General features: G+C 41.0%; 1 protein-coding gene across 1 annotated transcript; it reads left to right on the forward strand.

Moving 5' to 3' along the window:
- Nucleotides 1-37,652: 37,652 nt before the first annotated feature.
- LOC147005967 (uncharacterized) lies at nucleotides 37,653-96,845 on the forward strand. The gene is made up of 15 exons (XM_085831203.1): nucleotides 37,653-37,888; nucleotides 50,930-51,044; nucleotides 51,198-51,371; nucleotides 59,231-59,337; nucleotides 62,699-62,734; nucleotides 63,636-63,769; nucleotides 69,239-69,431; nucleotides 74,472-74,550; nucleotides 78,041-78,123; nucleotides 81,436-81,559; nucleotides 83,134-83,424; nucleotides 84,234-84,436; nucleotides 90,732-90,959; nucleotides 95,354-95,581; nucleotides 96,575-96,845. The coding sequence occupies exons 1-15, from the start codon at nucleotides 37,653-37,655 to the stop codon at nucleotides 96,843-96,845; spliced, it is 2,502 nt and encodes an 833-aa protein (XP_085687329.1).
- The last annotated feature ends 47,334 nt before the right edge of the window (nucleotides 96,846-144,179 follow it).

Below are 144,179 nucleotides of genomic sequence, written 5' to 3' on the forward strand. Positions count from 1 at the left end.
TACAGGGAAGGACACAATCTATAGAGTAGACAGTCACCGAGTAGGAGTGTTTAAAATTCTTAGCAATTAGGGGAGTGCAAACTGCAACTCCCCTAATTTAAGATTTTATCTTAGGTCAGAATAGCTAAGATGAATAAAACAATAGATGGGGCAGGAGAGATGGTGCAGAATTCAAGAGCAATCACGAGCTGGCCCTGTAATTTCAGCTGCAGAAATTGGATATTCCCCCCCCCACCTACCCCGCCCCCCCCCCCACATCCCCGGTCTGTCTCTGTGTCTGGGACCCCCTGATTTGGATCAGAAGTCCAAGTAAACTGGCAGAAGAGAATAGCTTGGGACTTCTGATCCAAATCAGGGGGTCCCAGACACAGAGACAGACCAGAGAGAGAAGCATGAAGAGAGGACCTGGTGAAAAGACCATGAGGATTCAGCATAAGCAGGATGACAAGCAAGTTTTTGTGAGGAAACACATCGATCATAGCAAGTTAGGGAAGACTAAGATTGAAGGTAAAGAGCCACATGCTGAGAAATAGGAAACCTAAAAGGTTAGAATCACTCAGAACCTCAACAGGAAGACTTGCAGGGTGGTGATTAGCTTAGTAGGTCTTTGTGTTAATTATTTGGGAGCTAGAAGGAGAATAGTCTTGTCTTAGGCTCCCAGGAACTGCAAAACATGTGCCTCTGTACATTTTACATTCCTGGGTGTATGCACTGCCACACAGATGACACCTCACCACAGCCACAGCTGTAGAACACATGCCAGCAGGACACCCATCTGGTAGCATCTGACCAATGCAGTCTCTCAGGCATTCACAGCACATCAAGGTTCTCCATGTGGTAGGCAATTGTTTGGCTTCTCTGCAGATCTGTTTCAGTGCTTATTGTGCTACATCCTAGTGTCATGATTAGGCTGTCAACGCGATTAGGATCACTCTCATGTCAATGCTGTGTAGTGCTGAGGTATTGAATCTCCACATGGGCCTTACTGCAAGCCATGACCACTCACAACGATGAAGTTGTGGTTTTCTGATAATTGTGGTTTTCTGATGATTGTGGATAGGCATGGGCTGGGGTATAGCAGGCACAGAGACAGGGTAGGCTTCCATTCCCAATCATTCTGGAACTTTCCAGGGTCTGTCTTCATGGATGTTGGTTGGATGTGGGACTGAGTATGTGCAAGAAAATGCAGAAATGCGATTATCCTCTGCTAGAACCAAGAAGGCTGGTAAGGTGTCTGGCCCACTGGAAGCTGAGAAAGTTTCATCCCATCCTCAGTGAGACCTCCATCACAAGAAACCAAATCCAAAAGAAAGGCCAGTAAGCCACAAGCCCATATTCACACGTTTGTGTTTGAGCACCTGTATTAGAGCGTGAAAACCTTGAAGAAAATCCCTGTGAGAGAGCCATGGGGTGAAGCTGTCATGAACCTGTCTAGAGATGAACAAATGGAGGGTTACCCTATGCTTCAAAGCTGCTCACCATAGTCTCTGCAACTTGTCAGAGCTCTACCTACTTGCACTCAACAAATACCTGCAGAACAAGTAAAGAAAGATCACTATTCATTCCAGGAGCCAAAGACCACCTAAAACAAACCTTAGTACAACCTAAGACAAGCCCTCTCCTTAGGTGCTGGTCAGATATGTCTAAGAGACTCACAAAACATGCAGCCTATTATTATTACCCTTGGCTGCCCCCGTGAGGTGAAATGTATATCCCCATTGACAATGACAATATGCAGTTTAGGAGTAGGACCCGAGGCTCCCAAGCTGGAGCCAAAGTAAAAGATTTCTCTCCGAGGACTAGCTTTCTGGGCACTCGAAGGCACCTTGCAAACTCTAAAAAGAAGGAAACAGCTGTCCTACACAGCTATCAAACCTAGGAACCACATCAACTACTGGTATGGCATAATGACTCTAAAGGTGCAACAGTGACACACATAGCTTGGTGGTAACCAGCAGCTCTCTCAATGGACTTAAGGCCTTTCAACAGGACACAAAGCATCCCTAGTACTGGGAACCTTGCTAACTACTCAGTGCTAGTCAAGTCAAGTTATTGCAGGAGAACCTACATCCAAAGCTTTACTAAACCAGCATTATCTCTAACAAAAATTTAAATCTGTTAATAATGATGATAATAATGATAATAATAAAATATAGGACATGGCATGGGTGTGTACAGATTATGAAAGATTGGAGAGAAGTCGGGGCAGTTGTGCATGCCCCACCCCTCTCAGAGGCAATTATAGGAGGGCAAGTGCTGACCTCCTTTCTACCTGTAAAGACTTTATACTTTTAGATTATCAGATTTCTCCACCTGTTCCTCTAGCCTAGACTCAAGTCTGGCTTTAGGTGTGCTCCTATTTTATGGAGGGCTGAAGGTCCTCTCTCAGCACCAAGTTAGAGCCCACAGAATTGCCTGGGGTATCAGGAGATCCCAGGAAGTAAAGCAGAAGCCAACTACTTTCTGTTGAACAAGATCTTATAAGTTCTCCAAAAACCCAATCAAGCTGCTTATTCCTCCTGGAAGCCTTCCCTATGAACAGAGAGGGACATAGGTTCCCACCCACTAGATTCTGTCCAGAGGTCTAGGTCACTCCCACAGCCACACCTTTAATGTCCTAAGCATATTGAAAAGGACTCCTAGTAGAAACAGTGGGATAACTAACATGAAACTAGGGAGTTGAAGCAAGGACAACTCACCTTCCCTGAGCCACTCCATGGGCACCAGGCCAGATCATAACTCCTACAACGTACCCCTCTACCTCTTTACCTTGTGATTTTGACATGGAGCAGAAACTTCTCACAGCTGCAGGTCTGGGTCCTTAATAAATACCTGTTCTATCATGGACTGACATATGTCAGGTGGTAAAATGGGGGCAGGGGAACAGATACCTCAAAATCTGATTTCGTTTCAGGATCCTTGTTGTGAAGGATGATAAGACACCTGTAAGTGGCTCTGCCACTGCCTCACTCTTTATGTTGATGCCCTTGTCTTCTATATCAGCCCAGAGACCCTGGTCCAGAAGAGGCTATTGATGTAACCCAAAGTCACTTTTATTTGTTTTACATATTTCTTTATACTTTTATTAGGTCATTTCTTTTCTTATTTCATACATTTACTTTACTGCAAAGTGAATCGAACCCAGATGCATATTCAGGCTAAGGAAATATGTATGACTGTGCTATTTCTGAGGCTGTAGATATACATAGATGGGTAAATATGCATATGAATGTACATGTATACAGTATATATGCTGATAGGTTATTTGAGAAATGGTCTCACTCTGTGACCCAGATCTCAGCATGTTCTCCAGCAGTGTTGAGTATAAATGGGAGGAGAGGTCCTTGGTCCTGGGAAGACTCCATGCCCAAGTGTAGGAGAATGTGAGTGTGGGGAGGCAGGAGTGGGTGGGAGGGTGGGTGAGCACCCTCATAAAAGCAGGAGGAGGGATGGGATAGGGGGTTTCCAGAGTAGAAATTGGGAAAGGGGATAACATTTGAAGTGTAAATAAATAAAATATCCAAAAAGGAAATGAAAAAAATTGAAAAAAAGAATCCAGCTCTGTCTATTTTCCTACAGATGTGATTTTTTCTTTTCCCTTTACATCATCAATGGGAAGAGTGGCCCTTGGTCCTATGAAGGCTCTAGGCCCCAGAATAGGGGAATGCTAGGGCCAGGAATAGGAGTTGGTGGGCTGGGAAGGAGGGCGAGGGGGGAAGGGATAGGGGATTTTTAGAGGGGAAATTAAAAAAAGGGATAACATTTGAAATGTAAATAAAGAAAATATATAATAAAGAAAGAAAAGAAAAATATATACACTGCATGATAAATTTATTTTTCAATTAAAGAGAAGAAGAAATGTACTATTTTTCATATAAAGTGTCTCTAGAAATTACTCAGCTATTCTTCCAGTTACATACATAGATCAGAATTATCCTTGGTTCCATAAACAGTAAAATCAGCAAAATGAAATAAAGTGGTATAAGGAAAGTGAAATTCAAGGGCTTACTTTCATTTAAGTATATGTCAAATTTGTTCTTTAAACACATTTTTATATTTTTAAATTATTATAATTCATGTGTTCATACAAATCTTAAATTCAACTATGCAGGAGTTTAACTTTCATCTATAGGATGGAACACAGGGCCCCCAATGGAGGAGCTAGAGAAAGTACCCAAGGAGCTGAAGGGGTCTACAATCCTATAGGTGGAACAATGATATGGTCTACTCAGTACCCCCAGAGCTCACATCTCTAGCTGTGTATGTAGCAGAAGATGGCCTAGTCAGCCATCATTAGGAAGAGAGGCTCCTTGGTCTAGCAAACTTTATAAACCCCAGTAGAAAGGAATGCCAGAGCCAAGAAGTGGGAGTGAGTGGGTTGGGGAGCAGGGCAGGGGGAGAGTATAGGGGACTTTTAGGATAGCATTTGAAATGTAAATGAAGAAAATAGCTAATAAAAAATAAGAAACCACTCTATTATCAAAAAAAAGAAAGAGTTTAATTTTAATAATTAACTGAAAATGATAGATATTAACCCAAGAAATTGTTCATCAAACCACGAGAACCTTAGGGTCCAGACAAAATAGTGTCACCTAAAGCTAAAAATGCATGTGATTAAAATATACTTTGATTTATCTAAAGGTGCATGTCAACCTCCTCTGTTGTATCCAGAGGACAACACTGAAGAGATTCACTCCTCACATGACATGGGGTCCATGGAGCAACTATTGTTGTTAAATGGTGGCAAGAACCTCTCCCCACCCTGTCTTCTCAACAAACTCTAAAAATCTAATTCAGATGCCAGTTGGAAAGAAATGTAAAATATTCCAATTTTGTTTTATTTACTGACTCAGGCTAACAAAGGAGCATGTCTGCAAAATGAGAATTTTTGAGTCACCTATCCAATTCAGTGGTTCATCAAACTTTAAATAGAATGCTATCAGAAACCTGAAACACTATAGAGAGGCAAAACCAGAACTAACCTTGTTAAGCTATCCCACCAACCTTTCCTCCTCGAAAATGGACTTAAATTGTCGTCCTCAACATGTGTTCCTGCTCTGTCGAATCCAAGATCACTTTGAAGACTCCTGTCACAAGTTCTCACTGAGGCAGATGTATGGTCAGTGTGGATGTGTGAAGGTCTGGTCGTCCTTTTCTCAGTGACAGCCCAGGAGTTGGTGGGCTATGTCTTCACCTGAGTGCTGGAAACACTGCAGAGGAAAATATGCCATGTCTCATACATTTCCTAAATGGCTCCCAAAAATATATTTTAACAATTGCTTTAAGAAGAAGTGGGATTTCCCGTTAAACAATCTTTTACCAGTAAAAATATTTCAGAGAATACCCACCATAACAAATTCAAGTTTAAATTTGTGTAATTAGTTCAAACAATTCAAAGGTGATTTGTTTTTCCCATCAGTCATATACATTTTTATTATATTGGTATCACATTTAATAAATCATTTTAGTTATCACAGATGTACAGAAAGTTTTAGAAAACTTAACATGTTTATACTATTTATAATTTCAGTGTCTAACAATGATATATGTTACACATTTTTATTTTTATTAAAAAGCATTGAAATCTGGTCCTAATTTTAACCATCCTCAAATTTTCCAAGGTCTTATCCCCTCCCTACAGACCGAACTCCATGCCTTTTCTTTCTATTTCTTTGTGAAAGGCAAGCAACAAAGCAGACCAAGAAGCACACATACACACACATTCACAAAGTCAGAAACCACACATAAAAGCAAAAATCAATAGGACAAAGAGTATGTCTAAACTGCCTGAGCAGACTCATATCCCAGCTGGACCTCCATTCTCCTGGCACCTGTCTGCCCACCTCCTTCGTATCTGCTGAGCCTCAACCATACAGGTAAGATTCCTTTCTCCCATTCATCTCCCCTGCTTTCTGAATCTGCTGGAGCAAGCTCAGCTGCTTTGAGCAGCCTGTTATCCCAGTGGAACCTCCATTACTCCCCCATTCTCTCTGTACACCTTCAATAGATATGCAGCTACTTAACCACACAGACCTGCAGATCTGGAACCATAGAAATCAAGAATATCAATCAGAGGTCTAACATACCAGGACTACTGAGTTTAAGCTTCCCATTACCTACTATAAAAGATACATCAAGGGAACAAAGTCATACTAATGGATATCAGCCATCAAAAGAACATAGTTAACAAAAGCCAGGCCAATATGACACCTTGAGTCCACAGATACCCTTCTACAGCAAGCCATGGATAGCTTACCACAACTGAAGGAGAAGAAAATTACCTTTGATTCAATCTTATAGAAATGGTAGAGGCCTTTATAGAGGAAATGAATAAATACCATAAAGAAATATATGAAAATACAACCCAACAAGTGGAGGTCTTTAAAGATGAAACAATACCAACAACAAAAAAATCCTTTAAAATATACAGGGAAATACAACTAGACAGGTAAAAGAAAGAAATAAAACTCTGCAAGATCTGAAAGTGGAGATATAAGGTGTCTTAGTTTGGGTTTTACTGCTGTGAACAGACACCATGACCAAGGCAAGTCTTATAAAAAAAAAAAACAAACAACATTTAATTGGGGCTGGCTTACAGGTTCAGAGGTTCAGTCCATTATCATCAAGGTGGGAGCATGGCAGTATCCAGGCAGGCATGGTGCAGGAGGAGCTGAGAGTTCTATATGTTCATCCAAAGGCTGCTAGTGGAAGACTGACTTCCAGGCAACTAGGGTGAGGATCTTATACCCACACCCACAGTGACACACCCATTCCAACCAGGTCACACCTATTCCAACAAGGCCACACCTTCAGATGATTCCACTCCCTGGTTCAAGGATATACAAACCATCACATTCCACTCCCTGGTCCCCATTGACTTGTTCAAAAACATGAGTCTATGGGGGCCACACTTAAACATAGCATAATGCAAAATGCATTTAATCCAACTTTCAAAGTCCTCATAGTCTATAGCAGTCACAACAATGTTAAAAGTCCAAAGTTCAAGGTCTCTTCTGAGATTCATCCAACTTAATTAACTGTAATCTCCAAAGCAAGGCAGTAAACCAGCTGGGCAAACTCCAAACTCTGCATCGCCATGGCTGATGTCAAAGCGGTCTTCAAATCTCCACTCCTTTTTCATCTTTGTTGACTGCAACAAACTGCTTTCTCCTGGGCTGGTTCCACTCCCTGTTAGCAGCTTTCCTCAGCATGTGTCCCATGGCTCTGGCATCTTTAACATCTTTGAGTCTCCAAGGCAATTTCAATGTTACAGCTTCTTGTTTCAGTGTCTGGGATTCCACTTGATCTTTTGGACTCCTCCTAAGGGCTGGCATCACTTTTCCAGCTCTGCCCTCTGTAGCACTCTAAGCTCAGATTGATCCATGCCACTACGGCTGCAGTTCTTGGTGATCACTCTATGGTACTGACATCTCCAATACACTGGGGTATTCCACTCCAATTAGGCTTCACCAATAGCCTCTCATAGGCTCTCTTCAGGGTGCCAAGCCTCAAATCCTTTGCATGACCCCTTCAGTCCTGGGCCATCAACTACAGCTGAGGCTTCACCTTCTCCAGTGGCTTTCCCTGGCCTCTCACAGTGCTAAGCCCCAGCTTCTCTCCATGATCCCTTCATTCCTTCACAAGCAGTACCACCTGAGTGACTCTTACACATTACCAAGTCCAGCCACAGAATGAGGTGCAACCTTGGTTATCTCTGGAACACAGCTTCTTTGTGCTCCCAGCAAACAATTTCCAGAAGATTTCACCTCAGTGATGCTGGTCTCTTCTTAATCACTGCTAATTCCTTAGCTCCAGCTAACCAGCATCAATTTTCCCAGTAGTTCCTTCCATCCTTAACTCTAGAGCCAGAGCCACATGGCTGAAGCTGCTGCTTACAGGAACTAGAACATGAACCCCTTGTACTATTACATTATCACTAGCTTTATGTTTTCTAAATCCTTCACTGCCTAAGCTTGACTATCCTGGTTCTTGCTCTGTAGATTGACCTTGAATGCAGAGATCAGCATGCCTGTCTCCTGAGATTAAAGGTGTGTACCACCATGCCTGGATTTAATTTAGCTGGGTAGGACCTTGCCCCAAGTTCCCACTCCCTTAATCTGTTATCTCCTAGAACACAGGAATTTGTTCCATTTCACTTCCTGGTACTCCTTTAATACTCAAACCATATTTTATATTTTTCCTTTCTAAGCTTGCTATGCTTGTTCAAACTTCTCTTCATAAGACTTAACCAGAGAACAAAGTCTCTGCTGGGCTTTTTTGAAACTTCCTTTGTCAATGCAATTAATGCAATTAATCCAAATCTCTTCACCTTAGCCTCAGGCAGACTTTTCAGACAATGGCAAAAAGTAGCCACATTCTTCACCAAAATACCACAAATATAGTCTTTATGCCACATTCTGAAAATCTTCTCCTTTGAAATCTCTTGGGCCAGGTCAACACAGTTCAAATTACTCCCAGCAACAAAGTCTTCCATATTCCTACTAGGATGACCCATTAAGCCCCATTTAAAGCATTCCACTGAGTTCCAAATCCAAAGTCCAAAAATCCACATTCTTTCAAATAAAAGCATGGTCAGGCCTATCACAGCAGTACCCCACTCCCAGTTCCAACTTCTGTCTTAGTTTGGGTTTTACTGCTGTGAACAGACACCATGACCAAGGCAAGTCTTATAAAAAAAAAAAAAAAACAAACAACATTTAATTGGGGCTGGCTTACAGGTTCAGAGGTTCAGTCCATTATCATCAAGGTGGAAACATGGCAGTATCCAGGCAGGCATGGTGCAGGAGGAGCTGAGAGTTCTATATGTTCATCCAAAGGCTGCTAGTGGAAGACTGACTTCCAGGCAACTAGGGTGAGGATCTTATACCCACACCCACAGTGACACACCCATTCCAACCAGGTCACACCTATGCCAACAAGGCCACACCTTCAGATGATGCCACTCCCTGGTTCAAGGATATACAAACCATCACATAAGGAAAACACAAACTGTTGGAATCCTGGAGGTAGAAAACCTAGCAAAGAGAAGAGGAACAACCGATTAAAAACAGAACCAACAGAATACAGGAGATGGAAGAAAGAATCTCAGACATAGAAAATACAATTAGAAGAAATAAATCCCATCCCACATTCACACCTCTGACCCCTAAAGGTCTCTGTCTGAAAGAGTATCAGGGATGGAAATGGAGAGGAGCCTGAGCAAAAGAAGGTCCAGCAACAGGCCCAAAGTGTGATTCAGCTCAAATAGTGGTCTCAAGTCCTGACCCTGTTACTGGGGCTATAGAATACTCACAAAAAGGGATCTATCACGACTGCCCTGTGAAAGACCCAGCAAGCAGTTCAAAGAGTCAGCTGCAGACCTTTGCAGTCAACCAATGGACAGAAGCAGCTGGCCCCTGTTGTTGAATTAGGGAAGGCTAAAAGAAACTGAGGAGAAGGGCAATTCTGTAGGAGGACCAGCAGGCTTAATTAATCTAGGCCCATGAGATCTTTCAAACACTGGACCACCAATCAGACAGCATTCACCAACTGATATGAGGCCCTCAACACACATAGAGTAGAGGACTTTTGGGTCTGTGTTCATTCACATATGATGCATCGAACCCTCAAGAGACTGGATGCCTCCAAGAGTATAGAGGTCAGATGAGCTGGGGAATGGGGTTATCCATGTGGAGATGGGGTGGGGTGGGGAGGAGGTGTGTGATGTGGAGCAGTCAGAGGGTGGATGGGGAGGGGCAGAGAATGGAATATTGAGTGTATAAAAATGAATTGCAAGTAAAATTAAATTTAACAAAAAGGAAGAAAGAAATCAGTCAAAAAAATGTTAAATCAAAAAATTTCCTGACACAAATCATCCTGGAAATCTGGGATACCATTAAAAGACCTAACCTAAGAAAAGGAGGAATAGAATAAGAGGAAGGTTCTCACGTCCAAGATCCAGACCTATCAGATTCACACTAAAACTTCTCAAGAGACACTCTAAAAGTGTGGAAAGCCTCTCCCACATTCGCCATTACAAGATGGCGCATGAGCTGGGTGTTTGAACAAGTAAAAAGGCTTCCTGCGCATGTCTCTGGATAGTCCCTGTCCGCAAGGACACACAACCGTTAAGTGCATCATCTGGTCTGTTTGGAAGTGGCCCTGTGAGGATGCACCATGTCAGAGGCAGGACAAAAATTCTATATAAGGCACAGGGCTGGGTTCCTCAGAGTCTTCGCATCCGTGTGTAAGCTTATGCTCTCCCTCTCAAGATGCATTAAAGCTTGCTGCAGGAGGATCCTACTTGTGTGCCCTGTCGTTCTTGGTGGCAAGAAGTGGCGCGGAACACCTGGTGCCGAAACCCGGGACTTTGAGACATCATTCGCACCTCTGGAGACCCCTCAGGGCTGAGGTGGATTCAGAACTGCAGTGGACTCCGCCCGGAGAGGTGTGTCGGATTTTTTTTTAATCTTGGTCTTTAACTGTCTCCACCTTGGGAGGGTTTGCCCGAGGCGGTGGTGTTAGTGATCGGAGTCTCCTTCCTTTTCTTCCTGATGTTGTATTGTTGTAAACACAAGAGATATTGTTGAGAGTTGTGGATAAGTCCGAAGTAGATAAGCGGCCCTGCGACCATTGTCATTTTGGCTGTCGATCTCCTGTGAGACGGACGTAGATAAGCCGCAAGGAGGTAGAAATCTGCTGTGCTACATAAGTCGGGTGTAGATAAACCGCAGGCACCATCCACAATGGGTTCGTCCCAATCTGTGGTTCAAGCCCTTGATAACCTTCTTAAACAAAGGGACATTAAGATTGCACCCCGCACACTTAAAAATTTTGTGAAGGAAGTTGACCGTGTGGCGCCATGGTACGCCTGCTCCGGATCACTTTCCCGCGCCTCGTGGAAAAAATTGGGAAAAGATCTAGATAGAAAACTGTTAGAGAACGATCTTCGCCCTGGGACCAAGGCCATTTGGAAGATGGTTAACAACTGTCTAGAGGATGAAACCTGCAGTCCAGTAAGACAGGAAGGCCAGCACGCGTTAGAATCAGTCCAAGATAGCATGTTAGAAACCTAGCGGAGTGAGAGGTTGGGTGCTCGAGCACATACAAAAGGGATATCCAAGAAAAGAGAAAAGGGACCCCCCGGAAAAGGTAAAAAAGGGGGAGAGAAGCCTGATCAACCTATAAGGTTGGATCACCCTTCTAATGATGATAAGAAAAAAGGGGAGAGTATCTACCCAGTAAGGGAACTTCAAGAACTGAAAATTAGCTCAAGTTCGAGCGACGAACTTGACTCCTCTGAGGAAGAGGACTTAGAGGAAGCTGCAGCTAGATATGAAGAAGAGAGGTATCATCCTGATGAAAGGATCCCAAGGTATAAAAATAAAAAACAGCCCCCACTCCAACAACGCATGCAGCTTACCCCTACTGCCCCCCCCCCTTATGGGGCACGACCCGCATCTTCTTCACTTCTTTCTGAAAAAACCCGCCATAAAGTGACACAAGCCTTCCCCGTTTTCGATAATGGGGAAGGAGGTAGGGTTTATGCACCCGTAGAATACAATCAAATTAAGGAACTTGTGGAGTCGGTAAGGAAATATGGGGTGACGGGGAGCTTTACATTGATGCAACTAGATAGATTGGCCATAAATCTGCTCACTCCTTCAGATTGGCAGATGATTGCCAAAGCTGTTTTACCAACCATGGGACAGTATATGGAATGGAAAGCCCTATGGCATGAGGCAGCCCAAAATCTAGCCAGGTTTAATGCGGCAGCACTCACCCCGGAAAAACGCGATTGGACCTTTGACCTGTTAACAGGGCAGGGCCTGTACGAGGCTGATCAAAACAACTATGCATGGGGAGCTTATGCGCAAGTTGCACATTCTGCTACTAGGGCATGGAAAGCTCTATCAAACAAGGGTGAGGCCAATCAACAATTATCAAAAATTATTCAGGGCCCCCAAGAGCCCTTCTCCAATTTTGTGGCAAGAATGACAGAAGCGGCTGAGAGAATTTTTGGGGACTCTGAGGCCGCAAACCCCTTAATAGAACAGTTAATTTTTGAACAAGCCACACAGGAGTGCCGAGCAGCTATCGCCCCTAGAAAGAGCAAAGGCTTACAGGATTGGCTTAGAGTTTGCCGTGAGTTGGGGGGACCCCTTACTAATGCTGGCCTGGCGGCTGCAATTCTTCAGTTGCAAAAGCAAGCAACAGAACAAAAGGGACATAAAACATGTTATAATTGTGGCAAGCCTGGCCATCTCAAAAGAGACTGCAGGGCCCCTCCTCATGAGAGGAGGGTCCTTACCCTATGCACCAAGTGCGGTAAGGGTTATCATAGTGCAGATCAATGTCGGTCTGTCAGAGATATCAATGGCAGGCTACTTGCATCACAGGAGGCTAATGATACTAAGGAGTTTCCTCGTGTAACAAAAAACGGGAAACCGGGCCCCTGGTCCCAGGGCCCCCAAAGATATGGGAACCGATTTGTCAGGACCCAGGAAGCAACCAGAGAGGAGGCCCAGGAAGACCCTCAAGGGTGGACCTGCGTGCCGCCACCGACTTCCTACTAATGCCCCAAATGAACATTCAACCGGTCCCGGTGGAGTCTGTATTATCTTTGCCCCCAGGGACCATGGGCCTTATTCTTCGTCGAGGTTCGCTCACCTTACAAGGCTTGGTGGTACACCCAGGAGTGGTGGATCGCCAACACTCTCCTGAAATTCAAGTCCTATGTTCCAGCCCTCGGGGCGTCTTCTCTATTAACAAAGGGGACAGGATTGCCCAGCTATTGCTCCTCCCTGATAACGCCAGAGAGGAGCCTGTGGGACAGGATGTGAAGAAAATGGGTTCCTCCGGAAGTGACTCGGCCTACTTAGTGGTATCGTTAAATAGCAGACCTAAGCTCCGCCTTAAGATAAATGGGAAAGAATTCGAGGGCATTCTAGATACCGGAGCAGATAAAAGTATAATTTCCACACATTGGTGGCCCAAAACTTGGCCCACCACAGAATCATCTCATTCGTTACAAGGTCTGGGATACCAATCCTGTCCCACTATAAGTTCTGTTGCTTTAACCTGGAGATCCCCCGAAGGTCAGCAGGGAAAATTTGTACCCTATGTGCTCCCGCTCCCGGTTAACCTCTGGGGAAGGGATATCATGCAGCACATGAGTCTCGTCTTGTCTAATGAGACAGTTTCCTTAGAAGGCAACTATTCAGATAAAGCAAAGTATATCATGACCAAGATGGGTTATAGAGATGGGGAGGGACTGGGTGCACAAGGACAGGGACGAATAACGCCTATTGCACCAAAGGAAAATTATAGAAAACAGGGACTGGGTTTTTCCTAGGGGCCGCTGAGATAGCACAACCTATACCATGGAAAACAGAGGACCTGGTGTGGGTTCCTCAGTGGCCTTTATCCTCTGAAAAATTAGAGGCAGTAACACAATTAATAAAAGAACAGTTAAATTTAGGACACATCAAGCCGTCTGTCTCTCCTTGGAATACTCTCATATTTGTTATTAAAAAGAAATCTGGAAAATGGAGGTTGCTTCATGATTTAAGGGCCATTAATGCACAAATGAAGTTATTTGGCCCTGTGCAACATGGTTTGCCAGCGTTATCTGCCCTGCCACGAAAATGGAATTTAATTATTATAGATATTAAGGATTGCTTTTTTTTATACCATTATGCCCTGAGGATAGGCCTCGTTTTGCCTTCACAGTTCCCTCATTCAATCATATGGAACCAGATAGAAGATATCAATGGAAAGTTTTGCCCCAGGGCATGTCCAATAGTCCCACCATGTGTCAGCTTTATGTACAAAGGGCTCTTAGCCCAATAAAGGAACAATTTCCTTCTTTAATTTTAATACATTATATGGATGATGTTCTTTTGTGTCACAAAGACCTGAGCCTATTAAAAAGGGCATACCCCTGTTTGTTGGACACTCTTCAATGGTGGGGTTTGCAAATAGCTGCAGAAAAGGTGCAGGTTTCTGATACAGGACAGTTTCTAGGGTCGATAATTACCCCAGACAGGATTGCACCCCAGAAAATAGAAATACGGAGGGATCATCTTCATACTTTAAATGATTTTCAAAAGTTGCTGGGAGATATTAATTGGCTTATACCCTTTTTGAAAATCCCCTCGGCGGAATTGAAACCTTTATTTGAAATATTGGAAGGGGATTCTCATATTTCCTCCCCTAGAGCCCTTACTTCAGCTGCTGACCAGGCGTTGCGAGCAGTTGAGGGGGCTTTGGAGGAGGCCCAATTGCATCGCATTAATGATACTCAACCTTTTGATTTGTGTGTTTTTAAGACAGCCCAATTGCCGACTGCAGTTTTATGGCAGGGTGGACCTCTACTGTGGGTCCACCCAAATGCTTCCCCTGCTAAAATAATAGAATGGTATCCTAATGCAGTTGCACAGCTTGCCCTTAGGGGCCTGAAAGCAGCTATTACCCACTTTGGAAAAAAACCAGATACCCTAATTGTGCCTTACACCACTGTACAAGTTCAAACTCTGGCAGCCACCTCCAATGACTGGGCAGTCTTGGTTACCTCCTTTGAAGGACAGATAGATAATCATTATCCCAAGCATCCCATCTTACAGTTTGCCCAGAATCAGCCTGTTGTGTTTCCATGTGTGACAGCTAAATCCCCGCTTGAAGATGGGGCCGTGGTATATACTGATGGGTCAAAAACCGGCATAGGTGCCTATGTCCACAATGGGGAGGTCACCTCTAAACAGTTTGGTGAGAATTCTCCTCAAGTAGTGGAGTGTCTTGTGGTCCTGGAGGTTTTAAAAACCTTTTCAGGAGCCCTTAATATTGTGTCTGACTCTCATTATGTGGTTAATGCTGTAAATCTTTTAGAAGTGGCTGGGGTGATTAGGTCATCTAGCAAGGTTGCCCATATTTTTCAGCAAATACAGTTAGTCCTGTTAGCCAGAAAATTTCCAGTCTATATTACTCATGTCAGGGCCCACTCGGGCCTGCCTGGGCCCATGGCTCAGGGAAATGATATGGCAGACAAAGCTACAAAAATGGTGGCTGCAGCCTTATCGTCTCCAATAGAAGCTGCCAGGAGGTTTCACAACAAATTTCATGTGACGGCTGAAACTCTGCGTTGTCGCTTCTCCTTGACAAGAAAGGAGGCCCGTGACATTGTCATTCAGTGTCAAAACTGTTGTGAGTTTCTGCCAGTCCCCCACGTAGGAATTAACCCACGTGGCATTCGACCCCTACAGGTCTGGCAGATGGACGTTACCCATGTCCCCTCCTTTGGCAAACTTCAGTACCTCCACGTGTCCATTGACACGTGCTCGGGTATCATGTCTGCTTCTCCCCTAACTGGAGAAAAGGCCTCACATGTGATTCAACATTGCTTTGAGGCATGGAGTGCTTGGGGGAAACCCAAACTCCTTAAGACTGATAATGGACCAGCTTATACATCTCAAAAATTCCAACAGTTCTGCCGTCAGATGGACGTGACCCACTTGACTGGACTTCCATACAACCCTTAAGGACAGGGTATTGTTGAGCGGGCGCACCGCACCCTCAAATCCTATCTAATAAAACAGAAAGGGGGAGTCGAGGAGGCTCTACCCCGAGTACCAAGAGTGTCTGTGTCTATGGCACTCTTTACACTCAATTTTTTAAATCTTGATGCTCATGGCCATACTGCGGCTGAACGTCATTACTCAGAGCCAGATAGGCCCAAAGAAAGGGTTAAATGGAAAGATGTTTTGAATAACAAATGGAAGGGCCCGGATCCCATATTGATCAGATCCAGGGGAGCCGTATGTGTCTTTCCACAGGATGAAGCCAACCCACGTGGCATTCGACCCCTTTTTGGATCCCTGCCCGCCTTACAAGAACAATCCATCAGGCGGAAGAAGAACCCATTGCGATGGAGCTGGACATGGATGATACTACTTCTGGAACTGATGACATTGGGAGGAACTCAAAGATCAGGGAGTAACCCACATCAGATCTATAATGTGACTTGGACTATTTCTAATTTGTTAACAGGAGTTGTTGCTAATAAGACGGTTTTGCAGGGTGCCCTAAAAGAGGCTTTTCCAACCCTTTATGTAGATTTGTGTGATCTGGTTGGTAATGAATGGGATCCCTCTGATCATGATCCATCTGGAGATTATGGATGCCAATATATTAATCAAAGAGAATTTACCAGAGAATTTGACATCTATGTTTGCCCTGGTCATAAGGTGTCACCTCATTGTGGGGGTCCGGCAGAGGGCTATTGTAAAGTATGGGGGTGTGAGACCATGGGGCATGCCTATTGGAATCCCTCATCCACATGGGATTTCATTACTGTTAAGAGAGGAAATACACCTGGCTATACTTATGGGGGGAGAGGAAAATGGAAATGCACAAAGGATGGAAGGAGGGTTGACTGTGGCCCCTGCTATGATTCTTTAAAAACTAGCCATATCGGAGCCACCCCTGGGGGCCGATGTAATCCATTGGTGATTACCTTTACTGAGGCAGGAAAGAAAGCTAACTGGGATGGCCCAAAATATTGGGGTCTGAGATTGTACCATACCGGTCATGATCCGGTCACCATTTTTTCTATAAGTAGAAGTTATACAAATATATCCTCTCATTCCCAGTCCTCTGGCTATCTTGTCCCGCCAGAAGGGACCTATTGGGCCTGTAGTGCTGGCCTTACCCCCTGCGTTTCCCTTGCTACCTTAAATTTTACCAGTATTTTTTGTGTTATGGTAACCCTATGGCCTAGAATTATTTATCATCCCATAAGTCATGTTGTGGAAGCCTATGAGAATGCCGGTCCCTGACGTGCGGCATTGCTGCTGGTATAGGCACAGGGGCAGTAGTGCTTAATAATATTCATCAGCTTAAAATTTTGCAACAAGCTATGCATGAGGATATAAAGGAAATTGAAAAATCAATTACTAATTTAGAGACGAGTTTATCCTCTTTGGAAGTGTGCCGCCCTAAAAGAAGAATGCTGTTTCTGGGTCGATAAGACCAGATTAGTGTGATACAGCATGGTGAAATTGAGAACTCGCCTTGCACAGAGACAAAAAAATCTTTGATGCCGATAAAGGATGGTTTGAGGGCTGGTTCAGTCAGTCCCCCTGGATGACAACTTTGATTTCCACACTCGTGGGACCAGTTGTGATGCTTCTTTTGATACTTATGATAGGATCTTGCCTGTTTAAAAAGGTGGTGTCTCTCCTGTGGGAACGTGTACAAGTGCTTGAGATGATGGCTATGTATGAACGCCTTTAAATGATGTTGTTTTATTTGTTGCTAAAATAGGATTGCTGCCTATGAGAGAGAAGATATTAAGAATAACCAGCATTGATTGCAAAATTGCTTGAGGCTGCAGAAACCTGGAATTACCTCAGAATGAAGACAGGAAAAATGAAGAAAGGGATTGTGGGAGGCAGGGTGGACTGAATAGGATTGTCCCGGTGGTTGAGCATGGCCAATACTCACAGGGCATTCTAAATTTCAAGATTTGTCAGGAAAGAAAGAAAGATATTACTACCATATCTTATGATGCTTGGATGGGGACCTTTTAGAGAAGTGTGGAGTCGAACTTGGACCCAGTATGTATAGTAAAATGTCGCTGGCCACTCAGCTCTTGCACCCCACAAGGCTAGTCTCATTGCACGGGACAGAGTGAGTGCGCTTCAGCAGCCCAAGGAGAGTTGCAAGGCTAAGCACTGCAGTGGAAGGGGCAAAGCGGCTGTTAAAACCTCTTCCAGGAGGGAGTGTCATCTATACGAAGGTTATATGTCCAAGTTTCCTTCTCCCAGGAAAAACGACATAGGGTCAGGCCAGGGTTCCTCTGGGTGAAGAGTCTAAGAGGAGGACCCTGTGTAAGACCTATCTTGCACACTGGGAATTTGACCTCCACCCTCACTCTCGATCGCTTGGGTGGCCTTAAAATTAAAACAAAAGGAGGAGATGTGGAAAGCCGCTCCCACATTCGCCATTACAAGATGGCGCATGAGCTGGGTGTTTGAACAAGTAAAAAGCTTACTGCGCATGTCTCTGGATAGTCCCTGTCCGCAAGGACACACACCCGTTAAGTGCGTCATCTGGTCTGTTTGGAAGTGGCCCTGTGAGGATGCACCACGTCAGAGGCGGGACAAAAATTCTATATAAGGCACAGGGCTGGGTTCCTCAGGGTCTTCGCATCCGAGTGTAAGCTTATGCTCTCCCTCTCAAGATGCATTAAAGCTTGGCTGCAGGAGGATCCTACTTGTGTGCCCTGTCATTCTTGCTGGCGAGAAGCGGCGCGGAAAACCCAAGGTCCTCACAGGACCCTCCATGGGAACTTAAGACCTCTGGTGAGTGGAACACAACTTCTTCCAGGAGGCAGGTTCGAACACCAGATATCTGGGCACCTTCCCTGCAAGAGGAGAGCTTGCCTGCAGAGAGTACTCTGACCACTGAAACTAAGGATAGAGCTAGTCTCCCAGGTCTGCTGATAGAGGCTAACATAATCACCTGAGGAACAAGCTCTAACCAGATACAACTATAACAACTAGCTCCAGAGACACACCAGATGGCGAAAGGCAAATGTAAGAATCCTACTAACAGAAATTAAGACCACTCACCATTATCAGAACGCAGCACTCCCACCCCATCTAGTCCTGGGCACCCCATCACAACTGAGAAGCTAGATCCGGATTTAAAAGCATAACTCATGATGATAGTAGAGGACATCAAGAAGGACTTTAACTACTCACTTAAATAAATACAGGAGAACACTGCTAAAGAGTTACAAGTCCTTAAAGAAAAACAGGAAAACACAACCAAACAGGTAGAAGTCCTTAAAGAAAAACAGGAAAACACATCCAAACAGGTGATGGAAATGAACAAAACCATACTAGACCTAAAAAGGGAAGTAGAAACAATAAAGAAAACACAAAGTGAGGCAACTCTGGAGATAGAAACCCTAGGAAAGAAATTTGGAACCATAGATGCGAGCATCAGCAACAGAATACAAGAGATGGAAGACAGAACCTCAGGTGCAGAGGATTCCATAGAGAATATAGGCAAAACAATCAAAGAAAATACAAAAAGCAAAAGGATCCTAACTCAAAACATCTAGGAAACACAGGACACAATGAGAAGACCAAATCTACATATAATAGGAGTTGATGAGAATGAAGATTTTCAACTTAAAAGACCAGCTAATATCTTCAAAAAATTATAGAAGAAAACTTCCCAAACCTAAAGAAAGACATGCCCATGATCATACAAGAAGCCTACAGAACTCCAAATAGACTGGACCAGAAAAGAAATTTCTCCCGACACATAATAATCAGAACAACAAATGCACTAAATAAAGATAGAATATTAAAAGCAGTAAGGGAGAAGGGTCAAGTAACATAAAAGGCAGGCCTATGAGAATTACACTAGACTTTTCACCAGAGACTATGAAAGACAGAAGATCCTGGACAGATGTTATACAGACACTAAGAGAACACAAATGCCAGCCCAGGCTACTATACCCGGCCAAACTCTCAATTACCATAGATAGAGAAACCAAAGTATTCCACGACAAAACCAAATTCACACATTATCTTTCCACGAATCCAGCATTCAAAGGATAATGAAAAGAAAACTCCAACACAAGGAGGGAAACTATACCCTAGAAAAAGCAAGAAAGAAATCCTTCAACAAACCTAAAAGAAGATAGATTGATTTCCATCCTGAGTTTGATTATTTTTGGTGTCTACTGCTATTCTGTGTGTTTGCTTCTTCTTCTCCTTTTTTTTTTCCTAGAACTTTCAGGTGTACATTTAGGTTGTTATTACAAATAATCTCCATTTTTTTTAAATGAAGGCACTTTGTGCTATGATCTTTCCTCTTAGCACTGATTTCATTGTGTCCCATAAATTTGGGTATGTTGTGCTTTCACTTTCATTTAATTCTATAAAGTCTTTGATGTTTTTCTTTACCTCTTCTTTGACCTGCTGGCCATTAAGTAGAGAGATAAACATTTGTTGCTCTTGTCAATGCTTCTGGAGCCACCAAAGTCATCTTCCTGTCCTGGTGACTCCAGCTAAATCCCCATAGACCACAGTGGGGGCTCAGTGGCTTTTTTTCCTTAGAAATGAAGGCAAACAAAGGGCAGGGTGACTGAGATGTTTTAGGAAAGTGTCCTTGAGACTAAACCAGTGCAGACTTGAGGAGTCTCCAATAAAGGCCATGATAAGTTGAGCTAGCAAGCCAATTTTCCAGATTAGGTCTTGAGCATGCACAGCAAGTATGCTGAGAACCTCTATCACAGTTGTTGGACTTCAGCTTTCCCATTGGTCAGAGTGCGCATGCCTGTGTTTAGATGCGTTGCTTGGAAACAGTGGAACAGCCTTCAGTCTACCATAGAACCCATGCTACCTGGACTATATCCTACTGACCTTCTTTGTGGGTGCTTTGTCCTGGTTTTGCTGGCAGTGTTGACAAGATTTACTCTCAGATCTACATCAGTGTGTTGATTCTGAGAGTGGCCAAGGGCCAAGAGGGAGGGGAAGGGCCGGGGTGACTCCGGGTGGGTGGGTGGGTGGGGAGCTCTGCCATGAGTTTCCTGTGCTGCTGGAACCAAAGGCAATCCTCCACCAGCCAGAGGGAGTCCTTCCCAGACCCTGGGAGGACACAATGGAGTGCTACTAGCTTCCAATCCCTCAGACAGCCCAAAAGCTACAAAGCCTTCAGAAAGATCCACAAGGCTGCTAGCCTGGGTCATGTTGCCACAGTTCAGTGCAGACTCGAACTTGGGCAAAATGGCATCAATGACCGAGACAAGAAAAACAGGTGACTGGGGCTGGGAGTCAGGGGAAAGGGGCAGGCTGGGAGGTAGGTGGAGAAAGAAAGTGTCAGCTTCCCTAAGTAGCCCCAAGGACTAGGACTAGGAGGGATCTGCCAATGTTTTCAGTGCTGGTGACCTTTGTCACAAAGGTGTCCTGGTAATCTCAGTGCTTGGCCATTCTTCTATTGCTCCATGAAGACAGAGGAGGCAGGCACTGCAGACCTAGAGCTGTGTACCACAGAACTCCCTTGGTTCTTGAATTTCTTAATGTTTTGATATCCAACCCTCCTCTTTTCCTGTTTCTCTCCCAGGCACAATAGTAGGTGACTTTACTTTCATGCACGTGTTAATACATTTTATTCCTTAAATCTCCCAAGTAACTTGCTTTAAGTAATAATCACCCTTTCAATTTGGAGTCTGAGTACACCCATGGGAAGTATACAGAGAACCAACGTGTACTCCTGCAATGCTAACTTTACTCTTTGGAGTCATTTTCAAAGGCTAGCTCTAGCTGAATTTCAGGCTTTGGAAACTATGGTCTCATCTTGTAGCCCACACTGGACATTCAGGACCACATGATTTATCTTCTGGGAGTTTTAGCTTTCCTTGGCCTGTGGAGAGCCACACAGGCTGCATCCCCTTTACTCCTACCTTACCTTGATATTTCTTTGTGTTTTTCATCATCTGAAAACTACATTATAGCTTTGGTTTCCCTCAGCAATTTTGTATGGAGTGGTTTGTTTCCCATCATTTTCTCAATCTGTACATCACAAAAAAATCATAACTGATATGCCATCCTAGTAAGATGGCAACTGGTTTTTTTTTTCCTTATCTGTCATTTCTGCTATGAACACATAAATATTCTGAGAAAGAGTCAGAATATGAGAGAGAGAGAGAGAGAGAGAGAGAGAGAGAGAGAGAGAGAGAGAGAGAGAGAGAGAGAGAGAGAAGAAAGGAAGGAAGATAGGAAGATAGGAAGGAAGGAAGGAAGGAAGGAAGGAAGGAAGGAAGGAAGGAAGGAAGGAAGGAAGGAAGGAAGGAAGAAAGGAAGGAGGCCAGGAGGTCTCATAGAGATGGAGGAATAGGAGGTGGAAGGAAGATGATGTAGAACCACATGGCCTGAATAAGCTGCAAGTAGCAATGGGTCTTAAACCTGGGGAATAAAGTAGTAGAGTGATAGATCTGCCCAATCTAGGCAGAGCTTATAAACACAATAACTGAGTTGTGTATTTTTTATATGGGGTAAGAAATTACTGCAACAGAACACATGAGACTCTCAGAGTCTAGGCATTTCCATGCTGGTCTTGAGTAGGCCCCCCTCTCGTCCCTGAGCTTCTGTTTCCTTAGGACAAAGGAATTCCTGTTTTGCCCTGTTTTGTTTCATTTTTCTTGCAAACCTCTCTTCAAGAAAGTCTAGGATGCATAGAAGATCAGCATTGCTTTCTACAAGTGGGTGTGCCAGAGTAGCTTGTCCTTCTGCCCTTGAAGCACAGGAGTTCCTTCCAGGCCTCTAGCTATCTGGAGGGTTGGGGATGTGAAGCAGACCACACTAGCACAAATCCTAGTAGGGTCACCCTGCCTCTCCCCATAGGTCTTCAGGGTGGAGTAGTATGTGATCCAAAAGGTGTTGAGATTTTCTCATGTCTCCTGAGTATAGAGGCTTCAGCATGTTCTAAGAGCTCTTTAGGTCTATCCTCAGGGTGATCCACAGAATTGAAGGAGGTAAGAAAGGGATAGAGTCCCTCACCTTGGGGCACAGGTCCACCTTAGTGACCTGCTACCATTTCTCCCCATAGCCCTGGACTCAGTGTCTCTGGAACCCTTTGCACTGCAACTTTTGAGCTGGCCTCCAGGGCCTTAAACATCTTAAATAGCCTTCCTTACACATCCCACACATTAACACATACCAGGAAATACATATGTACATGCTAGCAATATGCACAGATTCCAGCTCCAGGGGTGAGAGCAGGGCTGCAGATTAGCCAAAAAGCAAACATGTTTTTCTTTGTCTTTGTTGTCACTGAACTGGGTAGGTTTTTTTTTTTAATAGGTTTAGTTGTCTGAGCTGGGGCCAGCATCTTCAACCTGAGGATCTGAGTTATTTCAGACTTACACCTATGGATCTGTGGTATCTATACTCATAAATGGAATCAGCTGGGGTCAGGTTGGTCAAAATCTTCCCCCAGGACTATGACTACATGCCCCGCACCAAAGCTGGTATGAGCTTTGTCAGCAAAGGAATCAGCTTCAAATATACACCTGACTCTAGATTGCTTCCCTAGGACATGCTCCATTCCCCTGAGTCCCATGTTTCATGTTAAGGAGTGTGGATATGTGACACTGCCTTCTGACCTCCACCCTCATCCTTCCTTGAGGAACATGGTCTTACAGGCCAATGTGTGTTCAACTAATTGGACTCACATGAAATGGGTCACATTAAGGTGGCCCTAGATGTGTGCATGTATTATGTGTATGTATGTATGTGCTTATATACATATCCATACACACACATATTTGTGTATACAGATACATTCATACATACATACATACATATATACATACATATATGTGGAGGCCAGAGGTCAATATCAGGTATCTTCCTCTTCATTCCTATCTCTTTCTTTCTTTCTTTCTTTCTTTCTTTCTTTCTTTCTTTCTTTCTTTCTTTCTTTCTTTCTTTCTTTCTTTCTTTCGTTCTTCTTTCTTTCTTTTGTTCTTATGAACTTTCGTTTTTTCTCTTTTTCTTTCTTTCTTTCTTTCTTTCTCTCTCTCTCTCTCTCTCTCTCTCTCTCTCTTTCTCTCTCTATTTCTTTCTTTCTTTTTGAGATATGGTCTCTCACTTAATCTAAAGCTCCACCCTTTCAGCTATTCTAGCTGACCTAAGAATTCCAGGGATTCTGCAGTCTTTACTTTCCAAGCACTGGAATTACAGACTTACATCATTTCACCCAGGTTTTTAAAAGCCTGCTAGGGACATGAACTCATGTCATGATTGAGCAGCAAGCATTGTAAAGATCAATCCATTTCCCATTAATCCAAGACTTGCATGAGAGTCAGAGGGTTCAGGGTCAAAGTTAGAAAGAGGAAACACCTCTGTGCTCTCTGGAACATTCAGACACAGAAATCAAACTCGATCCAGTGAGAATCAAAGTCTGGTACAGGCAAGCAAAACCACAAAGAAGAAAGAGCCAGGTACATGGAACAGAGAGAAAAGCAGTAATATTCTAAGGTACAGCAAGACAGATGCTGGCAATGGAAAAAGTCACATACTGATCCACATACACACACACACACATACACACACACACACACACACACACACACACACACCCCAGGCATGTGCTTAGACAGCCAGGCTGAGACTGGGAATAATTTCATTGTGTTTGCAAAACTGGGACCTCGGCTGCCTAGGCAGCTTAGAGCTCCTACCTTGTATATCAGTCAGTTCCAGATGTAGACGCTGTCTGAGGGTTATGTATGTGTGAGAGGGTGAGAAGAGGGGTTTGGGGGTATACTCCAGAAAACGAAAGGCCTCAGTAGGCAGAGGAAGATTTCAAGGTCTTAGGGGGGGCTCTCCAAAAATCCCTACCCTAGGATGCAGGGCTGGTTCCTCCCAGGCAGAAGTCTGGAACTAGAAACCAGCTCACTGAGTCTGCTTAAGTCCCTGACGGCCAGGTGACCTAGGGATGTCACCTGTTGTTCTCATTCAGTGTGTGTGTGTGTGTGTGTGTCTGTGTGTGTGTGTGTGTAGATTGACAGGTAGGCTGTCAGGCTTGGCCTCCTGGCTTTCTTTTTGAACTTTTAATACTTTCAATAGCTGTGTGTGGTGTGTTGGGGTGGGATGTGTATCTGGGTGTCAGAGGACAATGGTTTGGAGTCAGATGTCTCTTTCCACCTTCAAGAGTTCTGAGGACAGATCTCTTGAGGTCACCATGTTTACAGAGCCAATACCTTTATCCCCTAGCCCACTTCCAGTTTGTCATTAGTCTGCTCCCAGGAGACCCTTTCTGTGTCCATCTCTGACTGGTGGGATGTACTAGCCACCCCTAGGACACCAGAATACTGTCCTCAGTCTTCTTGGCTGGTTTTCTTGTGGGACCTGATGATGATCTTGGCCCTTGAGTGTGGATTGCCTGGAACTTGGGAACCTCGGTCTATCAGCCTCTAGATTTTAATGGCTGTTTTGATTTCTTTAGGAGTTATAGCATTAGTTAGTTTCCTTGATCTTGATTTAACTTTGGTGAGTATCTATCTAGAAAATCACCTGTTTATTTCAGATTTACCAGTTTTATTTCAGAAGATGCTTTTCAGGTAAGACCTAATGATTTTTAAGTTTTCTCAGGGTCTGTTCTTAAGGTTCCCTTTTGATTGTTTTTGTTAAAATGGATATTATCTCTCTGCCTCTTATTTAGTGTGAATAGAGGTTTATCTATCTTGTTGATTTTCTAAAAGAACCATCTCTTTGCTTGGTTGACTCGTTGTCCTGTTGTCTTTGTTTCTAATAGATTGATTTCCATCCTGAGTTTGATTATTTTTGGTGTCTACTCCTTTTGGGTGTGTTTGCTTTTTTTTTTTTTTTCCTAGAACTTTCAGGTGTACATTTAGGTTGTTATTATGAATAATCTCCATTTTTTTTTAATGAAGGCACTTAGTGCTATGATCTTTCCTCTTAGCACTGATTTCATTGTGTCCCATAAATTTGGGTATGTTGTGCTTTCACTTTCATTTAATTCTATGAAGTCTTTGATGTTTTTCTTTACCTCTTCTTTGACCTGCTGGCCATTAAGTAGAGAGATAAACATTTGTTGCTCTTGTCAATGCTTCTGGAGCCACCAAAGTCATCTTCCTGTCCTGGTGACTCCAGCTAAATCCCCATAGACCACAGTGGGGGCTCAGTGGCTTTTTTTCCTTAGAAATGAAGGCAAACAAAGGGCAGGGTGACTAAGATGTTTTAGGAAAGTGTCCTTGAGACTAAACCAGTGCAGACTTGAGGAGTCTCCAATAAAGGCCATGATAAGTTGAGCTAGCAAGCCAATTTTCCAGATTAGGTCTTGCGCATGCACAGCAAGTATGCTGAGAACCTCTATCACAGTTGTTGGACTTCAGCTTTCCCATTGGTCAGAGTGCGCATGCCTGTGTTTAGATGCGTTGCTTGGCAACAGTGGAACAGCCTTCAGTTGACCCTAGAACCCGTGCTACCTGGACTATATCCTACTGACCTCCTTTGTGGGCACTTTGTCCTGGTTTTGCTGGCAGTGTTGACAAGATTTACTCTCGGATCTACATCAGTGTGTTGATTCTGAGAGTGGCCAAGGGCCAAGAGGGAGGGGAAGGGCCGGGGTGACTCCGGGTGGGTGGGTGGGTGGGGAGCTCTGCCATGAGTTTCCTGTGCTGCTGGAACCAAAGGCAATACTCCACCAGCCAGAGGGAGTCCTTCCCAGACCCTGGGAGGACACAATGGAGTGCTACTAGCTTCCATTCCCTCAGACAGCCCAAAAGCTACAAAGCCTTCAGAAAGATCCACAAGGCTGCTAGCCTGGGTCATGTTGCCACGGTTCAGCGCAGACTCGAACTTGGGCAAAATGGCATCAATGACCGAGACAAGAAAAACAGGTGACTGGGGCTGGGAGTCAGGGGAAAGGGGCAGGCTGGGAGGTAGGTGGAGAAAGAAAGTGTCAGCTTCCCTAAGTAGCCCCAAAGACTAGGACTAGGAGGGATCTGCCAATGTTTTCAGTGCAGGTGACCTTTGTCACTAAGGTGTCCTGGTAATCTCAGTGCTTGGCAGTTCTTCTATTGCTCCATGAAGTCAGAGGAGGCAGGCACTGCAGACCTAGAGCTGTGTACCACAGAACTCCCTTGGTTCTTGAATTTCTTAATGTTTTGATATCCAACCCTCCTCTTTTCCTGTTTCTCTCCCAGGCTCTATAGTAGGTGACTTTACTTTCATGCACGTGTTAATACATTTTATTCCTTAAATCTCCCAAGTAACTTGCTTTAAGTAATAATCACCCTTTCAATTTGGAGTCTGAGTACACCCATGGGAAGTATACAGAGAACCAACGTGTTCTCCTGCAATGCTAACTTTACTCTTCGGAGTCATTTTCAAAGGCTAGCTCTAGTTGAATTTCAGGCTTTGGAAACTATGGTCTCATCTTGTAGCCCACGCTGGACATTCAGGACCACATGATTTATCTTCTGGAAGGTTTAGCTTTCCTTGGCCTGTGGAGAGCCACACAGGCTGCATCCCCTTTACTCCTACCTTACCTTGATATTTCTTTGTGTTTTTCATCATCTGAAAACTACATTATAGCTTTGGTTTCCCTCAGCAATTTTGTATGGAGTTTTTTGTTTCCCATCATTTTCTCAATCTGTACATCACAAAAAAATCATATCTGATATGCCATCCTAGTAAGATGGCAACTGGTTTTTTTTTCCTTATCTGTGATTTCTGCCATGAACACATAAATTTTCTTGGAAAGAGCCAGATTATGAGAGAGAGAGAGAGAGAGAGAGAGAGAGACAGAGAGAGAGAGACAGAGACAGATACAGAGACAGAGAGAGACAGAGACCGAAAGAAAGAGAGAGAGAAGGGAGGGAGGAAGGAAGGAAGGAAGGAAGGAAGGAAGGAAGGAAGGAGGGAGGGAGGGAGGGAGGGAGGGAGGGAGGGAGGGAGGGAGGGAGGGAAGGAAGGAAGGAAGGAAGGAAGGAAGGAAGGAAGGAAGGAAGGAAGGAAGGAAGGAAGGAAAGAGGCCAGGAGGTCTCATAGAGATGGAGGAATAGGAGGTGGAAGGAAGATGATGTAGAACCACATGGCCTGAATAAGCTGCAAGTAGCAATGGGTCTTAAAACTGGGGAATAAAGTAGTAGAGTGATAGATCTGCCCAATCTAGGCAGAGCTTATAAACACAATAACTGAGTTGTGTATTTTTTATATGGGGTAAGAAATTACTGAAACAGAACACATGAGACTCTCAGAGTCTAGGCATTTCCATGCTGGTCTTGAGCAGGTCCCCCTCTCCTCCCTGAGCTTCTGTTTCCTTAGGACAAAGGAATTCCTGTTTTGTTGTTTTTTGTTTCATTTTTCTTGCAAACCTCTCTTCAAGAAAGACTAGGATGCATAGAAGATCAGCATTGCTTTCTACAAGTGGGTGTGCCAGAGTAGCTTTCCTTCTGCCCTTGAAGCACAGGAGTTCCTTCCAGGCCTCTAGCTTTCTGGAGGGTTGGGGGATGTGAAGCAGACCACACTAGCACACAAATCCTAGTAGGGTCACCCTGCCTCTACCCATAGGTCTTCAGGTAGGAGTAGTATGTGACTCCAAAAGGTGTTGAGATTTTCTCATGTCTCCTGAGTATAGAGGCTTCAGCGTGTTCTAAGAGCTCTTTAGGTCTATCCTCAGGGTGATCCACAGAATTGAAGGAGGTAAGAAAGGGATAGAGTCCCTCACCTTGGGGCCCAGGGCCACCTTAGTGACCTGCTACCATTTCTCCCCATAGCCCTGGACTCAGTGTCTCTGGAACCCTTTGCACTGTAACTTTTGAGCTGGCCTCCAGGGCCTTAAACATCTTAAATAGCCTTCCTTACACATCCCACACATTAACACATACCAGGAAATACATAAGTACATGTTGGCAACATGCACAGATTCCAGCTCCAGGGGTGAGAGCAGGGCTGCAGATTAGCCAAAAAGCAAACATGTTTTTCTTTGTCTTTGTTGTCACTGAACTGGGTAGGTTTTTTTTTTTAATAGGTTTAGTTGTCTGAGCTGGGGCCAGCAGCTTCAACCTGAGGATCTGAGTTATTTCAGACTTACACCTATGGATCTGTGGTATCTCTACTCATAAATGGAATCAGCTGGGGTCAGGTTGGTCAAAATCTTCCCCCAGGACTATGCCTACATGCCCCACACCAAAGCTGGTATGAGCTTTGTCAGCAAAGGAATCAGCTCCAAATATACACCTGACTCTAGATTGCTTCCCTAGGACATGCTCCATTCCCCTGAGTCCCATGTTTCATGTTAAGGAGTGTGGATATGTGACACTGCCTTCTGACCGCCACCCTCATCCTTCCTTGAGGAACATGGTCTTACAGGCCAATGTGTGTTCAACTAATTGGACTCACATGAAATGGGGCACATTAAGGTGGCCCTAGATGTGTGCATGTATTATGTGTATGTATGTATGTGCTTATATACATATCCATACACACACATATTTGTGTATACAGATACATACATACATACATACATATATACATACATATATGTGGAGGCCAGAGGTCAATATCAGGTATCTTCCTCTTCATTCCTATCTCTTTTTTTCTTTCTTTCTTTCTTTCTTTCTTTCTTTCTTTCTTTCTTTCTTTCTTTCTTTCTTTCTTTCTTTCGTTCTTTCATTCTTTCGTTTTTTCTCTTTTTCTTTCTTTCTTTCTTTCGTTCGTTCTTTCTTTCTTTCTCTTTCTTTCCTTCTCTCTCTCTCTCTCTCTCTCTCTCTCTCTCTCTTTCTCTCTCTATTTCTTTCTTTCTTTTTTGAGATATGGTCTCTCACTTAATCTAAAGCTCCACCCATTCAGCTATTCTAGCTGACCTAAGAATTCCAGGGATTCTGCAGTCTTTACTTTCCAAGCACTGGAATTACAGACTTACATCATTTCACCCAGGTTTTTAAAAGCCTGCTAGGGACATGAACTCATGTCATGATTGAGCAGCAAGCATTGTAAAGATCAATCCATTTCCCATTAATCCAAGACTTACATAAGAGTCAGAGTGTTCAGGGTCAAAGTTAGAAAGAGGAAACACCTCTGTGCTCTCTGGAACATTCAGACACAGAAATCAAACTCGATCCAGTGAGAATCAAAGTCTGGGACAGGCAAGCAAAACCACAAAGAAGAAAGAGCCAGGTACATGGAACAGAGAGAAAAGCAGTAATATTCTAAGGTACAGCTAGACAGATGATGGCAATGGAAAAAGTCACATACTGATACACATACATACACACACACACACACACACACACACACACACACACACACACCCCAGGCATGTGCTCAGACAGCCAGCCTGAGACTGGAAATAATTTCATTGTGTTTGCAAAACTGGGACCTTGGCTGCCTAGGCAGCTTGGAGCTCCTACCTTGTATATCAGTCAGTTCCAGATGTAGACGCTGTCTGAGGGTTATGTATGTGTGAGAGGGTGAGAAGAGGGGTTTGGGGGTGGTACTCCAGAAAACGAAAGGCCTCAGTAGGCAGAGGAAGATTTCAAGGTCTTAGGGGGGGCTCTCCAGAAATCCCTACCCTAGGATGCTAGAATGCAGGGCTGGTTCCTCCCAGGCAGAAGTCTGGAACTAGAAACCAGCTCACCGAGTCTGCTTAAGTCCCTGACGGCCAGGTGACCTAGGGATGTCACCTGTTGTTCTCATTCAGTGTGTGTGTGTGTGTGTGTGTCTGTGTGTGTGTGTGTGTAGATTGACAGGTAGGCTGTCAGGCTTGGCCTCCTGGCTTTCTTTTTGAACTTTTAATACTTTCTATAGCTGTGTGTGGTGTGTTGGGGTGGGATGTGTATCTGGGTGTCAGAGGACAATGGTTTGGAGTCAGATGTCTCTTTCCACCTTCAAGAGTTCTGAGGACAGATCTCTTGAGGTCACCATGTTTACAGAGCCAATACCTTTATCCCCTAGCCCACTTCCAGTTTGTCATTAGTCTGCTCCCAGGAGACCCTTTCTGTGTCCATCTCTGACTGGTGGGATGTACTAGCCACCCCTAGGACACCAGAATACTGTCCTCAGTCTTCTTGGCTGGTTTTCTTGTGGGACCTGATGATGATCTTGGCCCTTGAGTGTGGATTGCCTGGAACTTGGGAACCTCGGTCTATCAGCCTCTAGATTTTAATGGCTGTTTTGATTTCTTTAGGAGTTATAGCATTAGTTAGTTTCCCTGATCTTGATTTAACTTTGGTGAGTATCTATCTAGAAAATCACCTGTTTATTTCAGATTTACCAGTTTTATTTCAGAAGATGCTTTTCAGGTAAGACCTAATGATTTTTAAGTTTTCTCAGGGTCTGTTCTTAAGGTTCCCTTTTGATTGTTTTTGTTAAAATGGATATTATCTCTCTGCCTCTTATTTAGTGTGAATAGAGGTTTATCTATCTTGTTGATTTTCTAAAAGAACCATCTCTTTGCTTGGTTGACTCGTTGTCCTGTTGTCTTTGTTTCTAATAGATTGATTTCCATCCTGAGTTTGATTATTTTTGGTGTCTACTCCTTTTGGGTGTGTTTGCTTTTTTTTTTTTTTTTTTTTCCTAGAACTTTCAGGTGTACATTTAGGTTGTTATTATGAATAATCTCCATTTTTTTTTAATGAAGGCACTTAGTGCTATGATCTTTCCTCTTAGCACTGATTTCATTGTGTCCCATAAATTTGGGTATGTTGTGCTTTCACTTTCATTTAATTCTATGAAGTCTTTGATGTTTTTCTTTACCTCTTCTTTGACCTGCTGGCCATTAAGTAGAGAGATAAACATTTGTTGCTCTTGTCAATGCTTCTGGAGCCACCAAAGTCATCTTCCTGTCCTGGTGACTCCAGCTAAATCCCCATAGACCACAGTGGGGGCTCAGTGGCTTTTTTTCCTTAGAAATGAAGGCAAACAAAGGGCAGGGTGACTAAGATGTTTTAGGAAAGTGTCCTTGAGACTAAACCAGTGCAGACTTGAGGAGTCTCCAATAAAGGCCATGATAAGTTGAGCTAGCAAGCCAATTTTCCAGATTAGGTCTTGCGCATGCACAGCAAGTATGCTGAGAACCTCTATCACAGTTGTTGGACTTCAGCTTTCCCATTGGTCAGAGTGCGCATGCCTGTGTTTAGATGCGTTGCTTGGCAACAGTGGAACAGCCTTCAGTTGACCCTAGAACCCGTGCTACCTGGACTATATCCTACTGACCTCCTTTGTGGGCACTTTGTCCTGGTTTTGCTGGCAGTGTTGACAAGATTTACTCTCGGATCTACATCAGTGTGTTGATTCTGAGAGTGGCCAAGGGCCAAGAGGGAGGGGAAGGGCCGGGGTGACTCCGGGTGGGTGGGTGGGTGGGGAGCTCTGCCATGAGTTTCCTGTGCTGCTGGAACCAAAGGCAATACTCCACCAGCCAGAGGGAGTCCTTCCCAGACCCTGGGAGGACACAATGGAGTGCTACTAGCTTCCATTCCCTCAGACAGCCCAAAAGCTACAAAGCCTTCAGAAAGATCCACAAGGCTGCTAGCCTGGGTCATGTTGCCACGGTTCAGCGCAGACTCGAACTTGGGCAAAATGGCATCAATGACCGAGACAAGAAAAACAGGTGACTGGGGCTGGGAGTCAGGGGAAAGGGGCAGGCTGGGAGGTAGGTGGAGAAAGAAAGTGTCAGCTTCCCTAAGTAGCCCCAAAGACTAGGACTAGGAGGGATCTGCCAATGTTTTCAGTGCAGGTGACCTTTGTCACTAAGGTGTCCTGGTAATCTCAGTGCTTGGCAGTTCTTCTATTGCTCCATGAAGTCAGAGGAGGCAGGCACTGCAGACCTAGAGCTGTGTACCACAGAACTCCCTTGGTTCTTGAATTTCTTAATGTTTTGATATCCAACCCTCCTCTTTTCCTGTTTCTCTCCCAGGCTCTATAGTAGGTGACTTTACTTTCATGCACGTGTTAATACATTTTATTCCTTAAATCTCCCAAGTAACTTGCTTTAAGTAATAATCACCCTTTCAATTTGGAGTCTGAGTACACCCATGGGAAGTATACAGAGAACCAACGTGTTCTCCTGCAATGCTAACTTTACTCTTCGGAGTCATTTTCAAAGGCTAGCTCTAGTTGAATTTCAGGCTTTGGAAACTATGGTCTCATCTTGTAGCCCACGCTGGACATTCAGGACCACATGATTTATCTTCTGGAAGGTTTAGCTTTCCTTGGCCTGTGGAGAGCCACACAGGCTGCATCCCCTTTACTCCTACCTTACCTTGATATTTCTTTGTGTTTTTCATCATCTGAAAACTACATTATAGCTTTGGTTTCCCTCAGCAATTTTGTATGGAGTTTTTTGTTTCCCATCATTTTCTCAATCTGTACATCACAAAAAAATCATATCTGATATGCCATCCTAGTAAGATGGCAACTGGTTTTTTTTTCCTTATCTGTGATTTCTGCCATGAACACATAAATTTTCTTGGAAAGAGCCAGATTATGAGAGAGAGAGAGAGAGAGAGAGAGACAGAGAGAGAGAGACAGAGACAGATACAGAGACAGAGAGAGACAGAGACCGAAAGAAAGAGAGAGAGAAGGGAGGGAGGAAGGAAGGAAGGAAGGAAGGAAGGAAGGAAGGAAGGAAGGAAGGAGGGAGGGAGGGAGGGAGGGAGGGAGGGAGGGAGGGAGGGAGGGAGGGAGGGAGGGAGGGAAGGAAGGAAGGAAGGAAGGAAGGAAGGAAGGAAGGAAGGAAGGAAGGAAGGAAGGAAAGAGGCCAGGAGGTCTCATAGAGATGGAGGAATAGGAGGTGGAAGGAAGATGATGTAGAACCACATGGCCTGAATAAGCTGCAAGTAGCAATGGGTCTTAAAACTGGGGAATAAAGTAGTAGAGTGATAGATCTGCCCAATCTAGGCAGAGCTTATAAACACAATAACTGAGTTGTGTATTTTTTATATGGGGTAAGAAATTACTGAAACAGAACACATGAGACTCTCAGAGTCTAGGCATTTCCATGCTGGTCTTGAGCAGGTCCCCCTCTCCTCCCTGAGCTTCTGTTTCCTTAGGACAAAGGAATTCCTGTTTTGTTGTTTTTTGTTTCATTTTTCTTGCAAACCTCTCTTCAAGAAAGACTAGGATGCATAGAAGATCAGCATTGCTTTCTACAAGTGGGTGTGCCAGAGTAGCTTTCCTTCTGCCCTTGAAGCACAGGAGTTCCTTCCAGGCCTCTAGCTTTCTGGAGGGTTGGGGGATGTGAAGCAGACCACACTAGCACACAAATCCTAGTAGGGTCACCCTGCCTCTACCCATAGGTCTTCAGGTAGGAGTAGTATGTGACTCCAAAAGGTGTTGAGATTTTCTCATGTCTCCTGAGTATAGAGGCTTCAGCGTGTTCTAAGAGCTCTTTAGGTCTATCCTCAGGGTGATCCACAGAATTGAAGGAGGTAAGAAAGGGATAGAGTCCCTCACCTTGGGGCCCAGGGCCACCTTAGTGACCTGCTACCATTTCTCCCCATAGCCCTGGACTCAGTGTCTCTGGAACCCTTTGCACTGTAACTTTTGAGCTGGCCTCCAGGGCCTTAAACATCTTAAATAGCCTTCCTTACACATCCCACACATTAACACATACCAGGAAATACATAAGTACATGTTGGCAACATGCACAGATTCCAGCTCCAGGGGTGAGAGCAGGGCTGCAGATTAGCCAAAAAGCAAACATGTTTTTCTTTGTCTTTGTTGTCACTGAACTGGGTAGGTTTTTTTTTAATAGGTTTAGTTGTCTGAGCTGGGGCCAGCAGCTTCAACCTGAGGATCTGAGTTATTTCAGACTTACACCTATGGATCTGTGGTATCTCTACTCATAAATGGAATCAGCTGGGGTCAGGTTGGTCAAAATCTTCCCCCAGGACTATGCCTACATGCCCCACACCAAAGCTGGTATGAGCTTTGTCAGCAAAGGAATCAGCTCCAAATATACACCTGACTCTAGATTGCTTCCCTAGGACATGCTCCATTCCCCTGAGTCCCATGTTTCATGTTAAGGAGTGTGGATATGTGACACTGCCTTCTGACCGCCACCCTCATCCTTCCTTGAGGAACATGGTCTTACAGGCCAATGTGTGTTCAACTAATTGGACTCACATGAAATGGGGCACATTAAGGTGGCCCTAGATGTGTGCATGTATTATGTGTATGTATGTATGTGCTTATATACATATCCATACACACACATATTTGTGTATACAGATACATACATACATACATACATATATACATACATATATGTGGAGGCCAGAGGTCAATATCAGGTATCTTCCTCTTCATTCCTATCTCTTTTTTTCTTTCTTTCTTTCTTTCTTTCTTTCTTTCTTTCTTTCTTTCTTTCTTTCTTTCTTTCTTTCGTTCTTTCATTCTTTCGTTTTTTCTCTTTTTCTTTCTTTCTTTCTTTCGTTCGTTCTTTCTTTCTTTCTCTTTCTTTCCTTCTCTCTCTCTCTCTCTCTCTCTCTCTCTCTCTCTCTCTCTCTCTTTCTCTCTCTATTTCTTTCTTTCTTTTTTGAGATATGGTCTCTCACTTAATCTAAAGCTCCACCCATTCAGCTATTCTAGCTGACCTAAGAATTCCAGGGATTCTGCAGTCTTTACTTTCCAAGCACTGGAATTACAGACTTACATCATTTCACCCAGGTTTTTAAAAGCCTGCTAGGGACATGAACTCATGTCATGATTGAGCAGCAAGCATTGTAAAGATCAATCCATTTCCCATTAATCCAAGACTTACATAAGAGTTAGAGTGTTCAGGGTCAAAGTTAGAAAGAGGAAACACCTCTGTGCTCTCTGGAACATTCAGACACAGAAATCAAACTCGATCCAGTGAGAATCAAAGTCTGGGACAGGCAAGCAAAACCACAAAGAAGAAAGAGCCAGGTACATGGAACAGAGAGAAAAGCAGTAATATTCTAAGGTACAGCTAGACAGATGATGGCAATGGAAAAAGTCACATACTGATACACATACATACACACACACACACACACACACACACACACACACACACACCCCAGGCATGTGCTCAGACAGCCAGCCTGAGACTGGGAATAATTTCATTGTGTTTGCAAAACTGGGACCTTGGCTGCCTAGGCAGCTTGGAGCTCCTACCTTGTATATCAGTCAGTTCCAGATGTAGACGCTGTCTGAGGGTTATGTATGTGTGAGAGGGTGAGAAGAGGGGTTTGGGGGTGGTACTCCAGAAAACGAAAGGCCTCAGTAGGCAGAGGAAGATTTCAAGGTCTTAGGGGGGGCTCTCCAGAAATCCCTACCCTAGGATGCTAGAATGCAGGGCTGGTTCCTCCCAGGCAGAAGTCTGGAACTAGAAACCAGCTCACCGAGTCTGCTTAAGTCCCTGACGGCCAGGTGACCTAGGGATGTCACCTGTTGTTCTCATTCAGTGTGTGTGTGTGTGTGTGTGTGTGTGTGTGTGTGTGTGTGTGTGTGTAGATTGACAGGTAGGCTGTCAGGCTTGGCCTCCTGGCTTTCTTTTTGAACTTTTAATACTTTCTATAGCTGTGTGTGGTGTGTTGGGGTGGGATGTGTATCTGGGTGTCAGAGGACAATGGTTTGGAGTCAGATGTCTCTTTCCACCTTCAAGAGTTCTGAGGACAGATCTCTTGAGGTCACCATGTTTACAGAGCCAATACCTTTATCCCCTAGCCCACTTCCAGTTTGTCATTAGTCTGCTCCCAGGAGACCCTTTCTGTGTCCATCTCTGACTTGTGGGATGTACTAGCCACCCCTAGGACACCAGAATACTGTCCTCAGTCTTCTTGGCTGGTTTTCTTGTGGGACCTGATGATGATCTTGGCCCTTGAGTGTGGATTGCCTGGAACTTGGGAACCTCGGTCTATCAGCCTCTAGATTTTAATGGCTGTTTTGATTTCTTTAGGAGTTATAGCATTAGTTAGTTTCCCTGATCTTGATTTAACTTTGGTGAGTATCTATCTAGAAAATCACCTGTTTATTTCAGATTTACCAGTTTTATTTCAGAAGATGCTTTTCAGGTAAGACCTAATGATTTTTAAGTTTTCTCAGGGTCTGTTCTTAAGGTTCCCTTTTGATTGTTTTTGTTAAAATGGATATTATCTCTCTGCCTCTTATTTAGTGTGAATAGAGGTTTATCTATCTTGTTGATTTTCTAAAAGAACCATCTCTTTGCTTGGTTGACTCGTTGTCCTGTTGTCTTTGTTTCTAATAGATTGATTTCCATCCTGAGTTTGATTATTTTTGGTGTCTACTCCTTTTGGGTGTGTTTGCTTTTTTTTTTTTTTTTTTCCTAGAACTTTCAGGTGTACATTTAGGTTGTTATTATGAATAATCTCCATTTTTTTTTAATGAAGGCACTTAGTGCTATGATCTTTCCTCTTAGCACTGATTTCATTGTGTCCCATAAATTTGGGTATGTTGTGCTTTCACTTTCATTTAATTCTATGAAGTCTTTGATGTTTTTCTTTACCTCTTCTTTGACCTGCTGGCCATTAAGTAGAGAGATAAACATTTGTTGCTCTTGTCAATGCTTCTGGAGCCACCAAAGTCATCTTCCTGTCCTGGTGACTCCAGCTAAATCCCCATAGACCACAGTGGGGGCTCAGTGGCTTTTTTTCCTTAGAAATGAAGGCAAACAAAGGGCAGGGTGACTAAGATGTTTTAGGAAAGTGTCCTTGAGACTAAACCAGTGCAGACTTGAGGAGTCTCCAATAAAGGCCATGATAAGTTGAGCTAGCAAGCCAATTTTCCAGATTAGGTCTTGCGCATGCACAGCAAGTATGCTGAGAACCTCTATCACAGTTGTTGGACTTCAGCTTTCCCATTGGTCAGAGTGCGCATGCCTGTGTTTAGATGCGTTGCTTGGCAACAGTGGAACAGCCTTCAGTTGACCCTAGAACCCGTGCTACCTGGACTATATCCTACTGACCTCCTTTGTGGGCACTTTGTCCTGGTTTTGCTGGCAGTGTTGACAAGATTTACTCTCGGATCTACATCAGTGTGTTGATTCTGAGAGTGGCCAAGGGCCAAGAGGGAGGGGAAGGGCCGGGGTGACTCCGGGTGGGTGGGTGGGTGGGGAGCTCTGCCATGAGTTTCCTGTGCTGCTGGAACCAAAGGCAATACTCCACCAGCCAGAGGGAGTCCTTCCCAGACCCTGGGAGGACACAATGGAGTGCTACTAGCTTCCATTCCCTCAGACAGCCCAAAAGCTACAAAGCCTTCAGAAAGATCCACAAGGCTGCTAGCCTGGGTCATGTTGCCACGGTTCAGCGCAGACTCGAACTTGGGCAAAATGGCATCAATGACCGAGACAAGAAAAACAGGTGACTGGGGCTGGGAGTCAGGGGAAAGGGGCAGGCTGGGAGGTAGGTGGAGAAAGAAAGTGTCAGCTTCCCTAAGTAGCCCCAAAGACTAGGACTAGGAGGGATCTGCCAATGTTTTCAGTGCAGGTGACCTTTGTCACTAAGGTGTCCTGGTAATCTCAGTGCTTGGCAGTTCTTCTATTGCTCCATGAAGTCAGAGGAGGCAGGCACTGCAGACCTAGAGCTGTGTACCACAGAACTCCCTTGGTTCTTGAATTTCTTAATGTTTTGATATCCAACCCTCCTCTTTTCCTGTTTCTCTCCCAGGCTCTATAGTAGGTGACTTTACTTTCATGCACGTGTTAATACATTTTATTCCTTAAATCTCCCAAGTAACTTGCTTTAAGTAATAATCACCCTTTCAATTTGGAGTCTGAGTACACCCATGGGAAGTATACAGAGAACCAACGTGTTCTCCTGCAATGCTAACTTTACTCTTCGGAGTCATTTTCAAAGGCTAGCTCTAGTTGAATTTCAGGCTTTGGAAACTATGGTCTCATCTTGTAGCCCACGCTGGACATTCAGGACCACATGATTTATCTTCTGGAAGGTTTAGCTTTCCTTGGCCTGTGGAGAGCCACACAGGCTGCATCCCCTTTACTCCTACCTTACCTTGATATTTCTTTGTGTTTTTCATCATCTGAAAACTACATTATAGCTTTGGTTTCCCTCAGCAATTTTGTATGGAGTTTTTTGTTTCCCATCATTTTCTCAATCTGTACATCACAAAAAAATCATATCTGATATGCCATCCTAGTAAGATGGCAACTGGTTTTTTTTCCTTATCTGTGATTTCTGCCATGAACACATAAATTTTCTTGGAAAGAGCCAGATTATGAGAGAGAGAGAGAGAGAGAGAGAGAGAGAGAGAGAGAGAGAGAGACAGAGAGAGAGAGACAGAGACAGATACAGAGACAGAGAGAGACAGAGACCGAAAGAAAGAGAGAGAGAAGGGAGGGAGGAAGGAAGGAAGGAAGGAAGGAAGGAAGGAAGGAAGGAAGGAAGGAAGGAGGGAGGGAGGGAGGGAGGGAGGGAGGGAGGGAGGGAGGGAGGGAGGGAGGGAGGGAAGGAAGGAAGGAAGGAAGGAAGGAAGGAAGGAAGGAAGGAAGGAAGGAAGGAAGGAAGGAAAGAGGCCAGGAGGTCTCATAGAGATGGAGGAATAGGAGGTGGAAGGAAGATGATGTAGAACCACATGGCCTGAATAAGCTGCAAGTAGCAATGGGTCTTAAAACTGGGGAATAAAGTAGTAGAGTGATAGATCTGCCCAATCTAGGCAGAGCTTATAAACACAATAACTGAGTTGTGTATTTTTTATATGGGGTAAGAAATTACTGAAACAGAACACATGAGACTCTCAGAGTCTAGGCATTTCCATGCTGGTCTTGAGCAGGTCCCCCTCTCCTCCCTGAGCTTCTGTTTCCTTAGGACAAAGGAATTCCTGTTTTGTTGTTTTTTGTTTCATTTTTCTTGCAAACCTCTCTTCAAGAAAGACTAGGATGCATAGAAGATCAGCATTGCTTTCTACAAGTGGGTGTGCCAGAGTAGCTTTCCTTCTGCCCTTGAAGCACAGGAGTTCCTTCCAGGCCTCTAGCTTTCTGGAGGGTTGGGGGATGTGAAGCAGACCACACTAGCACACAAATCCTAGTAGGGTCACCCTGCCTCTACCCATAGGTCTTCAGGTAGGAGTAGTATGTGACTCCAAAAGGTGTTGAGATTTTCTCATGTCTCCTGAGTATAGAGGCTTCAGCGTGTTCTAAGAGCTCTTTAGGTCTATCCTCAGGGTGATCCACAGAATTGAAGGAGGTAAGAAAGGGATAGAGTCCCTCACCTTGGGGCCCAGGGCCACCTTAGTGACCTGCTACCATTTCTCCCCATAGCCCTGGACTCAGTGTCTCTGGAACCCTTTGCACTGTAACTTTTGAGCTGGCCTCCAGGGCCTTAAACATCTTAAATAGCCTTCCTTACACATCCCACACATTAACACATACCAGGAAATACATAAGTACATGTTGGCAACATGCACAGATTCCAGCTCCAGGGGTGAGAGCAGGGCTGCAGATTAGCCAAAAAGCAAACATGTTTTTCTTTGTCTTTGTTGTCACTGAACTGGGTAGGTTTTTTTTTAATAGGTTTAGTTGTCTGAGCTGGGGCCAGCAGCTTCAACCTGAGGATCTGAGTTATTTCAGACTTACACCTATGGATCTGTGGTATCTCTACTCATAAATGGAATCAGCTGGGGTCAGGTTGGTCAAAATCTTCCCCCAGGACTATGCCTACATGCCCCACACCAAAGCTGGTATGAGCTTTGTCAGCAAAGGAATCAGCTCCAAATATACACCTGACTCTAGATTGCTTCCCTAGGACATGCTCCATTCCCCTGAGTCCCATGTTTCATGTTAAGGAGTGTGGATATGTGACACTGCCTTCTGACCGCCACCCTCATCCTTCCTTGAGGAACATGGTCTTACAGGCCAATGTGTGTTCAACTAATTGGACTCACATGAAATGGGTCACATTAAGGTGGCCCTAGATGTGTGCATGTATTATGTGTATGTATGTATGTGCTTATATACATATCCATACACACACATATTTGTGTATACAGATACATACATACATACATACATATATACATACATATATGTGGAGGCCAGAGGTCAATATCAGGTATCTTCCTCTTCATTCCTATCTCTTTTTTTCTTTCTTTCTTTCTTTCTTTCTTTCTTTCTTTCTTTCGTTCTTTCGTTCTTTCGTTCTTTCATTCTTTCGTTTTTTCTCTTTTTCTTTCTTTCTTTCTTTCGTTCGTTCTTTCTTTCTTTCTCTTTCTTTCCTTCTCTCTCTCTCTCTCTCTCTCTCTCTCTCTCTCTCTCTTTCTCTCTCTATTTCTTTCTTTCTTTTTTGAGATATGGTCTCTCACTTAATCTAAAGCTCCACCCATTCAGCTATTCTAGCTGACCTAAGAATTCCAGGGATTCTGCAGTCTTTACTTTCCAAGCACTGGAATTACAGACTTACATCATTTCACCCAGGTTTTTAAAAGCCTGCTAGGGACATGAACTCATGTCATGATTGAGCAGCAAGCATTGTAAAGATCAATCCATTTCCCATTAATCCAAGACTTACATAAGAGTCAGAGTGTTCAGGGTCAAAGTTAGAAAGAGGAAACACCTCTGTGCTCTCTGGAACATTCAGACACAGAAATCAAACTCGATCCAGTGAGAATCAAAGTCTGGGACAGGCAAGCAAAACCACAAAGAAGAAAGAGCCAGGTACATGGAACAGAGAGAAAAGCAGTAATATTCTAAGGTACAGCTAGACAGATGATGGCAATGGAAAAAGTCACATACTGATACACATACATACACACACACACACACACACACACACACACACACACACCCCAGGCATGTGCTCAGACAGCCAGCCTGAGACTGGGAATAATTTCATTGTGTTTGCAAAACTGGGACCTTGGCTGCCTAGGCAGCTTGGAGCTCCTACCTTGTATATCAGTCAGTTCCAGATGTAGACGCTGTCTGAGGGTTATGTATGTGTGAGAGGGTGAGAAGAGGGGTTTGGGGGTGGTACTCCAGAAAACGAAAGGCCTCAGTAGGCAGAGGAAGATTTCAAGGTCTTAGGGGGGGCTCTCCAGAAATCCCTACCCTAGGATGCTAGAATGCAGGGCTGGTTCCTCCCAGGCAGAAGTCTGGAACTAGAAACCAGCTCACCGAGTCTGCTTAAGTCCCTGACGGCCAGGTGACCTAGGGATGTCACCTGTTGTTCTCATTCAGTGTGTGTGTGTGTGTGTGTGTGTGTGTGTGTGTGTGTGTGTGTGTAGATTGACAGGTAGGCTGTCAGGCTTGGCCTCCTGGCTTTCTTTTTGAACTTTTAATACTTTCTATAGCTGTGTGTGGTGTGTTGGGGTGGGATGTGTATCTGGGTGTCAGAGGACAATGGTTTGGAGTCAGATGTCTCTTTCCACCTTCAAGAGTTCTGAGGACAGATCTCTTGAGGTCACCATGTTTACAGAGCCAATACCTTTATCCCCTAGCCCACTTCCAGTTTGTCATTAGTCTGCTCCCAGGAGACCCTTTCTGTGTCCATCTCTGACTTGTGGGATGTACTAGCCACCCCTAGGACACCAGAATACTGTCCTCAGTCTTCTTGGCTGGTTTTCTTGTGGGACCTGATGATGATCTTGGCCCTTGAGTGTGGATTGCCTGGAACTTGGGAACCTCGGTCTATCAGCCTCTAGATTTTAATGGCTGTTTTGATTTCTTTAGGAGTTATAGCATTAGTTAGTTTCCCTGATCTTGATTTAACTTTGGTGAGTATCTATCTAGAAAATCACCTGTTTATTTCAGATTTACCAGTTTTATTTCAGAAGATGCTTTTCAGGTAAGACCTAATGATTTTTAAGTTTTCTCAGGGTCTGTTCTTAAGGTTCCCTTTTGATTGTTTTTGTTAAAATGGATATTATCTCTCTGCCTCTTATTTAGTGTGAATAGAGGTTTATCTATCTTGTTGATTTTCTAAAAGAACCATCTCTTTGCTTGGTTGACTCGTTGTCCTGTTGTCTTTGTTTCTAATAGATTGATTTCCATCCTGAGTTTGATTATTTTTGGTGTCTACTCCTTTTGGGTGTGTTTGCTTTTTTTTTTTTTTTTTTCCTAGAACTTTCAGGTGTACATTTAGGTTGTTATTATGAATAATCTCCATTTTTTTTTTAATGAAGGCACTTAGTGCTATGATCTTTCCTCTTAGCACTGATTTCATTGTGTCCCATAAATTTGGGTATGTTGTGCTTTCACTTTCATTTAATTCTATGAAGTCTTTGATGTTTTTCTTTACCTCTTCTTTGACCTGCTGGCCATTAAGTAGAGAGATAAACATTTGTTGCTCTTGTCAATGCTTCTGGAGCCACCAAAGTCATCTTCCTGTCCTGGTGACTCCAGCTAAATCCCCATAGACCACAGTGGGGGCTCAGTGGCTTTTTTTCCTTAGAAATGAAGGCAAACAAAGGGCAGGGTGACTAAGATGTTTTAGGAAAGTGTCCTTGAGACTAAACCAGTGCAGACTTGAGGAGTCTCCAATAAAGGCCATGATAAGTTGAGCTAGCAAGCCAATTTTCCAGATTAGGTCTTGCGCATGCACAGCAAGTATGCTGAGAACCTCTATCACAGTTGTTGGACTTCAGCTTTCCCATTGGTCAGAGTGCGCATGCCTGTGTTTAGATGCGTTGCTTGGCAACAGTGGAACAGCCTTCAGTTGACCCTAGAACCCGTGCTACCTGGACTATATCCTACTGACCTCCTTTGTGGGCACTTTGTCCTGGTTTTGCTGGCAGTGTTGACAAGATTTAATCTCAGATCTACATCAGTGTGTTGATTCTGAGAGTGGCCAAGGGCCAAGAGGGAGGGGAAGGGCCGGGGTGACTCCGGGTGGGTGGGTGGGTGGGGAGCTCTGCCATGAGTTTCCTGTGCTGCTGGAACCAAAGGCAATACTCCACCAGCCAGAGGGAGTCCTTCCCAGACCCTGGGAGGACACAATGGAGTGCTACTAGCTTCCATTCCCTCAGACAGCCCAAAAGCTACAAAGCCTTCAGAAAGATCCACAAGGCTGCTAGCCTGGGTCATGTTGCCACGGTTCAGCGCAGACTCGAACTTGGGCAAAATGGCATCAATGACCGAGACAAGAAAAACACGTGACTGGGGCTGGGAGTCAGGGGAAAGGGGCAGGCTGGGAGGTAGGTGGAGAAAGAAAGTGTCAGCTTCCCTAAGTAGCCCCAAGGACTAGGACTAGGAGGGATCTGCCAATGTTTTCAGTGCTGGTGACCTTTGTCACTAAGGTGTCCTGGTAATCTCAGTGCTTGGCAGTTCTTCTATTGCTCCATGAAGTCAGAGGGGGCAGGCACTGCTGACCACCACAGTTGTTTACCACAGAACTCCCTTGGTTCTTGAATTTCTTAATGTTTTGATATCCAACCCTCCTCTTTTCCTGTTTCTCTCCCAGGCACTATAGTAAGTTGACTTTACTTTCATGCACGGGTTAATAAATTTTATTCCTTCAATTCCCCAAAGTAACTTCCTTTAAGTAATAGGCACCCTTTCAATCTGGAGTCTGAGTACACCCATGGGAAGTATACAGAGAACCATCCTGAACTCATTCAATGCTAACTTTACTCTTGGGAGTCATTTTCAAAGGCTAGCTCTAGCTGAATTTCAGGCTTTTGAAACTATAGTCACATCTTGTAGCTTATGGCGGACATTCAGGACCACATGATTTATCTTCTGGAAGGTTTAGCTTTCCTTGGCCTGTGGATAGCCACTCAGGCTGCATCCCCTTTGCTCCTACCTGATCTTGATATTTCTTCGTGTTTTTCATCATCTGAAAACTATAGTATAGCTTTGGTTCCCTCAGCAATTTTGTATGGAGTGGTTTGTTTCACATCATTTTCTCAATCTGTTCATCACAAAAAATTCACATCTGATATGCCATCCTAGTAAGATGGCATCTTTGTTTTTTTTCTTATCTGTGATTTCTGCCATGAACTCATGAAGATTCTTGGAAAGAGCCAGATTATAAATATGGTACATGTAATAATTTTCACAACCTATTTGTTCTGTATATTGATATACTCTCCAAACACCCAATCCCTTTAGATTCATAAAACAATTGTAAATGAAAAGCTGAAGGTTTGTTAATCAGGTTATTATATACACAAAAATAATTAGTCATCGTTATTTATTTGCAGTTTTCTGAAACTAAGTTATAGAATATGTTTATCTCCAATGCAGGCTTGCTTTCTTTCCATTTATACAAGTTTTCAAGAGGTTTAATGACTGCAGTCATAATAGTGAGCAGGAGATTATGACTTTAAAAGTGAAAATCTCTTCATTTAATTGGTTATTGACTGTTGTTTTGATGTATATTGCTTTTATTATGTTTAGGAATGGGTGCTGAATTCCTGATCTCTCCAATATTTTAAACATGAAGGGATGTATTTTTTCAAATGCTTTTACAGAACCTAATGAGATGACCATGTGATTTTTTTAGTTTGTTTATATAGTGGATTAAATTAATGTATTTTTGTATATTGAACCAAACTTGCACCCCTGGCATGAAGCCTATTTGATCATCGTGAATGATGTTTTTGTTGTGTTCTTAAATTTGGTTTGTAAGAATTTTACTGAGTATTTTTGCATCTATGTCATAAGAGAAATTTGTCTGAAGTTGTCTGTTTTGCTTGCGTCCTTGTGTGGTAATTGTTTAAGAGTAATTGTGGTTTCATAGAAAGAAGTGGGTAGTATTCCTTCTGTCTCTATTTTAGGAAATAGTTTTAGGAATATTGGCATTAGCTCTTTTTTGAAGGTCTCATAGAATTGTGCACTGAAACTCTCTGGCCCTAGGCTATTTTTTTTGGGAAGGTTTTTGTTGTTGTTGTTGTTTTGTTTTTTTTAGATAACTTCCTCTATTTCCTTAGGGGATATGGTCCTGTTTAGATAGTTAGTTTACCTGCTCTTGATTTAACTTTGGTATGTGGTGTCTGTTTAGAAAAACCATCCATATCACTTAGATTTTCCAGTTTTGTTGAGTGTTAGCTTTTGCAGTATGATCTGATGATTATTTGAATTTCCTCAGTTTCTGTTGTTATGTCTCCATTTTCATTTCTGATTTTGATAATTTGGATACTCTCACTGGGCCCTTTGGTTAGTTTCGCTACATATTTTTCTATCTTGTTGATTTTCTCAAGGAACCAGGTTTTGGTTTTGTTGATTATTTATATCATTTGGAGAAGACTAATATTCAAAATATATAAAGACACTCAAGAACCTAACCACCAAAAACCAAACAACCTAATGAAAAATTGAGCTATTGATCTAAATAGAATTCACAACAGAGGACTCTCAAATTGTTAAGAAACACTCAAAGAAATGTTCAAAGTCCTGAGTGATCAGGGAAATGCAAATCAAAATGTTCCTGAGATTCCACATTACACCAATCAGAATGGCTAAGGTAAAAAACTCAGATGACAGCATATGTTAATGGAGATGTTGACAAAGAGAAACACTCCTTCATTGCTGGTAGGACTGCTAACCAGCACAACCACTCTGGAAATTAATCTGGAAGTTCCTCAGAAACCTGGAAATATATCTACCTGAAGACCCAGCTATACCACTCTTGGGCATATATCCAAAAGATGCCCTACCATGCCACCGGGGCAAATGTTCCACTATGTGCATAGAAGCCTTATTAGTGACAGCCTGAAGCTGAAAACAACCCAGATGTCCCACAGTGGAAGGATAGATACAGAAAATGTGGTTCACTTACACAATGGAGTATTACTCGGCTATTAAGAGTGAGGACATCATGGGTTTTGTAGGCACATGGATGGAACTAGAAAATACCATCCTGAGTGAGGTAACTCAGACCCCAAGGGCATGTATGGTATGAACTCAATATTAAGTGGATATTAACCAAAAAATACAGAATACCCAGTATACAATCCTCAGAACTCAAGAAGTTAACAAGCTGAAGGGCCCAAATGAGGATGCCTCAATCCTACTTGGGAGGGAAAAGAAAGCAATCATGGGGCCAGAGGAAGGGACCCGGCTGGGAGAGGGGATTCATCCCATCTGTAGACATGAAACCAGACAGTATTGCTAATGCCAAGAAGCACTTGTTGACAGGAGCCTGATATGGCTGTCTCCTGAGAGGCTCTGCCAGAGCTGACCAATACAGATGTTGAAGCTCCCAGCCAACCATTTTTAAACCAAAATTGCTGAAGGGATTTGCAACCCAATAGAAAGGACAATATCAACCAAACAGAATCCCCCTGCCCCCCAGCTCCCAGGAACTAAACTACCAACCCAAAAGCAACCGATTTACTCACTGGTGGGTATCATTACTCAGCCAATGGAACACTGGCACCCACAGTGTGTCTTTTCACAAAAATTAACAAAGAATACCCCATAGACACCCCACACAGCAAACCTGATGTGGAAAATCCCACAGTTAAGGCTCTGATTACAGGTGATTCTAAGTTGTGGCAAGTTGTCATTTAAACCAATTCAACATAGCTTCCTGAATATTGAAGTACATATTTATTTCAATAAATGACAACATGAATAACCTATATTACAACTATTTAAATGAAAAACTTTTCTTAAATGTGTCTTGAAGTGGAAATAATAAAACAGAAATTTAAAGATTTAATAACATTTATCCAGAATATACATAGGAACACATGCAAGCACACACACACACATATAACACACATGCCTACAATGCAAACAGGCACACACACACACACACACACACACACATGCACACACACATATAACCTTAATCTTACATTCACACACAAATATATAGACACACTCACACACACACATGCCCACAATGCATAGAGGCACACACACTAATAAACACATGCACACAAGCACATATACCACCATGAACACCCACACACATGAGCACCCATATGTACACTCATGACATACATGCACACACACTCATGAACACCCACATGCACACATCCAGACACAAAGACACATATGCACTCATATACACTCACATGCACACAAGCATACACAAATACTAACACATATAAGCACTTTCATATGCACTTAGAACCTCACAGACACACACACACACACACACACACATACACACACACACGACAATGAATGACTGTAGTCCAAAGAATTAACCTAGAGTGGCACCAAATTCTCATGTAAAGGTTTTGCAGTTAATATATTCATTTGCAGTTCATATATTCTTTTGTCAATGTTATTTCCTCATTATGGGAAGAGAATCATCACAGAGAATATGTTAATTTATACTTCTTATGGCCTGATGATAAAACAACTGTAAGTGCAGTCTTACTCATTCCATGATTTATGGGTTGTGAGTGATAATTAATAGAATTGATAATTAAATTTATTAAAATGCTCCAAAATTTTCAACATAAGTCATTGAACTCCTAATCTTTATCTATTATCTTTACTCAGTAGTTCACCAAATTCACTTGGATTTTCTGTTATGTAGCATACTTATTCTATGGCTTGTAAATGCCTTTCCCTTTTTTTTTTTTTTGGTAGTTCTTTTTAAAATTAATTGATTACACTCCAGATTTTATTCCCCCATCCTGAAACACCCTTGGACTGTTCCACATCTCATACCTCCTTCCCAAACCCATGTCTCCACGAGAATGTCCCCACTCCTCCAACTCCACCCAACCAGACCTCTAAACTCCCTATAGCCTCCAGTCTCTTGAGGGTTAGGTGAATCATCCCTGACTGAACCCAGACCTGGCAGTGCTCTGCTGTATATGTGTTGGGGGCCTCATATCAGCTGGTATATGCTGCCTGGTTGATGGTACAGTTTTTGAGAGATCTTGGGGGTCCAGGTTAATTGAGACTGCTGGTCCTCCTACAGGGTCACCCTCCTTTTCAGCTTCTTCCAGCCTTTCCCTAATTCAAGCACAGGTTCAACAGCTTCTGTGCAGATTTTCTTGAGCTGAGTAGAAAGTTTAGAGAAATGGGTCTAAAGTCCATTAGAAACTTTACCTCTTTCCTTTCAATTAGCAGCATTTCTGAATTAAGAAATTGTAAAGAGTAGTTACTTTGAAAAATCATACCAGTATCTGAAACTACTATCCTGTAATTGAAACTTCACATTTCTTCCTCGTCCTCCTTGTCCTCCTCCTTCTCCTTCTCTTTCTTCTCTTCCTCCTCCTCCTCCTACTCCTCCTCCTCCTCCTCCTTCTTCTTCTTCTCCTTCTCCTTCTCCTTCTCCTTCTCCTTCTCCTTCTCCTTCTCCTTCTCCTTCTCCTTCTCCTTCTCCTTCTCCTTCTCCTTCTCCTTCTCCTTCTCCTTCTCCTTCTCCTTCTCCTTCTCCTTCTCCTTCTCCTTCTCCTTCTCCTTCTCCTTCTCCTTCTCCTTCTCCTTCTCCTTCTCCTTCTCCTTCTCCTTCTCCTTCTTCTTCTTCTTCTTCTTCTTCTTCTTCTTCTTCTTCTTCTTCTTCTTCTTCTTCTTCTTCTTTTCTTCTTTTTTTTTGAGACATGGTTTCCCTGTATAGCCCTGGCTGTCCAGAAACTCACTTTGTACACCAGGCTGGCCTCCAAACTCAGAAATCCGCCTCTACCTCCCGAGTGCTGGGATTAAAGGCATGCGCCACCATGCCCAGCTGAAACTTCACATTCTTAACACTGTATAAATCTAGATAATGTATATGAGAATTGCATGTATAGCACTGTGCCAGAAGAGGGCGGTGCAGGATCCCATTATAGATGGTTGTGAGCCACCATGTGGTTGCTGGGATTTGAACTCAGGACTTCTGGAAGAGCAGTCAGTGCTCTTAACCACTGAGCCATCTCTAAAATTATCCATACTTTGTCATTTGAGTCCTGGTTTTTCTTTAGCGAAAGATTAAGAAATCAAAGAAATAGTTACGTTCAGAAATCACTTGCTATTATCATATCCTCTTCTCACATCTTGAATGTATTTAAATATTTTGACTAGAACTCCCAGAGTTCCTTAGAATATATCACCTGTGATTCAAAGTAAGCACAGTTGGTTATGATTCCTACACACTTTATGAATTATGAAATCTAAAACCTGCTATCAGGTAAAGCTCAATACATCATGAGTTATAAGCCACATGCTAGTGTAACGTTGTCAGAGTGTCATGAGCCAGGCAGAGTGTGGTCACTTGTGATGCCAGGTACCAGTGGCCTACAGTGGGAAGGTTGCAAGTTTAAGACTCCTGAGATACATGGTGAATTCTAGACCAGCCTGAGCTCTGTTGCAAGACCACGTCATAAAGAGAAATATCCACACATCTAAACGCTGAGCAGTTTCATGGTAGAAACTGCTCTAAATCCTTTGCATGTGTGTTTGTTCAATAATCCCACTATGACCTATGAGATGAGCTTACTCTGATTCCCTTTTTATGCAAGAGGGGCTTAGGTATGGAGAGGATAAAACAGTGGGTAGCAACAGAGTTTAATGTAGGATTAGAATCCAAATTGAAGTAAGTTCTAATTTAGAATGGTTACTTTAGCCAACTGTGCTAGATGATTTAGGTCAATTTGAAGCAAGCTAAAGTCATCTGAGAGGAGGGAACCTCAACTGAAACAATTTCTCCTAAAGATTTGGTTGTAGGCAATTCTATAGTACATTTCCTTACTTAGTGATTGATGGTGGACCCTGCCCATTGTGGGTGGTGCCATCCTGGGCTGGTGGTTATGGTTTCCATGAGAAATCAGGCTCAGGAAGAGATGGAGAGCAAGCTAGTAAGCAGCCCTCCTCCACAGCCTGCTGTAATCAGCTCCTTCCTACAGGAGTTCCTACCCTCACAGCTTTTAGAGATGAACTATTATCTAGAAAGGTGTGTGAAATAAGCCCTTTCATCCCCAAGTAGTTTTGGTCATTGTGTTTCTCACACATTGGAAATCCTAAATATGACAACTTGGTACTAGCATAGAGGGGATTGCCATGACAGGGCTGACCATGTTTTTTTTTTGGGGGTGGGGTGGGGTGAGGTGGGTGTGGGTGTGTGTGTGTGTGTGTGTGGAGGATTGCAGAAGGACTTTTGAATATTGTGCAAGAAATTCCGCTGAATTTTCAATACTTTGTGAGCTGCTCTGTAGGAGCTTGGTTGTTAAAAATGTTGAGGGTAATTTAGTGGATGGAGGCCTGGCTTGGGAAGGTTCTGAGGGCCATTAGAAGACAGACTGTGAGGACCATTTCTATCTTCCTCCCCATGTTCCTTTGGTTGTGTTATTTCATTGCAGCAATGGAAATGTAACTAACACATCAAGCATTCAGCTCAGTGATGGTATCCTTGCCTCCTATATAGGAATGTATGTGCCATGTTTCCAACACTGGAAGCAAAAAATTTCTTTGACTTGGCTGCCCCAAGTTAATGAGAATTACTTGAATAATTGTATGGTTTTGACCTATTTTTGTTAAAATTCTTAAAAATTCTTCATTTTCACAGAACTATGTTACACTTTGCTTGTGTGCATGGCCATCCAGACCTGGTTGCCCTTCTAATAGAGCAGAATTGTGACATTGATCTCCGCGACAGTGACAACAGCACAGCACTAATTAAGGTAGACAGCACCCAGCAATTTCAGGGTGACACAGATTCAATAGGGATTCTGGGAAGAAAACATGATCTCAGTTAAATGCAAATAATTAGTGAAATCTATTGAATTTTTGTTTTTCTCTTGTTTCCCATCTATTTTTTGATTTAATACCCACAGGCTTCACAGTATGAGCGTGAAGAATGTATGGCCATGTTATTAGAACACGGTGCTGATCCAAATGCTAAGGAGAGTAGTGGGAACACAGCACTGCACTATGCTGTTTGGCATAACAACATGTCAATGGCAGCCAAACTGCTGGCCCATCATGCTGACATCACTATAAGGAATGAGGTACAGAAGACACAGCTTTGATTTACAAATTATTTGCTACATACTTTAAAATATTTCATTGGGATCCTGATGCAGCTTTGACATGAGAATCTCTCAAATGCTAGATGTAATAAATGAATTTTATAAATCTCACAAAATTAAGACTTGTCTAGATGAGTAAGATTTGATGGGAACTCCTTCTTCCCAAGCTTTCCTTCCCTGAAGCACTTTCTCCTCCTTTACTCTCCTGATGAACATTCTAAAGAGAATTATTACCTCCATCTGTGGCAAGTCTGAAGGTCTTTACAATTTCCCTATGGGTACTCTCTTAACTGTAGCTTTTCAGGATTTCATGTTGTCTTATAGTTCTAATGCATGAACAAACATAAATAAGATACCGGGTTTCTATATTACAAGTGCCTAAATTATGAATCTTTCTGTCAGTTTAATCCACATTGTACCCATCTCAGCATGTCAGTTCATTTCTTTTTTTTTTAATTAGGTAATTTCCTCAATTACATTTCCAATGCTATCCAAAAAGTCTCCAATACACTCCCCCCCCCAAGTCCCCCACCCACCCATCCCCACCCCTTGGCACTGGCATTCCCCTGTACTGGGGCATATAAAGTTGGCAAGTCCAATGGGCCTCTCTTTCCAGTGATGGCCTACTAGGCCATCTTTTGATACAAATGCAGCTAGAGACAAGAGCTCTGTGGTTCTGGTTAGTTCATAATAATGATCCACCTATGGGGTTGCAGTTCCCTTTAGCTCCTTGGGTACTTCCTCTAGCTCATCCATTGGGGGCCCTGTGATCCATCCAATAGCTGACTGTGAGCATCCACTTCTGTGTTTGGTAGGCCCCGGCATTTTCTCACAAGAGACAGCTATATCTGGGTCCTTTCAGCAAAATCTTGCTAGTGTATGCAATGGTGTCAGCGTTTGGAAGCTGATTATGGGATGGATCCCTGGATATGGCAGTCTTTAGATGGTCCATCCTTTCTTCACAGCTCCAAACTTTATCTCTGTAACTCTTTCCATGGGTGTTTTGTTCCCAATTCCAAGAAGGGGCACAGTGTCCACACTTTGGTCTTCGTTCTTCTTGAGTTTCATGCGTTTAACAAATTGGATCTTATATCTTGGGTATCCTAAGTTTTTGGGCTAATATCCACTTATCAGTGAGTACATATTGTGTGAGTTCCTTTGTGAATATGTTACCTCACTCAGAATGATGCTCTCCAGATCCATCCATTTGCCTAGGAATTTCATAAATTCATTCCTTTTAATAGCTGAGTAGTACTCCATTGTGTAAATGTACCACATTTTCTGTATCCATTCCTCTGTTGACGGGCATCTGGGTTCTTTCCAGCTTCTGGCTATTATAAATAAGGCTGCTATGAACATAGTGGAGCATGTGTCCTTCTTACCGATTGGAACATCTTCTGGATATATGCCCAGGAGAGGTATTGCTGGATCCTCTGGTAGTATTATGTCCAATTTTCTGAGGAACCGCCAAACTGATTTCCAGAGTGGTTCTACCAGCTTGCAATCCTACCAACAATGAAGGAGGGTTCCTCTTTCTCCACATCCTCGCCAGCATCTGCTGTCACCTGAATTTTTGATCTTAGCCATTCTGACTGGTGTGAGGTGGAATCTCAGGGTTGGTTTGATTTGCATTTCCCTGATGATTAAGGATGTTGAACATTTTTTCAGGTGCTTCTCTGCCACTCGGTATTCCTCAGGTGAGAATTCTTTGTTCAGTTCTAAGCCCCATTTTTTAACGGGGTTATTTGATTTTCTGGAGTCCACCTTCTTGAGTTCCTTATATATATTGGATATTAGTCCCCTATCTGATTTAGGATAGGTAAAGATCCTTTCCCAATCTGTTGGTGGTCTTTTTGTCTTATTGAAGGTGTCTTTTGCCTTGCAGAAGCTTTGCAACTTTATGAGGTCCCATTTATCGATTCTAGATCTTACAGCGCAAGCCTTTGCTGTTCTATTCAGGAATTTTTCCCATGTACCCATATCTTCGAGGCTTTTCCCTACTTTCTCCTCTATAAGTTTCAGTGTCTCTGGTTTTATGTGGAGTTCCTTAATCCACTTAGATTTGACCTTGGTACAAGGAGATAGGAATGGATCAATTTGCATTCTTCTACATGATAACCGCCAGTTGTGCCAGCACCATTTGTTGAAAATGCTGTCTTTTTTCCACTGGATGGTTTTTGCTCCCTTGTCAAAGACCAAGTGACCATAGGTATGTGGGTTGATCTCAGGGTCTTCAATTCTGTTCCATTGGTCTACTTGTCTGTCGTTATACCAGTACCATGCAGTTTTTATCACAATTGCTCTGTAGTACAGCTTTAGGTCAGGCATGGTGATTCCTCCAGAGGTTCTTTTATCCTTGAGAAGAGTTTTTGCTATCCTAGGTTTTTTGTTGTTCCAGATGAATTTGCAGATTGCCCTTTCCAATTCGTTGAAGAATTGAGTTGGAATTTTGATGCGGATTGCATTGAATCTGTAGATTGCTTTTGGTAAGATAGCCATTTTTACAATGTTGATCCTGCCAATCCATGAGCATGGGAGGTTTTTCCATCTTCTGAGATCTTCTTTAATTTCTTTCTTCAGGGACTTGAAGTTCTTGTCATACAGATCTTTCACTTCCTTAGTTAGAGTCACGCCAAGGTATTTTACATTGTTTGTGACTATTGAGAAGGGTGTTGTTTCCCTAATTTCCTTCTCTGCCTGTTTATCCTTTGTGTACAGAAAGGCCATTGACTTGCTTGAGATAATTTTATATCCAGCTACTTCACCGAAGCTATTTATCAGGCTTAGGAGTTCTCTGGTGGAATTTTTAGGGTCACTTATGTATACTATCATATCATCTACAAAAAGCGATATTTTGACTTCTTCTTTTCCGATTTGTATCCCCTTGATCTCCTTTTGTTGTCGAATTGCTCTGGCTAGGACTTCAAGTACAATGTTGAATAGGTAGGGAGAGAGTTGGCAGCCTTGTCTAGTCCCTGATTTTAGTGGGATTGCTTCCAGCTTCTCACCATTTACTTTGATGTTGGCTACTGGTTTGCTGTATATTGCTTTTATCATGGTTAGGTATGGGCCTTGAATTCCTGATCTTTCCACGACTTTTATCATGAATGGGTGTTGGATTTTGTCAAAAGCTTTTTCCTCATCTAACGAGAAGATCATGTGGTTTTTGTCTTTGAGTTTGTTTATATAAAGGATTACATTGATGGATTTTCGTATATTGAACCATCCTTGCATCCCTGGGATGAATCCTACTTGGTCAGGATGGATGATTGTTTTGATGTGTTCTTGAATTCAGTTAGCGAGAACTTTATTGAGGATTTTTGCATCAATATTCATAAGGGAAATTGGTCTGAAGTTCTCTATTTTTGTTGGGTCTTTATATGGTTTTGGTATCAGAGTAATTGTGGCTTCATAGAATGAGTTGGGTAGAGGACCTTCTGATTGTATTTTGTGGAATAGTTTGTGAAGAACTGGGATTAGTTCTTCTTTGAAGGTTTGATAGAACTCTGCACTAAACCCATCTGGTCCTGGGCTTTTCTTGGTTGGGAGACTATTAATGACTGCTTCTATTTCTTTAGGGGATATGGGACTGTTTAGATCATTAACCTGATCTTGATTTAAATTTGGTACCTGGTATCTGTCTAGAAACTTGTCCATTTCATCCAGGATCTCCAGTTTTGTTGAGTATAGCCTTTTGTAGAATGATCTGATGGTGTTTTGGATTTCTTCAGGGTCTGTTGTTATGTCTCCCTTTTCATTTCTGATTTTGTTAATTAGAGTACTTTCCCTATGCCCTCTAGTGAGTCTAGCTAAGGGTTTATCTATCTTGTTGATTTTCTCAAAGAACCAGCTCCTCAATTGGTTGATTCTTTGAATTGTTCTTCTTGTTTCCACTTTGTTGATTTCACCCCTGAGTTTGATTATTTCTTGCAGTCTACTCCTCTTGGGTGAATTTGCTTCCTTTCGTTCTAGAGCTTTTAGGTGTGTTGTCAAGCTGCTAATGTGTGCTCTCTCTAGTTTCTTTTTGGAGGCACTCAGAGCTATGAGATTTCCTCTTAGAAATGCTTTCAGTGTGTCCCATAAGTTTGGGTATGTTGTGGCTTCATTTTCATTAAACTCCAGAAAGTCCTTAATTTCTTTCTTTATTCCTTCTTTGACCAAGGTATCATTGAGAAGAGTGTTGTTTAGTTTCCACGTGTGTGTTGGCTTTCTATTATTTATTTTGTTATTGAAGATCAGTCTTAGTCCATGGTGATCTGATAGGGTGCATGGGACAATTTCAATATTTTTGTATATATTGAGGCTTGTTTTGTGACCAATTATGTGGTCAATTTTGGAGAAGGTACCATGAGGTGCTGAGAAGAAGGTATATCCTTTCGTTTTAGGATAAAATGTTCTGTAGATATCTGTCAGATCCATTTGTTTCATAACCTCTGTTAGTTTCACTGTGTCCCTGTTTAGTTTCTGTTTCCATGATCTGTCCATTGGTGAAAGTGGTGTGTTGAAGTCTCCCACTATTATTGTGTGAGGTGCAATGTGTTCTTTGAGCTTTACTAAAGTATCTTTAATGAATGTGGCTGCCCTTGTATTTGGCGCATAGATATTCAGAATTGATAGTTCCTCTTGGAGGATTTTACCTTTGGTGAAAATGAAGTGCCCTTCCTTGTCTTTTTTGATGACTTTGTGTTGGAAGTCAATCTTATCAGATATTATAATGGCTACTCCAGCTTGTTTCTTCCTACCATTTGCTTGGAAAATTGTTTTCCAGCCTTTCATTCTGAGGTAGTGTCTATCTTTTTCTCTGAGATGAGTTTCCTGTAAGCAGCAAAATGTTGCGTCCTGTTTCTGTAGCCAGCCTGTTAGTCTATGTCTTTTTATTGGGGAGTTGAGTCCATTGATATTAAGAGATATTAGGGAGAAGTAATTGTTGCTTCCTTTTATTTTTGTTGTTAGAGTTGGTGTTCTGTTCTTGTGGCTGTCTTCTTTTAGGTTTGTTGAGGGATTACCTTCTTGCTTTTTCTATGACGTGGTTTCCGTCCTTGTTTTGGTTTTTTTCTGTTATTATCCTTTGGAGTGCTGGATTCATGGAAAGATAATGTGTGAATTTGGTTTTATCGTGGAATACTTTGGTTTCTCCATTTATGTTAATTGAGAGTTTGGCTGGGTATAGTAGCCTGGGCTGGAAATTGTGTTCTCTTAGTTTTTGTATAACATCTGTCCAGGCCCTTCTGGCTTTCATAGTCTCTGGTGAAAAATCCTGTGTAATTCTGATAGGCTTGCCTTTATATGTTACTTGACCTTTTTCCCTTACTGCTTTTAGTATTCTATCTTTATTTAGTGCATTTGTTGTTCTGATTATTATGTGTCGGAAGGAATTTCTTTTCTGGTCCACTCTATTTGGAGTTCTGTAAGCTTCTTGTATGTTCATGGGCATCTCTTTCTTTAGGTTTGGGAAGTTTTCTTCTATAATTTTGTTGAATATATTTGCTGGTCCTTTGAGTTGAAAATCTTCATTCTCATCTACTCCTATTATCTGTAAGTTTGGTCTTCTCATTTTGTCCTGGATTTCCTGGATATTTTGAGTTAGGATCATTTTGGATTTTGTATTTTCTTTGATTGTCGTGCCGATGTTCTCTATGGAGTCTTCTGCACCTGAGATTCTCTCTTCCATCTCTTGTATTCTATAGCTGATGCTCGTATCTATGGTTCCAGATTTCTTTCCTAGGGTTTCTATCTCCAGTGTTGCCTCAATTTGGGTTTTCTTCATTGTTTCTACTTCCCCTTTTAGGTCTTGGATGGTTTTATTCAATTCCATCACCTGTTTGGTCTGGTTTTCCTACAATTCTTTAATGGATTTTTGTGCTTCCTCTTTAATGTCTTCTACCTGTTTAGCAGTGTTCTCCTGCAATTCTTTAATGGATTTTTGTGCTTCCTCTTTAATGTCTTCTACCTGTTTAGCAGTGTTCTCCTGCAATTCTTTAAGGGATTTTTGTGCTTCCTCTTTAATGTCTTCTACCTGTTTACCAGTGTTCTTTTGTATTTCTTTAAGTGTGTTATTAAAGTCCTTCTTGATGTCCTCTACCATCATCGTAAGATATGCTTTTAGAACCGGGTCTAGCTTTTCCGGTGTGTTGGGGTGCCCTGGACTGGGCGAAGTTGGAGTGCTGGGTTCTGATGATGGTGAGTGGTCTTGGTTTCTGTTAGTAAGATTCTTACGTTTACCTTTCGCCATCTGGTAATCTCTGGGATTAGTTGTTATTGTTGTCACTGTTTAAAGATTGGAGCAGACTCTGTGTTCCACTCACCAGAAGTCTCAAAATCCTGTGGCAGGTGTCGTGGGTAGCTGGCAGGTGTCAGCAGACCCTGCGCTCTAGCTACCCCGGTGCTGGTCTGACCGGAAGAGGCTTGTGGCCCTACTCAGGCCGGATTTCTGCCTCCCTAACTAATGCAGTCTCAGGTCCCGGGCGCAATTGGATTGGAGCAGAAGCTGTGTTCCACTCACCAGAAGTCTTAAGATCCTGTGGTGGTTGTTGTGGGTAGCTGGCGAGTGTCAACAGACCCTGCCCCCTAGCTACCCCAGTGCTGGTCTGACCGGAAGAGGCTTGTGGCCCTACTCAGGCCGGATTTCTGCCTCCCCAACCAAAGCAGTCTCAGGTCCCACGCGATTGGACTGGAGCAGAAGCTGTGTTCCACTCACCAGAAGTCTCAAAATCCTGTGGCGGGTGTCATGGGTAGCTGGCGGGTGTCAGCCGACCCTGCGCTCTAGCTACCCAGGTGCTAGTCAGACACGAAGAGGCTTGTGGCCCTACTCAGGCTGGTTTTCTGCTTCCCTAACTAATGCAGTCTCAGGTCCTGCTCGCCATCAGTTCATTTCATAGAGTTCTGACAACACTGGACCTTCAGTTGTAATTAGGTAACTAGAGAGTTGTCCCTTAGTTTATGAGACAGAATTTTACACAATCAAGGTTGGCCTGGAACTTGTTATGTAATGAGGATGACATTGAACTTGTATCTTCCTTCACCTCTGAAGTGATGGCTTTTGAACATTCTCTATCATTCCTGGCCTATGAAAACTCACAGTTGACTTTGATATTCATTTACAACTAAATACTTATCTCAGTGACAATGCAATATAAGTGAAGTAAATACTATTGGAGAAGTTGTCCAGGGCACATTTTCAATTGACTGAATTTTATGCTGATTTTCATTACAGCTTTATTGTAAAGAACTAGACTAAAAAGTCTAATTCCCCACATTTAAATCATAGTTGAAAAGTTTTCAATATTTTTCTTGAGAGATTACTTAACTGCATCTCTAGCACAGGGTTTAATCCTTCATATTTCAAAGAATATTATTTTCCAGAATATGATGTCTAACATAAATGCCATGTTCATTTGTTAGAGAAATAGTATTAACATGCGTACAATAGGTCCAGTATGGAAGAAATACTGTGACATGTGTTATCCTCTCTGCGTGGTGCTTTTTTGGCAAACATTCTCTGCTTCAGTGACTTGGAGCTGACAGCATTTGGGAAGCATTTGCGTTCTCACCAGGCTATGGAAGGAACTGTTTAGACTCTACTAGTGGTATAAGGAACCCATGGCAGACATTTTGATTCAAGTGGTTCACTAAGGCATAGGTTGTGAATTAACTGATACAGGTATCAAATGTACTCTGATGGCTTATGAAGAATGGATCTGTGTGAGAGCACTATGTTTGAGAAGGTCAAGAATGTGGCTCACAGACCCTCAGAGGATGTGAGCTCCACTGTGTCTTCCACATGATTGTCCATTGAGAAATATCAAGTTCTGAGAGTTATAAATTATTATTTTTTATAGGATAGCTTCACACCACTTAAACTGGCTCAATTAAAAAACCATGACAACCTGGCAAAACTTTTAGAAAAGAAGGAAGAAAAGATAGAGAAAGTTGATGAATTAAACAGGTAAAGTTACTAATTCTTTTATCTTTATGTTTTTATGGAATTCTATAGTGTGCACAATCCCTGAAGCCCTGTTGTTGGAATTTCCAATCCTATTACATAGGTATAAAACCCCACGTAATCCAGATATTATAGTTATAAGCTATATGTCTGGATTGGGCAGTTCTGGCACTGTACTAAATTATTCACCAGCTATGAGACCCCTTGCTTCTTGAGGTTTCTCCTGACCAGGGGGTTCTGGTTCATGGTGGCATCTCCTCCTCTCCCTCCATCGTCTCTTCTCCCCTCACCTTCCTCCTCTCCTCCTACCTATCCCACTTCCCACTCTTGAGTCTCCTTTTCTCCCTTTCCTCCTCATTGCCCATCACTGGCTTAGCCTTTTTTTTTAAAGTATAGATTTTGATGTCTATATTCTGATATTTGATTGAAAATGAATAGCTCAAACATTACTTTTAAAAATCTCTCTTTTATATTCATTTCTTTAAAAACTGCTACAGTAAATAAAAGTACATTTTGAAAAGAATTTCTTCTCTTCAGTGACTGTTTGCTTCAAAGATTTTTCTTTTTCTTTGTATGATAGTCAATCCCTAACATTCTCAACACTCATAACTTTGGCAAGTGGGGATTTCCTTAAGATTTTGATCAGCCACAGTGAGTATTAGGACAGCCACAGACAAAACCCAAGTCTATCTTCATGCACAAAAGCACACACGCACACATGTACACACACACACATGCTTGCATGCATGGAGACACTCAATCATGTGCACGCACACACATGCAAGCACACCTGTGCACACAAATGCACACAGACACATGGGTGCACACACAAACACACACACAGACACATACAGACACACACACACACACAAACACACACCCTATTGGTCATTGAGCCTATCTATATTTCAATAACATGTGCATTAATAGGTTGCATTGATAGAGCATTTAATGTGAAAACCACTGGAGAAGCATAGGCTAAAAAAAAAAGAAGAAGAACTCTGGTTCTCCTCCAACTATTTCCACTTCACTGAAGACACATGAGAAGTTTTAGTGTTTTCTAATTTATGTGGACTGGAATTGGTAGGACATATATAGAAAAGCCAAATGCAGTTTGTAATTTCATGTTTTTATAGCCCCTGGAATTCCTCCCAGAAACTAACATATCCATTTATTCTTAAATTTCCTCTATTTTATCTTTCAATTTTTTTCAACTGTTTCATGGGACTCACTGTACATTTTGGAAAAAGTGAAGCCATGAGTTCTTTTCATATGCATGGTTGATTTGAAAATGATGATGGCTAATTCAGTGTTGCAAAACTTAGTTTTGCACCAATGCCAGGGGTGGTTCTCAGACCATTTTCAATTCACCTATCAAAATTATGTGAGTCAGTAACTGGACACCATTGTAGCCTATGGGATGGTGCCTTTTGGAAAAGTTTTATTCTTCCCCTCTGCCATTGGGTAGTCAAGGGTTCTAGGCACCCTCCTGTTTCTGTCTCCCCAGTGCTCAATTTCTAGTGCACACCACAACATCACACTTGGCTTTTTTTTTTTTTTTTTTTTTTTGTGCCCCAAAATTTCTGGAAAATCAAACTCAGGCCCTCACACTTGCAACTTAGGGACTTAACAACTGAACTGTTGTGTCAATCCACATCTTTTTTTATTTTGAAAATAAGAGTGCTTTCTCCCAGTTTCCTCAACATTGAAGAGGCTGAGGCAGGTGAATTGAAAATTTGGGCTTTGAGATACTTTCTAAAAAAAAAAAAAAAAACCAGTTGAAAATGTCAGATTATTAGGTATAGCTTTTACTGAAATGGTATGATAATTTATGGTCATCTTCTATTATTTCATTGAAATCTCCTTGAAGTTGAAATGTAATTTTTCATAATGTAGTATGGAACAAATTATTGTTTCAGAAATTCTAAGTATGAATTCAAAATCTGTTACCTATTCACATGGTCTTTCTATGTTTAATTTTTACAATTATAGAATCTGAAATACGTTGTGTTTGGAATTAAAATAAATATAAAGCAAGTCCAATGCTTAGAACAATTGGCAGTAATTACATAGTAAGGCCTAAGAACAGCTGACCATTTCCATTCTTTTTTTCTTTAAGTTATCCATTTCTTTTTTCTTTTTTTTTTTTTTTTTGGTGTTTATTTCATTTACATTTCCAATGCTGTCTCAAAAGTCCCCCACACGCTCCCCCACCCACTCCCCCACACACCCACTCCCACTTCTTGGCCCTGGCATTCCCTTGTACTGAGGCATATAAACTTTGCAGGACCAATGGGCCTCTCTTTCCACTGATGGCCAACTAGGCCATCTTCTGATTCATATCTAGCTAGAGACACAAGCTGGGGGGGGTACTGTTTAGTTCATATTGTTGTTCCACCTATAGGATTGCAGATCACTTCAGCTCCTTGTGTACCTTCTCTAGGTCCTCCATTGGGGGCCCTGTGATCCATCCTATAGCTGACTGTGAGCATCCACTTCTGTCTTTGCTAGACCCTGGCATAGTCTCACAAGAGATAGCTATATCTGGGTCCTTTCAGCAAAATCTTGCTAGTGTATGCAATGGTGTCAGTGTTTGGAACCTGCTTATGGGATGGATCCCTGGATATGGCAGTCACTAGATGGTCCATCCTTTCGTCTCAGCTCCAAACTTTGTCTCTAATTCCTTCCATGGGTGTTATGTTCCCAATTCTAAGAAGGGGTAAAGTGTCCACACTTTGGTCTTTGTTCTTCTTGACACATATAAGGAGTACAGTAATATTAATAAAGTAGGTTTTACTAAATATGAGACTTATTTTTCGGAGAATGACATTGGAAATGTTGGTCTATTTACCTCTATTAAACAAAGCATCACATATTATGTTTTTCCCCTTATCCTAACGAGCATAATACTGGATTTACATTTATTACTTAAAAATGAATATTATCATCATTATTTTAAATTGTATGCTCATGTTTGCGCTTGTAGTTAAGTGTGCAGATGTGTGGAGGTGGCTGAAGAAGGCACAGGTATTAGATGTCTCTGGAGCTGGAGTTAGAGTTGGTTGTGATCCAAACAGCCACACAGAGTCCTGGCTACTGCACTCAACTCCTCCTGTGCAGAAGCTGTACCTGCTGTTAACTGGAGCTGTGTCTCCAATTGTAATTTCCATCTTTTTATGATTATAGTAGTGGTATAAAATGTATATCAATGTTCCTCTTTTTTTCCAAAGCTTATTTCCTTTGTAGGAAATAAATAACTTTATTTGTAATACCTGGTAAGTTTTATGGATAGGGGAAATAAACTTTTTGTGTGTTTTATTTTACAAATTTAATATTCATCTGAAAGGATATCATTTTTTTGTAGGTCTTCAAAGAAAACTTCTGATGTAAAGGAAGAGGTATGGGAAATTAATTTAAAATCATATTTATTAAGATACAGCATAAAAGTCAAACTAATACATTATAAAGTGAGTTAGAAATATGGGATCCACCCCATAAACAGCCACCAAACCCAGTCACTTAGGCAGATGCCAACAGGAGCCTGCTGACAGGAGCCTGATACAGCTGTTTCCTGTGAGGCTTTGTGAGTGCCTGGCAAATACAGAAATGAATGCTCACAGTCATCCATTAGACAGAGCACAAGGTCCCCAATGAAGGAACCAGAGAAATACCCAGGGAGCTGATGAGGACTGAAGCCCCATAGGAGGAACATCAATATGAACTAACAGTACCGCCAGAACTCCTTGGAACTATACCACCAATCAAAGAAAACCCATGGTGGAACTTGTAGCAGAGTATATCCTAGTCGGTAATCAATGGGAGGAGAGGCCCTTGGTCCTGGGAAGGCTCTAGGCCCCAGAATTGGGGAATGCCAGAACCAGGAATGGGAGTTGGTGGGTTGGGGAGAAAGGGAGATGGGAGGGGATCTGGGATTTTCAGAGGTGAAACTAGGAAAGGGGATAACATTTGAAATGTAATTTAGGAAAATATCTAATAAAAAAATTAAAAAAGAAATATAGGAAAAATAAAATAAAAATTAAGATTCTTTTGTTATATTCAAATATTTCTTCCCAAAACATTTGTAAAACTCACCAATAGTAAAGGTGTCTTTCCTGTCAAAATTAGGTCTTTCAGAAGCATCTTGCTTGTTACTTATGTAAAACATGAGTATTTGTCTCTTCTTTATATTTAGTATATGGGGTACACAACATGAAGAATCTGAAATTGCTATTTTTCAATTTGTAGGTCAATGAACAAGGAAATCTTGTGTTTGACAAAGAACAAGGAGATCTTATGTGTGACAAAGAACAAGGAAATCTTATAGTTGACCTTAACAAACTAATATCACCATGTGAGGGAAACTTAGAAGACTGTGAGATGATCAGTTTCGACACTATTCTGCAACTTATTGAACAGCTCAGGAGGCAGAGTAAAGGTAGGGGTTTTGCATGCAGCCTCTGTGTGTGGTATTGATGAGTGTGAATTAGAGTATTGTTCATGACACAGGCATGCTTGATATCAAAGAAAAGGAAACTAGTCACCGCATGCACTGCCACCAAGCCTTCTGAGCTTCATTAAGCAAGCATGACACTCTGACTTTGGGGTTGTTACATTAGATTCATGTGTTACAAAAAATGGAACAGGCCAGCTAGCCAATACAGTAAGCTGGTGGGCTGTGCCTTTTCGTTACTTCTTCATGTGGCTGGAGGATTGAAGCAGCTCTCTGGAGTCACTTTGTTAAAGGATGCTGAATCCCTCCATGATGGCTCTGCCATATGATAGTTTGAGGAGACACTCTAAGACTACAGCTGTTGCTTTATTGGCTCCTCTCTTATACTTGGCTTATGTTAACGTTGTCTTCTATAATCTTTAAAAAATATTTGATTTTTTATTAAGTGTGTGTGTGCATATATGTGTGTTTGTGTATACCTCGGTGTGAGCATCTGTTTGCATGCATAGACTAGAGGAGTAGTTCAGGTGTCCTGCTCTATCATTACCCTGTTTATTCCTTTGAGATGGTATCTCATTGAGGTTGAAGGTAGGTTGGCACACCAGCACTAATAATCTTGTTTGCTGCTCTCAAAGGCTGGGCTTACAGGCACATGTGAGTCATATGTATTTTTGTATAGAGATTTGAAATCAATTTCTCATGCTTGCACAGCAAACACCAGAATACACTGAGCTAGCTTCCTTAAGGTTGATGTATCTAATTTTTATCTGCTCCAATGATTTGCAATATTGTGGGGTGAGGGTGTTAATGTATTTGTATATGTGTGTGTTTGAGTGCACATGCATGTGCGTATGCTGCATATCTGTATGTGTTCCTGTAATGCAACTTCCTCAAGTGCTCTCAATCTCATTTCTTTTTTTTTTTTACAAAACATTTTTCTTTTTTATCGAAAAATATTTTTCATACACTATATTCTGATCAGGCTTCCCCTCTCCAACACTTCCTATGCCCTGCCCACCCTCCTACTCACCCAACCCTGCCCACCCTCCTACTCACCCAACCCTGCCCACCCTCCTACTCACACAACCCTGCCCACCATCCTACTCACACAACCCTGCCCACCATCCTACTCACACAACCCTGCCCACCCTCCTACTCACCCAACTCTGCCCTCCCTCCTACTCACCCAACCCTGCCCACCCTCCTACTCACCCAACCCTGCCCACCCTCCTACTCACCCAACCCTGCCCACCCTCCTACTCACCCAACCCTGCCCACCCTCCTACTCACCCAACTCTGCCCTCCCTCCTACTCACCCAACCCTGCCCACCCTCCTACTCACCCAACCCTGCCCACCCTCCTACTCACCCAACCCTGCCCACCCTCCTACTCAACCAACTCTGCACACCCTCCTACTCACCCAACCCTGCCCACCCTCCTACTCACTCAACCCTGCCCACCCTCCTACTCACTCAACCCTACCCACCCTCCTACTCACACAACCCTGCCCACCCTCCTACTCACACAACCCTGCCCACCCTCCTACTCACTCAACCCTACCCACCCTCCTACTCACCCAACCCTGCCCACCCTCCTACTCACTCAACCCTGCCCACCCTCCTACTCACTCAACCCTACCCACCCTCCTACTCACTCAACCCTGCCCACCCTCCTACTCACTCAACCCTACCCACCCTCCTACTCACACAACCCTGCCCACCCTCCTACTCACACAACCCTGCCCACCCTCCTACTCACCCAACCCTGCCCACCCTCCTACTCAACCAACTCGAAATATTTTGTCTCTTTCTTAAAAAAAAAAAAAAAAGCTAACTCAAGAAAGAAACACACAATACACAAATATAAAACCTATAAAAACACAAAAATAAGAAACCATTTTACAAAAAAAAAAAAAAATTGAGTTTGCTTTGTGTTGGCCAGCTACTCCTAGCATGAGATCGTCCTTCTAGTGTGGTGAATATATCCCATGAGACTATTGGAGAAAGTTGATTTTTCCTTTGCAAGCATCAGATGCAGATAGCTTCTTGACAGGAGGAGCCTTTGCCCACTTTCCTCTCTTAGCACTGGGACTTGAATTCATGCAAGCCCTGTGTGTACTGCCACCGTCTCTGTGAGTTCACACGTGTGACAGTCCTGCTGTGTTTGGGAAACAATGTTTCCTTGGAGTTCCCTCTGGTTTACACTTTTTCCACCTCCTCTTCCTCTGTGTCCCAGACCTGTGGGGAGGGTCTGATGAAGGCATGCCACTTAGTACTGAGTGCAACACATTCTCAAGCAGGCAGCACAGTCTCTTCTATGTAAGGCATTTAGGGGCACTGTTCTGTGCCCCTCTGGGTGATTTGAAGATTAAAGGACTTTTTTTTTCCTTTTTTATATTAGGTATTTTCCTCATTTACATTTACAATGCTATCCCAAAGGTCTCCCATACCCCCCACTCCCCTACCCCCCCCACTCGAACTTTTTGGCCCTGGCTTTCCCCTTTACTGGGGTATATAAAGGTTGCAAGTCCAATGGGCCTCTCTTTCCAGTGATGGCCGAGTAGGCCATCTTTTGATACATATGCAGCTAGAGTCAAGAGCTCTGGGGTATTTGTTAGTTCATAATGTTGTTTCACCTATAGGGTTGCAGATCCCTTTAGCTCCTTGGGTACTTTCTCTAGCTCCTCCATTGGGGACCCTGTGATCCATCCAATAGCTGACTGTGAATATCCACTTATGTGTTTGCTAGGCCCCCGCATAGTCTCACAAGAGACAGCTATATCAGGGTCCTTTCAGCAAAATCTTGCAAATATATGCAATGGTGTCAGCGTTTGGAGACTGATTATGGGATGGATCCCCGGATATGGCAGTCTCTAGATGGTCCATCCTTATGTCTCAGCTCCAAATTTCGTCTCTGTAACTCCTTCCATGGGTGTTTTGTTCCCAATTCTAAGAAGGGGCAAAGTGTCCACACTTTGGTCTTTGTTCTTCTTGAGTTTCATGTGTTTTGCAAATTGTAACTTATATCTTGCATATTCTAAGTTTCTGGGCTAATATCCACTTATCAGTGAGTACATATCATTTGAGATCTTTTGTGATTGGGTTACCTCAGTCAGGATAATGTTCTCCAGGTCCAACCATTTGCCTAGGAATTTCATAAATTCATTCTTTTTAATAGCTGAGTAGTACTCCATTGTATAAATGTACCACATTTTCTGTATCCATTCCTCTGTTGAGGGGCATCTGGGTTCTTTCCACCTTCTGGCTATTATAAATAAGGCTGCTATGAACATAGTGCAGGATGTGTCCTTCTTACTGGTTGGGACATCTTCTGGATATATGCCCAGGAGAGGTATTGCTGGATCTTCTGGTAGTACCATGTCCAATTTTCTGAGAAACATCCAGACTGATTTCCAGAGTGGTTGTACAAGCTTGCAATCCCACCAACAATGGAGGAGTGTTCCTCTTTCTCCACATACTGGCCAGCATCTGCTGTCACCTGAATTTTTGATCTTAGCCATTCTGACTGGTGTGAAGTGGAAACTCAGGGTTGTTTTGATTTGCATTTCCCTGATGATTAAGGATGATGAACATTTTTCAGGTGTTTCTCAGCCATTCCGTATTCCTCAGGTGAGAATTCTTTGTTTAGCTCTGAGTCCCATTTTTTAATGGGGTTATTTGATTTTATGGAGTCCACCTTCTTGAGTTCTTTATATATTTTGGATATTATTCCTCTATCTGATTTAGGATAGGAAAAGACCCTTTCCGAATCCGTTGGTGGCCTTTTTACTTATTGACGGTGTCTTTTCCCTTACAGAAGCTTTGCAGTTTCATTAGGTCCCATTTGTCAATTCTCGATCTTACAGCACAAGCCATTGATTGCTGTTCTATTCAGGAATATTTTCCCCTGTGACAACATCTTCAAGGCTTTTTCCCACTTTCTCCTGTATAAGTTTCAGTGTCTCTGGTTTTATGTGGAGCTCCTTGATCCACTTAGTTTTGACCTTAGTACAAGGAGATAGGAATGCATCATTTCACATTCTTCTACATGATAACCACCAGTTGTGCCAGCACCATTTGTTGAAAATGCTGTCTTTTTTTCACTGGATGGTTTTATCTCCCTTATTGAACATCAAGTGACCATAGGTGTGTGGGTTTATTTCTGGGTATTCAATTCTATTCCATTTGTCTACATCCCAGTACCATGCTGTTTTTATCACAATTGTTCTGTAGTAAAGCTTTAGGTCAGGTATGGTAATTCCACTAGAGGTTCTATTATCCTTGAGAAGAGTTTTTGCTATCCTTGGTTATCATTTGAGTGTGTAATATTTGTTTTATTTCTTTCTTCTTTCTCCATTACATCCTATCCATTTCTTCTGAATTCTATATATGCATTTTATATTGCTTATAGACAGCTTGATCCTCCCTTTGTTGTTTGTATATTCATTAGGTAAGCCACAGCAAATGTTATCCTTTCTATACCTTGGATGTGCCCAGTGTATTGCCTATTCTCCATTACTAAAGCATGACATTGCTTTTTGCTAACTATGGTTCTGTGAATTATTCCTGGTTCAGTTTGGCATATGGGAAGACCTGCCCTCTTCCTGGCACTGTGAGGACACCCGATGGTCTCCTTTAATTGTGTGAGACACTGAGTGTCTAATCCCCAGAATATTTCCTGGAGTACTCATGTTGTTGTGTGCTCTGTAGTATGTTCACAATGGCCTAGTGAGATGCCCAGAGCATCGTCTCTTCTTTGTGTCTTTTTTCCAGACTTCTGACCTGTGATTTTTGGCTGCCTTATTCACCAGCTCAGCTCCAGGAGTCTGGCGGAGTCAGAACAGCTTTGTCCTCATTCTGTTCTAACCTAGTCTGAACTATCTCATAGCATAGAGATAGAGAATTGGAGTAATATCATCTAACTATTTTAGTGTTTATTAGCTAACAATTTCTGACATGTCTAAAGTATGTAATCTTCAGTTTTTAAAACACATTTTTTTTCCTGATTTGTGTTGTTTGAGGTAGGAATCAAAATCAGCACCTTTTACTTGACCTTGGGTGGAATTGGAGGGCAGTTGCATCTGGGCACTTGCTGTAGATCACTGGCAATGTGCCTCCTCACACTCTGACCAGCTATTTCTTGTTCTCACTTCATGCCTATTCCTCTCTTCCATTAGGACATATTCCTGCATGCCTATTTGACGTTAAAACTGTGTTTGATTTCAGTATCATCAGAGTCTGTAATGTTTGTGTTTATGTCTTTCTTCTCTTCTCTATTTGGTTTTAGGCAAAATACTTTAACTGTCTTCTCTTTTTATCTGTAGATTGTACCATGTATTCCACTGTGTCCTCAGTATACCTTTCTGCATTGCACCATATGTTTATGTGAAACTCTATTCTGTTTTATTCATGAAAAGTGCTGCAGTACTTAAATTGTGCTTTTTATCCAATACAGATTCTGGCAGCCTAGTGCAAGTCTGGTTTACAGTTTGTTCATATAAAAAATCAATGGAAATTAAAAAACATAATTGTGAACAAATCACAGAAGAAAATGAAAGTTTACAAAATTCTATTATTGCAGTACAAAAAGAAAGTACTCAAATTGAGTTTCAAAAGATTATGTTGGGAGCAGAGATATGCAATATGAGGTATGATGCTCCAATTTTTGAGAAATATTTTAACTGTTTACATTAGAGGATAAATAGAACATTCGTAGTTTTTCACTAACTTTTTAAGTGCTCTGTAGAGGAAAAAACTTTTCAGATTTGGGTTTTATTATATTACTTTTGATAGATATCCTTATATAGTCTAGGAAGCCATGAATTTGTGATCTTCTGGACTCAGTTGGTTGATTTTTGGGGTGACTGTCTGGGTGCCTCTGTGGATAAATGAGATAATTGTTAGCCTTGTGGAATGTGAAAATAATGCAATTAACAAATATCATAATTATGACTATTTTCCATAATTATATATGTATATATCCTTTGAAATCATACTTTTGATATCTACAGAGAAATTTCATTTTTATGAGACAATAATTAAAGTATTGAAATGTATTTTACAATTATGCTGCAAAGAATACACTTTCTTAAAAGCTTCAATAAATATTGAATTATTGAATACACATTTGAATAAGTTCTTTAAAATTGATTCATTTAGCTAAAGGATATAAATCATATTAAAGGACTTCACTGATATAATTGCTCCAAACAAAATTTATATTAGTTTAAAATTCCACTGATAGAATATGAAATGATAGTTTTCTTAATCCAGAAAAATTCATTTAGTATTATGCTGCTTTGTAATGAACCTAGAATTTTAAATAAAATAGTAAGATATCCCTCTTTCACAGAGATAAGCTTAGATATTATTTCATACTGACATGAGCAAAGTAAAACATGATTTTCTAAATAGATTATTCAACATTAAGTCATAGGAAAATTTAAATTTGAGAGACATTTGATACTTTGTAATTAATTACTGGATTTATCAAGGAATTTTAAGGCTATGTAAAATTATATGATAATTGACAGAGTAATTCTGAAAAAAATAGAAATAAAAAAATTGTGAGAATGCATTGGAAATGGGCTATATGATTTTGGTTTCTAATGTGCAAAATGCTTGAAAAATACTTCAATGTGCTTTATTACTTTGTGAATCATTTTGGTGGATAATTATATGAAGTTTAAAGTCTACTTTTATAAAATGCATAAACTTGTGTGAACAGAATAACTTTAAAACTAATATTTTTATTAATTCCTTGGCATTTTTAGATAACTTATTTTAATTATTCATTCTCTACACCACTGGTACTTCTCAACCTGTGGGATGTGACCCCTTTAGGGGTTAAATGACCCTTTTAGATGGGTCATCTAAGACCATTAGAAAATATTTACATAACTAAACACACAATACATAGAAATACATAAATTACAATACACAAAATAGTAAAATTACAATCATGAAGTAGAAATAAATGTAATTTTATAGCCTGGGGTCCCCACCATATGAGGAACTATATTAAAGGGTCACAAGATTAGGAAGTTTACAATTTAGGACCTGCCCTAGTCAGAGATCCATGCTCCTTCCAGTTTGCACCTGTTCTCTGAGCAGAACCTGTACACTGGATCCCCACCCAGTCAGCCCCACCCAGATGCAGCTTAACCCCCAGGAGTTCTGACACATCCAGGATCATTAAATCACAGGATCACAGGCTTCCAGGAGGGACAGGTTCCAGTCAGAGACAGTGAGGCCAGTTAACACCAAAGATAACCATATGGTCAGAGGCAAGCAGAAGAACGTATGCAACAGAAATCAATACTACTTGGCAAAATCAGAACTCAGTCCTCCCACCACAGCAAGCCATGGATACCCCAACACATCTGATAATCAATATTCAGATGTAAATTCTCATCCCATGTAGATGATAGAGAACTTTAAGTCCATAAATTACTCCCTTAAAAGAATATAAGAGAACACAGGTAAACAAGTAGAAGCCCTTAAAGAGGAAACACATTAATCCCTTAAACAAATACAGAAAAACACAATCAAATAGGTGAAGGAACTGAACTAAACTGCCTTACACTTTGAGGTACTACAGTTATAAGTATTTCCCACCATGGATGTTAAAATAATACTGCATGAGAACTGACTTTAATTGACTAAGGAATATTGATTCCACAGTATCCTATTTTCACATCAGTGCTTGTGATACTTCCCATGGTCTTATCCATTACCTCCTGCTTAAGCTGAGAGATCCTGAATGTACTGTGTTACATGATTATTCCAGCAAAGCAGTAAAGACCATAACCCATACGTTTTTACAAATGTACAAAATGGCTTGCTCAATGGAATCTGTGAACATTCATGATGTAGTGTGGTGTGTTCAGGGCCTCATGCTTCTCATATGCTGTCATGACTCACTTTCAAGTCATATAATAAATGACTCAGTGCAATGTATGTAAACTCACTGTCACACTACCTAAAAGATGATCAGTTGCAATCATATTAATGGACACAAGAGTTATTGTTTGTAGCTCACACAGTGATGGGTAGTCTTCAAAGGATTTCCATTTGAAGTTGCTAATTTGAGTTAGAAACTTCATGTCCATTGCTCAGACAAAACAGTCAACACCACAAATATTACCTTGTCTGAGCCACAGTACATAATGTATGTTTAAATCATAGTGAGGTGGATATATATAAACAAAAGTCATTATAGGGGATTTTCCTGCTTAAAACTTTGCAAATTTATCCAAGGACTGTGCAGTAGTCCTTGACTATGGGTCCTTAAATATCACTGAAATTACACAGATAATGTGACATTAGGCATTGTGGACATTCCTACTAGTTGCTGAATGATATTATAGGTATACTATAATTTACATAGCCACAGCAACATGCAAAAAAAAATTCCTGGCTGTGTTCTAATTTAACATCAGCACAATGTGTGGGGAAGACATCTTGATCCAGAATGTAAAAAAAGTTAATTTTTCTGGCTCTTTACAAAGGTTCATTGGGGTTCATAGGGTGTGAGACATTCTGCCTATCATGTTGGACAAGTCAATGGAATAGGTCTAGGGGTAAAACTGCAAAACATTAAAACATGGTGCCTATTTGAGATTCAAACTGTAACCCTCTGCTTCTGACCCCCACAGGCCAGAGGCCATCTCAGAATGTATAATTTACTTAGTCTAAGTTCAAAGCCAGATAATCTTAATAGTTTCCATATTATTCATATTTCATCCATAGTTTACCCTTGAACCTCAAGTCCAATTCCTAGTTTATAAAACTTCAAAAAATTTGAAAATTACATAGGTTTTCATGTCTATTACCTAACATATACCAAAAGATAATAATAGAGAAATATTAATGAATGTTATACCAAGTGCAGATTGAAACCCAGCAGGACAAACGTAAGAAACACATGCTCCATATACACAGTCTAGGGTACCACCTACGCTCCACCAGGACTGGGCAGGCCTGCCTCTGCAGTGCCTTGTAGCACATGTGGTCTGACTCTTGGGACAGTTCCACTTATTTGCTGATATTTCTCTCACTTAAAATCTCCTATTCCTGACACCTGCATCATCCTATCACTTCTTAGTGTCTGACAACTTAGGATTCACCTACACTGCTTAACACACAAACCACTCAGATGTCCTCTATCTGAACTCTAACAGCTAGCTACACATGGCCTTGCCTTACTGGCTTTTCTCTGCAATATGACTTCATCCCACCACTGCCATGTTACGCTTGTATTTTGACATACACTGCAAGACCATCACCAGAATGGTTACTACGAAGTGATTTTTGCAGCTCAAGTACTGCCCAGGCCTGTGGTCACAGGGCAGCCATACCTCCAGACTCACTTCCCTATCTGGCTTTTTGTAGCAAAGTGTCACAGAGGATTTCTCATGGTGCCCTTGAGAGTCACTGCTATCCTAAAGAATGCATTGGCACTTTGTTTTACTTTTAGGCTTGGACTTTTGAAGGTTGGCCTTGTCTCAAAGGCAGCAGTCTTAATGCAAACTGTTCTAACCTGTTCTCAGTGTGGCTGGGCCTTTTACCTGGTTCACCATCTTGTATAAACACCAGGATGACACGCCATTTTTTACTAAACTGCACACTTTTGACCCACTTGTTCTCCCTTTTTACTTTCGAATATCACTGTAAGCAAAGCTAAAACCATGAGCACTAACAATGTGATAGCCTGAACTCTAATGATTTTTGGAATATTTCCTCTACTAAATAAACTGATTGACTACTTTTAAACTCCAGGACAGAATCTAATGTGTATGGCCTCGGGCCCACGCTATAGAAGAGTACTTTATTCTACCTGAACGCTCATGATCTGCACTGTTGTAAATGAGTTCTTGTCTTATGAACTCATGCAAGAGTGGTTCATTAGTCCAGCCTTATTTTGAGCCAACTGTAAACCACAGCTCCCAGGTTTTCCAAATGCTCACAAATCAAGTCTCCAAGTCTAAGAGAAGCACATGGGCACTTTCATCACAGAAGAGATGATGTGGCACCAACTTCCTTTTTAATCACTTTCCTCACTACTGAGGTAATGGCTCAGAAGTCAGCGTGATAGAATAAATGATACTGGCTCAGCATTTCAGAGAACCTCTGGTCTATCTGTCAGGAAAGATCAGATGGCAGCCTTCTGTCTTTGGCAGCAGAACCACTGGGCACTGACTATATTGCGTGAGGTATTTTATGAACACACAGACTTTGCATCAAGAGCTTGGGATATGAGAGTCACTCACAGAGGTCTATAATGAAATCACTGTGCTGAATAGCTCTATTGTTTATAAGAAAGCAATGAAGAAAGAGAAATTGCATCATTCATAGTAATTACATACTTTGGAAATCAGGAAAAAATTCTAGTCTTAGTTACTTAAAGTTCAAAGTTTAAATTGGTGGATGGTTCTCACTCAATGTGTGTATGCTTTGTATGCATGAAAGTTTAATACCCACTAAGACAAAAACAAAAACTGTGCATATCTTCAAATTATTGCTAACGTTTATACAGATAAAGGGGCACACAAAAAGTGATACAGTTTCCAAATCACTATCTTTCAAAATTTCAGAATTTGTGTAATCTTTCACATGTTTTTTCAGAAACTCATTTGGTATTTTCTAATGTGGCCAGTTATGCACAATCATTCTAAAACATTTTTTAGGCTCACAGCTGAAAATTCAGACCTAGAAGCTGCACAACAACGCCAAGCAAAAGAGAATGAACAGCTTCCAAGAACCCCGGTAAGTGCACACTTGTGAAGTCCATTTTGTATTAATTCTGTGAGACTCAAAAGAAATTTTCCTGTGTCCAGCAGTGCCATATAACCACACTTTAGGAGATACAAATATTCTCCCTGTTCAAACATTTGATGTGTTCATATTGTTACTATTTGTTAGGAGTCATTAAGTATCAGTTAAATTCTCTGTCCATGTAGCAGTGCATTAGTAGTAGGTTCTCCACTAAGGATATCATCCATTTAGTCACAGGTTCTGGGCTCAGAAAAAGGTTCCAGGTTTGGGTGTGACATATAGAATGGGCCTTACATCCAATTAGAAAATGGTCAATTATTTTCAGGATATTCAAGAGTCTTATTTACCACCAGTTATGTCCTGCAATGCTAGTCAGTTGTAAGCAGCAGGGTTCACATCTGTGTTAGATTGCTGATTTCTTTTCTCCTCTAGCAGTATGCATTGCAGCTCCCTAGCACTATGAAGGCTAGATAGCTAGTGGGAACAATGGTTCCAGGTTATATTATTGATTTCAACATGTTATATTTCAACATGTAGGGTGACTTTTTTTTCATTCTTTTTATACACGGGTCTATGTATGTACCTTAGGAAGCTTCTATAGTATCAGGCTACCATACGACATTTTTGGAAGGTTTTAGTATTTGTTCTCCCTCTCTTTTTTAGTAATTAGTTTATTTATTCACATTTCAAATGTTATCCCCCTTCTTGGGACCCCCTCCACGAGCACCCCACTTCTGTATCCTCCCCTGTGCCTCTAAAAGTGTGCTCCCCCACCCACTCATTCATTCCTACTTCACCCTTCTTGCATCCCACTTCTCTAGGGCATCAAGCATCCACAGGAACAAGCCCATACCCTCACTATGAGGCCAGACAAGGCAATTCTGTAGCAGGGGCCATGGACTAGCCCTTGTATGCTCTTTGGTTGGTGGCTTAGTTCTTGGGAGCTCTGAGGTGTGCAATTAGTTGATAGTGATGTACATCCTATGGGGTTGCAATCCCCTTCAGCTTCTTCAGTCCTTCCCCTAATTCTTCCCATAGGGGACCCCAGGCTCAAGGCAATGGGTGTAAATATATGCATCTGTCTCAGTCAGATGCTAGTAGAGCATCTCAGAGTACACCTATGCCAGACTGCATGCACATCTTGTCATTATCAATACTGTTAGGGTTTGGTATCTGTGTATGAGATGGATGTAAAGTTGGGACTAAATCTGGATAGCCTTTCCTTCAGTCTCTGCTCCAGTTTTGTCTCTGCATTTTCTTTAGACAGGAACAATTCTGGGACAAAATTTTTGAGATGTGTGGATTGCCAAATCCCTCAGCTCAGGAACATGTCTATCTACTTGATGTGGTCTCTTCAGGTTCCATTTCCCCACTGATGGTCATTTTGACTAAAGACATCCCCATCATGTTCTGGGACCCTCTCACATCCCTGGTGCCTCTGATTTTCTATGAGAAATGAAAGAGAAAGGAGACAAGCATAGAGAGACTTGAGATAAGAAGTCAAGGCTAGTAGTGTGGATTGACTTGAAGCTCACATTTGCAGTCACTCAGTGCCAATTGTGAACAGGATACCCAAGTGGTGCTTAGTCTGCCAGAGAAAGGGATGGCTTCTGAGCTCACCAGCAGGTGCTATTAGGGGTGAGTTAGATTAGAACATGTCTTGTTGAATTGGATAAGGTCCCAAGAAGAGAGTAGGCAAAACCACTTTTTGCATGTCTTAAGGTTTCTATTGCGGGAACAGACACTATGACCATGGCAACACTTATAAAGGACAAAAGTTCTTTGGGACTATCTTACAGGTTCAGAGGTTCAGTCCAATACCAAGGCATGAAGCATGGTAGTGTTTAGGCAGGCATTTTGCTAAAGAAGGAGCTGAGAGTTCTCCATCTTGATCCAAAATCTGTCAGAAGACTGGCATCATCAGGGAGCTAGGAGAAAGCTATTTTCAGAAATGGGTGAAGCTTCAAAGCCCACTGCCACAGTGAGTCACTTCCTCCAACAAGGCCAATCTACTCCCAATAGGTCTTGCCTCTTAAGAGTGCCTCTCCCCAAGAAACAAGCATCTCCCAACCCCTACACTGTGAGTAAAGAAGATCCTCCCCAAAGTTCCTGGCAATGTCAGGGCTAGGGTGCTTTTGTGATGAGAAACGAGGGCTTGACCAGACCAGCAGAACCAGTTGGCACTCCAAGAGGGTCATAGGGTCTTTATCTCCAAGTAGCATAGGGATGGGAGTATGAATATTCTTTCTGCTGAGGAAGAGCAACTATCCATGTGTGTCTACAGATGATGGGAAAGGTAAGAACACAGCAAAACCAGGAGATGAGTTCTGCCAAGTGAGTGCCATAAGTCCTGGGAGGTTGAGGGTTGAAAGTGTGAGATCTCTGCTTATGATGTTTAGAGGCATTGAGTACTTCAGTATTGAGGGTAATGGTCTTGGAGACTTAGTAGGGTTGGGATAGCCAAGGAAGGAGCAATAATTAGGACCATTAATTATAATAGCAACAATGGTAAAGGTGGTCCTGAAGAAATAGGAGGGTTAGTGTACCCAAAGGAAGTAGGAGGGTTAGTGTACACAAAGGAAGATAGAATTCAGGCTCCTACTGGTCATGGAATAACTCTGCCAGTGACTCACAAGCTCTTTCCAGGGAATGACACTCACAGGTTAGAGTGGGGAGTGGAGTTTTTGCCTGGGAAGAACTATGGAGTCCTGGAACCACAGGTTAGAGTTCAAAGTGGGTGTGTGGACTCTGTTTGTGCAACTGGAATATGGTAATAGGATGGAATGTTACTGTGGCAAGCAAGGAAGATGGACACTTCTAATAGCAGAACCCTGGTGAGTCTTGAGGGAGAGAGGGTTAGAGTGTGAAGAGAGGGGGACTTCAACCTGGGAGGTGCTGTCAGAATCCTAGAATTAAGGTGTATAGTAGAGAATAGAGAAACATGGTGCCCTTTACTGAGGAAGAGCCAGAGGAAGAGTCCCAGAAAGAGGGCTACATTAGTGAGCTAGGAAAAAAACTTGCTGTGTTTAACAAACAAAAATTGTAAATTTATATTTCAGAAGATGTCATAATGAAAATCTCATATATCTGAGCTCTTCTGTAAAAGGTTATTACTGGGGGCCAAAGAGATGACTCAGTGTGTAAGAGCACTTGCTGCTCTTACACAAAACCTGGGTTCAGGTACCAGCATCCACACAGCACCGCCCAGTTTTTTGGAACTCCAGCTCTTTTGGGATCTGGTAACCTCTTCTCCTCAGGTCTGGCATTAGCTAGACCTGAGCCTACAGAACTACATCTTGCAAAACACCCATACACATAAGACAGTTGTAAAAACAATTATTTTGAAATCTCTATTCATAGGTATCAATTTCATAAAATATTTTCTAAAATTGTCTAAGCATATTATGCATGGTAAGTAATATTTCTAAGAAAGAAAAGTGGATCTCTACATTTAAATTTTTATTCATATATATTTTCCAAGTCTGAAGAGTTGTACCATTCATTGACACAGATTTTGGATGAAATGAAAAGGAAAACTATTGAACTAGACAAAGAAATAGCCAGGTAAGACATTCATTTGCCAAAGCACTCACCCATGATTAAAGAGTGATTTTACCAAAACCTAAATATAAATTTCTATCATATCTGCATGATTATAATAAAACAAGCAGATCTATTTTAAAATTCATATAAGAAACTGATAACATTAATTCAAATTTTGGAAGGCAAATATTATTTACTCATATCTGTGATGATTTTTACCACAATAAGTGACAGTGAAAGTGCTCTCTAATGTCAACTGTAATCTTCCTAATGTATTTTGGATTTGTATTTTGAAATATGTCTTTGTTCTTTCATTCTATATTTCAGCACATTAATACCTATATCTTGTTTGTGTGCTTATTATAAAAGATCAAAATTTACATGGGCAAATTGGGTTTTCTTTCACATTTAAATAGTCATGATATTTTATTCAGATAGACTCATGAAAAATATACTAATTTTCCATGTTCATAATCCAAATATGCATGAAATATAAACATGGTTCAACCTGATGAAGCTAAGGTAAAAACTTTAAGAAATATACATTTAGGTTTATATAAACTAAGTAACATACATGTGACTTATCTTCTATATAGGAATAGTTCCATGGTATCCAACAGAGCTCAAAATCCACAAGTATTAAATTTTCATGTAAAACAACTAACCTGTATCTTTTTTTATTTAAGATATCTATAAATTATACGTAATCACTAATTGTCCTGGTTGGTTTTGTAAATTTGACATAAACCAGACATACCTGAGAAAGGAGAATCACAATTGAGAAAATGCCTTTATGAAGATTTGCCTATAGAGAAGCTTGTGCAGATATTTTCTTCATTACTGTTGAGTGTGGGGTAATCAGATCATTGCAGATAGGTTCCACCACTGGCAGGTGATCCTGCGGTATAAGAGAAATCAGGTCACACAAAATATGAGCAGCAATCCCATAAGCAGCTTTCCTTTCTGGCCTCTGTGCTGCCTAGTCTTATGTCTAATTGACACAAGTTATAGTCATCTAAGAGAAGGGAGCCTCAACTGAGAATGACTCCAGAAGATCTAGTTGTAGGTAAGCTTGTAGGACATTTTTATAGTTAGTGATGGAAGTGGGAAGGCCTAGCTCCTTGTGGGTAGGGCTACTTCTGGGTCAGTGGTCCTGGGTTCTATTAGAATTCAGGCTGAACAAGCCAGTATGCAGCACCCTTCCATGGCCTCTGCACAAGTCCCTACCCCCAGGTTCCTGCTCAGCTTGAGTTTCTGTCCTGACTTCCTTCAATGATGAACAGTGATTTGGAAGTATAAAGTAGATTAACCCTTACCTTCCAAGATGTTTCAGTTCTGGTGTTTCATCACAGCAATAAGAGCCCTAACTGGATAACTAATATATCGCTCAATGACTATTATGCTCTGTTATTTTCGGAACATTGTCAAATGCCTGTTCATTCTTAGCACAGGAGAAGTCTTAGTTTACATCTTTTGGAGGTCCTGAATACAGAATCCACAGACATAGAGCAGATCTCTCTCTCTCTCTCTCTCTCTCTCTCTCTCTCTCTCTCTCTCTCTCTCTCCCTCCCTCAAGCCCTCTCTCTCTCCCTCCCTCAAGTCCTCTCTGTCTCCCTCCCTCTCTCTCTCCCTCCCTCCTTGCCCCTTTCTCTCCCTCTTCCTCTCTTGCTCCCTCCCTCCCTCCCTCCCTCCCCGTCTATGAATGAATATACAGAATGATAAATAACATGAAAAACTTTGGACTTGTATTTCTATTACCTGAAAAAAAATACAAAATTTCTCATAACTTTTGAGTCTCCTAAATAGCAGGCTCCTTTTGTTTTTATTTTAATTTTGATTTCTCTGAAGTATAACTAATAATTTCCTGTGATTTAACATTATGCATACAATATTGTGTCTTCTGCATTTTGTGAAAACTGTACTAAGAAAACTCCACTATCTGGTCTCTAGATTTCTTCTTAAAAACTTGTATTAGTTACTCACCTGGTGCTAAGATAAAATACAATGACCAAAGACAACTTCAGGAATAAACGGTGTATATTTCCAGAGGGACAGAGTCCACAATAGCTAGGAAAGCAGAGCATGACTTCAGAAAGAGGAGGCTGGCTGACCACAGTTCCATACATTCATAGCAGGTAGACAGAGAAAGGGACTAGGATGTGGGGTAAGTGTATAAATCATGCCCTCCTCGATGGTCTACTTCCTTCAAAAAGCCTCTGCCTCCTGAAGTTTCTGCAACCTGACTAAGCAGCACCAGTAACTGGAGCCCAAGTGTTCAAACACTTCTTCAAACTACCATAGATATTTTCAAGTCTTTCCTGTATTTCTAGATTTGACCACCTATATCTTAAAGCACTGCCTGGACTCTCTTCTTTCCCCAGTTATCCCTAAAAGACATTTTTTTGTCATCATTCTAAATTTTAATTTGTTTATTGGAACTTAACCAAGGTGCTTACATACTTGGTTCCACTATGTGGAATGCATTGTTTTTATTTATATGTGTTTGTGTGTCTTGGATGTATGTATTCATTTGTGTGTATGTGTGATCTGAGCCTCCTCCCCATCCAGCATTAGACAAGAAAATGTTCGTGCAGTCATGTCTACATAAAGGTATGATAGATACATTTTCTCAGTAAAGTTTCGCTCTTGTCAAATGAAACTTGCTTCTGTCAACTTGATAAAAGTGAACAGCACCAACAAAAACAAAACAAGACAACAACAAAATTAACCAACAGAATATTGGTATCTAATTTCAGTTCCTAGCATTCACCTTCAAGTAGCATCTAACTGCCTATAACTCAGCTTCTGAAATTTCAGTGTTTCTGACCAATGAGGCCACTTGCATTCCCGCGAACATATTTACACACAGACGCACACATACACAGTCAAATCAAAAAGAAAATAATAAGTAAATGATTAATTTGATATATGAAAATATAATACATGATATTTATTACAATTCTACTTATGATTCCTATATTAATACTTTATTTACCCTTTATATTTCTACATTTTTATTTTAAAATTCAGGTTTCAATCTCATAATATTTTAAAGTAGTCACAGAATCATATTTATGAGAATGGTTCATAAACATAAATTTTTCTTTCATATGATAAAACATATTACCTACATAAAATATAGTAAATGTTTATAATTTAAAAATTCCAGTTATTAGCCAGGCATATTCTCATATCTATAATCCAAACACTTGTGAAGTAGTCTGGAGGATCGAGTGTTCAAAAACAGATTGCCTCAAAAAACAATACAAATACACATGAACACAGACACATACAATAATAATAATACCTTACTTGTTTTACATATTTTTCAAGGTTTGAGAATCTGTGCACAATGATGGAGGAAGACTCAGATGCACATAAAAATGGAGAGTTTTCAGATTCCAGAGCTTCAAGTACAACTCTCTGTGAAAATATGGTGTTTAAACTAAGAGAGGAGGTACATTTAAATTAATTTGGGATAAAAAAATCATCTAATTTAGTACAATGTAAATATAAAGAGTTTGGAAATTTTTGAAAACTTGAGGTCATATTAAAAAAAACAACTGTCCCTTTAGATTGAAAATGTGTCCTATTTGTGTCTTAAAATTTCTATGCTGTTCTAAACCCATTTGGTATGCATGCTCCTGCCCAAACTTGAGTCACAGGAACCAAGTTCCAGACTCTATAAGTCCAGAAACAACAATTTTTGTGCATATTCCTCCTTCTATTGAAAAAATATGGTTCAGTCTGGATTTTATTGATCATGACTCATGAAATAATTTTTAAACTCATATGAAGACATCATTGTGTATACCTCTAAATTTCAGAGATTTGATTCATCAAAGATAAATAATTTTTCAAATATAGTTGGAATCAATAAGTTTCAAAAGTAGTTTTTATGACATGGAAAAAAATTTCAGTCTAGAAGGAGATGAGATGGACTTTTCCACAGAATCAAGGAGAAGTAAACTTTAGGAATCTTGGAAAAGAGAAAATAAATCCAATTTTCTCAAATTAAATATAAGCTTGTATTTTCTTCATTTCTTGGAAGGGATATATACTCTAGCTTTATTTTTCTTATTTAACTACTTTTTTTCCATTTCAAATGAGTTTTCCAGTTAAATTGCCTTTTATTATCTGTGAGGAAGAAATAAATGCTTGTTCTTAAAATTGAATGTATATTTTATGTTGTCAAAATTAATTTTCAATTAATTTTTGTAATTAGTTGTTTTTATTTAATTTATTAATTTAATAGTACTAGTAATTAGTAAATTGATTTATTCAACTTTTAAGTTCATGTATAGGAAAATATACTTCAAACTTTACTCATCCACCACCCAGCCTTAGTTTCACTTCTATATGCTTGCTGCCTTTTTCTAATCCACATGTCACCTGACAGTACCTTCCACTATCTTATGAAACAGAATATTGTTATATAATTTAACAAAAAGGTCTATAATACTTCATGTTGTTTTATGTACCTTCATTTGGTAGGGTTTTTCATGCATAAACCAGAATAAACCGATTATAAAAAAAAAAAAAACCTAAAGAAATGCCTGTTTTAAGAAACACAATGATTTGACAGTCATACCAAATTAGCTAAAAGACAGATAAGAACATCACTTACGTACCTGATAATTAATGCTTAGGGAGTTTTCCTGATCTGATTGGGAAAACAGTTTATAGGTTTTCTCTCTCTCTTTCTCTCTCTCTTTCTCTGTCTGTCTCTGTCTCTGTCTCTGTCTCTGTCTCTGTCTCTGTCTCTGTCTCTCTGTCTCTCTGTCTCTGTCTCTCTCTCTCTGTTGTTTGTTTTATTTGGTTGGATTTTTTTTAGATTTAATGTTATCAATAATTCATTAATGTAATGAATGAAGGTGTGAATTTGCAAACCATGTGTAAAGTCTGGGTTCATGCTGAAATTGCTGAAATTCATGATGAATTCAATTGAATTCATGCTGAAATTGCTATTGGTGGTGTGCTATTTTTTTCTGCCTGCTGCATGACTAGACAATATTAATTGTTTTCACTCAGCTTGAAAGTATGGAAACAAAACTACAACAAGCACAATCCCACTGGAAATGCCTGAACGATGAAAATAATGACCTGCAGCAGAAGTCAGCAGAGATGGCAGCACCCCAGGAGAAGTGTGAGATGCTAGAGCACAAAGTACAACAGCATGAAGAGAAAATACTCAGCCTAAAAACCCATATGGACCAGAACATGGTAGAGCTCAGTGAGGTAGAAAAGCACAGAAAAGCCATTGAAAGGCAACACAGGTGTCAAGTAATAGAAGAAATAAACAAAGCGAATCGATTATTACAGGTGAATACAGTCATCTGTCATGTGCTGTAATTAACTCCACCTCAAATTTCATTTTCAATGTATTGTGTTTATGATTGTATGTGTTTCTTCTGTGTTTCATGGCAACTTCTGTTGTAGATTTTTGGAAAAAGAAACGATCCACTTTTATTGATAATCATCTTAGATTTGTCTATTAGCGCAAAAAGAATTCATCTTTCAGAATTCCTGTTTTCAATAGGGAATCATGTGATCTTTGAGATTACTTGAAAAATTGTGAGAAAGAAAATAATTGTGATGTGGATATGACAATGAACTTCAGTTGTTTATACGTTCCATGCTTTACTATAAAATTGTACTATATTATTAATTTTGGAATTATTATATGGATACGTCAGGGATGAGGATGTAGTGCTATGGTTGGATAGCTCTCTGTCATCCACAAGTCCCTGGGTTCAGTCTACAGCACCACAGGAAGAATTCTTTAAAAAATTCTGCTTAAATGCACTTGATGTTGTTGAATAGTATTTGAACTCCTACCCCTTTCTCTTTCACTTAAAATATTCTTTGCCTTGTAGATTGAAATGTAAAGAAAATTACACAATAATTTGTTGGATAGTTATGTTTCAAATAAGTGTTTCCTTTATTTAGAATAAATACAGTGATATTTGTAATTTAAACAGAATTTTCTTTTATTTGAAGTCATTTGGTTTGATCTTGGTAATTTCAAATATGCATACTGGGTATTTTGATCAAACCAACCACTCTTCCTAAACCCTTTGAACCCTCCTTGGATGTCCTATTTTAAAATGTGTCTTTATAATGTTCTTTAGGAAGTGGCTGCCTATGACCAACAGAAAGAGCATGAAAGACAGGAGTATATCTTGTCAATGGAGTGCAGAAATACTGATATTAAGGCTGAGATGGTGGACATACAATCTAATACAATTTCTTTGAAAAAAGAACTGAAACTACAGAAAAAACTCTGTACAGCTGAACTGAAAAATGAAGAATTGTTAAAATATGAACTTGAAAAGTAAGTCAGAGCAGTAAGTCTAGAAGCCTAGAAAGCCAGTGGATTGAATTTAAACTGTATTCTGTAGTGAAATGACTCACGTGCTTATTAGGATCTGAAAGAATATTATCTTCCAGAAATAATATCCTTAATGTACTTCCCATTAAAACACTTGTGTAGGACAGGCAGCATTCCCCAACTGCAGGGCTAAGTTCAATGAAACTTTCTTTCCCTTTAATAATAGTATAAGCTTGGGATAGCATTGGAAATTTAAATGAAATAAATACCCAATAAAAAATTAATAGTATAAGCTAACTTGAGGTGTGGACATTCAGCTAAGTACATATGCACATTGCTAATTTCCAGTTCCTAATTCATACAGCTGTAATTTTGGGATTCTTCGCATCAATGTTTACTAAAGTAGAAGTGATTAAAGGAAGGTTATCATAGAAACACAAAGGATGTAGCACACACCACAAAGTCTATTATTCTGGCTCTTGGGATGTTATCTCTCTGTAATAGGCAATTTGTGTGTTACATGGAAGAAATCTGGAGGCAAACTGTACATTAAAACTTCCCTACTTTACATAAGGAACTACACTTGCCTTTGACCTTAAGGACTACTGCAGGCATGAAGAGAAGCATAGTTTACAAAAGGGCTAATGAAAATTGTGCATTCAGTATGGAAGGGAGGGCTGCATGAATGGCAAAAGATCAGGCCCCACATCTAGTAACTCAATGAAGATCTTAAGGACTACTGGTCTCAGTGGGTAGACTTAATTAATTTTGTGATCACTGACTCCGTTATTGAGTTCTCCCTAAATCTTGTTGCTCATAACATCTCCAAGCAACTATAAAAGGTATGGAGAGTGGGAAGTAATGATTGAAAATATTTGAGGGATAGTTACGTATTCCTAACCTGACTCACCAAATACATGCAGTAAAAGGTTTCAATTTGCCATTTAATTGTATATTTGAAGTAGATGTGGTTTACAAATTTATGCATATTTAAATGCCTATGACTCTGAAGCAAATTAATGTATAAACCAACTCAACATTTCTTAACTTGTTACACTTTAAATACAGTGGCATCCAGAAGTTTATAAGTACAACCCTTCTAGAAGGCAGTAGAGTTGCTTATAAAGTCATGCCTCTTTGCTTAACTTGTCAACCTCTCTAAAGTTTTTTTAAATTGCCATACTTTAGGCCACATGCTAAGTAGTTGGTCAGTACAAAGAACAATAAATGCCATTTGTATAGTTTTTAAAAATCATATTGCTTTGTTTAGGCTTTTAAAATTTACTATTTAATTTCTCAACTTTCACCCCGTTCACCGCTGCCCTCCTGGTCACCCCTTTCCACAATCATTCCTTCTTCCCCCACTCCCCTTGACTTATGAGTGGGTGGGGACAATCTGGCTTTCCCCCAACATGAAAGTTTAAGGTTCTGCAGGGCTATGTGCTTCCCCTCCCACTGGGGCCAGACAAGCTGCCCAGCTAGATGAACTTATCGCATGTACAGACAACAGCTTTTGGGATAGCCCCCACTCTACTTGTTCAGGACTTACATAAAGACCAAGGTGCACTTCTGCTACATATGTGTAGGGAGGCCCAGGCTGGTTGATGGTTCAGTCTCTGAGATCCCCGACGGTGTCCACCTTAGCTGAATTGTTGGTATTCCTATCCCCTCATGAGCTGCAATCATTCCTCTCATTCTTTCTTAAGAGGCCCCAAGCTGCATCCACTATTTGGCTGAAAGTGTGTGCATCTGTGTCAGTTGGCTGTTGGGGCCTTTAAAAGGACAGCCATGCTAGATTCTAGCCTGCAAGCATAACAGAGTATCATCAATAGTGTCAGGGATAGGTACTTGCCTAAGAGATGGGTTTCAGGTTGGGTTGGTTATTGGTTGGCTGTTCTCTCAATCTCTGCTCCATCAGATTTTTGCATCCGAAGTTGAGTGGGTGGGTTGGTGTCCTATTGCCAAACTGGAGACCCTGCCTGGCCACAGGAGGAAGCCTTCTAAGGCTTTATATCCTCAATGCTGTGAGTCACTGCTAAGGACACCCCCATTGATTCTTGGGCTCCTCCCCTATCTTTCCCCCCCTCTCTGTCTTTCTTGGAGATCAATTCTATCTCCCCTCTCTCCAGTAATTTGCAGATTTCCATTAATTCTTATGGCAATCCTGACATCCCCCTGTGACCCTCCACACTCCTGAACACACCAACCCCGACTCTTGTTCTATTATCCTCTCTCACCCAGTTTCCTCCCTCCATCTGCCTTCCACCTCTATTCCATTCTCCCTTCCAAGTGAGACTCAAGCATCCTTGTTTGTGCCCTCCTTCTGTCTAGTCTCCTTGGGTTCATAGAATGCAATATGAATGTCATTTATTTATGGCTATTAAACAATTATGAGTTAATACATACTGTTCATGTCCATTTGAGATTGGGTTACCTCACTCAGGATGACAGTCTCAATTTTGCCTGCAAAATTAAAGATGTCTTTGTTTTTCATGGTTGAATAGTATTTCATTGTTTAGATGTACCACATTTTTCTTTTATCCCTTCTTAAGTGAGGAACATCCAGGTTGTTTCCAGTTTCTAGATATTACAAATAAAACTGGTATGAACATAGCTGAGCAAATGTCTTTGTGGAATGGTGGAACATGTTTGGGTATATGCCTAGAAGTGGCAAATTTGGGTCTTGAGGTAGATGGATTCTCAGTTTTCAGATAACCTACCAAATTGATTTCCAAAGTGGTTGTGCCAGTTTGCAACCCCACTCTTGCCAGCATGTGGTATCTCTTGAGTTTTTTAACCTTAGCCATTCTGAAAGGTGTAAGATGGAGTCTTAGAGTTGTTTAGATTTGCCTTTCGCTGATGACAAAAGACTTTGAACATTTCTTTAAGTGCTTCTCAGTCAATTTGAGATTACTCCATTGAGAATTTGCTGCTTAGATCTGTACTCCATTGTTTTAAATTTGATTACTTGTGTTGTTGGGGCTTTTGTTTTGTTTTTGTTTTTGTATTTTGTATTTTGTTTTTTTGATTTTTGTCTTTTTGAGCCAGAGTTTCTTTGTGTAGCCCTGGCTGTCCTGGAACTCACTCTGTAGACCAGGATGGCCTCAATCTCCAAAATCCACCTGCCTCTGCCTCCCAAGTGCTGGGATTAAAGGCATGCACCTCCACTGGACAGCTCTGTGTCTAGTATTATATTGGCTGAAAGTATTTTGTATTCCAAAATAAATTTAAAGCACTCTCTTCCATAGAGATCCCCAAAATTATTTTTTTGTAAAAAGAAAAAAGGAATACTTTTGACTCCAATTCATACGTCAAAGTATAGGTCACTAAATTATCCTTCAAATTGTTTTTATTGTTGTTTTTTTTTTGCTAGATTTGTTTGGTAGATTCTACTTGGTAGATTTTTTTTCATTCATTAGTGTGAAGTGCCTTTCACTGACTCTCTGATTAATTTTTGTTGAAAGTTTATTTTATTATATATTATAATGGATACTCCAGCTTGCATTTTAGATATGTTTGCTTTTAAGGCTTTGTTCCAGCCCTTTACTCAGAGGTAATAGCTGCCTTTATCTCTGAGATTTGTTTCTTGTACGCAGCAGAATGGTAGATCTCTTTTTGAATCACTTCTTTAGCCTCTGTTTTCTTATTGGGGCAATGAGTCCATTGATGTTGAGAGATACTTTTTACCACTTATTGTTATTTCCTGTTATATTGATGGTGGTGCTGTTAGTGTTTGTGTAGTTGTATAGGCTTCCCTTGTTTTTTCTGGCATGTAATTATTTATTTTCTGTGTGTTCTTGAATGTATTTATCCTCCTTGCTTTAGAGGTTTTCTTCTTGTATTTTCTATGGGACTGGATTTGTGGATAACTATTGTTTGAATTTGAATTTGTCTTCAAATATCTTGTTTCCTCTGTCTATGGTGATTGAGAGTTTTGCTGGGGAGAATAGTCTATGTAGGCTTTTTTGAGACATTGTAAGGTACCTGACCAAGCCCTTCTACAGCTTTTAGAGTGTCTCTTGAGAAGTTTTAGTGTGAATCTGATAGGTCTGGGTCTTGCACGTGAGAACCTTCCTCTTTTTCTATTGCTCCTTTTCTTAGGTTAGGTCTTTTAATGGTATCCCAGATTTCCAGGATGATTTGTGTCAGGAAATTTTTTGATTTAACATTTTCTTTGACTGATTTCTTTCTTTCTTTTTGTTAGATTTAATTTTACTTGTAATTCATTTTTTCCACTCTATATTCCATTCCCAGCCCCTCCCCATCCACCCTCTGACTGCTCCACATCACACACCTCCTCCCCACCCCACCCCATCTCCATGTGGATAACCCCATTCCCCAGCTCATCTGACCTCTATACTCTTGGGGGCATCCAGTCTCTTGAGGGTTCGATGCATCATATGTGAATGAACACATCACCAAAAGTCCTCTAGTCTATGTGTGTTGAGGGCCTCATATCAGTTGGTGTATGCTGTCTGATTGGTGGTCCAGTGTTTGAAAGATCTCATGGGTCCAGATTAATTAAGACTGCTGGTCCTCCTACAGAATTGCCCTTCTCCTCAGCTTCTTTTAGCCTTCCCTAATTCAACAACAGGGGCCAGCTGCTTATGTCCATTGGTTGACTGCAAATATCTGCAGCTGACTCTTTCAGCTGCTTGCTGGGTCTTTCACAGGGCAGTCGTGACAGATCTATTTTTGTGAGTATTCTATAGCCTCAGTAAAAGGGTCAGGCCTTGGGACCGCTATTTGAGCTGAATCACACTTTGGGCCTGTTGCTGGAACTTCTTTTGCTCTGGCTCCTCTCCATTTCCATCCCTGCTACTCTTTCAGACAGAGACCTTTAGGGGTCAGAGGTGTGAATGTGGGATGGGATTTATTTCTTCTAATTGTATTTTCTATGTCTGAGATTCTTTCTTCCATCTCCTGTATTCTGTTGGTTCTGTTTTTAATCCGTTGTTCCTCTTCTCTTCGCTAGGTTTTCTGCCTCCAGGATTCCAACAGTTTGTGTTTTCCTTATATCTCCACATTCAGATCTTTCAGAATTTTATTTATTTCTTTCACCTGTCTAGTTGTATTTCCCTGTATATTTTTAAAGGATTTTTTTGTTGTTGTGGTTTTTTCATCTTTAAAGACCTCCACTTATTGGGTTGTATTTTCATATATTTCTTTATGGTATTTATTCATTTCCTATATAAAGGCCTCTACCATTTCTGTAAGATTGAATCAAAGGTAATTTTCTTGTCCTTCAGTTGTGGTAAGCTATCCAGTGCTTGCTGTAGAAGGGTATCTGTGCTCTCAAGGTGTCATATTGGCCTGGCTTTTGTTAATTATGTTCTTTTGATGGCTGCTATCCATTAGTATGACTTTGTTCTCTTGATGTATCTTTTATAGTAGGTATTGGGGGGCTTAAACTCAGTAGTCCTGGTATGTTAGGCCTCTGATTGATATTCTTCAATTGTATGGTTCCAGATCTGCAGGTCTGTGTGGTTAAGTAGCTGCAGATCTATTGAAGGTGTACAGAGAGAATGGGGGAGTAATGGAGGTTCCCCTGGGATAACAGGCTGCTCAAAGCAGCTGAGCTTACTCCAGCAGATTCAGAAAGCAGGGGAGATGAATGGGAGAAAGGAATCTTACCTGTATGGTTGAGGCTCAGCAGATACGAAGGAGGTGGGCAGACAGGTGGCAGGAGAATGGAGGTCCAGCTGGGATATGAGTCTGCTCAGGCAGTTTAGACATACTCTTTGTCCTATTGATTTTTGCTTGTATGTGTGGTTTCTGACTTTGTGAATGTGTGTGTGTATGCTTCTTGGTCTGCTGTGTTGCTTGCCTTTCACAAAGAAATAGAAGGAAAAGGCATGGAGTTGGGTCTGTAGGGAGGGGATAAGACCTTGGAAAATTTGAGGGTGGTTAAAATTAGGACCAGATTTCAATGCTTTTCAATAAAAATAAAAATGTGTAACATATATCATTGTTAGACACTGAAATTATAAATAGTATAAACATGTTAAGTTTTCTAAAACTTTCTGTACATCTGTGATAACTAAAATGACTTATTCAATGTGATACCAATATAATAAAAAAGTATATGACTGATGGGAAAAACAAATCACCTTTGAATTGTTTGAACTAATTACACAAATTTAAACTTGAATTCATTATGGTGGGTATTCTCTGAAATATTTTTACTGATAAAAGATTGTGTAAAGGGAAATCCCACTTCTTCTTAAAGCAATTGTTAAAATATAATTTGGGGAGCCATTTAGGAAACGTATGAGACATGGCATATTTTCCTCTGCAGTGTTTCCAGCATTCAGCTGAAGACACAGCCCACCAACTTCTGGGCTGTCACTGAGAAAAGGACGACCAGACCTTCAGAAATCCACACTGACCACACATCTCCCTCAGTGAGAACTTGTGACAGGGGTCTTCAAAGTGATCTTGGATTCGACAGAGCAGGAACACATGTTGAGGACGACAATTTAAGTCCATTTTCGAGGAGGAAAGCTTGGTGGGATAGCTTAACAAGGTTAGTTCTGGTTTTGCCTCTCTACAGTGTTTCAGGTTTCTGATAGTATTCTATTTTAAATTTGATGAACCACTGAATTGGATAGGTGACTCAAAAATTCTCATTTTGCAGACTTGCCCCTTTGTTAGCCTGAGTCAGTAATTAAAACAAAATTGGAATATTTTACATTTGTTTCCAAGTGGCATCTGAATTAGATTTTTAGAGTTTGTTGAGAAGACAGGGTGGGGAGAGGTTCTTGCCACCATTTAACAACAATGGTTGCTCCATGGACCCCGGGTCATTTGAGGAGTGAATCTCTTCAGTGTTGCCCTCTCTATACAACAGAGGAGGTGTGACATGCACCTTTAGATAAGTCAAAGTATATTTTAATCACATGCATTTTTAACTTTAGGTGACACTATATTGTCTGGACCCTAAGGTTCTAGTGGTTTTATGAACAATTTCTTGGGTTAATATCTATCACTTTTAGTTATTTATTAAAATTAAACTCTTTCTTTTTTTTTTTTGATCATAGAGTTGGTTTTTACTTTTTTATTAGCTATTTTCTTCATTTACATTTCAAATGCTATCCCAAAACTCTCCTATACTTTCCCCCTGTCCTGCTCCCCTACCCACTCACTCCCACTTCTTGGCTCTGGCATTCCCCTCTATTGGGGCATATAAAGTTTGCTGGACCAAGGGGCCTCTCTTCCTAATGATGGCTGACTAGGCCATCTTCTGCTACATATGCAGCTAGAGATATGAGCTCTGAGGGTACTAATTAGACCATATTGTTGTTCCACCTATAGGATTGTAGACCCCTTTAGTTCCTTGGGTATTTTCTCTAGCTCCTCCATTGGGGGCCCTGTGTTCCATCCTATAGATGAAAGTTAAACTGGTAACCACATGTGCATAGTTGAATTTAAGTTTTGTATGAACATATGAATTATAATAATTTAAAAATATAAAAATGAGTCTAAAGAACAAATTTGACATATTCTTAAATGAAAGTAAGCCCTAGAATTTCACTTTCCTAATACCAGTTTATATCATTTTGCTGATTTTGCTGTTTATGGAACCAAGGATAATTCTGATCTATGTATGTAACTGGAAGAATAGCTGAGTAATTTCTAGAGACACTTTATATGAAAAATAGTACATTTCTTCTTCTTTTTAATTGAAAAATAAATTTATCATGCAGTATATATATTTTTCTTTTCTTTCTTTATTATATATTTTCTTTATTTACATTTCAAATGTTATCCCCTTTCCTAATTTCCCCTCTGAAAATCCCCTATCCCTTTCCCCCTTGCCCTCCTTCCCAGCCCTCCAACTCCCATTCCTGGCCCTGGCATTCCCCTATTCTGGGGCCTAGAGCCTTCATAGGACCAAGGGCCACTCCTCCCATTGATGACCGACTAGGCTATCCTCTGCTACATATATAGCTAGAGCCACAAGTTCCACCATGTGTTTTCTTTGACTGATGGTATAGTTGCAAGGAGGTCTGGTGGTACTGGTTAGTTCATATTGAATTTCCTCCTATGAGGCTTCAGTCCCCTTCAGCTCCCTGGGTATTTCTCTGAGTCCTTTATTGGAGACCTTGTGCTCCATCCAAAGGATGACTTTGAGCATCCACTTCTGTATTTGCCAAGCACTGGCAGAGTCTCACAGAAGACGGGTATATCAGGCTCCTGTCAGTAGGATCGAATTGGCATCTGCCTAGTGACTGGGTTTTGTGGTTGTTTATGGGGTGGATTCCAAAGTTGGGCTGTCTCTGGATGGTCTTTCCTAGCCAGAGCAATTCGACAACAAAAGGAGATCAAGGAGATAAAATAGTAAAAGAAGAAGTCAAAATATCACTTTTTGCAGATGATATGATAGTATATATAAGTGACTCTAAAAATTCCACCAGAGAACTCCTAAACCTCATAAACAGCTTTGGGGAAGTAGCTGGATATAAAAGTAACTCAAACAAATCAATGGCCTTTCTCTACACAAAAAATAATCAGGCTGAGAAAGAAATTAAGGAAACAAAACCCTTCTCAATAGTCACAAATATTATAAAATACGTTGACGTGACTCTAACTAGGAAGCGAAAGATCTGTATGATAAGAACCTCAAGTCTCTGAAGAAAGAAATTAAGAAGATGTCAGAAGATGGAAAGATCTCCCATGCTCATGGATTGGCAGGATCAACATTGTAAAAATGGCTATCTTGCCAAAAGCAATCTACAGATTCAATGCAATCCCCATCAAAATTCCAACTCAATTCTTCAAGGAATTAGAAAGAGCAATCTCCATATTCATCTGGAATAACAAAAAACTTAGGATAGCAAAAACTCTTCTCAAGGATAAAAGTACTTCTGGTGGAATCACCATGCCTGAACTAAAGCTTTACTACAGAGCAATTGTGATAAAAACTGCATGGTACTGATATAACGACAGAAAAGTAGACCAATGGAATAGAATTGAAGACCCAGAAAGGAACCCACACACCTATGGTCACTTGATCTTCCACAAGGGAGCTAAAACCATCCAGTGGATAAAAGACAGCTTTTTCAACAAATGGTGCTGTGCACAACTGGTGGTTATCATGTAGAAGGATGCGAATTGATCCATTCCTATCTCCTTGTACTAAGGTCAAATCTAAGTGGATCAAGGAGCTCCACATAAAACCAGAGACACTGAAACTTATAGAGGAGGTAGTGGGGAAAAACCTCGAAGATATTGGCACAGGGGAAAAATTCCTGAATAGTACAGCAATGGCTTGTGCTGTAAGATCTAGAATCAAAAAATGGGACTCCATGAAACTGGAAAGCTTTCGTAAGGCAAAATACAACCTCAATAAGACAAAAAGGCCACCAACAGATTGGGAAAGGATCTTTTCTTATCCTAAATCAGATAGAGGACTAATATCCATTATATATAAAGAACTCAAGAAGGTGGACTCCAGAAAATCAAATATCCCCATTAAAAATGGGGCTCAGAGCTGACCAAAGAATTGTCAACTGAGGAATACCGAATGGCTGAGAAACACCTGAAAAAATGTTCAGCATCCTTAATCATCAGAGAAATGCAAATCAAAACAACCCTGAGATTCCATCTCACACCAGTCAGAATGGCTAAGATCAAAAGTTCAGGTGACACCAGATCCTGGCGAGGATGTGGAGAAAGAGGAACACTCCTCCATTCTTGGTGGGATTGAAAGCTTGTACAAACACTCTGGAAATCAGTCCGGCGGTTTCCAGAAAATTGGTCATGGTATTACTGGAAGATCCTGTAATACCTCTCCTGGGCATATATCCAGAACATATTCCAACTAGTAAGAAAGAAACATGCTCCACTATGTTCACAGCAGCCTTAATTATAATAGCCAGAAGCTGGAAAGAATCCAGTTGCCCCACAACAGAGGAATGGATACAAAAAAATGGGGTACATTTACACAATGGTGTACTACTCAGCCATTAAAAGGAATGAATTTATAAAATTCCTAGGTAAATGGTTGGACCGGGAGGGCATCATCCTGAGTGAGGTAACACAATCACAAAAGAACTCAAATGATATGTACTCAATGATAAGTGGATATTAGCCCAGAAATTTAAAATATCCAATATATAAGTAACAATTTGCAAAATACATGAAACTCAAGAAGAATGAAGACCAAAGTGTGTGGACACTTTGCCCCTTCTTAGAATTGGGAACAAAACACCCATGAAAGGAGTTCCAGAGACAACGTTTGGAGCTGAGACAAAAGGATGGACCATCTAGAGACTGCCATATCCAGGGATCCATCCCATAAGCAGCCTCCAAACCCTGACACCATTGCATACACTAGCAAGATTGTGCTGATAGGACCCTGATATAGCTGTCTCTAGTGAGACTATGCCGGGGCCTAGCAAACACAGAAGTGGATGCTCACAGTCAGCTATTGGATGGATCACTGGGCCCCCAATAGAGGGGCTAGAGAAATTACCCAAGGAGCTAAAGGGATCTGCAGCCCTATAGGTGGAACAACAGTATGAAGTAACCAGTACCCCGGAGCTCTTGACTCTAGCAGCATATATATCAAAAGATGGCCTAGTTGGCCATCAGTGAGTGGAAAGAGAGGCACATTGGACTTGCAAACTTTATATACCCCAGTATAGTGGAATGCCAGTGCCAAAAAGTGGGAGTATGTTTGTAGGGGGGTAGGCGGGAGGGTATAGGGGACTTTGGAGATAGCATTTCAAATGTAAATGAGGAAAATACCTAATAAAAAAAGAAAATGTTATGGTGGGTATTCTCTGAAATATTTTACTAGTAAAAAATTGTTTATTGGGAAATCCTACTTCTTCTTAAAGCAATTGTTAAAATATAATTTTGGGAACCATTTAGGAAACATATGAGACATGAGACATGACATATTTTCCTCTGCAGTGTTTCCAGCACTCATGTGAAGACACAGCCCACCACCTCCTGGTCTGTCACTGAGAAAAGGATGACCAGACCTTCACACATCCACACTGACCACACATCTGCCTCAGTGAGAACTTGTGAGAGGAGTCTTCAAAGTGATCTTGGATTCGAAAGATTAGGAACACATGTTGAGGACGACAATTTAAGTCCATTTTTGAGGAGGAAAGCTTGGTGGGATAGCTTAACAAGGTTAGTTCTGGTTTTGCCTCTCTACAGTGTTTCAGGTTTCTGATAGTATTCTATTTTAAGTTTGATGAACCACTGAATTGGATAGGTGATTCAAAAATGCTCATTTTGCATACATGCTCCTTTGTTAACCTGTGACATTAAATAGAACAAAATTGGAATAATTTACATTTCTTTACAACTGGCATCTGAATTAGATTTTTAGAGTTTGTTGAGAAGACATATAAGTTACAATTTGCAAAACACATGAAACTCAAGAAGAACGAAGACCAAAGTGTGTGGACACTTTGCCCCTTCTTAGAATTGGGAACAAAACACCCATGGAAGGAGTTACAGAGACAATGTTTGGAGCTGAGACAAAAGGATGGACCATCTAGAGACTGCCATATCCAGGGATCCATCCCATAAGCAGCCTCCAAACCCTGACACCATTGCATACTCTAGCAAGATTTTGCTGATAGGACCCTGATATAGCTGTCTCTAGTGAGACTATGCCGGGGCCTAGCAAACACAGAAGTGGATGCTCACAGTCAGCTATTGGATGGATCACTGGGCCCCCAATAGAGGGGCTAGAGAAAATACCCAAGGAGCTAAAGGGATCTGCAACCCTATAGGTGGAACAACAGTATGAAGTAACCAGTACCCCGGAGCTCTTGACTCTAGCTGCATATATATCAAAAGATGGCCTATTTGGCCATCAGTGGAAAGAGAGGCACATTGGACTTGCAAACTTTATATACCCCAGTACAGTGGAATGCCAGTGCCAAAAAGTGGAAGTGTGGGGGTAGGGTATAGGGGATTTGGGGATAGCATTGCAAATGTAAATGAGGAAAATACCTAATAAAAAAAAGAAATTGTTATGGTGGGTATTCTCTGAAATATTTTTACTGGTAAAAGATTGTTTATTGGGAATTCCCAATTCTTAAAGCAATTGTTAAAATATAATGTTGGGAGCCATTTAGGAAACATTGTGACATGACATATTTTCCTCTGCAGTGTTTCCAGCACTCATGTGAAGACACAGCCCACCAACTCCTGGTCTGTCACTGAGAAAAGGATGACCAGACCTTCACACATCCACACTGACCACACATCTGCCTCAGTGAGAACTTGTGAGAGGAGTCTTCAAAGTGATCTTGGATTCGACAGATTAGGAACACATGTTGAGGACGACAATTTAAGTCCATTTTCCAGGAGGAAAGCTTGGTGGGATAGCTTAACAAGGTTAGTTCTGGTTTTGCCTCTCTACAGTGTTTCAGGTTTCTGATAGCATTCTATTTTAAGTTTGATGAACCACTGAATTGGATAGGTGACTCAAAAATTCTCATTTTGCATACATGCTCCTTTGTTAACCTGTGACATTAAATAGAACAAAATTGGAATTTTTTACATTTCTTTACAACTGGCATCTGAATTAGATTTTTAGAGTTTGTTGAGAAGACATATAAGTTACAATTTGCAAAACACATGAAACTCAAAAAGAACGAAGACCAAAGTGTGTGGACACTTTGCCCCTTCTTAGAATTGGGAACAAAACACCCATGGAAGGAGTTACAGAGACAATGTTCGGAGCTGAGACAAAAGGATGGACCATCTAGAGACTGCCATATCCAGGGATCCATCCCATAAGCAGCCTCCAAACCCTGACACCATTGCATACACTAGCAAGATTGTGCTGATAGGACCCTGATATAGCTGTCTCTAGTGAGACTATGCCAGGGCCTAGCAAACACAGAAGTGGATGCTCACAGTCAGCTATTGGATGGATCACTAGGCCCCCAATAGAGGGGCTAGAGAAAATACCCAAGGAGCTAAAGGGATCTACATCCCTATAGGTGGAACAACAGTATGAAATAACCAGTACCCGGGAGCTCTTGACTCTAGCTGCATATATATCAAAAGATGGCCTGTTTGGCCATCAGTGGAAAGAGAGGCACATTGGACTTGCAAACTTTATATACCCCAGTACAGTGGAATGCCAGTGCCAAAAAGTGGGAGTGTGGGGGTAGGGTATAGGGGACTTTGGGGATAGCATTGCAAATGTAAATGAGGAAAATACCTAAAAAAAAAAAAAAAGAAATTGTTATGGTGGGTATTCTCTGAAATATTTTTACTGGTAAAAGATTGTTTATTGGGAAATCCCACTTCTGAAGGCAATTGTTAAAATATAATTTTCGGTGCCATTTAGGAAACATTGTGACATGACATATTTTCCTCTGCAGTGTTTCCAGCACTCATGTGAAGACACAGCCCACCAACTCCTGGTCTGTCACTGAGAAAAGGATGACCAGACCTTCACACATCCACACTGACCACACATCTGCCTCAGTGAGAACTTGTGAGAGGAGTCTTCAAAGTGATCTTGGATTCGACAGATTAGGAACACATGTTGAGGACGACATTTTAAGTCCATTTTCGAGGAGGAAAGCTTGGTGGGATAGCTTAACAAGGTTAGTTCTGGTTTTGCCTCTCTACAGTGTTTCAGGTTTCTGATAGTATTCTATTTTAAGTTTGATGAACCACTGAATTGGATAGGTGACTCAAAAATTCTCATTTTGTAGATATGCCCCTTTGTTAACCTGTGACATTAAATAGAACAAAATTGGAATATTTTACATTTCTTTACAACTGGCATCTGAATTAGATTTTTAGAGTTTGTTGAGAAGACACAGTGGGGAGAGCATCTTGGTACCATCTAACAACAATGATTGCTTCATGGACCCCATGTCATGTGATGAGTGAATCTCTTCAGTGTTGCCCTCTGTATACAACAGGGGAGGTGTGACATGCACCTTTAGATAAATCAAAGTATATTTTAATCACATTCATTTTTAGCTTTAGGTGACACTATTTTGTCTGAGGTTCTAGTGGTTTTATAAACAATCTCTTGTTTTTATGTTTGTCATTTTCAGTTAATTATTGAAAATTAAACTCTTAACCACATGTACATAGTTGAATTTAAGATCTGTATGAACACATGAATTATAAAAATTTAAAAATATAAATATGTGTTTAAAGAACCAATTTGACATATTCTTATATAAATGTAAGCCTTAAAATTTCATTTTTCCTATGCCACTGTATTGCATTTTGCTGATTTTACTGTCTATGGAACTAAGGATAATTCTGAGCTATGTATGTTTGAGAGAATAGCTGAGTATTTTAGAGATACTTTAAAAGTAAAAAAGTACATTTCTTCTTGTTTTATTTGAAAAATAAATTGTTCATGCAGTATATTTTTATCATGGTTTTCTCTTCCCTATCTCCTTCCCAATCCTACTCTCCTCTAACCTTAGCAAATCCTCATTTTCTCTCTTTAGAAAACAAATGGTCCACCAAATAAACAAACATATCAAGATTAAAGAAAGCAAACTGATAAAGTAAAAATACATCACCCCAGGACCCTAACATCCATTAAATATTTACTAGAAACACAGACACCCATGCACACATCTGCATTCGTGCATGTATCCAAAAGCACACAAAACTCATTCATGTTGTTAAGGGTTTACCTAACTGTAGATGTTACAAAGCAAAGCGTTCACCTCATGCAATTATCTCTCAGTTCAGGGTTCTAAAGTGTAACCCAGACAATATTTCAAGTGGAGACATCCTTCTGGACAGCAGAAGAAACTTTTGATATCATCCACTAATAATGTTAATTTCTCTCCATCCCATTTTGTTTGAAAACTTTCTTAGTCTAGAATTTGCCTAAGACATCACTGCATTTAGCAGCACACAGGAAGTATGCTCTGCCACAGTTTTATTGCAAAGGCACAGTTAATGGGGATTCTATTCATGCTGATAATATAATTGCTGAGATGGTACAATTAGGCAAAGAAAAAAGTGCAATTACATGGATTGTAAATCTGTTGAAGTTTTATTTTTATTGTGTGGCTCTACTACTAAAAGCACTGGTTCACTTCAACCAGTGCTCTTGCCATAGAGTCCTTTCACGGATTCCTTATACACACAACAGCAGGTCATATTTTTGTAGAGAGGCCCTTTGCTTCATATTTTTTTCTTGGCTTTATGTATAAAATGTAAACCACACAGTGGAAAACCTAAAGGTGTCTAAGACAGCATTGCACTGAAATGACATCTTTAAAGGTTTTAATTACATTGTTGTATACTTTAAAAAAGTGAGCTAATGGAGTTTTCATTGTAACTTTTTCAATTTTTTTTGAAGGCAGGGTAATGGTCTAAGCTTTCCAATGGCATAACACTGCTCCACTTCAAACAGACCTTGAATGAACATGCAATTGTCAAATGTTGTAATATAGGCAATTCTCATCAGTCATTACTGCATAATTCAGGTAATGTATCCCTTTACAGGGGCATGATGAATTCTGGTATAAACAGAGATGGGATCCAAAATATTTTGAAGGAATATTTCTCTTAATATTTTCAAGGAAAGAGATCTGTGGCACTTGCAGTTTTATTGGATTAGTTATACTATGCTGGACGTCATAAGGAAGGTTAAACATGTCCTTCTGTCCATGTGTAAGGCACAGCTCCATAATGCAATCTCTGCTGCATGCCCTGCATAAGATACTGTGCTGTTTTTCATCAAAATCTTATAGTAATGTGCAGCACCTAGCTGTCTAAGTTGATAGTAAACGATGTGATGTTCAGAGTAGACATGATATACCAGGAACCTGGGCTTGCTAGGGCCCTTAGTGTGCCTCTTTGAATCTCTTCATTGTTAAGTTCTCTCCTATTGGATTTTGTCTAAATCTAAAGAGAAATTATTATAAAAGTTTACAGCTCTGCCTCGTGATATTCTCTTCACCTTCATCAAGCCTCACTGCTTTTGTTAGTATCATAGATGTTTGATCCTTGACTCTTAATTTCTGTGCTGTGATCATTGGCTGACACTCAAGTTCACTTGCAAATTTCAAATTTTGCTTTTCACATTTCTATGTAGCTAAGCTAATTCCTTAGTTGTTATTTTTTAAGTTTTAAGATCCATAATAAAATTCTCCTTAGCATATTTGTGAATTTTATAGCTAATATTGTGAGTTATATTTATATTTATCATGTAGAGTTGTTAGTAATAACTGGAGTTATTTTTTCCTTTGTTTCTGGAATATGTGGATTCCTACAAAATATATCCAAGCTTCTCTGCTGAGTTACTCTTCCTTCTCTGATATCAAAGCTTAAAAATGTTCTACAGCTTCATCTAAGGTAAAATTAGTTCACTTCATATTTTATTAAATAGTACTTCAAACTGGTATATCTTAAATTGTCATGACAATCAATGAGTCCCATTTTGTGCTTGATGGTATAACCAGACTCAGGGCCTCATGGGTCCCCCACAACTGCAGTGATTCACATCCTTGCAAAACATTCATGTACACATTGATACTTTTGTTTGCTTTTGACCAAGGACCTTGTTCAGTGTATTCGCAAACCCACTCACTGTCTTTCAGTATCAGCCTCCTAATCATGCTTTGGGATTCGGGATGTTGTTACACAACAAATAATTTTTAAATGAAAATAATTTATTTAATTCTGTGCTTTTTAAATGTCCATTCAGTTTCTCAACTATTATTCTAAATATTTCATTCAAAACTGCCAAGACCCCAATATCCACAAAATTATAAGTTGTTTCATAAGGGAATATTGTCTTTGAACAAAATACTGATTTAAATTCCTTATGAACTAACAGCTGGCCGGGTGCATTGTCAATGGAGCGCCTGTCAATTCTGAATTTTCAGTCTAATTACTATTCTAGTTCTTGGCCCTAAGGACACATTTGCATGGGACTGACTCTTACCTTAGTTCAATGTTTCATACTCTCTTGCTATTGCTTTATTTCATCTAATCTATAAACCACATAGTTATTTTATCCTGTAGCATATGTAGATAAGCTCTTGGTGGCACAATCCTGTCCCCAGCCATATAAGGCTGAGGCTAAGAGTTGAGCACTTCAAGCTAGATGCCATGCTGACCAGAGAGACCATACACCTCAAAATGAAAAATATGAGATAAAACGTTATGAATTTGTTGGACATATTTTAATTAATTTTCTTATGTCTCTCACAAAGTTTTTCGTATGTGTTTTCTCATCTGGAACTAATACTTGAGTGTCTCAGTCATCACATTACCTCAATTTTAATTGGAAAAAAAAGAGGATAATTTTTATTCTGATTGGACACTTGAGATTTCTCCTTTTGAGTTAGTATAGTGAGAGTGGGTCTAAAACCTTAAAACTTCATGGTTTTGTTGTGTCCACAGAAACTTCAAGGTGAATGCTTCACCACTAAGCCCAGTTTCTCTTGCTCATTTGTACACAGATTTTAGTCAGACCTCCTTGGGATTTATACATTGTGTTGTGAGTCATCTTTTCTCTCAATAATGATGTATACACAGGATCCAAAGCCGTGCTTGCGTTGTCATTTTAGCTAGGAATCTCATCATACTGTGTGGGGTAGTCATGAAAACCACCAGGAGACCTGGTCTTCTGTAATTCCCATAGCTACTCCGTGAGTTCTATCAGCTTTGTCAGCTTACATTCATTTGTCTTCATTTTAAGGAAGGAACTTTGCTGACTAATTGAGAATGTTGGTTGAAGGTGAGAAGATGTTGTCTCTAGGAATACTACCTAGAGCTTATCTCATGTAATTCAGCACACATGCAGGAGACAAGGAAATTGGGAAGACAAATAGGTTCATTAGGGCAGCCACTCCCTATCCCTATCTCACAACAGAGAGAACTTGAGAGGGGAGGAAAAGGAAGACCTCCTGTTCCCTGACAGAGGGATAGATCCTTGAGAGTAGATCCTTAAAGAGAAGTCTGAGACAAAGTGAAGTAATCTGGGCTAGGTTAGTATTTTGTATTTGTAGACCAGAAGGGCCCAAAGTTCTTCTGCCCCACCCCATATCTTCATTTTCTCTATTCCAAGTACCTTTTGTTACTGGTGTTCTTAGATACTTGTTTGTCTCCTGTGTACTCGTTATAGCTTTAAGTTTGATTTCTAGGAACAAATCACCAAAAAAAACCAGAAGTTTGAAAATAAATAAGAGACTGGTTTTATCACAGCTGCAGAAATATGGTCAATTGTATTTTCCCTGACAATTGCCCCTTTAATGATGGCGCATCTTGCCCAACCAAATGAACACTATGCTGCTGTGATTGTGGATGGTTATACATGAATTTACCAAAAGGAAAGGAAAAAGGCATACGTCAAGACACTAAGAAGATGTACTGGGCAAATTCTGCAAGATCCTACAACTCTATGAAAGGGGAAATCTTTATTTTTACTAAGTATTTTAGGTTATTACAAAATAGTATTTTCATATATGTCTACCATACTTTGTCCTTATACATCCCCCAACACCCACTGACTTTCCACATACACACAGAAGTAGTGCTCTGAACTAAGCAAAGCCTGCACCTCCTGAGACTAACAACATGACAGCATTAGTGCATCACCATCACCATCACCATCACCATCACTGTCATTAAGTACTTATTAACTTACAATCCCTTGGCACTACCCTCTATTCAAATAAAACAACTTGTGGGAAAATAGAAACTTACAATCTGATAGTGAAGGCATTCAAGGAAACTCATAATGACATTACTAGAGAGGTTGCTATTTATTTAGTTTAAATAATTTTAATTATTTACATTCCAGTAATTTCCCCCACTCCCTCTTTCCTCCTACACGTCCTCATTCCATTCCTCCTCCCTCATGCCTCTGAGAGGGTACTTTGCCCCTACCAGACCTCCCCTTTTCCTGGAGCCTCAAGTCCTTCAAGGGTTCAGCACATCCTTTCCCACTGAGGTTAGACCAGCTACATATGTGCCAAGGGTCTTGGACCACTTTTCTGTGCTCCTGGTTGGTGGCTCAGGCTCTGGTATCTTCTGGGGGTCTGGATTAGTTGAGAATGCTGATCTTCGTATGTGGCAGCTCTCCCTTCCAGCTTCTTCAATCCTTCCCTAATTAAAACTTAGGGATGCCCAACTTTAGTCCAGTTGTTGGGTATAAGTATCTGTTTCTGTGTCAGTCAGCTGCTAGTAGGGCCTCTCAGAAGACAGCCATGCCTGGCTCTTGTCTGTAAGCACATCATAGCATAGTAGTGTCAGGCCGTTATGGCCTCCCATTAGATGGATCCCGAGTTGAGTTTGTCATTTGATTGCCTTTCCTTCAGTCTTTTCTCCTTTTTTGTCCCTGAAGTTCTTTTAGACAGCAAAATTTCTGGGTCAGAAATTTGAATGTGTGTTAGTAACACTTTCCCTCTACTTGAGTCTCTAACTCCTAGAGGTAGCTCTTCAAGTTCTCTTTCCCCCAAAGCTAAGGTGACCCCCAATAAATCCTGAGAGTGTATAACCTCCCCGATCTCTGGAACTTTCTACAGGGTCCTCATATTTCCCATTCCCCAAGGCTGTTTGTTTCCATTCATTCCCTTGGACATCTGGGCTTCTCTCCTTTTCTTCCCCCATATCTGATCCTATTTATCCCCCACCTAGATCCCTCCTTCCCTCCCTCTGCATGCTGTGGTTATTTCCTTCCCTCTTCCAAGTGGGAATGAAGCCTCCTTATTTGGATATTTTTGCTTGTTACAACCTAAGATCTGTAGGTTGTATCCTAGGTCTTCTGTACTTTTGGCTAATATCCACTTCTCATTGAGTACATACCATACATGTCCTTTAGGGTCTGAGTTACCTCATCCAGGATGACATTTTCTAGTTACATCCATTTGCCTGCAAAATTCATGATGTCCTCATTGTTAATAACTGAATAGTATTCTAATGTGTAAATGAACCACATTTTCTGAATCCATTCTTTCGTTAAGGGACATTTGTGTTGTCTCCAGCCTCTGGCTGTTATAAATAAGGCTACTATGAACATGATAGAATATGTGTCCTTGTGGTATGTTGGGGAGTCCTTTGGGTATATGCCCAAGAGTGGTATAGCTGGGTCATCAGGTAGAACTATTTCCAATTTTCTGAGGAACAGCCAGATTGATTTCCAGAGTGGTTGTACCAGTTTGCCATCCCAGCAGCAATGGAGGAGTGCTCCTTTCTCCACATCCTTGCCCACAGTGCTGTCACTTGAGTTGTTGATCTTAGTCACTCTGATTGGAATGATGAAGAATCTCAGGGTCATTTTGATTTAAACTTTACTAAGTACAATAGTGATAGTAACTGCATGGTATTGGTATAGAAACAGACAAGTCAATCAATTGAATCAAATTGAAGACCCAGAAGTAAATCCATAGACTTATGATAATGAAACAAGAAAAATATACAGTGGAAAAAAGAAAGCATCTACAATAAATGGTGCTGGTCTTACTGGTAGTCTGTATGTAGGAGAACAAAAATAGATCTATATTTATTACCTTGCGCAAAGCTCAAGTACAAGTGGATTAAGTACCCCAACATAAGACCAGATACACTGAGTCTAATAGAAGAGATCGTGGGGAAGAGCCTGGAACTCATTGACACAGGGATAAATTTCCAAACAGAACACCAATGGCTCAGGATCTAAGATCAAAAATTGATAAATGGGACCTCATGAAACTGAAAAGCTTCTGTAAGGCAAAGACTGCCTCAGTATGACAAATTGGCTTCCTACAGACTGGGAAAAGTTCTTCACTAACTCTATATCCTACAGGAGGCTAATATTTATAATATGTAAAGAACTCAAAAAGTTATTTTTCAAAAACCCAAATAACCCAATTTTAAAAATGTGGTACAGTGCTAAACAGAGAATTTACAACAGAGGAATATTGAAAGGCAAAGCAGCACTTAAAAATATTCAAAATCCTTTGTCATCAGGTATTGTGATTTTGATGTTAAGTGAAACTTGAAGAATGATATTTCTTGAATCATTATAATGTGCTGTGGATACTTACCAGGGGAGATAAATTGATTAGACAGATTAAAGAAATCTAAAAGGATGCACAGCACTCTTACTGTTGCTTAATCTTACAATTTCCATAAACATGTGTGCATCAAATAAATCCTCACCATATTATAACCACTGGATTGTAAAGAGGACTTCAGGTTTTTTATGGTTCTATGTTATCTGAAAGAGGGGACAAAAAATAGTACACAAGTGATGTGTGCCCTAGTGATTTCTAGTTTGGGGACTTCCATAATGATTCCCATGACTTGCTCTCTGTTCAGAGACGCTACCCTGTCCTTTTTGCCATTATCTTAAGTTCACAATTAATGTTCATGTTCAAGACGGCCAAAGTTTTAAAACTCTCCTGCAAGTTAAGTGTCTAGACGTCTGTGCTCTTCCTCTCCTGTAATAAGCTTTCCTTCCCATGGCATATGTGAGATTAGGAAAATAATTATTTTTATTCTGTCATGTGTGTTGCAAAAATATCCACTCTTTCTCTACATCATGCTTCTCAAGAAAAATGTCTGAGGAGCACTTCTGTCAGAACTGTTGAAAACTTTTGTTAAAGAGTTGCCATTCTTCACAGGCAAATACAGACTGTGTGGCACACTCCTTAAATTTGAATAAAGTGTTAATTCACTATGCTTTTATAAAGGTTTAAAAATAACTCCTATTAGTTTTCCAAATAATTTTATGAGATAAATATATATTATTTGAGTCTAGTTACATAAAACTGCCCAGCCCCATTCATGCTCTTATTGAGAGGGTCAGATTATTCTTACATTTGACTTTCTTTATAATCCAGAATAAAGGACCCTATGTTGTATGGAACCATAACACCAGATTATTTGGTTTCTGGTTCATTTCTCAGATTTGTTCAAGGTTTCAAGGATGGCTAATTTATACTTGAAAACATCGCTGAGTTTATGACAGGCAGGGTAGATTGTTAACTTCCAATGATGAAGCAAAATATTTCAGTTATAAGAGGATAATTAAGATCAGCATCAAGGAAACAAAATATGAAATATCATTCTTACCAGTCCTTTATTCCATGTAAGCTATAACATAGAAAGTTCTTTGAGCAAACGAAAGCTCAATTCTCTTGGAAACATACTTTGAAAGTATGAAGATTTATGAACATCCGTTTTATGTTGGTTATTACTTTGCATTTATCTACAAACATCTTGATATGATTCCACTTTGTTATGTGTTAAAGGAAGGTATATCAATCATCAAAGATATGAAATATTTCCAAAGAAATATACAAAGTTAATACATGTAGTAGGCTTACAGTGTTTCCTGGAGATTGCAGTAGTTATGGCTAAAGGGAGGCCAGAAAGTTCATAGAAAAATTGTTTTCAATACTGATCAGCAACTGGCGATATTCAAAACCCCCAACTAGGAAGTGAATGTACACATCAACATTATCAGCCATATAGACAACTTCTTTGGAGTACATTGGTTTCTTATAGACAAATACAATACTCTTTAATGAAAGTTGGAATAGACTGTGTTCCTGCAGTATGAAAAGTAATCTCTTGAGACCATCCTTGCAAAAAACACACAAAAAGAAATACCACATATTCTGGTGACTCTGTGCTTCTGTGAAGACTCCCTATTTCTGTTCAAGTCACCACATTTCAAATAGCTCAGCAGTTTGAGAAGCATTTGATTTATGGCTCCAGTGTACTTGGTTTCAGCAATGAGAAAAAAGGCAAGGTTATGTGATGAAAGTGTTTGTTGTTCTGAAAACTGAAACCAGAGACGTCTAGTGTGGTTTATTCAAGTGGAATACTTAAGAACTAAGCTGTTTCCAGGAGTCCTTATTTAATAATTATCTGTATTCTGTGAGGCATTTTGTCACCTCCTTTTATGTCTGAAAGACTTGAAACTATGAAAATATAGGTAGAAGGCAATCAGGCAACACACAGCCGGCACACTTGTACATCCATATTATATACTGTACTAGTTGTTAGAGTTATGAATGAGGGCCAGCAGAGATGTCCTTCTACACATGGGAGAATGAAGAAAGTCTGATAAAATTTATGGCAGAAGTTTTTTCTAATTGTAAAAGAAAAAGAAATCATCACATCTGTAGGAAAATAGACAGAGCTGGATTCTTTTTTTCAATTTTTTTCTTTTTCTTTTTGGATATTTTATTTATGTACATTTCAAATGTTATCCCCTTTCCCGGTTTCCACTCTGGAAACCCCCTATCCCATCCCTCCCCCTGCTTTTATAAGGATGCTCACCCACCCTCCCACCCACTCCTGCTTCCCCACACTGACAATCTCCTACACGTGGGCATGGAGCCTTCCCAGGACCAAGGGCCTCTCCTCCCATTTATGCTCAACACTGATCCAAACCAGGGGGGTCCCAGACACAGAGACAGAACAGGGGTGGGAGGGGAGGACACATCCAATCTCTGCAGCTGAAATTACAGGGCCAGCTCATGGCTACTCTTTAATTCTGCACCATCTCTCCTGTCCCATCTATTGTTTTATTCATCTTATCTATTCTAACCTAAGATAAAATCTTAAATTAGGGGAGTTGCAGTTTGCACTTCCCTAATTGCTAAGGATTTTAAACACTCCTACTCCGTGACTGTCTACTCTATAGATTGTGTCCTTCCCTGTAAAACATGTTTTAGTTTCACAAGGTCTCACTTGTCAGTTGTTGGCCGTAATAACTGGGCAAGTAGAAACCCATTACAAAATCATCTCCATGAAGAGATGATTTATTTTAGCTTAGAGTTGTGTTGTAACTGATCACCAAGGGAAGTCAAGACAGGATCCCAAAGCAGGGAACAGGAGGCAGGAACTGAAGCAGAGGCTATGGAGGAATGCTGCTTACAGGCTTTCTGTCTCTGGCTTGCTCAACCTGGTATCATTATACCATCCAGGACCACCTGCCCAGGGGTGGCACCACTCAATAGTAGGCTGTGCCCACCCACATCAATAACCAATCAAGAAAACAAACACCCACACACACTTGCCCATGAACCCCAGTAGAAGCAATTCCTTGGTAGGAGCTCTCTCTAGAGGACCCTAGCCTGCTTCAAGATGATGAAAATACTAAGCAGAACACAGAGTCTCTTCCCATTGTTGTTATTCTGTGTAGAGTTTATTGTTAATAAAGTTGTTACAATGTATCTGCACAGATTCTTCTTATATTCTTAATATACAGGCTACTAGTTTTTATGTTTCAAACTCTCTATGTACATTTTAAACAATTGTAAAGATGCAGTCTTTTCTAGACATCTGAAATTCAACTTCTTTCCCATAGTGTTTATGTATAAAATAGTAACTCTATAAGGATTCACCTCCCATGTCTTTAGACTGTGGATAGCTCTTCTTCTTTAAGTAGACCTCAGCTATTGAGTCCCTGTTTCCTCTGTTATTGTGCTGAGGTTAGCAGTCTGAAAATATTAACAAAAAGGAATAGCAGGGATCTCAGCCAGTGTAACTCCACTGTAGTTCAGTCAAGGCAAAAGTGGCTGTGAGCCTAGGGATGCCCAGGAAATGAGAGCAGTGTCAAGATTTGGTAATTCTGCTAAAACCATACATATTTCTTTTGTGACAAACAGAGCCCAGGACAACGAAGTGCACAGACAGACACTGTTACTGCAAATTGAAGCCCAGAGTTACCATGACTCCCGAGAGCATGAAGTTGGCTGCCATGAACACCTGGAAGACTAGAGACATAAATATGTGATTAGAACATATCTACTTTAGCCAGGCCTCAAGAACATTGTCAGAGTGTTAGGGATGATCTGTGATGAAGGAAATATTTTACGGAACCCTTTCAATGTTGGCACCGCCCTTGCGCAGAGAGGAATTCTGGACCTTGTCAGAATACTGGCTGTGGGTCTACTGTGTAATCCTTGTATTCCCTTAGTCCTTCAGTCTTAGTTTTATAAAGTGAAAAACAAACCCACATATATCATGGAATACTTGTAAACATGAAAGTAAAAACTCAAATGACTTTGTAAAGCTTTTATGGATAGCCAGTGGTATTATATACTAATTAAAATTATTTTTACAGAATATGTTGACTGAATGCTTACTTCAGAAGGACTTCCTATGAAAGATGTATTCCTTTAGCACCTAGCAGGTTGATTTAATCAGTCTAGAACATAGTATTGATAGTGCTAGAATATTTCTATGCTACAGAACAAGAAACTGAGTTAATCAAAAATTTTACAAACATTTATGGATTCAAAATGTTTTTATAACTTAACACATTTAGATCTAACACATGAGTTTAAGGAAGAACTACAGGGATTTTCACAGTGGAAAGGGTTTGAATCATTTCACTAATTATAACACATGTGCTTTTCTTTGTGAAAATGACTGTTTCCTTCATATGTTAGATGTCAGCAGCAACTTATACATCCATTTAGTATATTCTGAGTATGTCTTTTATTTCATAGAGTGCATTATTGAAGAGAAAGGAGAACATTCTAGCTTTCTTTTGTTTTGGGGGCAGGGTGTCACTAGGTTGCTTTGCATGGCCTAGAACTTGCTGTGTAGATCAGAATGGCTTTGAATCCAGATGAATCTATCTGTCTGCTGCAAGAGTGATAAAATATACAGGACACACTAATAGGACTTGTCCCGAGCTACTGTCTCGCCAGCAAGAACACACTAGGACAACTGAACTCTTCTGCACTAAAGCTTTATTGCTTCATCAGGAGGAAGACCCCGAACCCCAGAAAATGGTGCTGCTTATATACACCTTAGCGTGGCATGTCAGCACCTGTTTTGTTACTCACCAATCGCCTCATTGCTACACCCCGGGATGGGCAGTGACTTGGCACGAATTCACTCTTGCACCTGCGCACATTACTTGTTTACCAGTTAGGCACAGTGGAAGCCGGCGCCATCTTGTAATGGCAATTGATCATGGCTCTCCACATCTCCCTCTTTTTGTTTTATTATAGCAAAAGTTGGTTTTACTAAAGCAAGGCTAGTCTAGGCCTGAGTTGTTGATCTGCATATTGGCTGTGTCTCCTTGTTTTAGGTCATTATTCTAATGCTATGGCCTTACCTGTCATAGGAAAACCTTATTGCCACCAGGCCCCATGTCTTAGGTTGGTCCACACACGAGGAAGTTTGCCCGTCTCTAGATACCACAGTACTTATGCTATGGTTAGAATTGGCCTAGGGCGAACTCTATATCAGAGGCTAGCTGAAGCAAAATGTGATGAGGAAGGAGGATCCAAAACCACCCTATCGCGTGCAATGAGGAGACCTCAGTGGTGTGCAAGGGCTGATCATGATATTCCTAAACTTATCACAACAATAATTATTTCAACATAGATAACCAGATTTCAGGGGAGGCCCCTTGTTCAATGGCTGCAAGTGCTTGAGCAATGACGACCTTGTCACGTTTTTGTTGGGCTGTGAGCTTGCAGACCAACCAGAGCATGAACACAAGCCCACAGCTGATGGCAGCACCAAATTAAACTATCCCCACCCATTCCTTAAAATAAGAAAATGCAGATGAAATCCAGGAAGAGAGGCCCTCTGTCAATGACAGGCCACTCGCGTCGAGTTGATCCTTAGAACTGCCGCCCTCAGGGCCTCAAGAGTCTCATAGAATCCTGCAGACCAATTCCCTGCAAGATACAAAGAAAGCTGTCTAGACAGATTAGCTGCAAGAGTAAAATTTTCATATTGAACACTGGTAATACACAGAGCGCCCAATTTTCTTTCACAACCCAACTGGGCCAACTGGTATAGGACACCTATCTGTTCCTCAACCAGATCAAGGCGCTGATTCAAAATCATCAGCCCTCCCTTCAACTGGGCACTAGCAGAAGTTTGGACATTGATGGCATCAGTCACTTCGACTGAAAGCTGATTTAATTTTGTGCCTGTTTGGCCAGTACCAGCCATAGCGAACCCTGCAGCTGTAGCAGCAACCGCTCTGGCTGAAATTGCTATGATCAGGGCAGCAGTAATGCCAAAATCTCTTTTTTGTCGAAACAGGGATAAGGTGGAGGGTGTTTCCACAGGAACAGGGATCCAACGTGGGATCCGGGCCACCATGGTGTGGGTGTCCTTTGTTGCATCCCAACATTGAGAAATCCAACAGGAATCATTTACACAGTTTTCAAATGAATCATTAGATAAAATAAACAAAAAGGAAGGATAGACACATACTGGAGTTGATATATAGCTGGTTTGATTAATCTGTGTCTTATTTAAACTAGAGATCTGAATTACATATCTCGTTGGTTGTCCATCTACCCCAATCCTGGTATAATTGGAGACACCAGTGTAAATGGCCTTTCCTATGGCACCTCCTTTTAAGAAAACAAGGGCATTAAGATCTGTACAGCTTCCATTAATCCTACAAAGTAGACCTTTGTGGTAAGGGCTCATTCTGCGGTTCTGCAAGAAGAGGCCCGTTCTCATTACAAACTCTTCTTCAGTCCCAAACAAAATATTGGGGGAGAAGGTAAAATATTTGTGCTCATCAATCCATCTGGCTACAGACGACTGGTAGTCTGACCATGCCGGCAACTCCCCTTCATCCTCTCCACCACAATGGGGAGCAATTCTGGGTTGACGAGGACGCTCCATCTCTTTACAATTGGGAGATGGGAATGTACTGTTTAGCCAGACTGTCGATTGCCACCAAAACCATATAACATGAATAATTATTATTATTCATAATGACTATTATTTCCTTTTTCTCGGGTGTGAGGAGCCGCCCTCACATTCGCCATTACAAGATGGCACTGACATCCATTGCTCGTAAGTGTTCGCAGACATCAGGGTATCTTTCCATTACCTGAGCCCTGCCTCTCTCATGGCTTTAACTGACTGATAGTGAGCAGCCAATCCGGGTGGTGCACGTCTCCAACCGTTTTTCACAGCCTATAAAAGGGAAGGGTTTTCTGCTCTCTGGGTCTCCTCTCCTGAAGCTGATCATCTATCTCTCGAGATGTATTAAAGCTTTACTGCAGAAGCATCCAAGTGGCCTACATGCATTTTCACTGATGAGATGGTAGCGTGGGTCATCTGGTGCCAGAAACCTTGGATTAACATCATAGGCATGCAGGGAAAGTATAAGTTCGGAGAGATATATCTGATTGTGAACCTCTTCCCTTTTGATTTTGGTCTTAATTTAGATGCACCCTAAGAAGGGGCAGTAGAAGCTCTAGTCTTGGTTGCTGTCCATCGAGGCTGGTTCTGAAATTTGATGTCCATCGAGGCTGGTGCTGAAATTTCATTTCTGTCCATCTAGGCTGGTGCTGCTGTCCATCGAAGCTGGTGCTGAAATTTTTATTCTGTCCATTGAGGCTGGTGCTGAAATTTGTATTCTGTCCATCGAGGCTGGTGTTGAAATTTGAGGTGTGGTCAGTCCGACATAGATAAGTGGCAGCACCGAGGGATCTTGTAAGCCTCCTGTAGATAAGGGAGTGGAGCACCGTGTTTACTTTCGGCTTTGCTTAAGGAGTACCATAAGTTGGGTGTAGATCAGCTGAAGGCACTCACTCTATCATGGGCTCTTCACAGTGATCACCACGTTACAGGCAGTGCTAAAGCAACGTGATTTCCTGGTCGCCTCCCGTAAGCTGCAGAATTTTGTTAAGGATGTGAATCGCGTTGCCCCCTGGTATGCCTGTTCAGGGTCTCAAACTGTATCCTCATGGAATAAGCTAGGAAGGGACCTTGACCATAAGCATGAAGAGGGAGACTTACGCCTGGGCACCAAGGCAATTTGGAAGCTGATAAAAAACTGTCTAGAGGATGAAACCTGCCGACGCGCCATTGTGGAGGGACAGGGAACACTAGAAGAGGTTCAGGACAGTATATCAGAAACTGAACAGAGCAAGAGAATAAGAGCTCGAAAAAAGAAAGACAAGTCTAAGAAAAAGGGACCTACCCGGGATTCAGAAGGAAGGGGAGAGAAATATACAAAGTTAATACATTTAGTAGGAATACAGTGTTTCCTGGAGATTGCAGTAGTTATGGCTAAAGGGAGGCCAGAAAGTTCATAGAAAATTTAAGTTTTCAATACCAATCAACAACTGGTGGTATTCAAAACTGCCAACTAGGAAATGAATATACACATCAACATTATCAGTCATATAGACAACTTCTTTGAAGTACATTGGTTTCTTATAGACAAATAGAGTACTCTTTAATGAAAGTTGGAGTAGACTGTTCCTGCAGTGTGAAAAGTAATCTCTTGAGACCATCCTTGCAAAAAACACACAAAAAGAAATACCACATATTCTGGTGACTCTGTGCTTCTGTGAAGACTCCCTATTTCTGTACAAGTCGCCACATTTCAAATAGCTCAACAGTTCGAGAAGCATTTGATTTATGGCTCCAGTTTACTTGGTTTCAGCAATGAGAAAGAAGGCAAGGTTCTGTGACGAAATTGTTTGTTGTTCTGAAAACTGAAACCAGAGACGTCTAGTGTGGTTTATTCAAGTGGAATACTTAAGAACTAAGCAGTTTCCAGGAGTCCTTATTTAATAATTATCTGTATTCTGTGAGGCATTTGTCACCTCTTTTTATGTCTGAAAGACTTGAAACTATGAAAATATAGGTAGAAGGCAATCAGGCAACACACAGCTGGCACACTTGTACATCCATATTATATCCTGTACTAGTTGTTAGAGTTATGAATGAGGGCCAGCAGAGATGTCCTTCTACACATGGGAGAATGAAGAAAGTCTGAAAAATTTATGGCAGAAGTTTTTTTTTTTAAATATTTTTTTATTACGTATTTTCTTCCATTACATTTCCAATGCTATCCCAAAAGTCCCCCATACCCTCCCCCTACTTCCCTACCCACCCATTCCCATTTTTCGGACCTGGCATTCCCCTGTACTGGGGCATATATAGTTTGCATGTCCAATGGGCCTCTCTTTCCAGTGGTGGCCAACTAGGCCATCCTTTGATACATATGCAGCTAGAGTCAAGAGCTCTGGGGTACTGGTTAGTTCATAATGTTGTGGCACCTACAGGGTTGCAGAACTCTTTAGCTCCTTGGATACTTTCTCTAGTTCCTCCATTGGGGGCCCTGTGATCCATCCAATATCTGACTGTGAGCATCCACTTATGTGTTTGCTAGGCCCCGGCCAAGTCTCACAAGAGACAGCTATATCAGGGTCCTTTCAGCAAAAGCTTGCTAGTGTATGCAATCTTGTTATCCTTTGGAGGCTAATTATGGGATGGATCCCTGGATATGGCAGTCTCTAGATGGTCCATCCTTTTGTCTCAGCTCCATGCTTTGTCTCTGTAACTCCTTCAATGGGTGATTGTTTCCAAATCTAAGAAGGGGCAAAGTATTCACACCTTGGTCTTCATTCTTCTTCACTCATGCGTTTTGCAAATTATATCTTTTATCTCAGTATACTAAGTTTCTGGGCTAAAACCTCTTATAGTTGAGTACATATCATTTGAGTTCTTTTGTGATTGTGTTACCTCACTCAGAATGATGCCATCCAGGTCCAACCATTTGCCTAGGAATTTCATAAATTCTTTCTTTTTAAGAGTTGAGTAGTACTCCATTGTGTATATTTACCACATTTTTTGTATCCATTCCTCTGTTGAGGGGCATCTGGGTTCTTTCCAGCTTCTGGCTATTATAAATAAGGCTGCTATGAACATAATGGAGCATGTGTCCTTCTTACCAGTTGGGACATCTTCTGGATATATGCCCAGGAGAGGTATTGTGGGATCCTCCGGTAGTACTATCTCCAATTTTCTGAGGAACCTCCAGACTGATTTCCAGAGTGGTTGTAGAAGCTTGCAATCCCACCAACAATGGAGGAGAGTTCCTCTTTCTCCACATCATTGCCAGCATCTGCTGTCACCTGAATTTTTGATCTTAACCTTTCTAACTGGTGTGAGATGGAATCTCAGGGTTGTTTTGATTTGCATTTCTCTGATGATTAAGGATGTTGAACATTTTTTCAGGTGCTTCTCAGGCATTCGGTATTTCTCAAGTGAGAATTCTTTGTTTAGCTCTGAGTCCCATTTTTTAATGGGGTTATTTGATTTTCTTCAGTCGACCCTCTTGAGTTCTTTAAATGTATTGGATATTAGTCCCCTATCTGATTTAAGATAGGTAAAGTTCCTTTCCCAATCTGTTGGTGGCCTTTTTGTCTTATTGCCAGTGTCTTTTGCCTTGCAGATACTTTGCAGTTTCATGACGTCCCATTTGTCAATCCTCGATCTTACAGCACAAGCCATTGTTGTTCTAATCAGGAATTTTTCCCCTGTGCCCATGTCTTTTAGGCTTTTCCCCACTTTCTCCTCTATAAATTTCAGTGTCTCTGGTTTTATGTGAAGTTCCTTTATTCACTTAGATTCGACCTTAGTACAAGGAGATAGGAATGGATCTATTCGCATTCTTCTACATGATAACAACCAGTTGTGCCAGCACCATTTGTTGAAAATGATGTCTTTCTTCACCTGGATGGTTTTAGCTCCCTTGTCTAAGATCAAGTGACCATAGGTGTGTGAGTTCATTTCTGGGTCTTCAATTGTATACCATTGGTCTACTTGTCTGTTACTATACCAGTACTGTCTTAGTCAGGGTTTCTATTCTTACACAAATATCATGACCAAGAAGCAAGATGTGGAGAAAAGGGTTTATTCAGCTTACACTTCCATACTGCTATTCATCACCAAAGGAAGTCAGGACTGGAACTCAAGCAGGTCAGAAAGCAGGAGCTGATGCAGAGACCATGGAGGGATGTTCTTTACTGGCTTGCCTCCCCAGGATTGCTCAGCCTGCTCTCATATAGAACCCAAGACTACCAGCCCAGAGATGGTCCCACCCACAAGGGGCCTTTCCCCCTTGATCACTAATTGAGAAAATGCCTTACAGTTGGATCTCATGGAGACATCTCCTCAACTGAAGCCCCTTTCTCTGTGATAACTCCAGCTGTGTCAAGTTGACACAAAACTAGCCAGTACAATTGACCCCTTGTCAACTTGATACACAAACACATCACTAGTAAGCCTCAACCCTTACATTCTTACTCATCCCCAAGATCTAAATAACTTTAAAAGTCCCACAGTCTTTACATATTCTTAAAATTTAATCTCTTTAAAATATCCATCTCTTTTAAAATTCAAAGTCTTTTTACAATTAAAAGTCTCTTAAATGTGGGCTCCACTAAAACAGTTTCTTCCTTCAAGAGGGAAAATATCAGGGCACAGTCACAATCAAAAGCAAAAATCAATCTCCAACCGTCCAATGTCTGGGATCCAACTCACGATCTTCTGGGCTCCTCCAAGGGCTTGGGTCACTTCTCGAGCCATGTCCTTTGTAGCACATGCACAGTCCTCTAGGCTCCAGATGCCTGTACTCCACTGCTGCTGCTGCTCTTGGTGGTGATCTCATGGTACTGGCATCTCCAAAACACTGTGTGACCCCTTCAGTCCTGGGCCTTCAATTGCAACTGAGGCTTCACCTTCACCAATGGCCTTCCATGGCCTCTCACAGTGCCGAGCCTCAGCTGCTCTGTTTGACCCCTTCATGCCTTCAAAACCAGTACCACCTGGGTGACCCTTACACATTACCAAGTCCCACTGCAGCAGGAGTACAACCTTGGCCATCTCTGGAACACAGCCTCTTTGTGCTTTCAGAAAACACTTCCCAGATGTCACCGCAAAGATGCTGGTCTCTTCTTAATCACTGCTAATTTCTTAGCTCCAGCTTACCAGCATCAATAGTCCCAGTAATGCAAAGTTTTTGCTTTAGTAGTTCTGGTATCTTGTTAATCACAGCTGATTCTTCAGCCCCAGCTAACCAGAACCACAGAATCTTCACAACCAATGTAACAAATGGCCCTGAAAAGAGTCTGTAATTTTCACTCTGAAATTTCACAAACCAGGCCTCCATCTTCTGCACTGTTCTCAACATTATCTTCCAAGCTCCTACACAACATCTGACATAGCTCTTAACAACAAATGGATCTTCAAGCCCAAGGTTCCAAAGTCCTTCCACAGTCCTCCCCAAAACGTGGTCAGGTTGTCACAGGAATACCCCACTATGCTGGTACCAATTTGTCTTAGTTAGTGTTTCTATTCTTACACAAATATCACGACCAAGAAGCAAGATGGGGAGAAAAGGGTTTATTCGGCTTACACTTCCATACTGCTATTCATCACCAAAGGAAGTCAGGACTGGAACTCAAGCAGGTCAGAAAGCAGGAGCTGATGAGAGGCCATGGAGGGATGTCCTTTACTGGGTTGCCTCCCCAGGCTTGCTCAGCCTGCTCTCTTATAGAACCCAAGACTACCAGCCTAGAAATGGTCCCACCCACAAGGGGCCTTTCCCCCTTGATCACTAATTGAGAAAATGCCTTACAGTTGGATCTCATGGAGACATCTCCCAACTGAAGCTCCTTTCTCTGTGAGAACTCCAGCTGTGTCAAGTTGACACAAAACTAGCCAGTACAAGTACCACACAGATTTTATCACAATTGCTCTGTAGTAAAGCTTTAGGTCAGGCATGGTGATTCCACCAGAGGTACTTTTATCCTTGAGAAGAGTTTTTGCTATCCTAGGTTTTTTTGTTATTCCAGATGAATTTGCAGTTTGCTCTTTCTAATTCATTGAAGAATTGAGTTGGAATTTTGATGGGGATTGCATTGAATCTGTAGATTGCTTTTGGCAAGATAGCCATTTTTACAATGTTGATCCTGCAAATCCATGAGCATGGGAGAGCTTTCCATCTTCTGAGATCCTCTTTAATTTCTTTCATCAGAGACTTGAAGTTTTTATCATACAGATCTTTCACTTCCTTAGTTAGAGTCATGCCATGATATTTTATATTATTTGTGACTATTGAGAAGGGTGTTGTTTCCCTAATTTCTTTCTCAGCCTGTTTATTCTTTGTGTAGAGAAAGTCCATTGACTTGTTTGAGTTAATTTTATATCCAGCTACTTCACCGAAGCTGTTTATCAGGTTTAGGAGTTCTCTGGTGGAAATTTTAGGATCACTTAAATATACTATCATATCATCTGCAAAAAGTGATATTTTGACTTCATCTTTTCCAATTTGTATCCCCTTGATCTCCTTTTGTTGTCAAATTTCTCTGGCTAGGACTTCAAGTACAATGTTGAATAGGTAGGGAGAAAGTAAGCAGCCTTGTCTAGTCCCTCATTTTAGTGGCATTGCTTCAAGCTTCTCAGCACTTACTTCGATGTTGGCTACTGGTTTGCTGTAGATTGCTTTTATCATGTTTAGGTATGGGCCTTGAATTCCTGATCTTTCCAAGACTTTTATCATGAATGGGTGTTGGATCTTGTCACATGCTTTTTCAGCATCTAACGAGAGGATCATGTGGTTTTTGTCTTTGAGTTTGTTTATATAATTGATTACGTTGATGGATTTTCGTATATTAAACCATCACTGCATCCCTGGAATAAAACCTACTTGGTCAGGATGGATGATTGCTTTATTGTGTTCTTGGATTCGGTTACAAGTATTTCATTGAGTATTTTTGCATCTATATTCATAAGGGAAATTGGTCTGAAGTTCTCTATCTGTGTTGGGTCTTTTGTGGTTTAGATATCAGAAAATTGTGGCTTTATAGAATGAGTTGGGTAGAGTTCCTTTTACTTATATTTTGTGGAATAGTTTGTGCAGAACTAGAATTAGATCTTTTTTGAAGTCTGGTAGAACTCTGCACTAAACCCATCTGGTCCTGGGCTTTTTTTTGGATGGGAGACTATTAATGACTGCTTCTATTTCTTTAGGGGATATGGGACTGTTTAGATCATTAACTTGATCCTGATTTAACTTTGGTACCTGGTATCTGTCTAGAAATTTGTCCATTTCGCCCAGGTTTTCCAGTTTTGTTGAGTATAGCCTTTTGTAGAAGGATCTGATGGTGTTTTGGATTTCTTCAGGATCTGTTGTTATGTCTCCCTTTTCATTTCTGATTTTGTTAATTAGGATGTTGTCCCTGTGCCCTCTAGTGAGTCTAGCTAAGAGTTTATCAATCTTGTTGATTTTCTCAAAGAAACAACTCCTCCTTTGGTTAATTCTTTGAATAGTTCTTCTTGTTTCCGCTTGGTTGAATTCCCCCCTGAGTTTGATTATTTCCTGCCGTCTACTCCTCTTGGGTGTATTTTCTTCCTTTTTTCCTAGAGCTTTTAGATGTGTTGTCAAACTGCTAGTGTGTGCTCTCTCCAGTTTCTTTTGGAGGCACTCAGAGCTATGAGTTTGCCTCTTAGAAATGCTTTCATTGTGTCCCATAGGTTTGGGTATATTATGGCTTCATTTTCATTAAACTCTAAAAAGTCTTTAATTTCTTTCTTTATTCCTTCCTTGACCAAGGTATCATTGAGAAGAGTGCTGTTCATTTTCCATATGAATGTTGGCTTTCCATTATTTATGTTGTTATTGAAGATCAGCCTTAGTCCATGGTGGTCTGATAGGATGCATGGGACAATTTCAATATTTTTTTATCTGTTGAGGCCTGTTTTGTGACCAATATATGGTCAATTTTGGAGAAGGTCCCATGAGGTACTGAGTAGAACATATAACCTTTTGTTTTAGGATAAAATGTTCTGTAGATATCTGTTAAGTCCATTTGTTTCATAACTTCTGTTAGTTTCACTGTGTCCCTGTTTAGTTTCTGTTTCCACGATCTGTCCATTGAAGAAATTGGTATGTTGAAGTCTCCCACTATTATTGTGTGAGGTGCAATGTGTGCTTTGAGCTTTACTAAAGTTCTTTAATGAATGTGGCTGCCCTTTCATTTGGAGTATAGATATTCAGAACTGAGAGTTCCTCTTGGAGGATTTTACCTTTGATGAGTATGAAGTGTCCCTGCTTGTCTTTTTTGATAACTTTGGGTTGAAAGTCAATTTTATTCGATATTAGAATGGCTACTCCAGCTTGTTTCTTCAGACCATTTGCTTGGAAAATTGTTTTCCAGCCTTTCACTCTGAGGTAGTGTCTGTCTTTTTCCCTGAGATGGGTTTCCTGTAAGCAGCAGGATGTTTGGTCCTGTTTGTGAATTCAGTATGTTAGTCTATGTCTTTTTATTGGGGAATTGAGTCTATTGATATTAAGAGATATTAAGGAAAAGTAATTGTTTCTTCATTTTATTTTTGGTGTTAGAGTTGGCATTCTGTTCTTGTGGCTGTCTTCTTTTTGGTTTGTTGAGGGATTACTTTCTTGCTGTTTCTAGGGCGTGATTTCCATCCTTCTATTGGTTTTTTTTTTCTGTTATTATTCTTTGAAGGGCTGGATTCATGGAAAGATAATGTGTGAATTTGTTTTTGTCATGGAATAATTTGGTTTCTCCATCTATGGTAATTGAGAGTTTGGCTGGGTAAAATAACCTGGGCTGGCATTTGTGTTCTCTTAGTGTCTGTATAACATCTGTCCAGGCTCTTCTGTCTTTCATAGTCTCTGGTGAAAAGTGTGGTGTAATTCTGATAGGCCTGCCTTTATATGTTACTTGACTCTTCTCCCTTACTGCTTTTAATATTCTATCTTTATTTAGTGCATTTGTTGTTCTTATTATTATGTGTCGGGAGGAATTTCTTTTCTGGTCCAGTCTATTTGGAGTTCTGTAGGCTTCTTGTATGATCATGGGCATGTGTTTCTTTAGGTTTGGGAAGTTTTCTTCTATAATTTTTTTGAAGATATTAGCTGGCCCTTTAAGTTGAAAATCTTCATTCTCATCAACTCCTATTATCCATAGGTTTGGTCTTCTCATTGTGTCCTGTATTTCCTGGATGTTTTGAGTTAGGATCCTTTTGCGTTTTCTATTTTCTTTGATTGTTGTGCTGAAGTTCTCTATGGAATCTTCTGCACCTGAGATTCTCTCTTCCATCTGTTGTATTCTGTTGCTGATGCTCACATCTATGGTTCCAAATTTCTTTCCTAGGGTTTCTATCTCCAGCGTTGCCTCACTTTGATTTTGTGTGTGTGTGTGTGTGTGTGTGTGTGTGTGTGTGTCTACTTCCCTTTTTAGGTCTAGTATGGTTTTGTTCATTTCCATCACCTGTTTGCATGTGTTTTCCTGTTTTTCTTTAAGGGCTTCTACCTGTTTGGTTGTGTTTTCCTGTTTTTCTTTAAGGACTTGTAACTCTTTAGCAGTGTTCTCCTGTATTTCTTTAAGTGAGTTATTAAATTCCTTCTTGATGTCCTCTACCATCATCATGAGATATGCTTTTAAATCTGGTTCTAGCTTTTCAGTTGTGTTGGGATGCCCAGGACTAGGTGGGGTGGGAGTGCTGCGTTCTGATGATGGTGAGTGGTCTTGATTTCTGTTAGTAGGATTCTTACATTTGCCTTTCGCCATCTGGAGTGATTGGATTAGAGCAGACACTGTGTTCCACTCACCAGAGGTCTTAGGATCCCATGGGGGATCCTGTGTGAGCCCTTGCTGGTGTCCAGAGACTCAGCAGGCAAGGAACCCCGGTGCTGCAGTGGACAGGAAGGGACTTGTGCCAGAAGTTTTTTTTTTAATTGTAAAAGGAAAATAAATCATCACATCTGTAGGAAAATAGGCAGAGCTGGATTCTTTTTTTCAATTTTTTTCATTTCCTTCTTGGATATTTTATTTATTTACTCTTCAAATGTTATCCCCTTTCCCAATTTCTACTCTGAAAACCCCCTATCCCATCCCTCCCACTGCTTTTATGAGGGTGCTCACCCACCCTCCCACCCACTCCTGCCTTCCCGCAGTGACATTCTCCTACACTTTGGCATGGAGCCTTCCCATGACCAAGGGCCTCTCCTACCATTTATGCTCAACACTGCTCGAGAACATGCTGAGATCTGGGTCACAGAGTGAGACCATTGCTCAGGTAACCAATCAGCATATATAGTGTAAACACGTACATTCATATGCATATTTACCCATCTATGTATATCTACAGTCCTCAGAAATAGCACAGTCATACATATTTCCTTAGCCTGAATATGCATCTGGGTTCGATTCACTTTGCAGTAAAGTAAATGTGTAAAATAAGAAAAGAAATGACCTAATAAAAGCACAAAGAAATATGTAAAACAAATAAATAAATGTGACTTTGAGTTACGTCAATAGCCTCTCCTGAACTATGGCCTCTAGGCTGATGTAGAAGATGAGGGCATCAACATAAAGAGTGAGGCAGTGGAAGAGACACTTACAGGTGTCTTATCATCTTACACAACAAGGATCCTGAAACGAACTCAGATTTTCAGCTCTCTCTCCCCCTGCCCCCATTTTACCACTGACATATGTCAGTCAATGATAGAACAGGTATTTATTAAGGACCCAGACCTGCAGTTGTGAGGAGTTTCTGCTCCATTTCAAAATCACAAGGTAAAGAGGTAGAGGGGGTACGTTGTAGGAGTTATGATCTGGCTTGGTGCCCATGGAGTGGCTCAGGGAAGGTGATACCAAGGAAGAGTGGGTAAACAATATCAGGCTGGAAACACCCCAATACATTTAGACACATTGTATACCACACTGCATCAGACATCCACACACTTAGAGGAAGAGAAACATATAAAAGTGCCTCTGGGTGAAAGTCTTGTTTGTTGTTGCTAAGTCATGTAGGAAGAGTTTCCAGGAGAGTGCTGGAACCCACCATCAAAGGCAGTAGACAGCAATTAACAAGACTGTATTCCATAACTCTTACTTTTGGGACAGAGGGAGCATTGCCTCCAGTGTGTGGGTAGGCATTGCTGGCCTTCTGGAATAGAGTGCCACACAAGAAGGCAGAGGGATGGCACCTACATGACTCTTAGGTAAGGTACTGCAGGACTGGACACATATTAGCACTGTTGTGTGACATAGACAGGTTGTTTCTATCTCTCTCTTCTATTCTGACAACATATTTGAGACTTGTTCTGAACCCACTAGGATTGGGTTTATGTGGTTTGGTTGGAGCAGTCTACACTAATTAAGTCCCATGTACCAACCTGTATGATGGAAGTTTACCAACAAAGTTTGGAACCCTGTTTTGGGGCAAGAGTAAAGGTTCCAGTCCCAGTTTGTGCTTTTTCACCCCCACAGACATTGAAACAATAGAGTATGGAACTCAATGGTATGGCATCAGATTGGTATAAGAGACCTGGAACCAGGAAAGATACCATGGAAGCTAGCTTGGGAGAGATGCTAGTTGTCCTTGCTTCAACTCCCTAGTTTTATATAAGTTATCCCACTGTTTCTACTAGGAGTCATTTTCAATATGCTTAGGACATTAAAGGTGTGGCTGTGGGAGTGACCTATACCTCGGGACCAAATCTAGTGGGTGGGAACCTATGTCCCTCTGTTTGTGTGGGGAAAGCTTCCAGGAGGAATAAGCAGCATGATTGGGTTTTTGAAGAACCTGTAAGATCTTGTTCAACAGCAAGTAGTTGGGTTCTACTTTACTTTCTGGGATCTCCTGATACCCCAGGCAATCCCATGGACTCTAACTCAGTGCTGAGAGAGGACCTTCAGCCCTCCATAAAATAGGAGCACACACAAAGCCAGACTTGAGTCTAGGCTAGAGGAACAGGTGGAGAAATCTGATAATCTAAAAGTATAAAGTCTTTAGAGGTAGAAAGGAGGTCAGCACTTGCTCTCTTATAATTGCCTCTGAGAGCGTTGGGGCATGCCCAACTGCTCCGACTTCTCTCCAATCTTTCATAATCTCTACATACCCATGCCATATCCTATATTTTATTATTATCATTATTATCATCATTATTAACAGATTTAAATTTTTGTTAGAGATAATGCTGGTTTAGTAAAGCTTTGGATGTAGGTTCTCCTGCAATAACTTGACTTGACTAGCACTGAGTAGTTAGCAAGGTTCCCAGTACTAGGGATGCTTTGTGTCCTGTTGAAAGGCCTTAAGTCCATTTAGAGTACTGCTGGTTACCACCAAGCTATGTGTGTCACTGTTGCACCTTTAGAGTCATTATGCCATGCCAGTAGTTAATGTGGTTCCTAGGATGGATAGCTGTGTAGGACAGCTGTTTCCTTCTTTTTTGAGTTTCCAACATGCCTTTGAGTGCCCAGAAAGCTAGTCCTCAGAGAGAAATCTTTTACTTTGGCTCCAGCTTGGGGGCCTGCTCCTAAAGTCCATATTGTCATTGTCAATGGGGATATACATTTCACGTCGCGAGGGCAGCCAAGGGTAATAATAATAGGCTGCATGTTTTGTGAGTCTCTTAGATATATCTGACCAGCACCTAAGGAGAGGGCTTGTCTTAGGTTGTACTGAGGTTTGTTTTAGGTGGTCTTTGGCTCCTGGAATGAGCAGTGATCTTTCTTTACTTGTTCTGCAGGTATTTGTTGAGTGCAAGCAAGTAGAGCTCTGACAAGTTGCAGAGACTATGGTGAGCAGCTTTGAAGCATGGGTAGCCTTCCATTTGTTCATCTCTAGACAGGTTCATGACAGCTTCACCCCATGGCTCTCTCACAGGGATTTTCTTCAAGGTTTTCAGGCTCTAATACAGGTGCTCAAACACAAACATGTGAATATGGGTTTGTGGCTTACTAGCCTTTCTTTTGGATTTGGTTTCTTGTGATGGAGGTCTCACTATGGATGAAATGAAACTTTCTCAGCTTCCACTGGGCTAGACACCTTACCAGCCATCTTGGTTCTAGCAGAGGACAATCGCATTTCTGCATTTTCATGCACACACTCAGTCTCACATCCTACCAACATCCGTGAAGACAGACCCTGGAAAGTTCCAGAATGATAGGGACTGGAAGCTCACCCTGTCTCTGTGCCTGCTATACCCAGCCCATGCCTACCCACAATTATCAGAAAACCACAATTATCAGAAAACTGCAATTTCATCTTTGTGAGTGGCCATGGCTTGCAGTAAGGCCCTTTTGGAGATTTGATACCTCATCACTACACAGCATTGACATGAGTTTGATTTTAATTGCGTTGACAACCTAATCATGACATAGGTTGTAGCACAATAAGCACTGAAACAGATCTGCAGAGAAGGCAAACAATTGCCTACCACATGGAGAACCTCGATGTGCTGTGAATGCCTGAGAGACTACAATGGTGAGGCACTACCAGATGGGAGTCCTGTTGGCTTGTGTTCTCCAGCTGTGGCTGTGGTGAGGTGTCATCTGTGTGTCAGTGCATACACTCAGGTATGTAAAATGTACAGAGGCACGTGTTTTGCAGTTCCTGGGAGCCTAAGACAAGACTATTCTCCTTCTAGGTCCCAAATAATTAACACAAAGACATATTAAGCTAATCACCAGCCTGCAAGCCTTCCTGTGCAGGTTCTAAGTGATTCTAACCCTTAAGGTTTCCTGTTTCTCAGCATGTGGCATTTTACCTTCAATCTTAGTCTTCCCTGACTTGCTATGATCGATGTGTTTCCTCACGAAAACTCACTTGTCACCCTGCTTATGCTGAATCCTCATGGTCTTTTCACCATGCCCTCTCTTCATGCTTCTCCCTCCAGTCTGTCTCTGTGTCTGGGTCTCCCTGATTTGGATCAGAAGTCCCAAGCATTTCTCTTCTTCCAGCTTACTTGGACTTCTGATCCAAATCAGAGGGTCCCAGACACAGAGACAGACCTGGGATGTGTGTGTATGTGTGTGTGTGTGTGTGTGTGTGTGTGTTTGTGTTTGTGTGTGTGTGTGTGTGAATATCCAATCTCTGCACCTGAAATTTCAGGGCCAGCTCTTGGTTGCTTTTGAATTATTCACCATCTCTCCTGCCCCATCTATTATTTTATTCATCTTAGCTATTCTGACTTAAGATAAAATCTTATATTAGGGGTTGCAGTTTGCACTCCCCTAATTGCTAAGGATTTTAAACACTCCTACTCCGTGAACTGTCTACTCTATAGATTGTGTCCTTCCCTGTAAAACACTTTTTACTTTCACAAGGTCTCACTTGTCAGTTGTTGGCCATAATACCTGGGCAAGTAGAAACATCTTCAGGGCATCATTTCCTATACCTGTATCCTCAATGTAGGGAACCACTGACATTTTTCCCCAAAGGTTACACACTGATGCTTTGATCCATATGGAGTTAGTTTTTGTGAGAGGGCATACATATAGCCCTTTCTACTACATGTGAACATCCAGTTTTCTCATCACCATTTTCCCCACGTGTACTTTGGCATTGTTGTGAAACTCTAGATATATTTAGTTTCAGATTCTTATGCCTGGGTTATTCATCTTGTTCCATTAGTCAGCATATCTGCTTTTGTGTCAGTAGCATGCTCTTTTAACTACTATAGCTCTGTAATATTCTGAAATCTGGGGTGGTAATTCCTCCAGCATTTTTCTTTTTGCTCATTACTGGTTTGATGATCTGCAGTCTTTCATGGATCCATATGTATTTTAGGATGTTTCAAAATATTTATTTTAATAATGTTGTGGGGCTTTTGATTTGGATTGCATCCAATCTGTAAATTGTTTTGTATATGGTCAGTTTTACAATATTTTTTCTAAACCATTAATTTGGGAAGTCTTTCCTTTTTCTAGTGTCTTCATCAAGCTCTTTCTTCAGAGAGATTTAGAGCTTTATCATAGTGTTCTTACCTCTTTGGTTAGGCTTGTTCATGGTGAAATATTTGGAATATTTTATGTATAATATCACATTATCTGCAAACAGATATATCATGACATTTTCTTTTCCTATTTGTATTTTCAAAATTTCTTCCTCTTTTACTGTCCTAGCTCGTGCTTCAAACTCTTCATTAGAAAGGGGTGGAGGTGGGGGTGGGGGTGGGCTAGAGAGATGGCTTCGTTGTTAAGAGCACTGATTGTTCTTCCAGAGGTCCTGAGTTCAACACTCAGCAACCACATTGTGGCTCACAACTGTAATGGAATCTGATACCCTCTTCTGGTGTGTCTGAAGACAGCAACAGTGTACTCATATGCAGAAAATAAATAAATCTTAAAAAAAAAAAGAAAAGAAGCACTGGCAAAAAGAGATAGCATTTAAAAAGAAAAAGAAAGAGAGAAAGAAATGAAAGAAAAGAAAGAAAAGGGTTGGGCATAGTGAACAGCCCTATATTATCCAGATTCAAAGGGATTGCTTTCATTTTTTTTTCTCCATCTCAAATGATGTTGGCTGTGGGTTTGTTAACTGCCTTTATTATGATGAGGCAAGTTCCCCCAGTCCTATTCTTCCTAGGGCTTTTATTGTGTAGGCATTAGATTTTGTCGTTTGGCTTCTGTATGTTGAACTAATTCTGAATCTCTGAGTTAATGAAACTTCATTTTGGTGAGTGATTTGTTTTTTTTAAAGACTGTCTTCAGTTTGCAAGTGTTTTATTGAGGATTTTTTTTTTTTTGTATATGCTTATAAGAGAAGTTGGCCTGTAATTTAACTTTATTTCCTTTCCTTTTTGTTTTTCTTTTTGTGTTGTTACTTGGTTGTATTTTTAAAGTAACACAGGCTCCATAGAAAGAGTTGGAAATGCTCATTTAGTTTTTTTTTTTAATTAATTTAGGAAATATCGCTTATAAACCTTTGAAGAGCCTGGTAGAATTCTGCTGAGAATACTGGGCTGTAAAATAAATTAATGAATTCCATTTTTCCTCTTGGACAACAATAATGACTCTGTGACTAATTATTTATTTTAAATGCCTAGGCCATATGCTTCACCTCATTGCCTAAGTAGCTCTTAATGTATTTAATTCATTTAAACAATTCTATGTCTTCTACATGCTTAGTTTACCTCTCCTCCAGTCCTGGCCACTTCTTCCTGAGCATGTAGTTTCTCAGAATCCAACTCAAATCTCTCCTTTATATCTCTCCCATTTCACAGATTCCTCTCTTTTCCTGTGAGTGTCTCCTTTCTATGTCCTGCCTCAGCTCACTGACCATTGTGTTTTTATTTACAGGAGCTGCTCATAAGAGACTCTGTCTACACTGGGGAAAACACATGAAGTTGGATTGTTGCACCCACATGTTTACTTTCCTTCTTATAATGTTTCAATTAATTTCCTTTCATTTTCTCAGGTAATCTATTTGTTTAAAATGATTGCATAGCTAGCTACTAGGTACAATTTGCTAAGCATAGTAATTAGTACTCATGAGGGAGGGCATGGTTTAGTAATAATGCTGTTATGGAGACAGATTTTTTTTTTTGTTCTGAGAAGTAACAAAGATAACTTCATAGGCAGGTATGTGGAAGAAGGTCTTAATCAGGCACCTCTTATAAGCCTGCTGGTAATGCAGGGGCCTAAGTAAGTGCAGCCTGATTTGAGCCTAATAGGTCCCAGCTGTGTGAAAGAGGAGCCTGTTCTGAAATGTAAGACTACTAGTAGGATGTGATACTAACATGAAACCTCACTCTGTGTAAAGGTGTTGGCATTTAATATATTTTAACTTTGGTTAAGCTAACTTACTTTGCCTTAAATTTGTCATCTGTGACGCCAAGACAACATTGGATTATTAAATGGAATAAGTTATGCAAATGTTTTACCTATGTATATAATATTAAAACACTTTATCATCCTACATTGTATCCAGGATTCTGCTATGCACTCTGTGTGACTATCCAAGCTATTTTACTCCAGGGTCTTCTAGATCAAACACTGGATAAATCTGAATTAGCATTTCATAACAGTTACATTTTAAGAACCATGGATGGTAACATGACAAACATTTCAAAACAAGACTGTGTACTTAAAGAACAATCAGCTATCTATTTCTGGTGTCCTAAGTGAGCAATCATTCAAAATGAAAATTAAACAGATTACAAACACTACTAGAGACATGACAAGGTTAAATGTTAAACACTGCAAATATTTTGCCATGAAGGTGGCATAGAATTTTTTTAAAAAGTATCACCATCTGTAATTTGGTTAATATGACCTTGGACAAAATGAGACAAATTTGACAGTATGCAATTTACCTTATTGAAAGCCATTTAATAAGTTGATTTTATCCTTTCAATTTTATGGCACTATGAAAAAATGCAAAAGGAGAGGTTGTGTTATATCATTTCTGAAAAATGTGGCTTAAGTCTCTCTTCTTGTGTCAAAACCCATTACAAATTCATCTCCATGAAGAGACAATTTATTTTAGCTTAGAGTTGTGTTGTAACTGATCACCAAGGGAAGTCAAGACAGGATCCCAAAGCAGGGACCAGGAGACAGGAACTGAAGCAGAGGCCATGGAGGAATGCTGCTTACAGGCTTTCTGTCCCTGGCTAGCTCAACCTCGTATCATTATACCGTCCAGGACCACCTGCTCAGGGGTGGCACCACTCAATAGTAGGCTGTGCCCACCCACATCAATCACCACTCAAGAAAACAAACACCCCCACACACTTGCCCATGAACCCCAGTAGAAGCAATTCCTTGGTAGGAGCTCTCTCTAGAGGACCCTAGCCTGCTTCAAGATGATGAAAATACTAAGCAGAACACAGAGTCTCTTCCCATTGTTGTTATTCTGTGTAGAGTTTATTGTTAGTAAAGTTGTTACAATGTATCTGCACAGAATCTTCTTATATTCTTAATATACAGGGTACTAGTTTTTATGTTTCAAACTCTCTATGTACATTTTAAACAATTGTAAAGATGCAGTCTTTTCTAGACATCTGAAATTCAACTTCTTTCCCATAGTGTTTATGTATAAAATAGTAACTCTATAAGGATTCCCCTCTCATGTCTTTAGACTGTGGATAGCTCTCTTCTTTAAGTAGACCTCAGCGATTGAGTCCCTGTGTTCGCTGTTATTGTCCTGATTTTAGCAGTCTGAAAATATTACCAAAAAGGAATAGCAGGGATCTCAGCCAGTGTAACTCCACTGCAGTTCAGTCAAGGCAGAAATGGCTGTGAGCCTAGGGAAGCCCAGGAAATGAGAGCAGTGTCAGGATTTGGTAATTCTGCTAAAACCATACATATTTCTTTTGTGACTAACAGAGCCCAGGGACAACGACGTGCACAGACAGACACTGTTACTGCAAATCGAAGCCCAGTGTTACCATGACTCCTGAGAACATGAAGTTGGCTACCATGAACACCTGGAAGACTAGAGACATAAATATGTGATTAGAACATATATACTTTGGCCAGGCCTCAAAGAACCAGGGTCTTAGTGACGATCTGTGATGAAAGAAATATTTTAAGGAACCCTTTCAACGTTGGCACCACCCCTGTGGCAGAGAGGAATTCTGGACCTGGTCAGAATACTGGCTGTGGGCCTACTGTGTAATCCTTGTACTCCCTTAGTCCTTCAGTCTTAGTTTTATAAAGTGAAAAACAAACCCACATATATCATGGAATACTTGTAAACATGAAAGTAAAAACTCAAATGACTTTGTAAAGCTTTTATGGATAGCCAGTGGTATTATGTACTAATTAAAATTATTTTTACACACTATGTTGACTAAATGCCTACTTCAGAAGGACTTCCTATGAAAGCACCTAGCAGGTTGATTTAATCAGTCTAGAACATTGTATTGATAGTTTCCTAGAATATTTCTATGCTACAGAACAAGAAACTAAGTTAATCAAAAATTTTACAAACATTTATGGACTCAAAATGTTTTTATAACTTAACACATTTAGATCTGACACATGAGTTTAAGTAAGACCTACAGGGATTTTCACAGTGGAAAGGGTTTGAATCATTTCACTAATCATAACACATGTGCTTTTCTTTGTGAAAATGACTGTTTCCTTCATATGTTAGATGTCAGCAGCAACTTATACATCCATTTAGTATATTCTGAGTATGTCTTTTATTTCATAGAGTGCATTATTGAAGAGAAAGGAGAACATTCTAGCTTTCATTTGTTTTGTTTTGGGGGCAGGGTGTCACTTGTTTGGTGTGCATGGCCTGGAAATTGATGTGTAGATCTGAATGGCTTTGAATCCAGATGTGTCTATCTGTCCACTGCCAGAGTGCTGAAATGTAAGGGACACATTAGTAGGACTGGACTAAGATCCCTAGCTTTTGTTTTAGAAAAAAATTGTAGTGCTGAGGATGCATGGCAATGTGGAACGTGGAGGTATAATCTGATATGTAGAAAATTTCTTGGCCAGTCTGAGGCAGTCTTGTACTTCCTTAGCAGGCACCAAGTTTCAGACTTTATGCCCCTCCTGACATATGCCTGGTGCTCCACACCCATAGTCCTAGCACTGTGTGCTAGATGCAGGAGAATCAAGTTGGAGGACAAGGAAAGGAAAGACCTGGTACAATAGAGAATGCAATTGAAAGAGCATCTGCCAGATTTTGAGGGTGCTGATGATGTTGAGAATCTGAGAAATCCTAAGCAAGTGTCATTCATTCCTGACATTGCCTAGAGATGAAATATGAAGCACCAGACCTGGAGCATCTCAGAGCTTCAGAGGGAAGAGGTCTTGAGGATCTCGACGAGGAAGGGGTGGGGGAGGAGGAGGAAGAGGAAAGTCAGACATCAGGCTGCAGGGAAATCCTGGATGAACAGGCACATTCAGTCATGACCCCATAAGTGTTTAGGGAGAAAACAGAGCTTCAGGGGTCTGTGAAGGGTAAAGGACAAAGCCTTAAGAAAATCCTGGGCTTTTGGAACCAATATCAATAGTCTTTGCCATTATTTTACAACCCAGGCTAGTCATTTCAGGGTCCTGGACATCTATGTGATAGTGTTGGTAGACACTTTCCTAGACACCTCAAAGCTTACAAGGTCTTCTGAAAGTGCCACAAGGCTTTAAGCTCGGGTGATGTTGCCACAGTGCAGCATAGACGTATCCTTAGCAGCAATGGAAGGAATGGCTGAGACAGGAAGAGCAAGTGACTGGAACTGGGAGGAAGTCAAGGGACAGCTGTACAAGTGAAGTGCTGTACAGGTGAAGTGCTGGATATCTGCACAAGGGACCAGGGAGAAGAGTGAGGCAGAGCTCTTAGGTGTCAGTGGCAATGGAATGACAGACCTTGGCATCTGCACCTGGAGTCCAGGTTGTTCGTTGTGTGCCCAGAAACACCTGGAATACACCATCTGACTCTAGTTCTAGGCTCCTGGTAGCTAGGATGCTCACCTGGATCTGTCCGAATAGCGTTTGGTGCATTCAAGCAGCTAGGCATTTTATCCACTAGATAGTATTTTGTCATCTTACTAAACCATATCCCTGTACTCACCCAACAGTCATGCCTTTGCTAACCCTTGGCGCAGGCCCAGTCAGCCTCCAGTTTACTGCAGTGTGTTGAAACCACCTCCTCCCCAGCCTCCCTTGGAGTCCCACAGAGCTCTGGTGTCTCCCTTCTCTTTGGACACTGTCCCACAACAGAGATGGCATCTCAGCAAAAGTCATCTATAGCCAGGAAGGACATCCTACCCTTAACCAGGGCCTGATGCAGGGGAAAGGAGGTAAAAAAAAAAGCCACCAATCCCTGAGATTCCCACAAAACTTCACCAGTCCATGAACAGGAATACCCACCAATCCTGAGCACTCCCCCTAGTCACAAGCTCAGGTCATGAAATCCAAACAATCTTCAGTCTGGAAATTTCTGCCCTGGGAAGCTCCACCCCTTCAGAAATTCTATATAAGACTTGCCCCTTTGTCCAGTTCTTGTAGTCCATCCCCAGAGCAGAGGTTAACCATTCCAAGATTCCTCCCTCCTCCTCCTCTTTGATTCTTCCCTTCAATAGATCTCATTTAAGAGATTTCTGCCTGGAGTGACTCTCTCATCACAGGAAACTGAGAAGAAAAGAAGCAAATAAGAGAGGAAGCAAAGAATAGCAAAGAAGGAGCTGGGCTGGGGCTCCTCACCTCAGCTGGAGATACCCTTCCCTGGGAACTAAAGTGCCTCTGCTGAGGAGGCTCCCTCTAAGAGCTGTGAGGTTCCTTAGATCCATGTCTCAGAACACCCTTCCCTTGGGACACTGTCCCACCTCAGAGCTATGTGCTTCCTGGGTGTCAGGGTCTCAGGATGCCCTTCCATTTCAGCAGAAACACAACACCAACTGTGACAGGCAAAACACTATCTTTGTAAACTTTGTGAACTTTGGAAAACCTCAAGGCAAGAAAGTGGCCAGACTCCAAGCCTAAGAGGTTCCAGAGGCCAGGCCCTGCCCCAACTCCCTAAAGGCCCTAACTGTTGGTTTTCTAATAGCTGTAAAGGTCATTCTTAGCTCCCAGGTGAGAGAGTGGCCAAGCCCAGCCCTATAAGAAAAAAAAAATGCCACCAATACCAACAGAAAACCTACCAATCCCTGAGCTTAAAGGCAGCAGAGTTGAAGGCTGGAGCCTTTAGCACATGGAGTCAATATTCTTATCACCACTCCTGTCTACTTAAAACTCACCTTTCCATCCTTAGTTTCATTCTCATGGTTTCTGGAATGTCAGGCATATTATACTTGCCTGGCTCAGTCTTCCCTTGCATTCCTGTGGTGTCAATTGCATTTAGTTCATGTTCATGATCATGTTCATGTTCGTGTTCGTGTTCATGTTCCTGTGCGTGTGCATGTGTGTGTGTCTGTCTGTCTATGTGTGTGTGTGTGTGTGTGTGTCCCTTATACACACAGGGGCAAAAGACAACTGTGGAAAGTACAATCAAAGACAAGAGCAGTGTTCTTTGGACATACAAATCTAGGTGTGGCTTTTCTTTCTTATGCCTGTATACATAGGTCCTGTTTTTGGATGAGTTTTATGAGTAGCAGTCCCATTCCCAGATGGCTGAAAAGACACATAGCCAAGAAACATCCACCAGCCTGCATCCCTGTGTTGTACTATCAAAATGTAAGCTGATGAATTTAGACATTGGGAGTGGTTTTCTGGCCTATATCTTCTGCTGAAGAAGACCATCAGCTTGTCTGCTCTTCTGGAGAACCCACAGTCTGAAGGTCTCCTAGGAGACCAGGCACATCCAATGAAACAGACCCCTCTGTCTGAAGGCCTACCAAGAGATTCGATACAGCCAGAGCCACAAGCCTACTAGGAGACCTGCATCAACCCAGGGACCGGTCAGGCAGGCTCCAGAGAAAGACACGGCAGTTAAACCCATAAATAACCAGATACTGAGAGGTAAGAGTAAGACCACAAGCAACAGAAGCCAATACTACATGATCATCTCATCAGATGCTGGAAAAGCCTTTGACAAAATACAACACCCCTTCATGTTAAAAGTATTGGAGATATCGGGAATTCAAGGCCCATACCTAAATATAATAAAAGAAATATACAGCAAACCAACAGACAATACAAAATTAAGTGGAGCGATGCTTGTGGCTACAAACCCACAGGAAGTTGCTCTGTGCCTGTGAGAAGGCTGTGTGTTACAACACACTTCAGTAAATCCTAGCACCCATCCCAAAGGGTCATCATGAGTGCTGAGTGGCCTAGTGTTTGTGTTTGGCACTAAATGCCCTATGCTTGATAAAACACTGTTGCATGTTTTATTTTGACAAGGTCTCTTGTAGCTAAGCCTGGCCTCACAATATAAAATGATTTTGAGATTCTGATCCTCTTATATCTACACAGACTACTGGGATTACAAATATGTGCATCTATTACTAGTTTTATGCAGTGGTGGGGATAATGCCAGATGGAAGTGGCACTTCCAGATGGGTAAGCACTTCCAACTGAGCTATATTACCTTGTCCACTACTGCTTTGTGACATCACACATGCAGCCTTCTCTCTAAGAGACCAGTTGCCCTGCCCTTGCAGTCCCATGACAAGATCTCTTGCACACTGCAGTGCCTCTCTTTCAGGCTCCTCAGGGAGACTGAAATTCCATCTGGATAGCTTGTCTCAGACTAGTAGGAGAACATTGTTTTGGGTTGCCTTAGTGCTGTTTGTATTTTGATGTTAATTCTGCTTCCTCAAGAGGGGCTGTCCCAGAAGAGGGGTAGATCATATACTTAGGTGATCTCACTGAAATTTCTCTTCACTCTGACAGGGCAAATAAGGGCTAGAACAGAAGATTAATCAGGGGAAGGAAAAGGAGGACAGGAGAACCAGTAGAGTTCCTCAGTGCTTTTTTATTGAATTAAACTATTAAACTTCTTTCGAGAGAGAGAGAAAGAGAGACAGAGAGAGAGAGACAGAGAGAGAGAGAGAGAGAGAGAGAGAGAGAGAGAGAGAGAGAGAGAGAGAGATGACAGGAGGTCTCAGAGAGATGGAGGAAGAGGAGGTGGAAGGAAGATGGTGCAGAACCACATGGCCTGAATAAGTTGCAAGTAGCAATGGGTCTTATAGTTGGGGAATAAAGTAGTAGAGTGATAGATCTGCCCAATCTAGGCATAGACCTTATATATACAATAACTGAGTTGTGTATGTTTATATGGGGTAAGAAATTACTGCAACAGAACACATAATATTCCACAGTCTAGTCATTTCCATGCTGGTCTTGAGCAGGTCCCCCTCACCTCCCTGAGCTTCTGTTTCCTTAGGGCAAAGGAATTTCTGTTTTGTTGTGTTTTGTTTCATTTTTCTTGCAAAACTCTCTTCAAGGAAGACTAGGATACATAGAAGATCAGCATTGCTTTCTACAAGTGGGTGTGCCAGACTAGCTTGTCCTTCTGCCCTGGAAGCACATGAGTTTATCCCAGGCCTGTAGCTTTCTGGAGGGTTGGGGGATGTTAAGCAGACCACACTAGCCCAAATCCTAGTAGGGTCACCCTGCCTCTCCCCATAGGTCTTCAGGGAGGAGTAGTATGTGACTCCAAAAGGTGTTGAGATTTTCTCATGTCTCCTAAGTATAGAGGCTTCAGCATGTTCTAAGAGCTCTTTAGGTCTATCCTCTGGGTGATGCACAGAATTGAAGGAGGTAAGAAAGGGATAGAGTCCCTCACCTTGGGGCCCAGGGCCACCTTAGTGACCTGCTAATATCTCTCCTCATTGCCCTGGACTCAGTGTCTCTGGAACCCTTTGCACTGTAACTTTTGAGCTGGCCTCCAGGGCCTTAAACATCTTAAATAGCCTTCCTTACACATCCCACAGATTAACACATGCCAGGACATACATAAATACATGCTGGCAACATGCACAGAGTCCAGCTCCAGGGGTGAGAGCAGGGTTGCAGATTAGCCAAAAAACAAACATGGTTTTTCTTTTTTTTTTTTTTTTGTCACTGAACTGGGTAGGTTTTTGTTTATAGGTTTAGTTGTCTGAGCTGGGGCCAGCAGCTACAACCTGAGGAGCTGCAGTATTTCAGGCTTAGCCCTAAGGATCTTTGGTATCTCTACTCATAAATGGAATCAGCTTGGGTCAGGTTGGTCAAAATCTTCCCACAGGATTATGCCCACATGCCCCTCACCAAAGCTGGTATGAGCTTTGTCAGCAAAGGAATTGGCTCCAATTACACACCTGACTCTAGATTGCTTCCCTAGGACATGCTCCATTCCCCTGAGTCCCCTGTCTCATGTTAAGGAGTGGGGATAAGGGACACTGCCTTCTGGCCTCCACCCTCATCCTTCTTTGAGGAACATGGTCTTACAGGCCAATGTGTGTTCAGCGAATTAGATTCACATGGCATGGGGCACATTAAGGTGGCCCTAGAGGTGTGCATGTATTATGTGAATGTTAGTAGGTGTGTGCTTATATACATATTAACACACACACATTTGTGTATACAGATACATACATACATACATTCATTCATACATACATACATACATACATACATACATACATACATATATGTGGAGGCCAGAGGTCGATATCAGGTATGTTCCTCTTCATTCCTCTCTCTCTCTCTTTCTTTCTTTCTTTCTTTCTTTCTTTCTTTCTTTCTTTCTTTCTTTCTTTCTTTCTTTCTTTCTCTCTCTCTTTCTCTCTCTCTCTCTCTCTCCCTCCCTCTCCCTCCCTCCCTCCCTCCCTCCCTCCCTCCCTCTCCCTCTCTCTCTCTCTCCCTTCCTCCCTCCCTCCCTCCTTCCCTCTCTCTCTCTCCCTCCCTCCAACCCTCCCTCCCTCTCTCTCTCTCTCTCTCTCTTTCTTTCTTTCTTTCTTTCTTTCTTTCTTTCTTTCTTTCTTTCTTTCTCTCTCTGTCTCTCCCTTCCTCCCTCCCTCCCTCTCTCTCTCTCTCTCTCTCTCCCTTCCTCCCTCCCTCCCTCCCTCTCTTTCTTTCTTTCTTTCTTTCTTTCTTTCTTTCTTTCTTTCTTTCTTTCTTTCTTTCTCTCTCTCTCTTTCTTTCCTTATCTGTTTCTTTGTTCCTTTATCTCTCTCTCTCTCTCTCTCTCTCTCTCTCTCTCTCTCTCTCTCTCTTGAGATAGGGTCTCTCACTGATTCTAAAGCTCACCCATTCAGCTATTCTAGCTGACCTAAGAATTCCAGGGATTCTGTGGTCTTTACCTCCCGAGCACTGGAATTACAGGCTTACATCATTGCACCCAGGTTTTTACAAGCCTACTAGGGACATGAACTCATGTCATGATTGAGCAGCAAGCTTTGTAGCAATTGATCCATTTCCCATTAATCCAAGACTTGCATGAGAGTCAGAGGGTTCAGGGGCAAAGTTAGAAAGAGGAAACACCTCTGTGCTCTCTGGAACATTCAGATACAGAAATCAAAGTAAATCCAGTGAGAATCAAAGACTGGGACTGGTGAGAAAAACCACGAGAAAGAGCCAAAATCATGGAACAGAGAGAAAAGCAGTAATATTTTGAGGCACAGCTAGACAGATGCTGGTAATGGAAAAAGTCACATACTGTTACACACACACACACACCAGGCATGTGCTTACATAGCCAGCCTGAGACTTATTGGGAATAATTTCATTGTGTTTGTAAAACTGGGGCCTCAGCTGTGTATCAGTCAGTTCCAGATGTAGACGCTGTCCGAGGGGTATGTATGTGTGAGAGTGTGAGAAGAGGGGTTTGGGGGTGGTACTCCAGAAAATGAAAGGCCTCAGTAGTCAGAGGAAGATTTCAAGGTCTTAGGGGGGCTCTCCAGAAATCCATGCCCTAGGATGGGAGGATGCAGGCTGGATTCTCCCAGACAGCTCACCTATTCTAGTTAGGTCCCTGAAGGCCAGGTGACCTTGGGATGCCACCTGTTGTTCTCATTCAGTGTGTGTGTGTGTGTGTGTGTGTGTGTGTGTGTGTGTGTGTGTGTGTGTGTTTGTGTGTGTGTGTGTAGATTGACAGGTAGACTGTCAGGCTTGGCCTCCTAGCCTTCTTTTTGAACTTTTAATACTTTCTATAGTTGTGTGTGGTGTGTTGGGGTGGGATGTGTATCTGGGTGTCAGAGGACACTGGTTTGGAGTCAGATGTCTCTTTCCACCTTCAAGAGTTCTGAGGACAGATCTCTTGAGGTCACCACGTTTGCAGAGCCAATGCCTTTATCCCCTAGCCCACTTCCAGTTTGTCATTAGTCTGCTCCCAGGAGACCCTTTCTGTGTCCATCTCTGACTTGTGTGTTGTACTAGCTACCCCTGGGACACCAGAATACTGTCCTCAGTCTTCTTGGCTGGTTTTCTTGTGGGACCTAATGATGATCTTGGCCCTTGAGTGTGGATTGCCTGGAACTTGGGAACCTCGGTCTATCAGCCTCTAGATTTTAATGGCTGCTTTGATTTCTTTAGGAGTTATATGACTAGTTAGTTTCCCTGATCTTGATTTAACTTTGGTGAGTATCTTTCTAGAAAATCACCCATTTTCTTCAGATTTACCAGTTTTATTTGAGAAGATGCTTTTCAGCTAAGACCTAATGATTTTTAATTTTCTCAGGGTCTGTTCTTGTTTCCCTTTTGATTCTTGTTTTTGTTAATATGGATATTATCTCTCTGCCTCTTATTTAGTTTGGAAAGAGGTTTGTCTATCTTGTTGATTTTCTCAAAGAACCATCTCTTTACTTGGTTGACTCATTGTCCTGTTGTCTTTGTTTCTAATAGATTGATTTCCATCCTGAGTTTGATTATTTTTGGTGTCTACTCCTTTTCTTTTGTTTACTACTTTTTTTTTTCTAGAACTTTCAGCTATACACTTAGGCTGTTATTATGAATAATCTCCTTTTTTTTTTTAATGAAGGCACTTAGTGCTATGATCTTTCCTCTTAGCATTGATTTCGTTGTGTCCCAAAAATTTGGGTATGTTGTGCTTTCACTTGCATTTAATTCTAGAAAGTCTTTGATGTTTTTCTTTACATCTTTTTTGACCTGCTGGCCATAAAGTAGAGAGATAAACATACATTGCTCTTGTCAGTGCTTCTGGAGCCACCAAAGTCATCTTCCTTTCTGGTGACTACAGCTAAATTCCCTTATACCACAGTGGAGGCTCAGTGGCTTTTTTCCTTAGAAATGAAGGCAAAGAAAGGGCAGGGTGACTGAGATGTTTTAGGAAAGTGTCCTAGAAACTAAACCAGTGCAGAATTGAGGAGTCTCCAATAAAGTCCATGATAAGTTGAGCTAGCAATCCAATTTTCCAGATCAGGTCTTGCGCATGCACAGCAAGTATGCTGAGAACCTCTATCATAGTTGTTGGACCTCAGCTTTCCCATTGACCAATGGGACTGCGCATGCCTGTGTTTAGATGCGTTGCTTGGCAAAAGTGGGACAGCCTTCAGTTGACCTGAGAACCGGTGCTACCTGGACTATATCCTACTGACCTTCTTTGTGGGTGCTATGTCCTGGTTTTGCTGGCAGCATTGACAAGATTTACACTCCGATCTACATCATTGTGTTGATTCTGAGAGTGGCCAAGAGTAAAGAGGGAGGGGAAGTGTCGGGGTGAATCCGGGTGGGTGGATGGGGAGCTCCACCATGAGTTTCCTGTGCTGGAGAACCAAAGGCAATCCTCCACCAGCTAGAGGGAGTCCTTCCCAGACCCTGGGAGGATACAATGGAGTGCTACTAGCTTCCATTCCCTCAGACAGCCCAAAAGCTACAAAGCCTTCAGAAAGATCCACAAGGCTGCTAGCCTGGGTCATGTTGCCACGGTTCAGCGCAGACTCGAACTTGGGCAAAATGGCATCAATGACCGAGACAAGAAAAACAGGTGACTGGGGCTGGGAGTCAGGGGAAAGGGGCAGGCTGGGAGGTAGGTGGAGAAAGAAAGTGTCAGCTTCCCTAAGTAGCCCCAAGGACTAGGACTAGGAGGGATCTGCCAATGTTTTCAGTGCTGGTGACCTTTGTCACTAAGGTGTCCTGGTAATCTCAGTGTTTGGCAGTTCTTCTATAGCTCCATGAAGTCAGAGGAAGCAGGAACTGCTTTCCTAGAGCTGTTTACCACAGAACTCCCTTGGTTCTTGAATTTCTTAATGTTTTGATATCCAACCCTCCTCTTTTCCTGTTTCTCTCTGAGCACTATAGTAGGTTGACTTTACTTTCATGCACGTGTTAATAAATTTTATTCCTTCAATCCCCCAAAGTAACTTGCTTTAAGTAATAGGCACCCTTTCAATTTGGAGTCTGAGTACACCCATGGGAAGTATACAGAGAACCAATGTGAACTCCTGCAATGCTCTTTGGAGTCATTTTCAAAGGCTAGCTCTAGCAGAATTTCAGGCTTTGGAAACTATGGTCTCATTTGTAGCCCACGGCAGACATTCAGGACCACTTGATTTATCTTCTGGAAGGTTTAGCTTTCCTTAGCCTGTGGAGAGCCACACAGGCTGCATTTCCTTAACTCCTACCTGACCTTTATATTTCTTTGTGTTTTTCATCAACTGCAAACTATACTATTGCTTTGGTTTGTCTCAGCAATTTTGCATGGAGTGGTTTGTTTCCCATCATTTTATCAATCTGTACATCACAACAAATTCACATCTGATATGCCATCCTAGTAAGATGGCATCTTGGTTATTTTCCTTATCTGTGATTTCTGCCATGAACACATGAAGATTCTTGGAAAGAGCCAGATTATAAATATGGTACATGTAATAACTTTCACAACCTATTTGTTCTGTATATTGTTATACTCTCAAAACACCCAATCCCTTTAGATTTATAAAACAATTGTAAATGAAAAGCTGAAGGTTTGTTAATTAGTCAGTTTATTATATACACAAAAATAATTAGACATCATTATTTTAGTTGCAGTTTTCTGAATATAAGTTATAGAATATGTTTATCTCAAATGCAGGCCTGCTTTCTTTCTATTTATACAAATTTTTCAAGAGGTTTAATGGCTGCAGTCATAATAGTGAGCAAGAAAGTATAACTTTAAAAGTGAAAAGCTGTCCATTTAATTGGTTATTGGCTGTTGTTTTTCCGTATATTGCTTTTTTTTATATTTAGGAATGGATGTTGAGTTTCTGATCTCTCCAATATTTTAAACATGAAGGGATGTATTTTTTCAAATGCTTTTAAAGAACCTAATGAGATGACCATGTAATTTTTTTTGAGTTTGTTTATATACTGGATTAAATTAATGGATTTTTGTATATTGAACCAAACTTGCATCCCTGGCATGAAGTCTATTTGATCGTGGTGAATGATGTTTTTGATGTGTTATTAAATTTGGTTTGCAAGAATTTTACTGAGTATTTTGCATCTTTATCATAAGAGAAATTGGTCTGAATTTCTCTATTTTGCTTGGGTCCTTTTATGGTATAGATATCAGAGTAATTGTGGCTTCAAAGAAAGAATTGGGTAGTATTTCTTCTGTCTCTATTTTATGACATAGTTTGAGGAGTATTGGCATTACCTCTTCTTTGAAGGTCTGAAAGAATTCTCCACTGAAACTCTCTGGCCCTAGGATAATTTTGGTTGGGAAGGTTGTTGTTGCTGTTGTTGTTTTACATTTTTTAGATAACTTCCTCTATTTCCTTAGGGGATATGGTCCTGTTTAGATAGTTTACCTGCTCTTGATTTAACATTGGTATGTTGTGTCTGTTTAGAAAAATCATTCATATCACTTAGATTTTCCAGTTTTGTTGAGTTTTGGCTTTTGCAGTATGATCTGATGATTATTTGAATTTCCTCAGTTTCTGTTATGTCTCCATTTTCATTTCTGATTTTGATAATTTGGATACTGTCTCTGGGCCCTTTGGTTAGTTTGTCTACACATTTTTCTATCTTGTTGATTTTCTCAAAGAACCAGGTTTTGGTTTTGTTGATTATTTATATCATTTGGAGAAGGCCAATATTCAAAATATATAAAGACACTCAAGAAGATAACCACCAAAAACCAAACAACCTAATGAAAAATTGAGGTATCGATCTAAATAGAATTCACAACAGAGGACTCTCAAATGGTCAAGAAAGGCTCAAAGAAATGTTCAAAGTCCTTAGTGATCAGGATTTGAAATGCAAATCAAAACATCCCTGAAATTCCACATTACACCAATCAGAATGGCCAATGTCAAAACTCAGATGACAGCACATGTTAATGGAGATGTAGACAAAGAGAAACACTCCTCCATTGCTGGTAGGATTGCTAACCAGTACAACCGCTCTAGAAATTAATCTGGAATTTCTTCAGAAACCTGGAAGTAGATCTACCTGAAGACCCAGCTATACCACTCTTGGGCATATATCCAAAAGATGCCCTACCATGCCACAGGGGCAAATGTTCCACTATGTGCATAGAAGCCTTATTAGTGACAGCCTGAAGCTGAAAACAACCCAGATGTCCTACAGTAGAAGGATAGATACAGAAAATGTGGTTCATTTACACAATGGAGTATTACTCAACCATTAAGAGTGAGGACATCATGGGTTTGTAGGCACATGGATGGAACTAGAAAATATCATCTTGAGTGAGGTAACTCAGACCCCAAGGGCATGCATGGTATGAACTCACTATTAAGTGGATATTAACCAAAAAAGTACAGAATACCCAGTATACAGTCCTCAGAACTCAAGAAGTTAACCAGCTGAAGGGCCCAAATGAGGATGCCTCAATCCTACTTGGGAGGGAAAAGAAAGCAATCATGGGGGCAGAGGAAGGGACCCATCTGGGAGAGGGGATCCAGCCCATCTGTAGACAGTAAACCAGACACTATTGCTAATGCCAAGAAGCACTTGTTGACAGGAGCCTGATATGGCTGCCTCCTGAGAAGTTCTGCCAGAGCTTGACCAATACAGATAATGAAAGTTCCAGCCAACCATTTTTAAAACAAAATTGCTGAAGGGATTTGCAACCCCATAGAACTATCAACCAACCAGACTCCCCCCGTCCCCCAGCTCCCAGGAACTAAACTACCAACCCAAAAGCAACCGATTTGTTCTCTGTTGGGTATCATTACTCAGCCTATGGAACATTGGCACCCACAGTGTGTCTTTTCACAAAAATTAACAAAACAATACTCCATAGACACCCCACATCGCAAACCTAATGTGGAAAATCCCACAGTTAAGGCTCTGATTACAGGTGATTCTAAGTTGTGGCAAGTTGTCATTTAAACCAATTCAACATAGCTTCCTGAATATTGAAATACATATTTATTTCAATAAATGACAACATGAATAACCTATATTGCAACTACTTAATGAAAAACTTTTCTTAAATGTGTCTTGATGTGGAAATATTAAAACAGAAATTTAAAGATTTAATAACATAATTTATCCAGAATATACATAGGAACATATGCAAGCATACACACACACACACACACACACACACACACACACACACACACAAAACACATGCCTAAAATGCAAATAGGCACACACCACACACACACACACACACATGCACACACACATATAACCTTAATCTTACATGCACACACACTGATATACAGACACACTCACACACACACATGCCCACAATGCATAGAGGCACACACACTAATAAACACATGCACACAAGCACATATACCACCATGAACACCCACACACACATTAGCACCCATATGTACACACATGACATACATGCACACACACTCATGAACACACACATGCACACATCCAGCCACAAAGACACATACATTCATATACACTCA

This window comes from Mus caroli, unplaced genomic scaffold (genome assembly GCF_978045245.1).
Source record: "Mus caroli unplaced genomic scaffold, Mus_caroli_1 scaffold_2, whole genome shotgun sequence".
Taxonomy (NCBI): Eukaryota; Metazoa; Chordata; class Mammalia; order Rodentia; family Muridae; genus Mus; species Mus caroli.

What these genes read in the sequence shown, in the direction of transcription:
- LOC147005967 (XM_085831203.1), top strand. Translation starts at nt 37,653, where the DNA reads ATGAGTTTCCTGTGCTGCTGGAACCAAAGGCAATACTCCACCAGCCAG. An exon ending in GACCGAGACAAGAAAAACAG is followed by an intron (nt 37,889 to 50,929) that starts GTGACTGGGGCT and finishes TCATTTTCACAG; the next exon opens with AACTATGTTACACTTTGCTT. An exon ending in GCTCAGGAGGCAGAGTAAAG is followed by an intron (nt 63,770 to 69,238) that starts GTAGGGGTTTTG and finishes TATCCAATACAG; the next exon opens with ATTCTGGCAGCCTAGTGCAA.